General features: G+C 35.9%; 2 protein-coding genes and 4 pseudogenes across 3 annotated transcripts in view; 5 read left to right on the top strand and 1 right to left on the bottom strand.

Moving 5' to 3' along the window:
- The window catches only part of LOC115967510 (G-type lectin S-receptor-like serine/threonine-protein kinase RKS1), a 4,137-nt gene extending 3,931 nt beyond the window's left edge, over positions 1-206 (top strand). The window contains exon 7 of the mRNA XM_031086621.1: positions 1-206. This exon is cut by the window's left edge and continues 196 nt beyond it. Coding sequence (XP_030942481.1) covers positions 1-107 — 107 coding nt within the window. The 3' untranslated portion in view covers positions 108-206.
- Positions 207-15,733: 15,527 nt separating this feature from the next.
- Positions 15,734-28,702, top strand: LOC115967045 (annotated as a pseudogene).
- A 5,187-nt stretch (positions 28,703-33,889) lies between these two features.
- Positions 33,890-59,281, top strand: LOC115967046 (annotated as a pseudogene). Its single transcript, XR_004086402.1, has 15 exons — positions 33,890-35,171; positions 35,274-35,409; positions 35,457-35,714; positions 35,955-36,127; positions 36,265-36,502; positions 36,682-36,769; positions 36,849-36,907; positions 37,016-37,132; positions 56,000-57,255; positions 57,369-57,528; positions 57,669-57,852; positions 58,039-58,249; positions 58,393-58,630; positions 58,729-58,879; positions 58,978-59,281. The product of XR_004086402.1 is annotated as a G-type lectin S-receptor-like serine/threonine-protein kinase RKS1 (transcript).
- A 21,016-nt stretch (positions 59,282-80,297) lies between these two features.
- On the bottom strand, positions 80,298-86,089 carry LOC115969612 (annotated as a pseudogene).
- A 2,481-nt stretch (positions 86,090-88,570) lies between these two features.
- On the top strand, positions 88,571-90,078 carry LOC115967047 (annotated as a pseudogene).
- A 2,376-nt stretch (positions 90,079-92,454) lies between these two features.
- LOC115967048 lies at positions 92,455-94,036 on the top strand. Its single transcript, XM_031086141.1, has 3 exons — positions 92,455-92,604; positions 93,137-93,624; positions 93,956-94,036. The coding sequence occupies exons 1-3, from the start codon at positions 92,455-92,457 to the stop codon at positions 93,987-93,989; spliced, it is 672 nt and encodes a 223-aa protein (XP_030942001.1). The 3' UTR covers positions 93,990-94,036.
- The last annotated feature ends 22,056 nt before the right edge of the window (positions 94,037-116,092 follow it).

Here is a 116,092-nt window from a genome sequence, read left to right on the forward strand (position 1 = left end):
AACCTGCTTTTATTTTTAGAAGACCTACCAATAGTTTGGGATCAATAACAGGTGAGCGGTTTTATTCTATAAATGATGTGACAATCACCGAATTCGAAGCTCGCTAAAGGTAAAGATTCTAGTTAGCTGCATCTAAAATGCTTCTATAAGGATTTCTAGGACAAATTAAAATTTTGCTCTTTTTGTATTTATGAAAAAAAAATGTAATTTCTTATTCCTTTTATTCTTAAGTGTTAAATTTTTACCTTTGTTTTTCAGTTGTTACTACTACTACTTATATTGTTACTAATAATCTGTTTTTCTTAATTTAGTCAGTGGCATTGCCGGTAGGGTTTGAAATTCCACTCTCGTTATTGTAACTATTAAATTATTTAAAAATAAATACACATTAACTTGGTTTTTTATCACAAGATTCAATAATTGAGACACCCGCTACCTTTCTTGTTCGATTTTTCAATTAATTCTCCAAGTTTGTTCAGCTCCCTTGTGAAAGTTACAATAATATTCTTTAATTTCTAAATAAGATGAAATATAAAAATAAATTGACTCTCCTTTTACTCCAAGTGATCCAAAAGTAAACAGAATTGATGGTGAATATGACCTACTTAGGTGGACTGCACTCTCCCTTGACCTTTCAACATCATTCTTTTTTTGTTTTTTAGTCTGAGACGTTGATCTTTCAAGATCTATAGACTATAACGCAGTGCAAGAGTCAACACATATATATATATATATATATATATGTATTTAAAGACAAAGCTAAAAGAAAATTCAACTAAATCTCAAATTTGAGTCTAATTTTATGTTGTGTGTCTCATCCAATTTTTTATTATTATTTTTTTTAAAAAAAATTGGTGCAACTGTTTACTACACTGCAAAAATCAAGGAGTCTAATTTAAATTTCTTAATTTTTTGTGTTAAATGAGTTATTAAGTGTGAAAACTATAGAATCAAAATTAATAAACCTTAAAAAAAGTCACCATCATTGATTCATTTTTCTTATGATATTATTATTGGGTTATGCTAATGAGTGCCCTCAGGACATTGGTTAAGAATCCATTTTAAGAAAGTTTTGACATAACTTCTATGAGAAATGAAAAAAATTATTAAAACATTAATTTTTTTCCCTATAAAAAAATTTTTTAAATGGATTTTTAACCAATGCCCTAAGGGCATTCATTAGCATTTCCCATTATTATTATATAAATAAAGGTTAGACAAACTAAAATTAAGAATTTCATGGATAACAATTTAAATGAATTTTTTTTTTCATCTGTTTCAAATAAACTTATATTTACTTTATTAGTAGCTATTTTATATTTTCAAATATACGAACATTATATATATATATATATATATATATATTATATGTATAATCGTGGTAAAATTTTAATACACATTTAGTAATGCTTATTTGTAAATGTATCTCAGGTGTATTTACGAAGTTGCAAGCTAAACATATTGGAAACTTACCTAACCTATTGACAAATTTATGAATTCCAAGAAAGCTAAAGCCAAACATGCAGTTTGTGATGGATAGCACTCTGGGAACAAAATAGTTAGATAGTGGTTAGTACCCATGTACCATTAGGTCGTTACAACAAGTTTTTTAAATAAATAATATATATTTCTTCTTCTTTTTTATGAGAATAATTTATATTTCTAAACATAAACATTAAAATCCATATATTTTAGAAGCTCAAATACATTAGCGCAAATTATTAGTCCAAATAGCTTGTTTTATAACCCCATTTTTTTTTCGGATTTCTTGTATCAGTAGAAATATTAAAACCAATTGAAACACTTCTGCCGTTTATCCTCCAAAAAAAAAAAAAAAAAAAAAAAAAAAAACCAATTGAAACACTTGAGAAACCCACAGTACAGCTCAATAATTTATTTAGTACATTTTGAGGGTATTTGAAATTGGTACAAAATTTAAAACCATGGAAGAGAGAGAGATAGAGAGACTTAGGGCCTAATTGGATTGAGAGGGAGGGAAGATGAGTGGAGGAGAGTAGAGTAGAGTTAGCTGAAAAATAGAAATAGCCTATTTTTCGGCCAACTCTACTCTACTCCCTTTCACTCTCTCTCTCTCCACCTAAATCCAAATGAACCATTAGAGAGGGGCTTGGTGTGAAAGGTTTGAACATATGAATATTGATGGTGAGGCTTGAGACAGTGATGTCAGCTTGGGTTAGCCTCTTGCATGGGTTTTTGGGTTGAAAAAAGGAACAAGATCTTCTCCATTTTACTTGAAATAAAGAGATTCTATTTTTTGGTTAAGATATTATTTTTTTTAGATCTAACAATGTTTAGGTGGTCATTAAATGAGATGACAATCACTACACCTTTGAATATGTAATTTTTTTTATTCTCAAAAAAAAAAAAAGATTATGTAATTTTTGTTATCTCAATCATGAAATGGATCAATTTCAAATAGAGAAGAGTGTCCAAGAGGGTAGTTAAGTTCAATTGTGGCAAAGTAAGTGATTAATATTGGCTTTGCCTTTTTTTTTTTGGGATAAGTAAAGGAGTCATTAAATAGGTAAAGATAAATAGGGAAAAGTTTTGCTACATGATAGGTTATATGGCAGTAAAAAGAAAGCAACATGTATTTTAGAGTCATGACCAGGTGAACCCTTGAACATATACTGCTTTTTTTTTTTTGCTGCCTCATAACCCATTATGCAACAGTTGTTGCATATTAATATGCAGCAAAACTTTTACCATAACATTTATATTGTAAAAGACTAGAGGCTGGTCTATTAAATTAATGTTCACTTATTTTTCTTCTTTTATGAGGAGAAAATTAATGTTCAATTTTGTGGCGAAAGAATGGGCCTTTTAATAATGGTCAATTGGTTTAATAGTGTAATATATTTAAGGAAGTGGAAATGGAATCTGCAAGTGTTTTAGAGTTATTAAAATAACATTATAATAGATTTTTAAAGTGCAAATTGCAAATTATACCCCAAAAGTTTGGAAGTGTTTGGATTTTACACTTTGAAATTTCAAAATTTGGATTTTACCCCTTGAAATTTTGGGGTGTTTGGATTTTATATCCTAACGTTTCAGAATTTGGATTTTACCCCGTAAATTTTAAGGGTGTTTGGATTTTACCTCATAAAATTTGGAGGTATTTGGGTTTTATATCCTGAAATTTTAAAATTTGGGGGTGTAAAATTTAAACACTCCAAAACTTTAGGAAGTAAAATCCATATTCTAAAACGTTAGAGTGTAAAGTCCAAACACATCCGAATTTCAAGGAGTAAAATTCAAACTGAAACTTTAGTGTAAAATCTAAACATCTCCAAACTTTAGAAGTGTAATTTGAAATTTACCCATTTTTAAAAGTCTAATATTTTATAGTTATATAAATGATTTAGATTTTACTACGTTATCAATATCATAAATGCATATCAAAATAATGCAAGCCAATGTTTGTTTAAATATTGACAAAATTTGAATTTTTCATTTTTTTTTTAGAGAGTTTCAACTTATAGCGTCCGCTCCTGATAATAGCTCTTTATCATCAAACTAACACACCAATAAGTTTTTGGTCTAGGCAGGGATTAAATCTCAAATCTCTTATTCAACCATCCGAGACTTTACCAATTGAGCTAACTAAAACCCGCTTGAATTTTTCATTTAATCATGAATAGATGCAACTTTGAGAATTTAATGTTGGAGTTGCATTAAAACTTGATAAAATCTATGGATACAAACAACAAAATCAATACAAAAAACTGGTTTTATAGTAGTGTTTTTAGGAACTGCCACAATAGGTTAACCTATTACAGCAATTTAAAGCCTGCGCTTTCCTTTATAGGTTGATTTATTAACAACAATCTTGAATGAGTTGTGGTGGATCTAGGTGTAATCCCCCCCCCCCCCACCCCACCCCCCACTCCCCCGCGCGGGAAGTCTTAAAGCTATTAGTTGGCATCTCTTGATGACTCTAGAATATTTAGTGTCCAAATCTCCTCTCCCATGGCTATCAAATTCAAAATAAATAAATAAAGAACAAAGGTGTTATCTTCTCAGTTATGCAACTTATAGAGGGAAAATTGTTGTAACACCTCCCTAAACTTTTAATTACTAGTCAAGACACTTCCTAAATTTTTATATTGGTCAATTTACTCCATAACTATTTACAACGGTCAAATCAATATATTAGTTAGTCTCCCGTAAGAGTACTAACAGAACAGAAACTCAGGTGGACTTCCAAAAACCAAATCTAATCCATGAACCTGATACTAGAAGAGAGAGAAACCTTGGGGTCAAGTTTAGAGAGAAAGAGGTAGAGAGCCCATTGAACCAAACCAGCCATCTATAGTTTCATCCAAGTCGATATTGTACTTTACTTTAAAGATATCCATAGGCTCTCCTAAATGAAGCTTTGGGAACTCTAGGATTCCTTGCTTCAACCTGCTAGGCTGGATTATAGGCTAGCGATTAAAGTAGTACAAAAGAGCTTGTTTTTATTCCTTAGTCACCAGTAGAGTTCTTAAGGAAAGGAATCAAACAAGAAAGTTGTCTCACCAGAGCCAAAGTTTGTGTCCCACAGCCGATCTCACTGTCCAACTCCTATGCAAGTCAATTAGGCCAGAGCAGAAAACTTACCCAACACAAAATGCAATATCAAATAATATTAACACGAAATACACCCATCTGCATAACCAACTCAACATCAACCAAATAGTAGAAACCCAATAAAAAGTGAAAAAAATAAAAATAAAAGGAAAGAAAACCATAACAGAGCTTATCATTGAAGCAAACAAAGGTTGGTGGACGGCGGCCCAGCAAGCTCCAGATGCGACGAAAACTAGTGGGGATGGCATATTTGGAGAACACATGGTGGGTGGTCTTGTTCATGATGTGGTCAATGATGGCACAAATGGGTCGGGTTGTACCCGGGTCACATTGGAGATACCATCTATGTCTTTGGTCGGTTGGAAATGGAATAGAAGGGAATGGAGGAGAGAGGAAGGGATAGAAGAAGTAATATCAGAACCAACAAGAAGGGTAATGTTGTAAATTCAGGAGAGGAGTTTGCAGATCTCAATAAAAGGGAAGAGATGGCCTTCCGCAATTTTGGGCACCACCGAAATCTCACCTAAGCTTGAACTTGAACATAAAGTAGACATCTTTAATTGAACTTGTTTTTCATCAACACAACAGAAGAAAGCTGGTATTTGAGGTGATTTGAGTTGAGTGTACTAAAATTTGGTTTGGTTCGATGGGTTCCAACTCCAGTGAGACAAGTCTGGTTCTACGGGCTCTCTCCCTCTCTCTCTCTCTCTCTCTCTCTCTCTCTCTCTCTAAATCTGACCCCAAGGTTTCTCTCTCCTCTAGCATCTGATTCATGTATTAGAATTGATTTTTTGAAGTTCACGTGAGTCTCACGTGACTGTTTTGTTAGTATTCCATTAGGACTGTTTTGTTAGTATTATAATAGGAGACTAACTTATGTATTGATTTGATAATTGTGAATAGTTTATGAAGTAAATTGGTCAATTTAAAAATTTTTGTGGAAATACGTATGGGTGAAAAAGTGTGTGGAAATTCGTGAAATATTGTTTAAAAACTGAAAATTGTTATTTGAAAACACTCACCAAACACCCCCTAGATATCCCTTACAGTTAGTTAAACTGTTAATACATAATGAAATCTTTTCCTTCCTAGAATATTCCACAATAAAATGACGGAAACACCCCAACTAATTAGTTCACCTAAATAACCATATTACCAAACCACTAAACTAAATTCTCCTTTTTCTCCAAAATTAAATAAAATAAAATTCTCGCAACATAAACTCTTCCTGAAAATGGCAGCATCCTCCTCAACCAAAAGGATGGACCATATGGTTGTCAAGCAGAATTTTTTATTTTACCAAAATTTAGAAGTGTTTGATATAAGGTGTTTGAGTTGTGACTTTGAAGCGAGATATATGCATCTTCTTTTGCATAGTATGTGACGCCTACGCATTTATGTGATACATATACTATACTATGAGAGTAACAATGCATATATGAGATACGAAAGTCGAGGAGAGGCTACAAGTCATTAGCTGAGTGCTAGCTCAGCTCCAAGCCATGGAAAGTCTAAGAAGTTGTGATTCAAGCCATGGCTCATCGAGTCATCTGAAAGTATTTATCTCATACAATGGATAAATGTATATTTTCTCTCATACTGTGTAAATACTAAATCCTACAACTATTTGGGACCTATGCTCTATAAAAGAGATGCAGCGTATGTTTAATGCGTGAGATAAATACCTTTTTAGCATGAATAGGCTATTAAAGATAGGTGGACCCCAAGATTTGGTTCTCTCTAACTTTCTCCTTTAATTCTCATTTGGGTTTGTGATTTTGGGTGTGTTTGTTTACACTTTTAGAGCCCAAAATGCGTGTTTCTAAGCCCAAATTCTAAAATGTGTGTTTGGTAAATTATTGCTACCGCGCGTTATCAAAGAGCAGCTTTTCCAAATACGAAGGCGTATCGCGTTTTGAAAACAGACCTTGGAGTTCCTTTCTCGAAAAAGCAAATAAGTTGGAATGTTACCGTTGGTCATTTTCAGCATTATCCCTAAACTACTCTTATTTTTATTTTGAAATCCCAATTTTACCAAGATCTCTATAAAAAATAAAAATAAAAATAAAAATACCGTGATTCTTCTTCTACTGTTGCAAGCTTCTTCTTCAATTCCAACATAAACCCACTACTGCTGCAAGCTTCTTCTTCTACTACGTGTTTCTTCTTCTGCAGTTGCGGCTTCTTCTCTAATTTTTTTTGGTGTGTAATATATTTCTTTCTTGTCATTTGGGTGAAGAAGAAGAATTGTATTTTGGGTGAGGAATAGTGGCGGCTCCAAGATTTTTTTCTAGGAGGGTCAATAGTGGCGGAACCAAAAATTTATTGGCGGAGGGTAGGTGCAAGTGAAAAAAATAAGATGAGTAATTGTTGTTTTTGGTTTTTCTATATATACAACTTCCAAGTTTTAAAAAATTATTAACAGTTTAAAGATCGTTAAGAGTCTTAAGACAACAATCATTGGATGCATAAACAAATAGAATTAAATAACTAATCATACATTTTTTTTTATCAAATTAATAATAACTTATTATATTTATAAATTATATCAATTGAATAAAAACAATAGAATAAATAAGAATAGTAGAGTATTCTAAACACTTTAACTAAAAAGAAGAATAGTAACACGGTTAGGAGTAGGGCTAAGAGTAACTGTAAAACTAAGAAAAATAATACTTTAGTAATAAATTTTTGAATTTGAAGTGTATGGTTTTATAAATATACACGCGGTCTCTTTTGGAATTGGAGTAAGCAGTAAAAGATTTCTTGGGCTTGGAAATGTGTAGAGCACTTATCAAACTACTTGATTGAACATTGAGAAAAACTAAGGATCATTTTCAAGCTTATTTCAATTGAGCTTAACCAAAAATTTAAAGACAAAGTGTTCATATTTAATTTAAATTTTTTTTTTGTAGGGGTTAAAACAAGATTAAAAAAAATTATATATAATTTTTTGGGGGGGGCAGGGGGGTGGGGGGGGGGGGGGACTAGGTCAGGGGGTTCATTTAAACCCCCTGGGTTGCCTTTGGAGCCGCCCCTGGTGAGGAAGGAGACCTAAAGAAGAGACAAGATAGTGAGTGGAGGAAAAGAAAAGATATTTGATGGGAATGGGGGAAGAAACGGGTGGATGAGAAAAAAGTGAAAGAAAAAAAAATAAAGGTAGTGAGTGGGACACGTGGATATGATGTAAGGAAATTTACTAAATAAAAATTACAATTGTGTTAAAATACAACAAATTTTCACAACAGTTGATGTATCAAATATTTCATATGTCAAAATAAAATAAAATAAATTAATAAAATATTAGACTAGGATTGGCCACAACTAAAAACAAAGAGTATTGTAAAAATATTGTGACATTTTATTATATCTCTAAACTTTTTAAATTAATACTATTTTTCTTTAGAAAAAAAAAATAGTACTACTGACAGAATATTTTTATAACAATTTCATAATAAATTTTATATAGTAAGTTGTTATTGGTTCTCATTTAGACCTACTAGTGACATTATTTTTTTTTTCCCTACAATTAACAACTTGTCATATAAACTTTATTGTGAAATTTTTGTGAAAATATTGTGTCCATAACTTGCATTAAGAGAGGTAATTAAAATAAAAATTTCTCTTTATATATATCTTGTCTTTTTGGTAATTATAACTCAAACTGCCACTTTTATAAATATTAGCTAAACACTCAACTTTTTCAAAAATCACTTTTTAACAGTTTTTACCAAACACTTAACTTTTTCAAAAAACACTTTTTTTATACTGCACTTTTTGAAAAACCCACTTTTTCAAAAAACCCAGTTTTAAAAAGCTGAACCAAACTCACCCTTCGTGTATTACAAGGCACACATTTTATAATAGAATAGTCTTTTTCTTTAATTCTTTGCCAATGAATGTTGTTGGCTAGGGGTGTCCAACCAAACCTGATACCCGACCCACACGCCCAACCCAGCCGATCCGACCCAAGAATTGATCGACCCAACACCGGTGACAGTTGGCTGCAGATCTCCAATCCCAAAATCCGAGACCGGCGGGTCGGTTGATGGGTTAGAGCATGGAAAACCGATTTCAACCGACCCGACTGGAAAACACACCGAAAATAACTTTCTCCGCCAATTGAAGTAGTTCGCCGGTATGATTTTGTCCAATCTATCGAGATCTCGTCAAGATCTGGCCTGATCTCTTCGAGATCGGGCTTGATCTCGTTGAGATCTGCCAAGATCTCTTCAAGTTCGGCCTAATCTTGTTGAGATCAGCCAAGATCTCTTCGAAATCCGGTCAAATCCATAAAAAATAAGCAGATTTTGGCAAAAATCCGACGCTATTCGCACAGTCCGAGCCCGACCGTAAACTGACCAGAAAACTTTGATGTCCGACACCCAAACCGTTGCCGTCGATGGGTCGGCAACGGGCCCATGTTTAGGAGACCCAAAGTGATCGGGTCGGTTCCGAGTTGGGCACAAACCCGACCTGGACCGACCCGTGTACAGGCCTATTGTTGGCAACTGCCCCATCATCAAATTTCGTTAAAATTTGCAAAAGTAATTCATAAAGCAAACCGCAATGGAATTAATTTGTATAAAGGATGCCTTAATTGAAATAGTTTATATAACTCCGCTTCATATGGTGGATTAATTTATAGGAGTAGAGGTACCATCAGAGTCCTTTTTTTTTCCTTCGTTTGGAGTTGGTTTTTCATTAATTTTTCACTTCATTATCAAAATATGTGTGTTCTTGTGTTGATTGTTTCACTCTTTAGGTTTGATTTATATTTGTAGTTGTGGACCTTGTGGTTAATTGATTAATACTATGATCACCAAATTGATCTAATAAAATTATTTTTAATTAATACACATAATTAACAAAAGGGGTTTAAATTAAAACTTTAGAATTATAATTTTTCCTCAATCTAATTGTCCATAGAAATTAAACTAGGGAAATCAAGAGCATACTATCAAAGTGTTTTTTTTTTTTTAAGCTTGGCCCAATTTTCAATTGAAAATTTAATTTTTAAATATAGCAGGGATTTTAATAAAACACAAACAAAAGTATTACATGGAGGTTCTGGTTAACAGACTAACTATTTTTCGAATCTAACAGCTATAAAGGGAGACGTCACCTTTTGGTGGTTTGGTGGAATACATTTAAAAGGCTTTAATTTTTTTTTTTTTTTTTTTTTTTTTTTTTGCTAAAATTTAAAAGGCTTTAATTAAATGACATTGTTTGTATCAATAATATGAATATCACATGGACACATCTGTGTTTTAATGACAGAACGTGAGGCCTGATAAGAAATGCCACCGTTTCATTTATAAAAATTAAAATAAAAAAAGAAAAAGAAAAAAGGGTCGAATGGACCGAATGGACTAAGTAGGACCGAATGGACCAAAACAACTTGTTCTCTCTCTCTCTCTCTCTTTCTCTCTCTCACAGAGCTAGGGGTGGCAAAATTGAACACACCCCGTGAACCCGACACGACACGACACAAATTTATCAGGTTATTGATTGAGGTTTAGTGGGTTCGTGTCATATTCAAGTTGATACAACTTACCCGTTTAATAAATGGGTTGGGTTAATGTTGAACCCATGGAATCCATTTGACCAGTCTGACTTGTTTAATTAAATGACATTTTACAAATATATTCTTCAAACCCTAGGTATATAAACTTATTAGTTGTTGTGGTTTATTTCTTTTGACATATTGTGATTAATTATTTGTGATATTGAGATATGTATTAGTTTTGAATAATTATTTGTGATGCAGTTACTCGTTAGTTTTGAATTTTATATTAAAAATATTTATTTGTTTGTTTTTTCATATATATATATATATATATATATATATATATATATTTTATATTAAAAATATTTATTTGTTTGTTTTTTCATATATATATATATATATATTTTGATAAAATCTGATAAACAAGTCAACACGATTGACCCGTTTAATAAATGGATCGTGTTAGGGTTGAGCAATCTTGACCTGTTTAATAAACATGTTAGGTTAGTGTTGTCCCATATAGTCGGATACTCATGAGTTGACACAGGGCCGACCCTTCCATTAGGGCAATTAGGCAATTGCCTAAAGCCCCTAAGTGGAAGGGAGGCCCCAAAATTTTTGAAAAGAACGATAATAGGGAAAAAAAATTTGGTTTTAGATGAATCTAAAAAAATCCGACACATCCTTTTAACCAAAAAACAAAATTTATGTTATACCCGTTAAACATTGGTAGCACAAAAATTTTTTTTGGTCTAAATAAAATCAATTGTCCCGAAAATAACATTATTATCCTCTAAACAAACCAAAATTCAACCAGATAAACTACAAATACGATCTAAGAAATTAACCACAAAACAATCAATAATTAAAACAAATAAAAAAATCTCAAATCCCTAAAATTTTTACCGTTTCTCTTTCTCATTTTTGCTCTGCTTTTTTCTCTCGACTCTTGCTCTCCTCCACTCTCATTCTTTCTCTCCACTGCTGCTAGCTACCTAGCTCAAGCTTCCTTCGATCTAAATCATCCAATCGCATCTGATCTGAAAACTTTGAGGAGTGAGGATTGCCGAGCTTATTGCCTTTTTTTTTTTTTTTGGCTACTGCTTTTGATTCTGCATAATGGGCTTTTGACTTTTGAGGTATAACTTATAAGACTTGGCTTTCTCTACTTTAAATTTGTTAAGACTGGGCTTTATATATTGAGTTATGGCTTGACATTTCACGTTTAGGCCTTCAAGATTTATTTTTTATTTTTTTATTTTTTTTGGGTTTTAGGTGTAATAGGATTTGTTTTATGTTTTTTGTGGGTGGGTCTTATTAATAAGATTTGTGTGGCCATCTTGGCATCTTCTTGGCTGGGCTAGGCTTGTACTTTTGTTATGGCTGTGCTTAATTTTTTTTTTTTTTTTTTTAACTTTTAATCTTGTGTTTATATATATATATATATATATATATTATTGGTATATAATGAATAAATCTTTATTTATGGTTGAAATTGCTAAAAACTTGTTATTATTCGGTAAAATTTTATTATAAATCAAGTTCTATTTTTTTTGCTCTGCACTTGAAATTTTTTTTTTTTTTTTTTTTTTAATTTTAGTCTTTATAAATATATTGTTTGATTAGAAATGTTTACTAGAAAATATGTATCTGGATATGAAAAACTTAAAAAAAGAAAAAAAGAAGAAAAATTAATTGAGTCTCAAAAAGGATCAATAGATATTTGTTATTAGTAATAAACAAAATATAACACAAAATTTAGATGAAAATCTCACAAATGTGCAAGAAATTTTACAAAAATTGAAATCACTAGATAATGATAGTTTACAAAAATACTGTCTTAAACTTGAATCTTTCCTCAAACATGATGTTAATTATGATATTGATGGTTTAGATTTATTTTCAGAGTTAAAGGTTTTAAAAGAAATTTTACAAATATAAGATTACACTCCAATTGACATACTAAATTATACAAAAAGATTAGATTCATTTCCAAATACATGCATTGCTTATAGGATTTTACTAACAATACCTGTTACAGTAGCTTCTGCAGAAAGAAGTTTTTCAAAATTAAAATTAATAAAATCATATCTAAGATCGACAATGTCCTAAGCAAGGTTTTGAAACCCGGACTAGACCGTACGGTCTGACCGGAAAAATCGCGAACCTCTCAGTTTTGCGGTTTTTTTAGCTTCAAGAACCGCTCAATGGGAAAAAAGCAGGAACTCGTGTGGACCATGGTCGGACTGTACGGTTCTGAGAAACGTGATCGGTTTGTGAGGTTCAAATGGTTTCTTTTTGTTTCAGCTTTTCCAGTGAATTTTGGCCAATACACCGGTATGAAGTTATGATCAGATCTAGAAGAAATGAAAGAACACAAAGAAGAACAAAGATCGGAAGGAGATCTGATAATTTCAGATCTTGAACAGAGGGATTTGTAAGGAAAAAAAAAAAAGAACTAGAGAAGAAGAAGAAGAGAAGTTCCTCAAAAAAAAAAAAAAAAAAAAAAAAGAGAAGAACACAACGAATCAGGGTCTGCGCCAAAACAAACTCCACACTTGCTCAGCAAATAAATAGTAAACACAAACTACATCAGATCAAAAAAACAAAAACACAAATTACAGTAACACATATCTTCGTCTTCTGTTGCTGCTTCTTCTTCTTCTTTCTTCTTTTTTTTCTTCTTCTCTTTCTTTTTTCCGTTGATAGAGCTCTGTAATTTCCTCTTTTTTGCTGAGGTATGTGCTTCTCTTTCTTTCTTTAGACTTTTGTTACTTTTGTTACTCCTTTTGAATTCCTAAGTCCCTGTACCTCACGTGGCTAACTTGGAAATGATGAAAGGTTTTAATTTTTTAATAAAAGCAAAAAAATTTTAGCCATTAGATTTAGATATTTTTTTCAGCTGCCCAACCGTGACGTAACATGCATTGATAGGTGCATTAAATATTCTAAGTATTTTTGAGAGTAAGAGAGGTGCTAGATCCACAACAATTTTACAACAAATCATAAGTGGTTAGTTGTTATTGGTTCAAATTTGAACCTAACATTAAGATTACTTTTTTGCCCTAATAATAACAACCAGTAACAACCTGCCGCTCAGAATTTGTTGTAAAAATGTTGTGAAAATGTTGTGGACATATCATTTCTCTGATAGTAATATAGTGTCACAATATTTCAAACAATTTTTTTTCTATAATTTGACACATGGCAAAGTGTGAGTAATGAAAAAAAAATTATGGGTTTACATCTCTACCACTCACATCTCGTCATGTGGCAAATTGTGGCAAAATTTGTATAAAATGTTATGGTACTATTATTGCTCTAATTTTAATTAATATTTATAGTTAAGAATATAATAATTATTAAATAATTATTTCAATTTAAAATTATTAAATAATTTAAATATTTTATTTTATTTTATTTGAGTGTCTTTCTAATTCTTATATAATAATAATAATCATTATTATTATTATTATTACAAGTTTAACTAATCAATATATAAATAAATAAATACATATTATATTTAAATTTGCTTAGGATTTGATATTTCTTATTTTTCTTGTAAAAGTTATGATATGAAAATATATATTTGAAATATAGATATTTATATTTAATTGGATTGTTTTAGTTAATTTAATATTTTTTATTAATTTAATATTTTTATATATAAAAAAATAATTATTAAATTAATTATGACGTCATCATGGTTCGACCCCGGTTCAACCTCAGTTCGATCTCAAAAACCTTGAACCTTTCTCTTTTACGGTTTAATGAATGGTCCAGGTTTCAAAACCTTGATCCTAAGAAAGATTAAGTGGATTATTTATATTATCGATTGAAAAGGAGATGTTAGAAGAACTTGAATACAAAAATTTAATTGGCCAATTTGCATCTCAAAAGGCAAGAAATATAGATTTTAAATGAAATATATTATAATATAAAAATATTAAATAAATATTAATTTAATTAATACATAAGTATAAAAAAGGTTCCATTTTAGTTCTCGTCTTAGGTCCCAAAATATCTAGGGCTGGCCTTGAGTTGACACAACATGAACCCGACACGTGAACACGAATTGCCACCCCTACTCTCAGCCTCACCTCTCTCTTCAATATAATTGGTCTCTCTATATCTCTAATCTCTGCTGATCGCGATCAATCATGATGCTAAATTACCAATTACTAGCTCAAGCCAAGAATTAATATTTGGCCATGCCTTGATGACTCGCTCTTTAATCTTTATATCCCAGTATGTCAATCTCAAGCCAATTTTCTGGACCATGTATCTGCCAACTTCATCAAACTATCAAAATTACTCACTTCAGTAAGGAATACGTGCTAAAAGTTAATGCTATGTAACATGTTGCTGTAGACATACATTATATTTCTCTAAATCTAAAGAGATTTAATACGCCAGTCATTTTCAGGTAGGAAAATGCATACCCTTAATTCGCTGAAAATTGATGCTGAGAATGCCTCCAGTCCCTAGACGCAATTCTGTTTGACTTGATGCAATATCCCTTGATTCCCTTTTGATACGCTAAATTACTCACTTCAGTAAGGAATACGTGCTAAAAGTTAATGATATGTAACATGTTGCTGTAGACATACATTAAATTTCTCTAAATCTAAAGAGGTTTAATACGCCAGTCATTTTCAGGTAGAAAAATGCATACCCTTAATTCGCCGAAAATTGATGCTGAGAATGCCTCCAATCCCTAGACGCAATTCTGTTTGACCTGATGCAATATCCCTTTTGATACGCTACTTTTTAATTAGTTTAAAGGAACTGCATAGTAGTAGTCCTAAAAGAAAAGTCAAAGTCGGGGATCAAAGAGACCAGAGAAGAATTCGAGTCCGTTTGAATCCGTTTGAATAGAACTTATTTTACTAAAATTGAAAATTGAAAAATAATTTTTAAATGTGTAAATAGTACCGTGTGACCCATTTTTAATGAAAAGTGACTGAAAATTGAAGTTTGTGGGACTCGTGAACAGTGAGAAGGTATTGCATATTTAGGAAACATGCACTCTCCCCCTCACAAGGGGGTAGACCCCAAACATGCATTCTCCCTAGACCCCAAACATGCATTCTCCCCCTCACAAGGGGGTGGACTCTTGTGAGGGGGAGGATGCATGTTTCCAAAACATGCTGAATTTTCTCGTGAACCGCGCACATGGGAGAATAGTCAAAAATTGCAGCTACTGTTCATGAATAATGCATGAACAGTAGCCGTAACTGTTCAAGTCCCACTAAAACACGGCTTAAAAAAAAAAAAAAAAAAAAAAAGAGTAAAACGCAAACACAAAACTCAAAACGTGTATGAAGTGTGGGTTTGGATCCAAGTCTACGTTTTAAGTTTGTGTTTTCCCTTCTTTTTTTTCTTCTCGCTTTAGCCGTTGTTGTTGACCAAGTTAGCAGTGAACAGTGCACCCGTGCACTGTTCATGGGTTCCACAAACTTCACTTTTTATCAACTTTTTCATTAAAAATAAGTCACACGACACTATTCACACATTTAAAAATTATTTTACTATAGTATTTTCAGTTTTTAATTTTAACAAAATAAGTTATATCCAAACGGAACTTATATAATCATAATACTCAATCAAACCAAAAAACTTTTCTTTCTAATAATGTCTTCGATTCTGAAACAAATGATTATGTCTTTGATTCTGATAATTCTTCTCTTCCCATTTTGCACTTGCCTTGATACCTTAACACCAGAGCAATCCATCAAGGATGACCAATCTTTGATTTCCAAAGAAAATAATTTTGCCTTAGGCTTCTTCAGCCTTGGCAACTCTAGCTATCGGTATCTTGGTATTTGGCACGTCAAAGTGACAAAACAAACTGTCGTGTGGGTTGCAAATAGGAATGATCCTATCAATGATTCTTCTGGAGTTCTCTCCATCAACCAGTTTGGAAACCTTGTCCTCCATGACAGTTTTAATCGTATTCTTTGGTCTACAAATGTTTCTGTCCAAGGGACAACCTCTCTGTTGCTCAGCTTCAAGATTTAGGAAACCTGGTATTGGTCCAGGGCAATAACAAAAAGGTGTTATGGCAAAGCTTTGACTATCCTACAGAAACTTTGCTTCCAGGCATGAGGCTTGGGTTGAATCGGATAACTGGGCTAGACAGGTTCTTGACATCTTGGAAGTCACAAGATGACCCGGGAACTGGGGACTACTTCTATAAGATGAAGCCTGATGGGAGTGACAAGAACGCGTTACCTTGACGAAGTCAACCTAGTGACGAGGTCATCCCTGGCGACAAGCAGCCATCACTGACGAGGGAAGGAAAGTCATTCAATGATGCCAGCAAGTAATCTGGGCAGTTACGAAACCAGCAAAACAGACCGTTGGAGCCTAATAAAAGCCCTATAATTGGGCTGGAGGCGTTACTAAAAGAGAGGCATTAACACCCCAACGGCTAGCAATCAAGATCACATATGTAAAGCCCTTACATTGGCAGCACAAGGTACACACATATACTGATACTCTAAGAAAATACCTATTACTTTCTAGTTTGGCGAATTGCTTCATTGTTCTAACTTTGGCATCGGAGGCGTTGTGGCAGGCACCACACCGGTGACCCTTATAGAAGACATCCGTATCAACAAGGAGTTCCATTTGCCCACTTTGACTGACGAGCTCGTGCTTCATCAGTTTGGCATCGTCTGTGGGAAACGACATATTCAGATTCATATTTGAAAATGTAGTTTCCATCAACCCTCTACATTCAGATGGAATCCAACCCAGATTCAGCAGCCTTGGCCCAGCAAGTCCAAGCCCTTGCAGCCACCATTGAAGAACTCACCAAACAGAACCAGGAAATGAAGCTACTACTCCAGCAGGTTCAACAGGCTCAACAGGAAGAGAACTGGTCCAAGGGTAACCTGGAAGGAGAAGGGGATAGCCACTGGAGAGGAACCCCTCAGAAGCCAACTACTCCAGACGAGCAGAACTCGGATCTCCTTCGAGAAATGAGGAAGAAAATGGACGAACTGAGGAGCGCCATTAAGGAGAAGACGGATCGAAGCGTAGAAAAAATGGTAAGGGCTACGGATTCACCTTTCACCGCCGCGATACTCGAATGCCCTGTACCGTCAAAGTTTCGCTTACCTCAACTTGAGCCATTCGACAGACTAAAAGACCCCCAGGATCATCTTAATACCTTTAAGACGACTCTAGGTCTTCAACAACCACCTGACGAGATACTGTGTCGTTCCTTTCCAACGACTCTCAAAGGAGTCGCAAGAGAATGGTTTACGAAGTTGCCAAACTCGTCCATAGACAACTTCGATCAATTAAGTAGTGCCTTCTTGCGCCATTTCATAGGGGGGCAATGTCCAAAGAGGCCGGTAGACTACTTACTCACCATAAGACAGGGAGAGAAGGAAACTCTAAAGTCGTATGTCAAACGATTCACCCGGGAGACTCTGGAGGTGGACGAAGCTGATGACAAGGTGCAGCTGACGACCTTCAAGGCGGGGTTGAGGTCCAGAGACCTTATGGCCTCCCTCGCAAAGAACCCCCTAAAGACGATGGCGGAAATGCTTTTGAAGGCACAAAAGTACATGAATGCTGAAGATGCTTTAGCTGCCATAAAGGATACCAAGAAGCCAGGAGACAAGGCCAAGAGGGAAGACGACCGTAGGGGGCAGAAGAGAGATTGACCAGACCGTCGGAACAATGACGGGAACAAGAGGAAAGATGATAAAAATTCTCGGACGGTAAGATTTACACCTTTGGTTATGCCTGTTGACAAAATTTTCACATAGATCAAGGACGAGCATTATCTCAAATGGCCCAGACCATTGCATTCATCCCCTAATGTCCGTGACAAGAACAAGTATTGCCGGTTCCACAAAGATCACGGCCACCACACGGAGGATTGCAGAGACCTAAAGGAGCAAATAGAGGAGTTAATACGGAAAGGGAAGTTACAAAAATATGTAAAGAAAGGAGAATATAGCAAGTTCAGGGACGACAATAAAATCCAGCATGAATCCTTCTCCCGGGATGACGATCATCCGTCCCAGCCTCCAAACAAGGTGATCGGGGAGATAAACACGATTACAAGAGGACCGTTTTCAGGAGGATCGTTTAAATCACTCAAAAAGGCATACCAGAGATAGGTGAACAGCGTCCACGCCATACCTCCGTCCAAGCACCGACGAACATACCAGGACATGTCCTTCAGTGAAGGAGACGCCATGGGAGTGAAGCAGCCCCCTTAATATAGAAGGGTTCAATACCAAGAGGATCCTCGTCGATAACGAAAGCTCCGCGGACATCATCTACTTCCCAGCCTTCCAGCAACTGAGGCTAGACCTGAAGAAACTATGCCCCTTTGACTCTCCGCTCGTCAGTTTTAGCGGAGACCAGATATACCCCAAGGGCATAGTGACATTGACAGTGACGGTGGGGACCTACCTAGTACAGTTGACCCGACAAGTAGACTTCCTGGTGGTAGATTGTCCCTCATCCTACAATGTCATCATTGGGAGGCCCACCCTTAACAAGTGGAAGGCAGCGACGTCAACCTACTGTTTGAAGGTGAAATTCCCAACAGATAATGGTGTCGGAGAAGTGAAAGGAGATCAAGTCCTAGCAAGAGAATGCTATCAAGCTGTCCTGGCTACGAGAGAAAACCACACGTGGATGATTGAAGAGAAGGAAGAAGACAGAATAGAGGCCTTGGAAACGGTGGAATTGGTTGAAGGAGAAGCCAGCAAGACGACGAAGATAGGGACGACGTTAAGCCTCGAGATGAGAACAAGACTCATAAGGTTCCTCAAGGAAAACCTAGATGTCTTCGCATGGAGCCACGAGGACATGCCGGGCATATCTCCAGAAGTCATCCAGCATAAGCTGAATGTGGACCCAGAATGGAAACCCGTCCAGCAACGACGAAGGACCTTCGCCCCAGAATGAGATCAGGCAGTTACGGAGGAAGTTACCAAACTCCTGACGGCTGGATTCATCCGGGAGGTGTATTATCCTAAATGGCTCGCAAACGTTGTCCTGGTGAAGAAAGCAAACGGGAAATGGAGGATGTGTGTAGACTTCACCAACCTGAACAAGACATGCCCAAAGGACAACTTCCCTCTACCAAGAATAGACCAGCTCGTGGACTCCACAGCCGGGCACAAGTTACTGACATTCATGGACGCCTTCTCAGGGTACAACCAGATAAAGATGACTGAGGAAGACTAGGAGAAGACCGCCTTCATCACAAGTCAAGGACTCTACTGTTACAAGGTAATACCTTTTGGGCTGAAAAATGCTAGAGCTACATATCAGAGGTTAGGGAACAAAATGTTCAGTCAACAGATTGGCAGGAATATGGAAGTGTACGTGAACGATATGCTCGTCAAGAGCAAAGAAGAGCTCACACATCTAGACGACTTGAAGGAAACGTTTGCAACCCTCAAAAAACACCAAATGAGGTTGAATCCAAGTAAGTGTGTTTTTGGGGTAGTCTCGGGAAAGTTCCTGGGATTCATGGTGTCCCAGAGAGGAATAGAAGCAAACCCAGAGAAAGTGCGAGCCATCATCGACATGGCCTCACCCAAAACCGTCAAGGATGTTCAAAAACTTACAGGAAGAATAGCAGCTTTAAACAAGTTCGTCTCCAGGGCTACAGACAAATGCCTGCCCTTTTTCAAGACTTTGAAGCAGGCTTTTACCTGGAGCGATGAGTGCGAAGTGGCATTCCAAGAACTAAAGCGTTACCTGAGCAGTCCCCCTCTCCTAAGCCCGTCCAAAGAAGGGGAAAACCTATACTTATACCTGGCAATGTCAGCCTCGGCAGTAAGTGCAGCCCTGATCAGAGAAAAGGGCAAGAAGCAACTCCCAGTTTACTACGTCAGCCAAGCCTTCCAAGGAGCCGAGTCCAGGTACCCAAGGATCGAAAAGATCGCGTTTGTGCTAATAGTAGCCTCGCGCAAGTTAAGGCAATATTTCCAGGCAAATCCCATTCTTGTAATGACGGACCAACCAATCAAGAAATCAATGAACAAGCCTAAAGCAGCAGGAAGAATGGTCCAGTGGGCAATAGAACTTAGTCAATTTGACATCGAGTACCATCCCAGAACAGCAATCAAGGCACAAGCTCTGGTGGACTTCATTGCAGAGTTCACTCTTCCAAACGAAGATAGGATTATCGACGAGGTAGATAGATGGACAATACAAACTGATGGTTCGTCAGCCTAGAAGAAGGGGGGAGTAGGGGTCGTCATAACCACCCTTGACGGAGAAGTGCTCAAATATGGGGTCCAACTAAAATTCCCAGCCACCAACAACGAAGCTGAATACGAGGGGATATTGACGGGACTGAGGCTTGGAAAGGCCCTTGGTGCTAAAAACTTATTGATCCAAAGTGATTCAAAGTTAGTGATCGGACAGATCAAGGGGGAGTACGAAGCAAAGGAAGAAAGGATGCAGAAATACCTCAAGCTGACGAAACATCTAACTCAGGAATTCGATATAGTGGAGTTCGTGCAGATCCCAAGAAGTCAGAATATGGGGGCTGACTAAGTATCGAAGCTAGCGTCATCAGAAGAAGGGGAGATTAGCACAGATCTGGCGATGGAGGTCCAGAAACACCCTAGTATTGAAGAAATTGCAACATTCACCATCCAGAGCACAGACAACTGGATGACACCCCTAATATCCTACCTCCAGGACGGGCGCCTCCCACAGAACACAGAAGAAGCTAAAAAGATCAAGAGGAGGGCGGCCAGGTTCACGATCCTTAATGACGCCTTATACAAGAGAGGCTTCTCTATGCCTTACTTGAAGTGTGTCGACGAGGAAGAGGCTAGATACATCCTGGAAGAAATCCACAGAGGAATTTGCGGCGACCACGCTGGCTCCAAATCCCTAGTGAACAAGGTAGTACGAGCAGGATATTTTTGGCCAACCATGCAGGTAGACGCTGCTGAGATCGTCAAGAGGTGCGACAAATGCCAGCAATACGGGAATGTGCAATGGCTTCCAGCAGAAAGACTGACGACTGTAGCTTCCCCATGGCCATTTGCACAGTGGGGAATTGACATCGTCGGCCCGCTACCCCAAGGTAAAAGTCACGTAAAATTCCTACTTGTTGCTATTGATTATTTCACGAAATGGGTTGAAGCAGAGGCTCTAGCAGCAACAATCACTGAAGCTCAAATTCGAAGCTTTGTGTGGAAGAATATAATCTGCAGGTTCGGGATTCCCTCGACAATCATATTAGATAATGGGAGGCAGTTCGACAGCCAAGGTTTCAGAGAATTCTGTTCAAACCTTGGGATCAAGAATCAATTCTCGTCCCCAGGGCATCCTTAGGCAAACGGGCAGACGGAAGTGACGAACCGGACGTTGCTCAAGATTATCAAAACCAGGCTGGACAACGCGAAGGGTGCCTGGCCAGAAGAATTACCAAATGTCCTATGGGCTTATAGAACCAGAGCCAGAACCTCGACAGGAGAAACCCCCTTCAGGCTTACCTATGGCACAGAAGCAGTAATCCCAGTCGAAGTGGGGGTAACGAGCATCAGACGAGGAACATTCAACGAAGGGATCAATGACGATGAACTACGACTCAACCTGGACTTTCTGGACGAAGTAAGAGACAACGCATCCAGCAAGATGACGAAGTACCAAAGAAAGATGGCCGAGTACTACAATAAGAGGGTTAAACTCAGACGACTGGACATAGGAGACCTCGTCCTACGTAAGACCACCACTGCAACTGAAGACCCTACCCAGGGAAAACTGGGTCCTACGTGGGAAGGACCTTACCGAGTCATTCATTACTCAAGACAAGGAAGTTACCACCTAGAAACTATGGACGGACAAAGGCTCCCTCGACCATGGAACATTGAGCATTTAAAAAAGTACCACCAGTAGATGTAATAGACAAATGCAGTCATTCTTGAATTTAATAAAAAAAATTTATTCTCTGATGTCTTTGTGCAAACAGGTCTAGCCAATTATAAGGCAAACTAAAGTAACAAGATTCCGTCTTGACAGATGTAAGTTACTGACGACAACCCCAACAGGTATAAGGCAAACTAAAGTAACAAGATTCCGCCTTGACGAATGTAAGTTACTGACGACAACCCCAACGGGTATAAGGCAAACTAAAGTAACAAGATTTCGCCTTGACGGATGTAAGTTACTGATGATCCTCATAACGGGTACAAAGTACATGAAAGCTAAGTGATAAAATTCCGCCAAGACGGATGTAAATCACTGACGAAAACTGAAGTGACGAGATTCCTTAAGTGGATGTAAGTCACCAAAAAAAAAAGGCCAAGTGATAAAATTCCGCCAAGACGGATGCAAATCACTGACGAATCCTGAAGTGACGAGATTCCTTGAATGGATGTAAATCACCTAAAAGTGGCCAAGTGATAAGATTCCGCTTTGACGGATGTAAGTCACTAACGAAGACATAAAAGAAGTAAATGTCCCCAAAACGAGCTGGTGACGAAGACACAATCCTTAAAGCCTACGCAATTGGTAAAGTCCCGCTTGACGAACTCAGGATACTGACGAATCTGCAAGAGAAAGGATAAGGAGAAAAAGAAGAAGGACAAGAACCCTCATTAAGGATAAAGAGTGACGAGCAAATCACAGCTAAGAAATTTACGCTAAGTACAAGCTAAGTACAAGGTATGCTAAGAAAGTTATGCTAAATCACAAACACAGGCATGGTCATAAACACAAGCATAGCCATAAAAACGGGTAAGTACAAATTCATAAAAAGCCCAAAAATAACGGGCAATTATCCTTATTCTTCCTACAGACCCATGAAACAGAGGGCCAAGAGACATTGTTCTGAAAATAGATTAAAAAAAAAAAAAAACATATATACATCACCAAAAAGCCCAAAACACAACGGGCATATATAACAGATAAATTTTCTAAGTATCAAGTTCGGGTGTCAGGAGCATCAGTAACAGGATCGTCAGCAGCAGCGGGAGCATCATCAGCAATAGGGGCATCATCAGCAACAGAGGCATCACCTTCAGGTGCAGATAACTGGGCAGCCTCGTCAACAGCCATCTCTTGATCTACCACTTCTAGATCCAAATTCGGCAGATCAACCCTTGTAGGATGCTTGACGAGGTACCTACGAAGGAGCTCGAAGCCCTTGAAGTACCAGCTGAAGAGTACTGTGGAGTACTCCTCAGTTTGCTAGAAGGCCTCGACGGACCTAGCAGCGATCGTCTTTAGCTTCTCCTTTGCCGCCTGTAGCTGATCGTCCTTCTCCAAGTTCAGCTGACACTCGACCCTAAGATCGAAATTCAAAGCCTTGACTTTCTCCTTCAATGTGGCAGCCTCGTCCATCGACTCTATAAGGTTCTTTTTCAGGGTGGAGTTCTCCTTCTCCAGAGCCTCCATCTTGGATGCTAAAGAAGCCACCTTAGCCTCTTGAGTCAGATACTCAAAAGCAAGGTGAAGGCTCTCCCCCAACACCTGACAAAGTAAATTAAGTGCGTCAGTAAAAAGAAGGGGTGGGGATATTTGGGTGAAAAGAAACCAAGGAAAATGCATGAGTGGCTTTACCTGCACGATCTTATGAACATGCTGGCTTGCAACCAAGTTGAGAGGCACTCTAGAAAAGACCTTAAGGTCCTCAGCCTTCACAACGTTATGTGCCCGCTCCACGGCCACACCCTCGTCGTCCCAGACGGACGAACTCATTTTCTCCTTTTCCTTCTCTTTGGCTGACAATCTCTGCCTTTTTGATGACGGGGCTGGGATCTCCTCAACTGAAGTGGCCGGCGAAGCCACCAGTAGATTCTCAACTCTCGAGATGATGGGAGTGGCATTTGCAGAGGGGAGGACGGACAGACTCTTCCCGGTGATGCGGACTTCCTTTTTACCAATGTTCGCTAAGGGTTCGTCCTTCTTGGACCTCATCTTGGCGTACATATCTTTGTTGAATCTGGTCGTCATATATATATATATATATATATATATATATATATATATAAAAAAATAAAAAAAGGAGAAACTAAGAAACCCAAAGTACACAAGCGAAGATCAGTACTGACGAGGTAAACACTTACTCTTCTTCTCCTCAATGTTGATGCTGCGCAAAATGTAAGGAGATGGGTCCGGCCCTAAGCAGTAGAAAGCAAGCGTCCGAGGGTCAAGGAGATCATCCCAACTCTCAATCGACTCTGCATATTCTATTGCCTTCTCTACACGACCCTGGTACTTGCTGTTCAGTTTGGGGCGTCTTTTAACTGCAAAAGAAATTGAACAAGTGATTAGTGACGACCAAATATGCAAAACGAAAATAAACAGACGAGGAGAAACGTGGACGCACCTAAGTTTAGGGTTCCCCACCGACGAAGTAACCTTGGGATATCACCCCAAGCCTCGCTAGAAGGGGTCTCAAAATCATCACCGGACACGAAAAAGAAATGTGATTTCCAGTACCTGAATGACGAGGCTAAACTCTTAATGATTCTAGTCCTCCTCGTCCAAAGGACTAGTTCATAATACCCATACTCTTTCGATTCCTTTAAACGGTAAAGGTGGACGAGCTCACTCACTTTGACCATATCTCTGTTGGCAGCCAGCCAAATCTCCATACAGTTGATAACTATCCTCCAGGAGTTAGGCATGAGTTGCCCGAGGGCAATGCCAAAATGACCCAAGAGCTCCATCACCAGAGGATGGACGGGTAGCCTAAGCCCAGAAGTGAAAGCAGCCTTGTAGAAGCATACTTCCCCAGGAAAGAAGTGGCAGGCCCGATCCTCAGGACCAGGCCGACGAACGCGGACTCGCGCAGGAAACTGGAACCTATCCTTGAACCTAGCCACGGTGTCAGCATCCAGCCCACACTCCTCGTTAAGAGCATAAAAAGCCCTAACCTGACAAGGGGTGGAAACGGCCGTATCACCCTCAACCGGGCCGCTGCTAGACGACAACCCAATGTCTAATTCGCTGGATCTCACCTCCGACATCCTCCTCGTCTCTCCCTCAAACCAAGCCAGTGACTGGCCTAAAATTGGAGACAGCTCCCCTAGAACTACACTCAACCCACAACCTTCAAAAAGATAGTCCCCAATCAAAGGAAAAAAGTCCCAAGAAACACCCAAAGCCGCCCCTAAGCGAGCAAAAAAGAAAGAAACTAAGGGGCAAGCTACCCAAATCTCAGAAGAACTAACCATAAAAAGGGGTACCCAATCCTAAATGCCCACACATCAAACACAAAAAACAACAAAAGCAAGAGACAAAGGAAAAATCAAGAATTTATAAGGGGGCCATTAAGAAAAAGGATCTGAGAAAAATCGAAGGAGTAGTGTACCTTGAAAAGCGGAACAGTCGAGGCCGGAAAAATTCGTCGCCAGAGCAGAATCGGAATAATCGTAGAAACAAGCAAGAGAGACAAACACTCGAAGCAGGAAAAGAAAGAAAAATCAGAGTAGAGGAAAAAGAAAAGTTTTTGAAACCAAAAATCCAAGGAAACTGAAAAGTAGCAGGAAACCCAAGGGTCATGCCATCAATGCCTTCAATCAGCACGTGCCACGTGGCCACGTCTCATACCGCGCCGCCATCATGCATTAAATTCGAAACAAAACCCCAAGCATCACAAACAACTTAGGAAAAAAGACCTTTCACCTTCTGTGGCCCTCATGACACGTCACTGATGACCACAGAACCTAGGAGGGCAACTGATGGGAGTGACGAGAACGCGTTACCTTGACGAAGTCAACCTAGTGACGAGGTCATCCCTGGCGACGAGCAGCCATCACTGACGAGGGAAGGAAAGTCATTCAATGATGCCAGCAAGTAAACTGGGCAGTTACGAAACCAGCAAAACAGACCGTTGGCGCCTAATAAAAGCCCCATAATTGGGCTGGAGGCGTTACTAAAAAAGAGGCATTAACACCCCAATGGCTAGCAATCAAGATCACATATATAAATCCCTTACATTGGCAGCACAAGGTACACACATATACTGATACTCTAAGAAAATACCTATTATTTTCTAGTTTGGCAAATTGCTTCATTGTTCTAACTTTGGCATCGGAGGCGTTGTGGTAGGCACCACACCGGTGACCCTTATAGAAGACATCCGTATCAACAAGGAGTTCCATCTGCCCACTTTGACTGACGAGCTCGTGCTTCATCAAAGCCTACCGGCTCTCCACAAGTCTCCTTGTATAAGGGTTCAACCCTGTATTGGTGGTCAGATCCATGGCCATGGCACATATCATCTTCATCATCACCAACAACGTCATTAGCCTCAATGGGTTTTCAGTATGATTTTGTTTACAACGAAGATGAGGTATCTTACACCTACTTTTTTGAAGACCCCTCTATCATTTCTAGACTAGTGGTTGACAACTTAGGATCGTTCCGGATACTTATGTGGAATAATGGTGATCTTCAATGGAAGGAATTATGGTCAATGCCTAAATACCGGTGTGACAACTATGGATGGTGTGGCGCGTATAGTAAATGTGGTCCTGAGTCTACTGATAAGTTTGAGTGTACATGCTTGCTAGGGTATGAACCTAAGTCTCCAAGGGATTGGTATCTCAGAGATGGTTCTGAAGGGTGTGTGAGGAAGCAGTCGATGTGTGGGAATGGAGAAGGGTTTGTGAAGGTTAAACGTTTGAAGCTTCCAGATTCGTTTAATGCAACTTGGATAGACAAGAGTATGACTAGCTCAGACTCAGAGTGTGAGCAGGCATGCTTGAGTAATTGCTCTTGTACTGCTTTTATCAGCATGAACATTGATGGGAAGGCGATCCGTTGCTTGGTATGGTATGGTGAATTGATGGACATTTTGGAGGATACAAATGAACGGTGGGATCTAAATATACGTGTGGATGCAACTCAGTTAGGTAGCGTTTTATGCTATCTTGAATTTGTTTTTCTAAATTTTCATTATTTCACTTTCGGAATTTTGGACTCACTATTTTTTTTTTTTTTTATTATTTTTTTTCCCAGCAACTTACACAAGGAAGTCCAAACGTTTACTTGGCCACAAGAGGCAGCTGGCTATTATTATATCATCTGTTGCTGTGCCATTGTTTCTGGTATCCTTCACAGCCTATATGTGTCTAATGAAGAAGAGAAAAACAAAAAGGTGACAAAATTGCTTGCATTGTATTGTTGACACGCACACAGATATATATAGTTCTTACTCCTTAAATCAGCCCACCATGTGAGGTATATAAATACTCAATTGCGAAATTATAGTGAAAAATTTCTATCAATATGTTTTAGGACAATGAAGAGAAAATTGCATAATCAAGTATCAAATTTTATCGGCACCAAAGACCTTTTGGAGGATAATGAGCTCGAGGACAGTAGTAGACATCCAGATTTATTGATTTTCGATTTAAGTTGCGTAATTGCTGCCACTGACAATTTCTCTCTGATCAACAAACTTGGGCAAGGTGGTTTTGGCTCCGTTTTTAAGGTACAATTACAATTCACAATGATATTGTTCATATCTTCCCCATTTTTCTGTGGGTGCGAATGGCGGAAAATGAGTTCAATAAGCTAAGACATTTGTTACTGAAGTAGCATATAGAGGCATTAACTGAATTGATTAAAACTATAGTTATGAGTAAGCTTAATCTTTTGGATCATGAATTCAGGGTCAATTATCTAATGGACAACAAATAGCGGTAAAAAGGCTATCCAAGAGTTCAGGACAAGGAATAGAAGAATTCAAAAATGAAGTTTTGTTGATTGCAAAACTTCAACATAGGAATCTTGTCAAAAATTTTGGCTGTTGCATTCAAGAGGAAGAAAAGATGTTGATTTATGAGTACATGCCCAACAAAAGCTTAGACTCCTTCATTTTTGGTACCTCTTCTTTCTAAAAATCTATTGTGCATTCATTTGTCTTATTCTCCTTTATTATATATGTTCAATGAATATTTTTGAAGAACATAAAACCACATATTTTAAGTACACTAGAGAAAATTTTTGTTGTAGATCATAAAAGAAGTTCATTGTTGAATTGGGGAAACGCTTTGAAATCATTATCGAGATTGCTCTTGGAATTTTGTATCTTCACGAAGATTCAAGATTAAGAATTATTCATAGGGATCTTAAAACCAGCAATATTTTACTAGACGCTGAGCTAAACCCCAAAATTTCGGATTTTGGAATAGCCTGTATATTCAAAGGTAATAATGGCATATGCAAACTTTAACATTATCTTTAATATTGTTCACATGCAGTGGTTATATGTCACCGAAGTATGTAATGTTTGGGAAATTTTCAACCAAATCAGATGTCTTTAGTTTTGGTGTCATATTGTTGGAGATCATAAGTGGCAAGAAGAATAATAAATGAGACATTTGTTTCCCATGAAGTCTTGAGATGCATTCAAATTGAGCTGTTATGTGTGCACGAAAATGCGATGGATCGACCAACAATGTTAGCAATTATTCTCATGCTGTGTAGTGAAACAACTCTTCCCTCTCCTAAACAACCTGCATTCATTTTTAGAAGACCTACCAATGATTTGGGATCAAACACAGGGGGAGCATCTTATTCTATAAATGACGTGACAATAACTAAGGTTGAAGCTCACTAATAACATGTTTGGATATATTGAGAGGGAGGAAGGGGAGTAGAGTAGAGTTGGCCATAAACTAGTTCAATATCCGGTCAACTCTACTCTACTTCTCCTCAATCCAAATAGGCTTTGAAGATAATGCTTCTTGTCAAATGCATCTAAATGTCATCTATAAGGATTTGCAAGACAATATATCATTTTAATCTTTTTGTATTAAAGAACACATGTAAGTTGGTGATAATTACAATAATATATTCTAATCGCAAGCTCACATGATGCATGGTAATAAATAATTATTTTGTAATTCTAATATGATGTATAATTTTTTCTCTAAAATTTGTTGAAGATAATTTTTTCCCTAAAAATTAAACAATTTCTATTCGGTCTAATTAGGTCTACTTAAGCCCCATTCGGTACAATTCAATCCAATTTGATCTACTCATTAATTTTGGTCCTCTTTGGTCCATGTTGGACTAATTGGGCCTTAATTGATTCTTTTTATAGGTTACTTTTAAAGTTTAGCTCAAAAATTCATTTTTTTTTTCTTAATTTTCGAGTAGAAAAGTATGAAATTTTATTATGTTTGGGCAAAACTCTATAGTTTTGAGTAAAAAAATACAAATAAAATAGACATTAGAAATTAGAAATATGAGCCCTAAAAATGCAATAAAAATTATTAATATTTAAAAGTTCTATTCGGTCAATTCTATCCTTTTCAATCTGCTTTGGTTCTATTTGGTCCATTTAGGTCCTATTCGGTCCATTCCATCCACATTGCTCCTATTCTATCCACTTCAGTCCTATTCGCTCCATATTGGTCCTATGTTATTTTGTTCACTTCGGTCCTCTACAGTCAACATTGGTCCTATTCAGTCCACTTCAGTCTTATTCGGTCCAACTTGGTCCTATTCAATCCTGTTTGTTCCTATTCGGTCCATTATGTCCACTTTGGTCCAAATCTGTCTATTTGTTCTTATTCAGTCCACTTCAATCCCCTTAAATCCTTTTCAGTACACATTGGTACACTATCCTATTCGATCCATTTTGGTCCCATTCAGTCCACCTTGTTCCTATTCAACCCTATTCTGTCCATTTGGTCCACTTCATTCTATTTGGTCCAATTCAATCCATTTGTATCCATCTCAGTCCATTCAAACCACTTCAGTCCGTTTTGGTCTACTTTGGTCCATTTTTGTGTACTAAATATAGGAAAAAGACATGTTTGAATGAGAGCACCTATTCTAAATCCAAAGTTATTAAAAAATATATAAATCTCAAACTCATAATATCTAAAATTTTAAGCATTTTATTTATTGTCATTACACTTTTGTTGAGCCACATTAAAGTAGCATTTTAGTCCGTTTCGGTCCAGTAAGTGAAAGTCTTTCTAATTAGGAAGGTTATAAATATACAAATTTGATATTTATGGTAGTTACTCGTGTTTTAAAATCAATACTTTTAAATGAATTGCATGAGGTTGATTATAACTTCAAACTAAATAAATAAATATATATAATTTTTATTTAAATAAATTATTCAAATTCTTCATTCTCTTAAAAGAGATTATTATGATAATCATAATTTTATTCTCTAATTATATGATAAGTTTTGGTTATCATACTAACTATGTATAGTTTATTCTCTAAATTTTATTATAAATAATTTGTTCTCTCCAAAAATTAAATAACTTCAAAAAATAATGAATAAGTTTTGGTTATCATACTGAATATGTTTGGTTTCTTCCATTTAAATTTTTAAATAATGTGAGAGTAAATGCAGCTCTAGATTAGCAATATTTAGGTGATGTTTGTTTTGCCAAAAAATATTTTCAATTAAGTGTCCGTTTAGCAAAAATTATTTTTCCCAACTTATTTTTAATACTATTCATGGATTTCACTGCACTTTTTGGTATCATTCATGGTACTATTTCAGCTATTTCAGCTAACTTTTACATAGTACTTTTAGCAAAAAAAAAAAAAATAATAATTTTAGCAAAATAAGTGGATCCAAATGGACCCTAAAATTTTTTTTTGAAAATAATCTGTTTTCCAAGGTTGTGGTTGCATTCTAAAAAATGCTTCCCAAAAAATAAATAAGTGTTTGGTTCCTAAACCACAGTATCAAAATTATCGAATCAATCTCTCTCAAAAAAATAAAATCAAAATTTATTGAATCAAAATCAAAATCATAAAAAGCCCGTACAGAAGCACAAGAGACACAACACAAAGGCCATAAAGACTGAAAATGAAGTTTTTTGGAGCCAAGATAAGCTGGGACTGGTGTAAACACTCACCAGCTTGTGTCCTTTGTGACAAACCCAAATCAATTCTTGAAGGAAAATGCGAGCTCAGATAGAGAGAGAGTTTGTGCCTGCCTTGTGGTATTGTTGAGAGAGAAGGGTGGGTCGCAGACTCGCAGGGAGCAGCACCCAGCAGCTGGTGAGAGAATCAGTGACTGTGTTTCCTAAAACTGTGAAACTTCTATGATTATCTCTGTTACTTAATGTTTTTATTGACGCCCTCTCTGCATGTTGTGTTTTATTTGTGTATGTGATTTAGATTGGTAGTAGATTGAGTTGGAGAAGAAACTGTGTTCAAAAAGATACTAAATTCGGGGTGTTGGCCCGGGCTCTTAGTCCATAGCTACATAATCACACCATTCCTTAATTCATAGTTCTAACTCTTGCTATTTATGCAATGCAACTCATATCTCAATATCAAGTTTGATTAGCTTTGGTCTTTCTACTGACTTGAGGCCCAGAAATCAGTTATTTATTGGAGTTCTCTACATCTGCTTTCTTCATATAGCAAATTTTGCAATGGATGGGAGATAGAAGGTTAAAATGAGGGATTATTATGTTAGGAGGCACTAACACTTTATTTGGGGTGTTGTACCCATGTCTCCGTATCGTAACTAACAGTATCTTATTTATTGTATCATGTTAAAATTTTTCTAAAATGGCTCGTGTTGCTGTATCTCATCTGTACTCGTACTTACAGTTGTGTTTGTGTCTGTGTTCGTGCATCCTAGCTATTATGTTGCACGGGTTAATAAAAAAATTATAAAAATATGTGTTTTAGTTATGCGATACAGTTTAACTTGTCCAATACCTTGTGCTTTTATTTTTTGGAGAAGATCCACTACCTTGTACTTAAGGCTTACATGCCACATAGAATATACTTTGATCTCATATACTTTGATATTCTTTTAAATTTGAGAAATGAAATATCCACAACATTTTTACAACAAATGCTATATAGCAAGTTGTTACAGGTTGTTATTGGTGGGGTAGATAAGTAATTTCAGTGGTAAGTTCAAATTAGAACCAATAAGAACTAATCATCTATGATTTGTTTTTGAAAATATTGTGGATGTAACACCTCTCTTTAAATTTTAAAATTGTGCTTCCAATTAGCAATTCTGGTTGACTTGTGATGCTTAGTGAAAGGTAAGCTGGCTTATTGACTATATGCAATTTCCATTTTGATACTCTACTTTTTTTGTTTGAAAAAAGATGTGGTTAGTCCTAAAAGAAACAATAGTCAGAGACAGGGATCAGAGAGAGAAGATTTCATAATTCTCTCTCTCTCTCTCTCTCTGTGTATGTGTGTAGGAAGACTTCACAATCCTCAATCAAACCAAATATCAGTATTTTTTTGCCCCAAACCCCCAAAAAAGTTATTTTAAGTGAAAGACCAATAACAACATACATGGATGCTGAAAAACTGGTCATATATTTGATTTTGATAATTCTTTTCTTCCCATTTTGCATTTCCCTTGACACCTTAACATTAGACCAATCCATCAAGGACGCCAATTTTTAAAATTCCAAACAGTGATTATTGGAATTGGACCAGAAGTTGGAGTCTTGGAGATACTATAGTTACCTTATTAAAATTAACTTTGCATTCATGCAACTTTTATAAACTTGAGGAAATTACACTTTACCCCCTTGAGCTATACCTCAATTTACATTTACCCCCCTAAACTATGAGAATGCATACTTTATCCCCCTAAACTCTTAATCATGTATTAGTTTGCACCTCATCCCATGGGTAATAGTTTAGGGTAATAAGTGTGCATTCTCATAATTTATAGGGATAAGTGTAAAAGGGAGTATAGTTTTGGGTAAGTGAAAAAAGGAGTAATAGTGGAGGAGAGTAAAGTGTAATTTTCCCTATAAACTTTGTTGTATATTTCACAAGACCAATGGGGTAACAGGTCTTACTTATCTATCTTATGGTCTAAAATAATAATAATAATAAGAATAAGAATAAGAATAATAATAAGATGTGCTTTTTTAGGCATACCATCATTTAACTTGACCAAATAAATCAACCCCAAGTTAGGTTAGTAATTTACAATCTGTGTATCACAAAATGAAATCACCAAAGAGCCAAATTAACCAACTCTTTTGGGTGCATGTGAGATTTTGATGAGTCCATGAAATATTATAGATCACTAACAAATGAATTATTCTTCAGCAAGCTATATATGATCACAAGTTTGGAGTTTGAAACCTATTACTTTTGTTTCTTTAAATAGTAAATGTCAATATGATTAAGATGTAAAGTTAATTTTGTACTAAGTTGCCTCTCTGTCACACAAGGCAAAGGAAGCACGTACCTCCTTGAGTTGATAAACCAACCACGCTATACTAATAAAAAATGCATTCCAGTCCACGGCACAATATCACCACAAAGATTTATTAAAGGAAAAATAAAAAAGAAAAAAGAAAAAAGTAATTGTCATACATGCGTAAATAACTTGCTACGCTATAGAATAGATAGTGATACAACATGTTTGAACATTATATGTATATTACATTATTACTATTCCATAGCATTGAACAAACATGTCATAAATTTTATTTCATCAGATAGAAAACTTTAATTTGACATGCCAATAGGCATACAAGTGTCTCAAACTCTACAATTTACAATATATATTGGGATAACTTTTCAGCAGTCAATTTTCAAAATGAGAAATTTATCTATTAGATGTAATTCTGGTTGGCTGATGATTCTTATTGACTTTGTAAGCTGGCTTATTGAATTGATGTAATATCCTTTTTGCCATGCTACTTTTTGGTTTGAAAGAAGGGATGCTTAGTCCTAAAAAAAAAAAATTGTCAGAGACAGCTGCTATCAGAGAAAGAGAGAGAGGACTTCATAATTCTCTCTCTCTCTCTCTAGCTCTTTTGGTAGGGTGAAGCTAGCAGAAACATGGATGCTGAAAAAATAGTCATGTCTTTGATTCTGATCATTCTTTTGTTTCCATTTTGCACTTCCCTTAACACCTTCACACCAGACCAATCCATCAAGGATGGCCAATCTTTGATTTCCAGAGAAAATAATTTTGCCTTAGGCTTCTTCAGCCCCAGCAACTCCAGCTTTCGGTATCTTGGTATCTGGTATGTTAAAGTGACAAAACAAACTGTTGTTTGGGTTGCGAACAGGAATGATCCTGTCAAAGATTCCTCTGGAGTTCTCTCCATCAACCAGTTTGGAAATCTTGTCCTCCATGACAGTTTTAACCGTCGTTGGTCTACAAATGTTTCTGTCCAAGAGACAACCTCCTGTGTTGCTCAGCTTCAAGATTCAGGAAACCTGGTATTGATTCAGGGCAATAACAAAAAGGTGTTATGGCAAAGCTTTGACTATCCTACAGACACTTTGCTTCCAAACATGAGGCTTGGGTTGAATCGGATAATTGGGCTAGACAGTTTCCTGACATCTTGGAAGTCAGAAGATGACCCTGGAACTGGGGACTACTTCTATAAGATGAATCCTACTGGCTCTCCACAGGTCTCCTTATATAAGGGTTCGACCCTTTATTGGCGGTCAGATCCATGGCCATGGAAAACATCATCATCAGCAGCAGCATCAGTCTCATCGGTTTTTTATAACGATTTTGTTAACAACAAAGATGAAGTATCTTACGCATACTTTTTGGACGACCTCTCCATCATTTCTAGACTAGTGGTTGACAACTCTGGATTGCTCCAAAACCTTATGTGGAATGATGATGATCTTCAATGGAAGGAATCCTGGTCAGCACGTAAATACCAGTGTGATTACTATGGACACTGTGGTCCAAATAGTAAATGTGTTCTTGATTCGGATGACAATACTAATAAGTTCGAGTGTACGTGTTTGCCAGGGTATGAACCCAAGTCACCAAAGGATTGGTATCTCAGAGATGGTTCTGGGGGGTGTGTAAGGAAGCAGCCGGGGTTTTCTATGTGTGGAAATGGAGAAGGGTTTGTGAAGTTGACACGTTTGAAGGGTCCAGATTCATCCAATGCAGCGTGGATGGACATGAGTATGAGTAGCTCAGAGTGCGAGAAGGCACGCTTGAGTAATTGTTCTTGCACAGCTTTTACCAGCATGAATATTGATGGGAAGGGGACCCGCTGTTTGGCATGGTATGGTGAATTGATGGACATTTCAGAGAATACATTAGAACCGTGGGATCTAAATGTACGTGTGGATGCAACGGAGTTAGGTAGCCTTCTATTCCTGCTTGAATTTTTCATAAATTCTCATTTCTGCCTATTTTCACCTTTTGGATTGTGGATTCAATATTCATCGGTTTTCTTTTTCCCAGCTACTTACACTAGGAAGTCCAAAGGTTTTCTTGGCCCCAAGGGGCGGAGGGCTGTTATAATTATATCTGTTTCTGTGCCATTGTTTCTGGTGTCCTTGATAGCCTATATGTGGCTAATGAAGAGGAAAAAAAAAAGGTAACAAATACACACACAGGAGTAATTAGATTTGTCCACCATGCGAGGTATATAAATGCTAAATTGCAAAATTATAGTGAGCAATTCCTATCAATATGTTGTAGGACAGTGAAGAGAAATTTGCAAAATCAATCATTATCTTTTATTGGCACCAAAGACTCTTTGGAGGGGAATGAGCTTGAGGACAATAGTAGACATCCTGATTTATCAATTTTCGATCTAAGTCGCATAGTTTCTGCCACTGACAATTTCTCTCCGTCCAACAAACTTGGGCAAGGTGGTTTTGGCTCTGTTTTTAAGGTACAGTTACAATTCATTATGACATTGTTGATATCTTGCCTATTTTTCTTTCTATTTCACATTCAAATTATGTGAGGGTGTGAATGCAGGTAGAAAGTGAGTTTCAAAAGCTAAGAAATAACTTATTGAAGTAGCAAATATAAGCATTGAACTTAATTGCTTAAAACTAATAGTTATGAGTAAGTTTATTTTTGATCATGATTTCAGGGTCAATTACCTAATGGACAACAAATAGCTGTAAAAAGGCTATCCAAGAGTTCAGGACAAGGAATAGAAGAATTCAAAAATGAAGTTACTTTGATTGCAAAACTTCAACATAGGAATCTTGTCAAAATTTTTGGCTGTTGCATTCAAGAGGAAGAAAAGATGCTGATTTATGAGTACATGCCCAACAAAAGCTTGGACTCCTTCATTTTTGGTATATTTTTCTAAAAATCTATTTCCATTGTCGATTTTATTTTATGTCCGAATGATTTATTTAAAGTACATAAAACTACATATTTCAGCACTATTTAAATCACATTTTGAGCACATTGGTGGAAAATTTTGTTGTAGATCCTACAAGAAGTTCATTGCTAAATTGGAGGAAACGCTTTGAAATCATCGTTGGGATTGCTCGTGGAATTTTGTATCTTCATCAAGACTCAAGATTAAGAATTATTCATAGGGATCTTAAAACCAGCAATATTCTACTAGATGATGAGATGAACCCCAAAATTTATGATTTTGGCATAGCCCGTATATTCAAAGGGGACCAAATCCAAGACAAGACAAACAGAGTTGTTGGAACATAGTAAGCAACTCACAAACACATTTGCTCACACATGTAAACTTGCACACTTGCCACACATACAGAAAATAAAGGCCTATGCAAGCTTTAAGATGTTCTTTGATATTATTTACATGCAGTGGTTATATGTCACCGGAGTATGCTGTATTTGGAAAATTTTCAACAAAATCAGATGTCTTTAGTTTTGGTGTCATAATGTTGGAGATCGTAAGTGGCCAGAAGAACAACAATTCGTATCAAGAGCATACTTCCCTAACTTTGATCGGGCATGTAAGTAAGAAAAACCAACAATCTTTTTCACTTGCATTTATAACACAACCCCTTATAAATAATGTGATGACCCATACAGGTTTGGGAACTATGGAGAGAAGATAAAGCCATGGATATAGTTGATTCATCGCTAAATGAGTCATTTGTTTCTCAAGAAGTCTTGAGATGCATTCAAGTTGGGCTCTTATGTGTGCAAGAAGACGCAATGGATCGACCAACAATGTTGGCAGTTCATCTCATGCTAAGTAGTGAAATAACTCTTCCTTCTCCAAAAGAGCCTGCCTTCATTTTCAGAAGAACAGGCAATGATCTAGGATCAACCACAGGAGAGGGATCTCACTCTATAGACCGCGTGACAATAACTAAGCTTGAAGCTCGCTAAAGTTGAAGATTTGAGTTAGCTGTATCTTATTGCTTCTACATGGATTTATGGGAAAAATTAACATTTACTCTTTTTGTATTAAAGAACAATTATATAATTTCTTATTCTTTTTTCTCTTTTCTTTCTTTCCTTTTTGTACCAAGCAATTCAAAATTAAAATATAAATGCTGGTGAAAACAGCCTACTTCAGTGGAATGTAGTCTCCCCTGACCTTTCAAGATCTATAACTGGAGTGCAAGCCTGATATACTAATAATTGAAAGGTATTGGAGAATTATGTAACCTACAGACAAATTTCTGAGCTCCATGCAATAAGTCATAGCCAAACATAAGAATTTTAAAGGAAAGATAAAAGCCAAACGTGCAGTCTTTGATGGATATTAAATATCCTCTTCATAATCAATAGATGGGAATGTGTTTGTTGTTTATCCTCACATGTTAAAAGCTAATCTAATCTAATCACCTACAACGCTTGCATATTTTGACTCAAAATTTTTCGAAAGTTTGAATTTTATATTAGGTCAAGGCAAGGGGCACACTAAATACTACTCCACAAAGAGTGGACAAAACCAACAGCTAACCATATTCCCCCCCCCCCCCCCTATCAATTCATATATATATATATATATATATTCAACCACATTAATACCCTTTCCTTGACCAAACTGAAATAGCATCTGGTACATAATTGACTTAGTTGCTTTATACTATATATTAGAAAAACCTAAATTAACCCTACTTAACCATAGACTAACAAGTTAACGAGTAAGTTTATTCTCACGCCAGGTGAGTATTTTTCTCTCTAGGGAGAGACTTTTCTTCTCACACTCTTGGTGAGGACTAGTTAATTATTAGCGTCTTTTTCCTGTTTATATGATTGATTCAGATTTTATAAACAAGTTGCAAAGTATAACTTTGACGGAGGAGGAGGGAGAAGTCATTAAGGTTGGGGTCTCACAGAGGGAAAGGATGCTGGAAGAATGTTCCCTTAGTTTGTTGGGGATGTTTCTCACTACACGAGCTTTCAACCAGCGTGCGGCCAAGGATTTGCTAAGGTTTGTGTGGAGGTTGGGCTCGGACTTACGCATTGTTGACGTGGTGGATGATCTTTTTCAATTCAAATTTACAATGGAGAGTTAGTTGAAGTGGGTGCTAGCAAATGGTCCATGGAGTTTTGAGGACCACCCTCTGGCATTACGAAGATGGGAGAGAGGTATGACAACCACTTTGGTTAGATTCATTTCAATGCCGATGTGGGTTCAGATATGGAGTCTACCTTTTGACTTGTTATTGGAAGAGGTGGGTAAGGAAATCGGCAGTGGTTTGGGAGAAGTATTGGGAGTTGATTTGAAGGCATTTTCGTCTGACCAAGCTCGCTTTATTAGAGTAAGGGTGGAGTTGCCATTGGATAAACCATTATGTCAAGGAAGAGTTGTGGCCAGTCTTGAAGGAGATAAGGTTTGTATTGGTTTCAAGTATGAACGTTTAGTTGGGCTTTGTTATTTGTGTGGTCGGATTGGTCTTCGAAAATAGGGGTGTCTTCCTTATGGGAAATGGTTGAAGGCAGGGTATCGTAGAAATCATGGTAATACAAACAAAGCAAGACGTAGCCCTAGGCAGCGGATGACGATGTCCAAACTAATTAGGGGTGTCGAGGTTCCTCACAAAGGAAGATAAATGAGCAGGTTTATCTAACAAGTGGAAGTGGAAGTGGAAGGATATCTTCAACGTAGGCGGGTAGTTTACTTGAAGATAAAAGCTTTGATGGGGCTCTGGCAGATGGTGGAATTACAGTCGAGAATGATGCAGTACTGCCTCTAAAGAATCACGTTCTAGTTTCTGGGGAGTTGATTACGGAAGTTGATCATGCTATCTAAACAGTTTCAAAGTTTTCAAATTTAAAAACGCCTCCAACTGATTGCATGCTAGATAAGAGCGTGATTCACTCTGAATTGATTGAGGTGGTAGTCATGGATGAGGATATTGTCATCCTTAATCGTGACTTAATGGGGAAACAAGGCGCACCGATTTTTGAGGGATCAAAAATAGATTTCATGATTGGCTGTGGCAAAGTGAAAGGAAACAAGACCACTGGTAAAGGCCGGCCCAAAAGAAATGGTAATATAGATAAATGTGAGTCAATCCTTGCATAGCCCAAAAAGAGTTGAGACCGTGGAGAATTCTACAACTGGAAGCCCAAAAGCAATGATGAATTGGAAGAGGCTTGGCACAAGACCTCAGACTCTTATCAATTCTTCAATTGTTGACGTGGAACTTGGGCATAAAAGGAAGCAAGCAGAAATTATGAATAAGGAGACTACGGGTGCTAAGGGAGAAAAGAAATATAGAACTATGGAGAAAGAGCAAGGTGTTGTGTCACCCATGGGATCGATGGAGGTTGCAAGGAAACCATGCCAGGCATGAAGCTATTCCCTAGGTAGAAAAAAAAAAAAAAAATTTCATCATCACGTTGATGTCCATATAAATCAAAAAGGTGTCGTTTGGCATTTTTTCAGGTTTTCTAGGCATTCAAGTGAAGATTCGTTTTTCTTATCGTTATTTGGATTTTGAAGTTTTTTCTTTTCTTTCCTTGTTTCTTTACGATGTAATCGTGTTTCTCTAGCGTTTGCTAGTGATGCAAAAGAGAAAAAGGGGGTTGTCTTGAATTTTTGGACCGCGTCAGTCCCAGCCGTCTCTACCTGCGCCCGTAAAGACGACAGTTCCTCCTCAAGCTTCTCCTGCTGACACCCAGCCTCTCCTAACTTCTCCCTCACGTCCTTCAGATCAGCATTTAAAAGACGGACGGCCTCCTTATATTGCGCCTGTTAATCCATCAGGTTGGAGTTATGCCTCCTAACCTGAGCGGCGACGCCCTCTTTGGCCACGCACCAGTCTTGGAGTGCTTTAACGAGAACCAAGGCCTGAAGGGAGTACAGTCGTTAGCTATTAACCAAGGCAAGATCAGGTTATTCAAGGTAGGAAGCATACCCGTACTATATCAAAGAAAGTTGACGCTCCTAGGTCCTCCGTCCCTAGCTGAGCACATGGATCCAGATCCGTCTGTTTTATAAGAGATTCTACCCCTTCAACAGCATAATCCTTGTGAGTTAACAAGCAACGGGACCCCTCGATGACGGGGTCGGAAGAGGTCATCACTCCTTTCCTAGCACCGTGACTAGACTTGGGGGACGACTTCTTGGAAGGCACATCCCCAGGACTGACGGCCACCTTCTTAGAGGGAGGATCATCCTTTCCGTCAGCCTTCCTCTTAACTGAACCCTTAAAAGCAAAATGAGGGGTTGACGAGGATACTCCTTCCTTTCCCTTGGCCTTCTCTTCCTCCTTCTTACGAGCAGCGGCGGCCCTCACCCTTTGCTTAGCAGCTTCCATCTCTACGCAAAATAAACTGACAGATATCAGTAAAGCAGACGGAGTAAATAAGCCGACGGATTAAATGAGGCGTCCACTTACGTTTTCGAGAAAATTCTTCCAACTTCCGAGCTTCAGCCGTCGGCTCTGGGCCCCCACAGTACAGATGAAGAGTGTCTAGGGTTATCAAATCCCTACACTTCCGTTGCTCAAGCGGGATGCCAAGTATCCGACGAATGAATTCCCTTTGTTCGTCAGATATTTCCGGGCGAGCGCTAGCGAAACAAAAGGGAATAGACGGTGTTAAAAACTCCTTGATAAGTGAAAAGAGACGGTAGAAAGAAAGAGAAGGGGCGACCTGAATCCCTAATATAACCCTAAGTGTTATCGAAATAACCATCGGGCAGCGTATCCCACTCGTCCAGACGGCACACCCAGTTCGTCCCCTTAATAAAGAAAAATCTACTCTTCCAATTCCTATTTGAGTCTGGCATATCAGACACTAATCTTAAGCTCTTCTCACGAGGAGCAAAATAGTATGTCCCCTTGGAAGATACTTTATGCTGGGGTCTATATCAATAAAAGAACTCGTCTAGCGAAAGGCGACGGTTCCCCCCACTCAATCGACCCCAAAGGATCTCAACACCAATGAAGATCCTCCAGGCATTTGGAGCAATCTGGTTGAAGGACAATCCCAAGAAATCCGCCAGCTGACGGTGTAAAGCCATCAGTGGTAATCTGAGGCTTGCTACGAACATGGCATCGTACATCCCAACATCTGCAGTCCTCCCTGTATAACACCTCTCGTTTTTTCTAGGGAGACGGATAGGAATGTGATCTGGGATTTGGAAACGGGTACGTAACTCATTAAAAACTCTGTTGCTCATCTTTGGAAAGAATTTATTGACGGCCCACTCCTCCGGAAGAATGAAGGGACGGTTACCTCCAGAACTCCCTGAAGTTCCCTCACAGGACTCTTCGTCACCTTCATCCCCATTTCCGTCACTACCAACCTCCTCGTCACCTTCATCCCCATTCCCGTCACTATCAACCTCCTCGTCACCTTCGTCTCCATTCCCGTCACTAACAATCTCCTCGTCTCCCCCCTCGACCTCAACCTCACTTAACACTTTCTCCCTAACTCCCTCAACATGGTCTTCTACGTCAATACTAGGGGATTGGGCTGACGTTTCTTTTCCTGACGACTCAGAAAAGCCGTCGGACTCTTGACCTGAGCCAAAAAATTCGTCGTAGCCCACTCCATCGCGGACTGATGACTGGTCACTCGACGTGTCACTTGACATCTGACTACCTACAAGTGACGGATCCACTCTAAGTGCCTAGACTGACGTCCTTAATAAAAAATTGTTCAGGCAAAGTAAAAGAGCAAAGAAAAAGGGAAGAAGAACTTACAGGTAAAACGGATCTTGAATAGATGAAACGATCTTGGAAGTGACGGTGTTGATAACAGCTGACGGATCAAATCGGAAGTAAGGGCGACGGGTTCTCTCTTGAAAAGTCAGCAAGGTTGAAATAGAGAAATGAGAAAAGGGACATGGTATATATATAAGAGGGAAAACGCACGGAAGGCGAGGCGACGCCCGTGCCCAGAAACGAGGCTAACGAAAGCACGCCCCGTATCCTTGCATTTAATGGCCCGCGGCTCGAGGAATCGTTCATAATTGATTTTCTCGCCTCTAAGAACCAAAAGATAGTTAAGTCATAAACTCCACATGCTGACGGTGTGAGGCGTCGAGCACGTAGAGTAGGGGGCAACTGATGAGGATAAAAGATGAGTCTAGCCTCGCGGAACATAAAGCTGACAGATTTTTAGTGCAATCCTTCGGACATAAGCAGACGATGGTATTATGGCTGACGGTCATAGGTCAGCTGGCTCCAAGGCTGACGGCACTACTAGACCGACGCCCAAAAAGCTGAAGGAAGTAAATTGAAGCTGATGGACCGAACAGTAGTTTACTTGCTACCCACATTACGTATAAGGAATTGTCTTGCTTCCCACACTAGATAATATTCAAGGGATCCCTATAAGGAAAAGATCCCGTAAAATACGCCCAAGAAGACTCCTATAAGGAAAAGACTTCTACTCCAAGGAAAAGAGGGGCAACCCTCACTACTATAAAAACCCAAGCACCCTCACAAATCAAGGTACGCATAATTTACCCTCTTTAGCACTCTAGAACAGTGAGAATAGTTCTGACTTAACCTTCGGAGGGTGTTTGGCCAGTACCACACCGGTACTCTCTGCTAGGTCCTTTCTTTTCGTTGTGCAGGTGCCATAGACGACGCGCGAGGACCGTGTGACTCACTGGTGGTATTTTCGGCATTATCACCAGTAATAATGCACCAGGTCCTGTTAAAACTCCTTGATCAGTTGTACTTAAAAGAGTAATATTACTGAACGATAACATGACTATTGTTTACCCTTTTGCTACGTGATAGTAACTTGAGACAAAGTCAGAGCAGGGCATGTTTCACATGTAAGGCTTTGTTGTCCGAGCTCAAGCCAGAGTCCACCCCAAAACACGTGATCGTCATATTTCCTACCTGGTCATATTTCAATGTGAATATGAGAAGCTGAATTTGGGTCTGGTCGCCTCAATTATAGCCTTGCATTACATCTCACATTGCCATTGATCAATGATCATTCTAGGTACATGAATATGGAAGTAGCAAAATACATGCAGGTCAAGTTTATTGTCAACTCGTCCAAGGCATCAATGTTCAATCATCATCATGATGGACCCCAGTCACGTCTAGCTTTTGTTATATGCAAATGCAGGTCTTCTTATGCAACTTTTATTAGTCAAAAATCCTGACTCAAGAGACATGGCTTGCCATTCCTTTTTGAATGTAAGCAATGCATATGGTAGACTCTGTAGTTTAGAGTTTGTATAAGCTATTATTAACTATAAATAGATCATGAGCCTTTTAGGAATTTAATATTATTTCTAACCACCCATTAAGAAGAACCTTAAAAATAAAAAATAAAAAAAAATCCATTAGTGAAAGGGATGAGATGAGACTAGCTGTCGTGACTCGAATTCCTTTTTTCCCCGTTTTATTAGGTGAAAAAATTGACCCCTCATTTTCAGTTGATTGGGAAAAATGTTTTGACAATAATTTTGTCTGAAACAATAGAAGCATTTAACTTAAAATCATCGAAATCAGAAAGAGAGAGAAGGGGGGGTGGGGTATTGCCATGGCTGCGAGTGAGAGAGACAGAGAGGGTGAGAGTGTGTTCGGTCCATTCGGTCTAGTTTGGTGATTTTTATTTTGGAATGAAATGGTGACATTTCTTATCAGGCCTCACATGCCTGTCATTAAAACACAGACGTGTCCACGTGATATTATTGATACCAACGATGAAGGTTTGATTAAAGCCTTTTATATGTATTTCACCAAACGGTGACGTCTCAGTAAAAAAAAAAAAAAGACGGTGATGTCTCTCTAGTATATAGCCGTTAGATTCCAAAGTTAGTTACAGTAGTCTTTGAACCAGAAACTTCCTGTAATACTTTTGCCTGTGTGTCTTACTAAATTGAAAATTGGGCCAAGCTTAAAAAAAAAAAAAAAAAAAACAACGTTGACAATATGCTCTGGATAGTTTAATTTCTATGGACAAATAAAATTGGGGTTAAATTATAATTCAAAAGTTTTAATTTAGATACCTTTTGATAATTATGCAGATTAATTAACAGTAACTTGATTAGATCAATTTTTTGGTAATCACAGAACTAATAAATTAACCACAACACAATATAAACCAATTCCAAAGAGTGAAGCAATTGTTGTATATATATATATATATATATATATATATGGATAGGTTGTAATAATGATGTTTGTCTTTGGAGAATATTGTTTCATAAAATTAATAAAGTGAAAATTCAAGTTCTGGAATTTTCTTAATGAAAATTCGAAATTTAGCATTTTCGATCGATCGAAGCTTTGGCTCGATCGATCGAAATGGTAAGAAAATAATCCTAGAGTCTCTGGATGAATCGATCGCTATTTGATTCTTGTTCGATCGATCGAAAAGAGCACTCAAAAGGAACTCTCGACTGATCAAAACTCGTAAAACTGAATTTTTTGCGGAATTTTTTTGTAACTGTTCTGAATGTTTGAAAATGTATCAAGCTTTGTGAATGGTTTTATGAAACATTTTGAATCTCCATACGTGCTTTTTGCTGAATTATAACCCTATGAGTATAAATAAAGGCTTATGTTCACTTGAAAAATTCTGTGGTCATTCTTCAGAATTACTATCTATAGAACCCAACATCTTGGTTGTATCTAGAAGACAAATTTGCGATAATCCTTTAGCAACAATAATGTAAGGGTAAATATTGTCTAAGGAAAACAATATTGTGCCTCCAAGTTATCTATTTTCTGTTTGCCTTTTGTGTTAACCTTGTTATTACATTATTACTTTGTGTATCATCCCCAACAGCAATCAATGTAAGAACATAACTAATTAATGAATAGTGTTTGTTATATATAGTTTTACATATTCGTCTATATACGCATATAATGTACTGAAATTTCACAATTTTCAAGTGAAAATTGTAAGGTTGAATTTTATCAACCATCTTGTTGGCTTTATTCTGTACCAAATTTGCTTGTATTTTAGCAATTAGTAACCCTGTATTTAGGCGGGAATCATGTAAGGGTAGTGAGTGAGAGAGTGTGAAGAAATGCTCAAGATTATGCAAGGATGCAGAGACTTGCAGTTGACTCGCGACTGGCAAGCCGCCAAAGTTGGCACACGTGCGAAGCATGCAGGGGAGCTGAAGAGTCATGCCAGCTGTTGCACTACAAGACAAAAGTCCCAGGCTGGCCAGGCCATTAGCTCGCAACTTGAACTCGCGACTCAGTCCAGTCGCGAGGTCAAGTCGCTAGACCACCCTGTTTGGGAAAAACTGACTCTTCGTATTCTTTTCTCACCCCACTATATATAGACCCTAATACCCACGAAATATTGAGAGCTTCTAGAGAGAATTTTGGGAGAGAAGCCCTAGAGAAAAACAAGATTGATTCATCCACATTCTTCACATAGAGACTCTTCAAATTCCTAGACTTTTCAAATTCCTCTACTCTCTTCCTCTCCATTGTTACATCCTTGAGAGGTACATTACTAAAACCTTTTTTCATCATACCCATATCTGTGAGAAGGCCATTTGGTGCCTTGGGAAGCAGTTAAAAAGAGACCAATTTCATATTGGTTGATGCTATGGTCAAATAGCGGAATCCGATAAGCTAAAGAAGAAATAGGTTCGGCGTAAACTCGTTGGAGTAGGAGCAGGAGCTTGGAGGGCTTAGGTACATCAGGTAGATTAGGCTTGGAGGGTCTTCTGCTGTTCATGTATTCCAACTACATTCTTTAGTGGATTATTTACCACTTGGAGGGCGGCGGAGAGGTTTTACTTCGAGAGTTTTGGTTTCCTCTTCGATAACACATCGTTATGTTGTCCTTGTGTTTGTATCTCCCTTCCCTTAATTTTTGCCATTTAATTTCTGTTGTGAATGTGTTTTTATTAGGTTTAGATTGTTTATCAATTCTGTATTAAGCTTGTTCATATTCCGCACATTAATTATTTGATATTAAGCTTGAATTGGTAATTTGTTAGTTGAGGGTCTAAACATTCATAGTGTTTTATACACTAATTGAACTGTTAGAAATTTATATTGCGTGTGTGTACATATGTGTAAATAGAATGTGTGTAATGAAATTTAGCCCTAATTATAAGAACAAATATAATTTTACTTGCTTCTCTCTTAATGACATGAACAGATCTACAACAGATATTTGATTGCATACACCTAACAACAATACATGCAAGTCTTCCTCTCCTATTTCCTTTTTTCAGAGCCACTCATGTTAGAGTGAGAAAAGAGAGGACCTAACCTCATCTACATAATATCTAAAAGCTAAAGTATAACATTTATTATTGTTATGCTCCTACTGAGTCATATTAGAGTAAAATTTTAGTTTAGTTTAGTCCATTTTGGCCTATTTGGTCCATTTTGGTCAAATTCTATCCAGTTTGGTCCATTGTGGTCTATTCAGTACACTCTATCTATTTCGGTCAATTTAGTTCACTTTTGTTCAGTTCGGTCCATTTCGGTCTATTTTGGTTCATTTAAGTCCATTTCGGTCCACTTTGATCCAATTTGGTCCTATTCGGTCCATTATGGTCTACTTAGGTCTATTTGGTCCATTTTAGTCCATTTTGTTCCATTCGATACACTTTGGTCCAATTTGGTCTAATTCAGTCTATTACAATCTATTTCAGTTCACTTTAGTGATGCTTTGAGTGGAGATGTTTTTGTAGAAAGAAGAACTATATTGACAATTATGTCACATTCTCAAAATAATGTAGATAGGTTCTTAATAAAATTATATTTTTCATATGTTATTATAGTCTTGTTTTTTATTTTATTTTATATTTTAATATAAGTGATTACTTATATCTTTTTTCTTTTTAGGTCATTTAAGTCATATAGAAGAGGTTTTTTTTTAAAAAAAGTCATGTAGAAGATGAATCGTTTGTAAGGAGTACTAAAAAAATAAAAATTCCAACCACACATTACATTATTTTATAGGTGCTCTTAGGGTATTTGTTAATAGATCATTTTTTCTAAAAAAATTAAAAACTAATATCATTTTCGTGGGAAATATAAAAAATTGCAAATTTTTTTTTCCATAAACGGTTTCCAAAAATATTTCATAAACCAATGTTTTTAGGGCATTTCATTAATTTTTTCCATTTTCAAAATATCTCTTATTTATAATAATGGACAAAATTTATCTACAAAATAAGTTATAGTTTAAGGTTACAACCTTAAACAATATCATTAACATTACTACATATTTCAAAAATCTAACTGTTGGATTACACGTTCTTTACGCTCTTAATACACATATCAACTTTTTTAGGTTAATCAGATATTATTTATTATATGATCTATAAAATTATATTTTATACATAATTTTAAATTACAAAAACTTGCAATTTAAACAACTTATTAATAACATAGCTGTAAGAACCAAGTATAAGACCTACGGGCCTTGGGTTACTTTGGGCTCACAATCTATTTGTAGTGGGTTAGAAGATTTCCTACTATGGGTCGTTCTCGGCAGAGAGACTCAAGGCAACGCCCAATTAATATTCACTTCTTCACTCTTTTCCCTCAAATTTTCTGAACCCCTACCTTCTCCCAACTTTCTCCTATTTATAGCCAAGGTTAGTGGGGAGGTTATGATTACAGCCACCGTTAGTGCTACTGAAGGTCCAATGTCTTCTGATTAAAGTGGATGTTCAGGTGGGAGGGCGGTGCGGCATTTATTATCTTGGAACTTGGTTCCATCTTGCCCGATTATGTTCGGCAATTCAGTTTTCTGTGCAAATAGCACCTTCCCGGGAAGGGTTTATATACACAACCGTGAACTTTTGACCGACCACCACTTGGGCCCCAATATCTTACACTTGTTTGTTCATCAAAGAAGCTTTAAGAAGGGAGCACGAGAACTGGACCTTTCTGATGAGCCTGTGCCAAAGGCCGGCATAGGACTGGGCCCAGGTCCGGTATGGGCCTGTGCCCAAGGACGGCATGAGGCTGGGCCCGGGGTCTGTGTGGGCCTGGGATCTAGGTGCCGTACAATAGCTATTGATTTTTAATTTTTTAGAAATTTTACAAGTATGGAGGGTATAAAATGAAGATGTAATTTAATAATGGATTTATTAAAATTCTCCTCCAATAAAAAGATATTGAGTAAAGTTGTAATTTTAAGTTTTAACTAATTTTGTAGCTAACTTTAAAATAAAATAAAATAAAATGTGTTAGGTTTTTAAAAAAAAAAACGGAGATTTTCGGAGACAATTTGGGAGATGGCTTTATCCCAAGTTCTAACACTCATGACCCACCAGCCTGTATCCTTGACTTCCTTCACTTTGTGACGAAACCCAACTCCATTCTTGAAGAAAATGCGAGCTTTCAGCTTGGAGAGATAGGGGGATTGTTGAGACTTGAGAGTGTTTGTGCTTGCCTTGTGGTGTTGTTGTTGAGAGAGAAGGACAATGCTCTCTGTTGTGTGATTTAGATTGGCAGTGGATTGAGGAGGAGAAGAAACTATGTAGCCAAAGATATAAAATTCGGGTTTTTGGCCTGGGCTCTTTGTCTTATGCTAAAGGGTGTGGTGGAGCTTGCTGTAGCCGTCAAAGTCAACATGGGTCCTAAGGTATTTTGATATTCTATAGCTACATAATCACACCATTCTTTAATTCATATTTCTAACTCATGCAATCTATGCAATTCATATCTCAATAAGAAGTTTGATTAGCATTGGTCTTTCTACTGATTTTTGGGAATTTTTTTATTGATTTTTTATTTTTATTTAAATGCTCTCTCCGAACACCAGATTTTGAAATGGATGAGAGATACGGTACAATAAATGAGGTGAGTATTATGTTACAGTATTGAAGAGTCAAAAAAAGACATTATAAATCCATGTGTTTTGGTCGTGCAATACAGTTTACCTTGTTCAATACCTTGTACTTAAGGCTTACATGCCAGATACATTATATATCAATCTCATGTGCTTGGTTGGGAGTCTATGTAGTCTTTTGAACTTTAAAATTGTGCTTCCAATGAGCTGTTCCATCTTCAACCTTTTCTTTTTTAAAAAAAGCAAAGCGTATAGTAGACAGCACGCTAGTTTGTAAAAGATTAATCAACTATTAATAGGTTGATTTATGAAAGCTCTAGAAATCATGCTCAGACTAGTTGGCTGTGGCTGGGCCAAGATCAGTCAAGATGCTGAATTACCAATTACCATCTCAAGCAGGAATAGTTGGCCCAGCCTTTTTGTTTTTCCCTTGATAACTGTTTATATCCCAATAAACCAATCTCATCCCATTTTCTCGATCACTTGTTTGCCAACTTTATCAAACTATCAATTACTCACTAAAGTAAGGATAAGATGCTAAAAGTTAACAATACTAACATGTCACTCTAGCCATCCATTAAGTTTCTCTAAAACTAAAGAAAAGTATATTTTAAATAATCTGCTAGTAATTTTCAAGTTGACAAAAGCCTTCACTGATAATTGATGCCTAGAATGCCTCCAATCCCTAGACACAATTCTGGACTTGCGATGCTTGTGACTGTGTAAGCTGGCTTATTGACTTGATCCAAAATCCATTTTGGTATGCTACATTTTTGGTTTGAAAGATGGGATGCTTAATCCCTATAATAAAAAGATTTAGAGATAGGGATTAGAGAGATAAGACTTCATATCTCTATCTGTTTTCTTTTTTGGTAAAGAGACTTCATAATTCTCAATCAAACCAAATGTCAATATGTTTTTCCCACCCCAAAAAAAGAGAGTAAAAGATCACTAAAACAAACATGGATGCTGAAAAATTGGTTATGTCTTTGATTCTAATCACTATTTTCTTTCCATTTTGCATTTCCCTTGACACCTTAACACCAGATGAATCCATCAAGGATGGCCAGTCTTTGATTTCCAAAGAATAATTTTGCCTTAGGCTTCTTCAGCCCTGGCAACTCCAGCTATCAGTTTCTTGGTTTTTGGTATGTCAGATTGACAAAACAAACTGTCGTGTGAATTGCAAACAGGAATGATCCTATCAATGATTCCGCTGGAGTTCTCTCCATCAAACAGTTTGGAAACCTTGTCCTCCATGACAGTTTTAACTGTCTTCTTTTGTCTACAAATGTTTCTGTCCAAGTTACAGCCTCCTCTGTTGCTCAGCTTCAAGATTCAAGAAACCTGGTTTTGATTTAGGGGAATAACAGAAAGGTGTTATGGCAAAGCTTTGATTATCCGTTTTCCTTCTTTCTTAAAATTTTTAATCTTTTTTTGTTCTGTTATGTTCTGATATTTTACATGAACTGTAGTATTGATTTAGAATGTTTTACTTTGTTTAGAAGCGGAAAGTTTAGTTTTTGAGATGTGGGTCATGGTTTTGGGGCTTTCTAGTTGATTTTGGAGGCTTTGGTGGTTAGTTTTTTTGTTAGTGAAAAACTACATTTTATTGACTTCTCAAAATCTAACGTTGATTCCAATCTTTGTGCACCTGCTTATTCTATTTAATGCTTATCTAATAGATAAATTTATCTTTTTGAAAATTTGACTGCTGAATGTTATTGCAATGTGTTGTTATTGTAAATTGTAGAGTTTGAGACACTTGTATGCCAATTGGCATGTCAAATTAAAGTTTTCTATCTGATGAAATAAAATTTGTGACATGTATGTTCAATGTTCTGGAATAGTAATATAGATATAATGTTCAAACACTTTGTATCACTATCTATTATATGGCGCAGTGAATTATTTATGCATGTATGAAAAATGATTTTTTTTTTTTTCCTTATAAGCTTGCTGGTGCTACTGTGCAGTGGACTGGAAAGCAATTTTTTTTAGTGTAGCTTGGTTGGTTTGTCAACTCAGGGAGGTATGTGCTTCCCCTTGCCTTGTCTAAGAGAAAGGCAACTTAGCTTGTAGTGCAATGCAAAATTAAATTTACTTCTTAATCATATTGGCATTTACTATTTAAAGTAGCAAAAGTAATAAGTTTAAAACTCCAAACTTGTGATTATATATAGCTTGCTGAAGAATAATTCATTTGTTAGTGATCTATTACGTTTCATGGACTTATCAAAAGCTCACATGAACCCAAAAGAGTCGGTTATTTTGGCTTTTTGGTGATTTCATTTTGTGATACACAGATTGTAAATTCCTGGGCTAACTTGGGTTTGGTTTCTTAGGTCAAGTTAATGATGTTATGCATAAAAGGCCCATCTTATTTTTTTTTACTAGAGTATAAGATAGATAATTAAGACCTGTTACCCCATTGGTCTTGTGAGATATACAACAAAGTTTATAAAAGTTGCATGAATGCAAAGCTAATTTTAATGAGATAACTATAGTATCTCCAACTTATGGTCCAATTCCAATAATCATTGTTTGGAATTTAAAAAAAAAAAAAAAATTGGACATCCTTTTTGGATTGGTCTGATGTTAAGGTGTCAAGGGAAATGCAAAATGGGAAGAAAAGAAGTATCAGAATCAAATAAATGACCAGTTTTTCAGCATCCATGTTTGTGTTATTGGTCTTTCACTTAAAATAACTATTTTTGGGGTATGGGAGAAAAATATTGATATTTGGTTTGATTTAGGAATATGAAGTCTCCCTACCAAAAATATAAAATTCAGGGTTTTGGCCCAGGCTCTTTGTCTTATGCTAAAGGGTGTGGAGGAGCTTGCTGTCGCTGTCAAATTTACCATGGGTCCTAAGGTATATTCTATGGCTACCATATGACACCATTCTTTAATAATGTCTCAATAAGAATTTGGATTAGCATTTCTCTTTTTACTGACTTTAGGCCAAAAATTTAATTATTTGTTGAAGTTCTCTATATCTGCTTCTTCATATAGCAGATTTTGAAATGGATGGGAGATATGGTGCAATAAATGAGGTGACTATTATGTTACACTATTGAAGGGTTGAGGAAAGACATTATAAATCCAATTGTTTTGGTTGTGCAATACAGTTTACCTTGTCCATTACCTTGTACTTAAGGCGTTACATGACAGATAGAATATATATTGATCTCATATGCTTGGTTGTGAATCTATGTAGTCATTTTTAAAAGTTAAAATTGTGCTTCCAATGAGCTGTATTGTTTTACACCTTTTCTTTTTGGATACAAGCAAGGCATGAGTAGATTGCATACTAGTTTGTAAAAGCCACTGAAATTTGCTGGAATGAGGTTAGCTGAACGGACAAAAAGCTCTAGGAATCAAGCTCAGATGAGTTGGCTGCGGCTGGCCCTTGATCAGTCAGGATGCCAAATTACCTATTACCATCGCAGGCCAGGATAGTTTGCCCTGCCTTGATAACTCTATGTATCCTAATAAGCCAATCTATGGACTAAGAAGAATAGCGTATCAAAATGGATATTGGATCAGGTCAATAAGCCGGCTTACACAGTCACTAAGCATCACAAGTTCAGAATTGCATCTAGGGACTGGAGGCATTCTAGGTATCAATTATATCAGTGAACGCTTTTGTCAACTTGAAAATGACTGTCAGATTAAATATCAAAATACTTATTTTAAATTGTCCATTTTGGTTTGCAAGAACGGATGCTTAGTCCTAAATAAAAATATTCCGAGACAAGGATCAGAGAGATTCCTAACTCCCTCTCTCTATCCACTGGTAAGGAGACATCATAATTCTCAATCAAACCAAATATCAATATATTTTTCCAAACCAACAAATTTTTTTAATTTTTTTTTTAATTCCAGTAAATAATCACTAAAACAAACATGGATGCTGAAAAAATGGTTTTGTCTTTCATTCTAATCATTCTTCTCTTTCCGTTTTGCACTTCCCTTGATACCTTAACACCAGACTAGTCCATCAAGGATGGCCAATCTTCAGCCCTGGCAACTCCAGCTATCAGTATCTTGGAATTTGGTATGTCAAAATGACAAAACAAACTGTCATTTGGGTTGCAAACAGAAATGATCCTATCAATGATTCCTCTGGAGTTCTCTCCATCAACCTGTTTGGAAACCTCATCCTCCATGACAGTTATAACCGTGTTGTTTGGTCTACAAATATTTCTGTCCAAGGGACAACCTCCTCTGTTGCTCAGCTTCAAGATTCAGGGAACCTGGTATTGGCCCAGGGCAATAACAAAAAGGTGTTATGGCAAAGCTTTGACTACCCTACAGACACTTTGCTTCCATACATAAGGCTGGGTTGAATTGGATAACTGGACTAGACAGGTTTTGTCATCTTGGAAGTCACAAGATGACCCTGGAACTGGGCAATACTTTTATAAGATGAATCCTACTGGCTCTCCACAGGTTGTCTTGTATAAGGGTTCGACCCTGTATTGGCGGTCAGCTCCATGGCCATGGCAAACATTAGCAGCGGCAACAACTGTATCTTTGGGTTTTAAGTACGATTTTGTTTACAACGAAGAAGTGGTATCTTATGCCTACTTTTTTGATGACCCCTCCATCATTTCTACAGTAGTGGTTGACAACTCTGGTTTGTTCCAACAACTTATGTGGAATGATGGTGATCGTCAATGGAAGGAGCATTAGAATTTTAAGGAAAGCTAAAAGCCAAACGTGCAGTCTGTGATGGATGGTAGTCTAGGAACAAACTTCTATTAATTTTCAAGTAAATATCCTTGTCATAAACAACTGATAGGAATGTGTTTAATGTTTAACCTCACGTGTTAATCTAATCACCTGCAAAATTCTTGGATATTTTGATTCATATTTTTTCTAAAGTTTGAAATTAGTAACCATATATATTTGAAGACCAAAATCTACGGTATAAATTATATTGGCTTTATGTTCACAAAAGTCCCCACCTTAAATCTGCATGATCTCAGTAAGAATTGCAAACTGAACAAAACTTGAATCTAAAGTTTCGCATTTGTTTTCCTGTCCCTTCATCATCCATTTTCTTGGTTTTTAGCTTTAACAAAGTTTTGACTCATAATATGTTTAGAACTATCTTTTCAAACCCGTTTATGTGGCTATTATTAAGACTATTTATGTGTATTATTTAAAGAAGTCACTAAAGAAGTCACATGAATAATTAACAAAGTCACGTGACTAAAACTATACATGGATGGTTTCTTTAATGCCACATAGTGAGTTGGAAAAAGAGAACTCTAAACATGTTTAAAGCCAAACCTTTTTGTTTCCTTTTGGTTTGAAGCCAAGCTTTAGGTGTTTGATTGCATCATTTTGTTATATTGGATGAGTTTTATATATGCTCAAAATTTGGTGTGATCAAACCAGTAATAATGTACCAGGTCCTGTCAAAACTCCTTAATCACTTGTACTAAAAAGAATAATATTACCTAGAAAGTACAGACATAGTTAGGAGGGTGCCGCACCCGAGTCCGATGCGGCCCGACGCAGTTGCCCGCGAGTCGGTGCCACGTCTGAGTTTTTTTTTTTTTTTTGGGATTTGCACTGAACCGGGCTGATTCGGCCAGAATCGGGTCGTATCAGCCATATTAGATCATATCGGCCGACGATCGATACGGCTGAAATAGGCAAGAAACGGCTGAAACAGGCCGAAATCGGCCTTGAATCTAGTCGGAATAGCCGAAATTCCCACCTCAAAGGCATAGTAATGTGTTTCTTGCCTTCTCCTTTCTTTGTTTTGTGAATCAAGGCATAGTAATATGTTTTTAAAGAATATTTTAATAGTAAAAATATAAATAAAAATATTTTTAATAATTTTTTAATCACTGAGTCCCGCCGCACCCGCATCCTACTTTTTCAAAAATTGTCAAGTCTCGCACTTGCACCCACACCCACACTCGAGTCCCGAAATGCACTCATGCTTCATAGAATATTACTGAATGATAACATAACTATTGTTTACCCTTTTGCTACGTAATAGTAACTTGAGGCAAAGTCAGAGCTGGGCATGTTTCACATGTAAGGCTTTGTTATCTGTGCTCAAGCTTTTAGTCCACCCTAAAACGCGTGATCGCCAAAACTCCTACCTGGTCATATTTCAATGTGAATATGAGAAGCTGAATTTGGGTCAATTTATAGCCTTACATTACATTTCACATTGCCATTGATCAATGATCATTCCATGTACATGAGTTATTGTCAACTCGTCCAAGGCATCAATGTTCAATCATCATCATGATGGACCCCAGTCACGTCTAGCTTTTGCTATAGGCAAATGCCGGTTTTCTTATGCAACTTTTATTAGTAAAAAATCCTGACTCGAGAGACATGGCTTCCCATTCTTTTTGAAACAAAAGCAATGCATATGGTAGACTTTGTAGTTTGTAAAAGCTATTATCAAGTAGAAATGGACACATGAGTTCTGTGGCTCAATTGACACTTCTCGGTGTTTTTAACGAAAATATTTGGGGTTCAAATCTTTCATCTACCATTATTATAAGATTGAATTATCACTAAAAAAGAAAAGAAAAAAGAACAGGCTATCAGCCAAAAGCATTGGGAATCAGGCTGGGCTGATTTGGACGAGAAGATCATTTTTTATGCTCATATAAACATTTTAAAGTCCAAGTCCATGCTAAAAATTGACCCCTAGAATGTCCTCACTCAGTTCCTATTCGCAGTTGGTGTAACTGATGTAAGACTTTAGACTTTGACGCAATAACATTTTTTTGGTTACGCAACTGATCATTTGAACATTGAAAAACGCATAGTCCTAAAACAAAAGAGCAATGGAAGACTTCATAGTTCATAGCTCTCTCTCTCTCTCTTCCTTATTTTTTGGTCTGGAGACTTCATAATCCTCAATCAAACAAAATATCAATATTTTTTCCCCAAAGATTTATTTATTTATTTTTAAAGAAAAGACTACTAGCACAAAACATAGATGCTAAAAAAATGTTCAAGTCATTAATTCTAATGGTTCTCTTCTTCCCATTTTGCATTTCCCTTGACATCTTAGCACCAAACCAATCCATCAAGGATGGCCAATCTTTGATTTCCAAAGAAAAAAACTTCGCCTTAGGCTTCTTCAGCCCTGGTAACTCTAGCCATCGCTATCTTGGTATTTGGTATGTTAAAGTGAAAAATCAAACCGTAGTATGGGTTGCAAACAGGAATGATCCTATCAATGATTCCTCCGGAGTTCTCTCAGTCAACCAGTTTGGAAACCTTGTCCTTCACGACAGTTCTAACCGTCTTGTTTGGTCTACAAATGTGTCTGTTAAAGGAACAACCACCTCAACCTCCTCTGTAGCTCTGCTTCAAGATTCAGGAAACTTAGTATTGGTCCAAGACAATAACCAAAAGGTACCGTTATGGCAAAGCTTCGACTATCCCACAGATACTTTGCTTCCAAAAATGAGGCTTGGTGTGAATTTGATAACTGGACTAGACAGGTTCTTGACATCTTGGAAGTCACAAGATGACCCCGGATCTGGGGACTGCTTCTATAAAATGATAATTTCTGGCTCCCCTGAAGGGTTTGTTTACAAGGGTTCGACCCCATATTGGCGGCTGGGTCCATGGCCATGGCGTAGCTCATCACCAGCAACAGCAACAGCTTCATCAGGTCATTCGATTGATTTTGTAAACAATAAAGATGAGGTATCTTATGCTTACTTTCTTGATGACCCTGATATTATTTCTAGATTAGTGGTTGACAACTCTGGATTGCTACAACAACTTATGTGGAATGAAGCTGATCTTCAATGGAAGGAGACTTGGTCAGTACCTAAATACCGCTGTGACAAGTATGGACAGTGTGGTGCGTATAGTAAATGTAAGCCTGAAAATTCTAATAGGTTCGATTGTATGTGTTTGCCAGGGTATGAACCCAAGTCTCCAAGGGATTGGTATCACAGAGATGGTTCTGGGGGTTGTGTTAGGGAAAAGTTGGGGATGTCAATGTGTGGGAATGGAGAAGGGTTTGTGAAGGTGCAACATTTGAAGGGTCCTGATTCAGCTAATGCAGCTTGGATGGACATGGGTATGAGTAGCTCAGAGTGTGAGCAGGCATGCTTGAGTAATTGCTCTTGCACAGCTTTTATTAGTATAGATATTGATGGGAAGGGGACAGGTTGCTTGACATGGTATGGTGAATTGGTAGACATTTTGGAGAATTCAGATGAAGGGTGGGATTTAAATATTCGTGTGGATGCATCGGAGTTAGGTAGCCTCCTCTTCTTGCTTTCATTTTATTTATTTATTTGTTTTACTATTTTCATTTCTGCCTATTGCACTTTTAGATCTTGGACTCATTGCTTGTTTTATTTCCCTTTTCAGCCAAGTATACAAGGAAGTCCAAAGGTTTTCGTGGCAACAAGAGGCTGCTGGCTATTACAATATTGTGTGTTGCTGTGCCATTTTTTCTGGTATCCTTGCTAGTCTATATGTTGCTAATGAAGAAGAGGAAAACAAAAGGTAACAAAATCAGTTGAATTGTGTGCTTTGCTAAGTCGCAAAAAATGTAACATATATTAGGAACCATTTAGATTAGTCATTACTGTGATGTAAATATATAAATGCTTAATTACGAAATTATAGTGAGCAATGTTTGTCAATATGCTTTAGGACAGTGATGAGAAAATTGCACAATCAATCATTAAGTTTTATTGGTACCAAATGCTCTTTGGAGGGAAATGAGCTCGAGGACAGTAGTAGACATCCAGATTTGTCCACTTTCAATCTAAGTTGCATTGTTGCAGCCACTGACAATTTCTCTCCGACCAACAAACTTGGGCAAGGTGGTTTTGGCTCTGTTTTTAAGGTATAGCTAAAATTCATAATGACATTGTTGATATATTGCCCATTTTTTCTGTTTCATATTTCATTATTGCGTGGATGTTAATTATGGGAAATGAGTTTCTTAGGCTAAGACATAAGTTGATGATGTAGCAGATGGAGTCGTTAAAACTAGTAGTCATGAGTGCTTAATTTTGAATATTGAATTCAGGGTCAATTACCTAATGGACAACAGATAGCTGTAAAAAGGCTATCCAAGAGTTCAGGACAAGGAATAGAAGAATTCAAAAATGAAGTTATGCTGATTGCAAAACTTCAGCATAGGAATCTTGTCAAACTTTTTGGGTGTCGCATTCAAGAGGAAGAAAAGATGTTGATTTATGAGTACATGCCCAACAAAAGCTTGGACTCCTTCATTTTTGGTAGTTTTTCTTTCTAAAAAATATTGCCTTAGCCGATTTTATTTTATTTTATGATATATATGTTCGAAGACTTCAATTTTAGTCCATAAAGCCACATATTTCAACATTGTCAACTCACATGTTGGAGCAAAATTTTATTTTAGATCATACAAGAGGTTCAATACTAAATTGGAGAAAACGCTGTGAAATTGTTGATGGGATTGCTCGTGGGATTTTGTATCTTCATCAAGACTCAAGATTGAGAATTATCCATAGGGATCTTAAAACTAGCAATATTTTACTAGATGCTGAAATGAACCCCAAAATTTCAGACTTTGGCATGGCTCGTATATTTAAAGGGGACCAAATTCAAGACAAAACAACTAGAGTTGTTGGAACATAGTAAGTATCATACACATGCTAGCTTGCATGCACACAAACAGAGAAATTAAAGCATAATGCCAAAGTTAAAATTACATTTGATATGTTTTCACATGCAGTGGTTATATGTCACCGGAGTATGCAGTATTTGGGAAATTTTCAATAAAATCAGATGTCTTCAGTTTTGGTGTCGTATTGTTGGAGATCATAAGCGGCAAGAAGAATAACGATTCTTATCAGAAACACCCTTCCCTAACTTTGATTGGCCATGTAAGTAACCAAAAAAAAAAAAAATTAAAAAAACAATATTTACAATTTTCATTTATAATATAGCTTTATATGAATAATGCTATATATGAACCACACAGGTATGGGAACTATGGAGAGAAGGTAGAGCTTTGGATATAATTGATTCATCGATAAATGATTCATATGTTTCCGATCAAGTCTTGAGATGCATTCAAATTGGGCTCTTATGTGTGCAAGAAGATGTAATGGATCGACCAACAATGTTGGCAGTTCTTCATATGCTGAGTAGTGAGGCAACACTTCCTTCTCCTAAACAACCTGCTTTCATTTTTTAGAAGACCTATCCAAGATTTGGTTCCAGTCATAGGAGGAGGTTCTTGTTCTATAAATGAAGTGACAATATCTAAGGTTGAAGCTCGCTAATGGTAAAGCTGTAGAGGTTCATTTAAATTGCTTGTATAACAATTTTTAGTACTAATTAACATTATATTGTTTTATGTACTAAAGAAAAAAATGAAATTCCTTAATTCTTTTTCTTCTCTCTCACTCTATTGGTTTTTCTTTTTATGAATGAAAATTTTCATTAAAAAAATCGAACTATTAGGAAATGTGAAACCAAACCCAAATTAATGGGATGCAAATAACAAAAAAGAAAGAACGTAATAAAGATCAATGCACTTTGGTTCACCCAAAACTAGGGCTTTCTCCAGAGGTTGCTGTAATTTTAGTGTTACTCTTGTAATAGGAGTCACATGTATCATTAGCAATTTAGCATATACATATACCACCCTATTACTAGGATTACACACATATAAGAAATTTCAATAAAGATCCCAAGATAAAGGAAGGGAATTGATAGTATGTATAGGAATGTGTTTGCGGTTTAATTAAAATCACATATTAAAGGTCATCTAATCTAATCACCAGCAAACCCTTGGATTTTTACTCAAGTAGTTATTTAACCGATAAAGATTGAATTAAACCACAAAATATTTGAAGCCGCATTAGACTAAATTTATTGCATATTTGCATAGTTTATGTTGGATATATATGTTTAGGAAGATAACATTTAAATCTACTTCTTTTGGGTGAAAAATCCATAATCAAACTAAACCTGAATCTAATGCTTCGTGAGAATTGCATCTAACACTTCATGCAGATGCATTCATGCAAAAATATGAATTTTAAATACTCACAAAGTCACAATTACGCTTTATTATCATAGGCTTTGCTCATATCAAGCTTGATAGCCATGTAATCATCCTTCCCTGTATGTTTATGCATGCTATGGAGAGACTCAAAAGCTACCAAAATATTATAAAAAATTAATCGGCTCTTAGTAAAAGCACTCTCATGGTCAGTAATAATTTTTGGTAGAATTCTTTTGAGCCTATTTGTAAGACTTTCGAAAAAATATTATACAATATATTACAGAGGCTAATAGGTCTAAAATCAGAAACATGTTCCAAGTTCTGCTTTTTTGGGATCAAAGTAATAAAAGTATGATTAAGGTACTTAGGTAGGGATGCAGTATTGAGAAATTTTAGAATAGAGAGAGTAATGTCATCACCAATTAAATTCTAATAGTGCTAATAAAAGAGAGGAGGCATACCATTTGGGTCTAGGGCTTTGAGAAGGTCCATTTGCTTGATAGCTTGTTGAACTTCCCATGCCATAAATTCAGATGACAGTTGGGAAATCATATCTTCTTTAATAACACTGAATGGTAATTTGATACTCCAATGCACATTGAAATCAAAATGCTAAGGAAAAAAGAATCAATCTATTAATAAATGTCATAGAAATATCAAAGGCAGGCATCTTTTATTGACATAAAGAAGGGAATTATCAATTATTAAACAATTTAGATGTTTAGGGATATTTAGGGGGTATTTGGTACATGCACTTAAAAACTGAAAATTGTTGTTTGAAAACATGTGTAGAAATACGTGTTGATGAAAAAGTGTGTGAAAATACCTGCTTTGATAACAACTGGTTCAAGGAAAAGCTTTGGACCTAAATCATTTAGATTCTGTAACTTTTGGTGTGAGCATGCTGATTTCAAAAATTGGATAGAGGTGGCATGGAAATCTGAAGTTAGGGGAACACCTATGTACAAGCTCTGCCAAAAGCTTAAGGCTACCCAGCTTAAACTGAAAGTTTTCAATAAAGATCTATATAGTGGGTTATCACAAAGGGTCCAGCTCATAAGGGAAAGACTTGAAGCTGTTCAAATAGGCTTGCTACAAAACTCAAATGATACCAGACTTATTGAGTTAGAGAAGCAGCTGCTGCGTGAGAATAAATGGCTTAATTCGGGGAATCATGAAAGTAGTTATTTCCATAGAATTGTGAAAGGAAGACAAGGTAGGAATGAAATTAAATACCTGCTTGACCATGGTGGTGGAGGAACCAGATTTTATTGAGGAACACATAAGTAGGTTATATAGGAAATTTGTGGGGCCAGGCACTGCTATTAATGTGCAAACGACGATAAATAAGGTGGCTTTACTATTCTCTGATCAGTTACCTGAATCCATGAAGAACTTCTTGCAGAGGATATGACTGAGATGAAATTCAGCAAGTTCTTTTCAGTATGGGGAGTGACAAAGCACCCGGAACTGATGATTTCACTGTCTAATTCTTTAAGGAAGCTTGGAGTACATTTAAGAGAATGTCATTGAGGCTATTTTGTTTTTCTTCAATACTGGTAAGCTGCATAAGGAAGTGAATTCCACAGTTACCACATTGATTCCTAAGGTTCCTAATCCCTCTTACATAACTGATTTTAGGCCTATTGCTTGTAATGTAATGTACAAGTGCATTACTAAGATATTGAACAATAGATTAAGAGGGTTCTTAGGAGTTCTAGTGGACTCAAACCAAACAGCTTTCATTAAGGGACGAAGTATATCCGAAAATGTTCTATTAGCCCACGAGCTAGTGAAGAATTACCAAAGAAATAAAGGGATGAGCAGATGTGCAATTAAAGATGAACTAAAGAAGGCTTATGACTCACTCAATTAGAATTTTATTCTCATGTGTTTATTGGCTTCAAGTTTTTCAGCTAGGTTTGTTCAATGGATTAAGGAGTGCATCACTACTCCTAGATTCTCAATAGCAATGAATGGAACCTTGGTGGATTATTTGAATGGAGGGCAGGGGGACCAATTGTCTCCCACCCTCCTTGTTATTGCCATGGAAAGCTTCAATAGACTGCTCAAATTCAAAGTCCTAGCATTTGGTTTATTCAAATATGATCCTCAATGTAAAGAGCAGAAAATTACACATTTTATGTTTGCTGAACTTCTTATTTTTCCTTCTGCTGATCTATCTTCAATTCGTGTTATTAAAGAAGCTCTTGAAGAATTCCAATAAAATTTTGAACTCTGCATAAACCCAAGCAAAAGTGGGGTATTTTGCTCATTTATTTCTGATATTTTAAAAAAGCAAATTCTTGAGATTCTTCAATTCAAAGAAATCTCCCTACCAAGAAAATATTTTGGTATGCCTCTAATTCCATGTAAGCTTAGTTTTAAGGACTGCCAGCCATTACTTGATAAGATTTTGGCTAGAATTATAAGTCTTGGATTATCCGAGAATTGTCCTTTGCTGGAAGACTCAAATTACTACAATATGTACTCTGCAACATTCAAGGATTTTGGGCTAGTATCTTCATACTACCTGAAAATTCCAACCAAAGCCAGAATGATTAAATGGGGAATTTATGTTGACAACTTGTGTGGTTTCTGTTCTGCAGGTCCTGTTCATAGGACAGAAATCATCTAGTTTTCTTTTACAAAAAGGATATGGAAATATATTATGAGCTTATGTTTAATATCTGACCCCACATTTAGCTGGTAGGATTTAGTTGATTGGAGTGTAATTCAACAAAAAAGGGAAGAGCTTGAGAGCTGTACTTTGTAAATTAGCTTGGTGGGTAAACTGTTTACCACCTGTAGAGCCAAAGAAATGCAATTCTTCACGCTAATTCTTAACGCTAAGAAAGACTGTATACTGAAGACCAGCTTAGGTTAAAGATAGGTTTTGTTTACTTGCATTTAGCATTTGGTGTTTTTGGCTTTGCTATACTTGTTTAGTGCAATTAACTACTACGTGTTAAAAAAAAAAAACCAATAGAATGGAGACAACCGACTGTGACTCAACTATTTGCCACAATCATGACAATTCTCTACAAACTCAGAACTAACTAATAGATAATCATGAACCCTTTTTTAAAAAATTAATATAAGTAACAGTATAAACATAATTGCTAATGATTAACCAAAATCAATTGTTTGGTACAATTGTGAAAATATCATTTTATATAGAATTCCTAAACCATGCTTTCCATCGTGTATAGTTGGAGACTTTTGTTGGTATTTTTGTTATTATGCCAAAATATATTATTGGTCCCTCAAGTTTGCTATGTGAGTGTTTTTAATCCCTCAAATCAAATTTCAAGTGAGCACTATTAGTCATTTTATGAAATATCGTTAGTCTCAATGGTTATGTGGTTAATGGAACAACGATGTGACATATTTTTAATTAACATGGAAATTTTTAACTATTAATTGGACAAAGTTTGGTTACAAACTTGATTGTAGCCTAAGACTGAAAACTCTACTTAATATCTTTTTATGTGATGTGAGTTTTAATAAATCCTCCATTATATTACATTTTTTTTCTTATATTCTTCATGATTGCAAAATTTCCAAAAAATCAAAGATCAAGAGTTATATCATTAATCAAATGTTTAAATTTATAGTTTTTGTAATCTAAAATTATGATAAAAAATCAATTTATGAATTCAATAGTAAATAATATCTGATTGACCCGAAATTTAATATGTGTGTTAAGAATATGAAGAACACGCAATCTGACGATTAGAATTTCAAAATTCGTAAACATGCTAATTTTTATTGGGAATTGTAGCCTTAGACAACAATTAAATTTGTAGCTAAATTTTATTATCAAAAACTTAAACCTCTTTTAAAACATTCTTATTGAAGAATGAAATTACTTAGATGGTTAAGATAAATTTGGCAAGTCCATTGCAAGGGATTAAAGCCATCTATTCTTGTGTGTGCATATATATATATATATATATATATATATACACACCAACATAAACATAATATTAACATTTGCATAATCAAACTAGCATAATAAATTCAACAATTAATAATTATATAGAAACATAAATAGCTAAATGAATAAGTATTTACATTAATAACTTAAATTTGATGTGGGGCCCAAATGATTTATGGCCCAGGCCCATCTACCCGGGGAGAATCCAAAGGCCCAAGCCGAGGAGGGCTATGGCCCAAGTTCGACAAGATAGCCTATGGATACCGCTGAGGGCAGTTCAGTCCTCGGCAGACCCAAAGTCCCCCCAGAAAGAGGGGTAAAAACGGTATAGGACTGAAACTAGGAAGAAAGATCTAAAATATCCAGGGAAAGCTGCCCTTACTGCCATTCAATACTCTTAACCTGACATAGCCGCATTCTTTGGCTTTTACAACCACCCCCAACGACTTTGGGTATGGGCTGATAGGACAAATATCAGCTTTGGAAATGTTGACCCTATACGTGGACGAAGGATAGTGAGCACAGGTGAGTATAAAAGGAAAAATCAGTAACCTAGAGAGGGGGCTGGGAAAAATGGCCAAAAATCAGAGCCTCCCAGCCCACCTCCAGGAGAAAGACTCCAGGGGTGAAGGAAACATAACTATATACGAACACCCCGAAAAACCCACCGCCTGGTGACTAAGGTCTAGCCTTTCAAACCCACGCTTTACAAATGACATTGTCTGGGCCTTTTCACGTGCGAATCCAACACTGTTAGGTTCGTTACGAATCGTGTCCTTACAATTGGCGCCGTCTGTGGGGAAAGCTTGTGTGTTGGCATTGGCGGTGGGTCGAGAGAGTTCCTTCGTTATTTCTAATCATTGGTTATTGAGTTCTAGTATAAAGCTCTGCTAGGGGCTACGTTTCTTGACTAGGGGCTTGGCTGAGGAGCTAACTCCCTTAAAGCCAAGGTCCCCCGTAAAGAGCAAGCTAGGCACTTGGTAGCGTTAATCGTATGGATAAACTCTAGGGGCTTGGCTGAGGAGCTAACTCCCCTAAAGCAAAGATCCCATACAAAGAGAAAATTAGGTTTTGGACAGAACCAAGGCATTGCATGGTCCTCGGACTCAAGCCTGTGGTAAAACCAACTACCTGGATGAGGAAAACTAGGTTTTGGACAGAACCAAGGCATTGCATAGTCCTCGGACTCAAGCCTGTGGGAAAACCAACTACCTGGATGAGGAAAACTAGGTTTTGGACAGAACAAAGGCATTGCATAGTCTACGGACTCAAGCCTGTGGGAAAACCAACTACCTGGATGAGGAAAACTAGGTTTTGGACAGAACCAAGGAATTGCATAGTCCTCGGACTCAAGCTTATGGGGAAACCAACTACCTGGATGAGGAAAACTAGGTTTTGGACAGAACCAAGGCATTGCATTGTCCTCGGACTCAAGCCTGTGGGAAAACCAACTACCTGGATGAGGAAAACTAGGTTTTGGACAGAACCAAGGCATTGTATAGTCCTCGGACTCAAGCCTGTGGGAAAACCAACTACCTGGATGAGGAAAACTAGGTTTTGGACAGAACCAAGACATTGCATAGTCCTCGGACTCAAGCCTGTGGGAAAACCAACTACCTAGATAAGGAAAACTAGGTTTTGGACAGAACCAATGCATTACATAGTCCTCGGACTCAAGCTTGTGGGAAAACCAACTACCTGGATGAGGAAAACTGGGTTTTGGACAGAACCAAGGCATTGCATAGTCCTCGGACTCAAGCCTGTGGGAAAACCAACTACCTAGATGAGGAAAACTAGGTTTTGGACAGAACCAAGGAAATGCATAGTCCTCGGACTCAAGCTTATGGGGAAACCAGCTACCTGGATGAGGAAAACTAGGTTTTGGACAGAACCAAGGCATTGCATAGTCCTCGGACTCAAGCCTGTGGGAAAACCAACAACCTGGATGAGAATACTAGGTTTTGGACAGAACCAAGGCATTGCATAGTCCTCGGACTCAAGCTTATGCGGAAACCAACTACCTCGATGAGGAAAACTAGGTTTTGAACAGAACCAAGGCATTGCATAGTCCTCAGACTCAAGCCTATGGGGAAACCAACTACCTGGATGAGGAAAACTAGGTTTTGGACAGAACCAAGGCATTGCATAGTCCTCGGACTCAAGCCTGTGGGAAAACCAACTACCTGGATGAGGGAAACTAGGTTTTGGACAGAATCAAGGCATTGCATAGTCCTCGGACTCAAGCCTATGGGGAAACCAACTACCTGGATGAGGAAAACTAGGTTTTGGACAGAACCAAGGCATTGCATAGTCCTCGGACTCAGCCCTGTGGGAAAACCAACTACCTGGATGAGGAAAACTAGGTTTTGGACAGAACCAAGGAAATGCATAGTCCTCGGACTCAAGCTTATGGGGAAACCAACTAACCTGGTATGAGGAAACTAGGTTTTTGGACGAACCAAGGCATTGCATAGTCCCGGACTCAAGCCTGTGGAAAACCAACAACCTGGATGAGAATATAGTTTGGAACAGCAGCAGGCATGGCATGAGTACCTCGGACTCAAGTTATGCGGAAACCAACTACCTCGATGAGGAAAACTAGGTTTTGAACAGAACCAAGGCATTGCATAGTCCTCGGACTCAAGCCTATGGGGAAACCAACTACCTGGATGAGGAAAACTAGGTTTTGGACAGAACCAAGGCATTGCATAGTCCTCGGACTCAAGCCTGTGGGAAAACCAACTACCTGGATGAGGAAAACTAGGTTTTGGACAGAACCAAGGCATTACATAGTCCTCGGACTCAAGCCTGTGGGAAAACCAACTACCTGGATGAGGAAAACTAGGTTTTGGACAGAATCAAGGCATTGCATAGTCCTCGGACTCAAGCTTCTGGGGAAACCAACTACCTGGATGAGGAAAACTAGGTTTTGGATAGAACCAAGGCATTGCATAGTCCTCGGACTCAAGCCTATGGGAAAACCAACTACCTGGATGAGGAAAACTAGGTTTTGGACAGAACCAAGGCATTGCATAGTCCTCGGACTCAAGCTTGTGGGGAAACCAACTACCTGGATGAGGAAAACTAGGTTTTGGACAGAACAAAAGATTGCATAGTCCTCGGACTCAAGCTTATGGGAAACCAACTACCTGGATGAGGAAAACTAGGTTTTGGACAGAACCAAGGCATTGCATAGTCCTCGGACTCAACCTTATGGGGAAACCAACTACCTGGATGAGAAAAACTAGGTTTTGGACAGAACCAAGGCATTGCATAGTCCTCGGACTCAAGCCTATGGGGAAACCAACTACCTGGATGAGGAAAACTAGGTTTTGGACAGAACCAAGGCATTGCATGGGTCCACGGACTCAAGCCTATGGGGAAACCAACTACTTGGATGAGGAAAACTAGGTTTTGGACAGAACCAAGGCATTGCATGGTCCTCGGACTCAAGCCTATGGGGAAACCAACTACCTGGATGAGGACAACTAGGTTTTGGACAGAACCAAGGCATTGCATGGTCCTCGAACTCAAGCCTATGGGGAAACCAACTACTTGGATGAGGAAAACTGGGTTTTGGACAGAACCAAGACATTGCATAGTCCTCGGACTCAAGCTTATGGGGAAACCAACTACCTGGATGAGGAAAACTAGGTTTTGGATAGAACCAAGGCATTGCATGGTCTTCGGACTCAAGCCTATGGGGAAACCAACTACTTGGGCAACCAATTTCTTGGATGAGAAGAAGATTGAGTTTTTGTAAGGTTGGCTACTTAATAACAATTCCAAGTTGCTCAGTCCTCGGCTCAAAAACTGTAAAAGGTTAATGCCAATAGGAGTGTTAAGAAAATGTTGAAACGCGTCACTATTTAGTAGCCTAGGGGGGCTGTTCATTTTGCAGGTGATATGTCCTCGGATGGTTACTTCCTACACTGCCTCGTGCATTGAGCTATCATCTCGGCCAATTTTGGGGTAAGTATCGTTTTTTACAGGTCGGCATTGTTGTGCCAAACAACTCTATTAAGGTTATGGTGATATCTTTTTCTTAGCAAGCATTTTGGCCCTAAGTGTCATTGAATCAAATACTATATTACTATGCCGAACAGCACTTATCAATACATAATCGCGCCTTTCTCTTGGATAAGGGATAATGGCCCCAAGTATTGTACTCTAAGGTCGGCGGTATGGTGCCAGACCGACTCAGTAGACCCATCATAATGTCCTTTCTTTTCCTGCCTAAATGGGAGTTTCAGCCCTAAGTATCTTTTGTTTGATTCAATATTATTAAGCCGGATTTTTTTTATAAGCGCAGAGCAAGATCTTTCTATTAACTGGGATTTTGTTCCTAGACGTCGGCCACAGTTTAAAAAAAAAAATTTTCATTCACAAGATTGTATGTCTATTCATTGCTTTATCATTCCGGAAATATAAAGATAGAGTATGTGAAATAAAGTGATAACAATTTTCATTAATACAAAGATGTATTACAACGTACAAAGAGGGGCTTAAACAAGCCTATACAAAAGGTAGATTGCCAAAAAAAAAAAAAAAAAAAAAAAAAAAAAAAAAAAAAAAAAACAACAACAACAATACATTAAGTAAACGGTCAGGTCTCTTTTTAAACTCGTCTCCGAAGTCCTTCCAAACTCTGCCTCAGTAGCGCCCATATCGAGAGAAGGACCTTCTTCAGAAGAAGATGGAGGAGATGAATGAAAAGAAGGAGGAGAAGAAGAGAGAAGAGATGAAAAGAAAGAAAAAGGAGCAAAAGAGGGAGAAGGAAAAGCACCAGGATGGATCTGGTGGTGGAAAGAAGAAGAAAGAGAGGCAAAAGGAGACACCAGTGAACGAAGAGAGGAAGAAGCAGGGGCACTTGGTCCTTGCCTCAGTCCTGACTCCTAGCACACTGGTGCCATGTTAGGTATGCTCATGAGAGAGCGGTTGGTACTGATAATGGGTGTCCACGACTCAGTCACGCCGGAAGTTTGACGTGACGAGTCCCTGCTTCGGATTTTGGCTGAAAGAAAGGCGAGGTTGATTTTGAGTCTTCGCCATCCCTGCCCTGACCGAGCCATTACGAGCTTTATTGGTACATGGCGTTTACGGGAGGGGTATGGCTCCTTCATTACTCGTTGTTATGGTAAAGCGTATCACGATTTAGTGTATAAACTAGTGGGTAAAATAAACTCTAGGGGAGGCCAAGTATTTCAAATCTCAGAAGGATGAGAAGGGACTCTTTACAAAAAACAATAACCTCCTACCTTCCCTCTTATACGGAGGGTGGAGCGGGAGGCATTTAATAGGTTCAGATCTCCAAAGGAATCTGCAAACACAAATATGCCGGTTCCACTTCTCCACCTCATAAAAACAAACCGTCGAATTAAAGTAGTCTCGTAAATAGAGGTCATTAAAAGCGCGTTTTGGATAACCAAACGGCAAGAACGCATTAGGAGTAAAATTAAAAAACTGTCTCGTAGACCGGTGCGTTTCCTGGGCAGATGGAGAATCGCCAGCATTAGTGAAAGGCTGAATTGAATGAGCCATAATAAAAGCTCGATATTACCAAAACCCCCCTTTCCAACTAAGAAGTTGGATAGCAGGGTTTTGAGGGGCTATTGTGGGGCCCAAATAATTTATGGGCCGGGCCTATTTACCCGTGAGGAGGCCAAAGGCCCAAGCCGAGGAAGGCTATGGCCCAAGCTCGGCAGGATAGCCCTGGGATTCAGCCGAGGACAGTTCAGTCCTCGGCAGACCCAAAGTCCCACCAGGAAGAGGGGTAAAAGCGGTATAGGACTAAAACTAGGAAGAAAAATCTAAAATATCAAGGGAAAGCTGCCCTTACTGCCATTTAATACTCTGAACCTGACAGAATCGTATTCTTTGGCTTTTACAAACACCCCCAACGACTTTGGGTATGGGCTGATGGGACAAGTATCAGTCTTGGAAAGGTTGACCCTATACATGGACGAAGGACAATGAACACAGGCAGATATAAAAGGAAAGATAAGTAACCTAGAGAAGAGGCTGGAAAAAAGGGCCAAAAACCAGAGCCTCCCAGCCCATCTCCAGGAGAAAGATTCCAGGGGTGAAGAAAACTTAACCACGCATGAACACCACGAAAAACCCACCACCTGGTGACCAAGGCCTAGCCTTTCATACCCACGCTCTACAAATGATATTGTTTGGGCCTTTTCACGTGCGAACCCAACACTGTTACGGTTCGTTACTAATCGTGTCCTTACAATGTTCATTATGATTATTTATAGGGAAACTCATGAGAACATCACATTATTCCATTATAGTGGTTGTTACCATGGTAAATATTATTCTCAAGAAAAATATTGGAGGTCATTATTTAAAAAACCCCAAAGAAAATATCATTTACAAAGTAATCCATGGCGAAAATTATGAGAAACTATACAAGTTGTTATTTAAAGCCCTTGGGAATTAATACCCAAAATCTGTCATAAATATTTATTAAAGCTCATGGATTCATTTTATTTCTACTAACAACTAAAGCCCATAAGGAGTAAAAAACTCATGGCAAAGCATGCCTTTAATGCCCATTTTATAGTGCCCAAAAATCTCATGGAGTAGGGAACAAGCCCAAGCAAAGAAAGGGCCATGTGGCCCAACTAAAGGTGTTGAAATGGAGCAAAGTTCCAGCCCAAAAAGGTCCTAGCAAGAGGCTTGAAAGTGGGCAACTAGTCCTTGTTCATCCCTAACCAAAAAGCAACTAGAGACCCCTACAAGAGAACCAAGCCTTTGAGGATGAACTAAGGGCTATCCTATCAGTCTTTTGCCACCCTTTGCTTGACGTGAACAGTGCCCAAGGGCTGTCATATCAGCTAAGGTCAAAAGGATGACGGAACTCCATCATCTTCCTCAAGACTGCACCTCCAGCGGAAGGGAAGCTGAAACCAAGTCAGCTAAATTTCAACAAATTAATGCTATAAATGTTAAAAACATTCAAAGACATGATTCATGTCCCAAGCCCATGAATCCTAAAGGGGAAAAATTGGGAACATGTGGTATGGAGGGCAAAAAAAGGATCTCTAGCGAAACCCCCTAAAGTGAACTTAGAGCCTGACACCTGGCTTGGAGTGTTGAAATCTTACTTCTTGGGAGTCCAAATCTCAGTTGCAATATTAGGATTCACAATAATTAAGTTCAGCCCCCCAAATCCTTGCATTTTATGCAAAAAACACTAAAATCCCATCATTACCCAAAGAAGCAAAACAACCCCTTAAAGTGGATTTTCCTACTTCTGATAAAAAATCCTAGGAAAGTTAAACCTTGATTCATCACCTCTGATTAATCATATGTTTTTGGATTCTTGTCAATTAATGCTCTAAAACCCCATTAAAAAAACATACACACCTCAGCCCACAAAGAGGGGAGGAAGCCTCTTTAAGAACTTCTATCATTGACTACATTCTATAGAAATTCAACCCCTATTAAGCTTTCTTTAAGCTTCCTCAAGCTCTCTAGAGCTCACTCACAACCTTTCTTAGCCTATAGTCACCATAACACCAACATTCACCACCTTGCTTACACTTTCCTACTCCATAAACGTCCCATAACTAACCAGGGGGAGACTTCCTCTGAAACCTCTGATCTATTTGTCATCTTACTAGTGGTTTAGTTCTCTTTAAGCTCACTACTCATCCCCTTCAGCCCACACTTATATAACCTCGGATACTCTTTCCTCTCCTTTACACAATCACAGCCCATAAAAGTTTCCCACTACTCACAAACAGCCCACTACTCACAAAGAGCCTTAACCACAGAGTTAATCTCATCCCACTCACTCAAAACAATCCATATTGTCCCATTTGTGCCTTATGAACACACACTCACCAAAATCTTAGTTTAATACTTGCTGCACTAAGTTGGGATCTTTCTCTCCCTTCATTCCATTCTATTTTTTCTCTTTTATTTGTAACTATGGAACTTTTACTTTTTACTTTTCATTTTACGGTTGAAGGATATAATGTATATGTAACAATCGAACTTTTCCCTCGCATTAATGTAATGATGGCTGAAAGTACAATGAACTCTCCTGACCGAGACGTGCAAGGACTCCCAGGAATTAACAAGTTCCTAAACTTATTTAATCATTGACCATTGGACTGTTTAAATCTTTTTTTTTCTAGATTAAGTGTAATTTTGCCCTTACCGCTGGAGATAATACCGTACAACTAGAGAACTTATTTGAACTATGATGCTGTAAAAGGACCAATAATATAACAAACTAACAACACTAACATGTTTATTGGGCTTTATTGTTGTCTTCTTGTTAGGGTGCAGCCTCTATCTCTTACTTGGGCGGACTTACACCACACCGATAGCCTTTGGGCTTTATTGCAAGGGCCTATCGTCGAGTTTTGGCTTGGCTACCCCATATTCTATTTGGGAGCATCAAAATTTTCCCCTCAACACACCCTAACTTATCTAATTTAAAAATATTAATTACTCCCTCCGTCCCACTTTTTAGGTCCTATTTGAAAAGTCAAACTTTTTAAGAAAACATCATTTATTGTCTTGTTTACTTTTTAAAAATATATAAGTTTCCAAAACTACTATTAAAAAAATGTATCAAAAAATTGAATTAGTAAATTAATAGGGGTATAATAGGAACATTAGTAAATTAATGACATTTATTTTTAAAAACAGAACAATATTTTGAAACATCTCAAAATGGAATAGATGACAAAAAAAAGTGGGAACGAGAGAATATAAGATTGAGTCAGTAACATGGCGAAGTCCCCATTTTTTACTGTGTAAGAGCATCCACAGCAGCAAAATTATGCCATTTTGTCACACCAAACACCTACTTTATTATTTTACCACATTATTTTACAACATCTCATTTATCAGATGTTTTATCCTTCAATTCTATATATTAAAATAATATATACTACACATTAAAATAATATATTATCTACTCCCTCTCATTACCCTCAACAACAACGGCACATCACCACTGCCGCAACAACAGCCACCAACAACCACTGCCGCACCAACAGCCACCACCACCCCACCATCACACACACCCCAGCAAGGCAGAAACCACCAACAAAACAGGAAAAAAAAAAAAAAAAAAAAAAAAAACCAATCACCAAGCACAACCACCATCCAAATGCCAAACCAACACCGATTCAACATCGATTCAAACAAACAAATAGCCATTGATTCAAGCAGACAAACATAGCCACCGATTCATCATTTCATCAAACAAACACCAACGGCAACCTTCATCGATCCAAATCATCCGTAGCAACCTTCATCAACCTTCACCTATCCCAAATCTCACACCCACAACGTCGACCCAAAACCCACATCAACGCCGACCCAAAACCCACGTCGAAACCCACATCAACTTCGACCCAAAACCCACATCAACGCCGATCCACAAATCTCAGCCAACCAACAACAATCAAAACAACAACCACCAAAAGAGAGAGAGAGAGAGAGAGAGAGAGAGAGAGAGAGAGAGAGAGATCAGTGAGATCGGATAGTGATGGCGATGGCTCGGCGATGACGATGGCTCGTGCGCCGTGAGCGACGAACTTGTCGCCCATGCCGCTTGCGCCTCCGGTGATAATGGCCACCGTCAAACTGATCTTAAATTAAAGGGAAAAGAGAGAATAGAGGGGATCGGTGGCTGAGAAGAGAGGGAATCGGTGAGAGAGAACAGAGGTGAGAGAGAAGAGAAAAGAATAAAATGAAAATGAAGAGAGAGGAGAGAGAATAAAGAATAAAATATGATTAAAATTATACCATTTTTATTCCGTACCGTTGCAAATTTGCAACGGTACTGTTTACATGTTGTAAAAATTATAGGATTTGGCACATCTGGTATTTGGTGTTTTTTGTGTTTGGTGTGGTAAATGTGCCAAATATTTGGCATTTGGCACATTTACCACACCTGCTGTGGGTGCTCTAACATGTTTATTATATTATGTTTTGTCTTTGTTTCTCTCTCTCTCTCTTTAACTTTGTCTGACTGTCATTGTTGCCCCCACTTCTCAGTATTATAACTTTATTCACAAATCACAACTCACTTCTCAGTTCTCACTATCTCAGACACTTAGAAGATGCAAAAACAAATAACACAGAGACTCCTTAATGCACACAATCACAGATGACAAATTCACAAACATTATAATTGTACTGAGAAAAATCATACTTAAAGCAAATCGAGATTCAGGACGGAGGCTGGAGGCTGCAGCGGCTAATGGTAGTGGCGGCAATTGGAGGCGTGTATGAACGCTGTGGCGACGGAGTGAGTCACTCACTGTCACCGTCACTCTCTTCTTCTTCTTTTTTTTTTTTTGGATGAGGTCTCTCTTTTATAGTCTCTTGTTCTCTCTCTTTTCTTTTTATTATTATTATTATTTTCCTGAATTAGGTTAAGTTGTAACCGACCTTGGGCAAAATTTGAATAGGGCTTTTAATTATTTTGGGTTGGGCTGTATGGGCTTTTACGGGAGAGGACAAAGGTTTTAGAATAGAAGGGCCAACCCTAAAAAAAGAGTCTAAACACACCCAATAAAAATAGTTTCTTTTGGGCCAGGGGAGGCTCGGGTCCCTCTTTTTTTTTTTTTGATGGTGAAAACTCACAGCATTTTCATTACTTAGGACAAACTATACTCACAAAATACATCCAACTGAACTTTTTTTTTTTTTTTTGAGAAACTCATCCAACTGAACTTGGTTTGCTATTACGGGGGGTGTCTTCCACCCAAATATGACATTCATGACTACTACTAGCTTCCCTAGCCATAATATGTGCAACATTGTTGCTCTGTCTGCGAACATGGCTAACCGACCAAAACTTGAAAGAACACAGCCCCATTCTTATTCCTTCTACCACCTTCAGGATTGAGCTTGGCCTCGATTCTGCACCTGTGACTGCTTTGACTACCACCTGCGCATCACTCTCCAATTCCAATTCCCACAATCCCAGGTCCCGATTCTTAGTGTTAGTGTTACTTCTACCCTTGCAATTGGGGGCTTCCCTGGAATTAGTGTCCTTGCAGGATATGATAGTAAAAGGGTTCAAAGCCAAAGTTGATTGAAATTGCATATGGCTTCGAGCAAGCTACTAAGATTAGGAAGCCTCCTTCATTTGAACCCAGTGATGAAGCCAAAAACGGCCGTTAATCGATGAGGTAATGTTCCTTGTAAAGATGAAAGAAAGAGACACTGGAGTGGCTTAAGCCAATGGTTCTTCGATGATTAAGTCAATAGGATCAATATCTCTCAGAGAATCTGAATGTAATTCTGTTTGTTTGAATTTGTGTACCTTTCTCCTGATATTTGGTGGCTTATTTATAGCCCTAGTACAACTAGTAGGAGGCTCATTATGTGTGTAACTAATAGCAACCTCTTAATGTCTCTCTTGGCTATTTTGAGTAACATCTGTCTAAACTTAAATGGAGGCTTAACTGGTTCATGGTTGGCCTTTCTGACCATTGGAGCTCGTTGGTTACGAAACCATTTATAACTGTGCCATTAATGTTGTGTAATCATCTTCTCATGGACAGTCCCGGGGATGGAAAATTATTGTGTACTCTTGGAGTACCTTAAATGCGTACTCCCTCCTCTCACATGAATAGTAGATCTCATTAATTAAATTCATGGTGGGCCTACCATTCATTTGAGAGGAAAGACTACGCATTTATGATACTCTATGAGTACTTAATAATTTTCCCCCATGAATTGGATGCTCGTCATCTATATGGACGAGCATGTAGAAATTTTTTTTTCTTTTTTTTTTGAAAGCATGTAGATTTAATATTTGTCCATTGCATTGACGAGCATGTAATTTTAGTATTGTCACCTGGTATGGTTGGAAACTTGGTAGACTTGTTTTTTGTTTGAGCTGTTTTTTCATGACAGTACAATTAGCCACGCATATGCCTCAAAAAATTATTGATGATAGACCGAAGCATTATTGCACTCTGCACATTTGTCTAACTCTTTTGCATTTTTTAAACCCGCCAAAAGTTTGTCCGGCTATATAGCTGGAAAATAAAAAATAGTGACTTTTTGGTCAAACCTTGAGGATGCATGTGAAGAAAAAAAAAATGTATTTATATTTGGGAAAACAAAATGAAATATATATTCCAATTTTTTTTTTTTTTTTTTTTTGGAGAATGAATATATATATATATATATATATATATTGTAATTTGATTTGATTCTAAGATTGAAGAATAAACTGATATCATCAGCATGTCGGATTTGATTTTTGACACCAATAATTATAGCGGAGCACATCTCTTTTGACATCTTGATTCATATTAAAGATATTTACTAACAAAGTAAAAATATTATCATTCCAATTACAATATGTAATATAAAACTATTGTGTGCTAAACGTTAATTTTTTTTAATACCAATTATTATGCTTTTGCTATCTGACACGTTTCAATCAATATTCTTAGGTCCAGATTCTTGTGCAATGTGTTCATAAAAGTTAAAATGGAGAAAATGTTTCTGATTCTCCAAAAACATTATATATATATATATATATATATATATATATATATATATATATATATATATAATCTTCCACTATAAAGAGCCGCCCTACCCTCTAACTTTTATTGTGAGTAAAAGAGAAAAAGAGAATGACAAAGCTAGCTCTAGTTCTATTGCTTTTCTCAATAGGCATTGCCATACCATTGTTGCACAGCACCAAAGAAGTAGATGAATGGATCCAAAAGCTGCATCATGCCAAAGAGAAAGTCTCTAGCCCATATTTTGGATTTTTCAAATATTGTTATTACGAGATACATTTAAAATCATTAGAGATTTTGCAAGGAATTGGATTTTAACTAAAGGGGCTTAGCCGCTTAGGCCTAATGATTCTTTTTGATAAGCCTTTAAGATTTTTTCTTTGTTGTAAACCAATCAATCCGAATCCTCAAATCTGGAAGATCGCCAATCGTGGGAATCCAAAACACTCAGAATCAAGATATAGATCATTGGGTTCTAATCGTCACAACTAATTTATAAAATAAGGAGGTGATGTACAATAGGAGAGATGAACAAGTAAAATCAAAGCTTGGACAGACATTTCTATAATGAAAGCAGACTAATTTGAAGCAAGGGGCCTAACTCTATTTTGTCTTGGGTCTAAACTAATTTTAAGCTATATCATATATGAAAAAAAAAAAATTATGGAATGTCAGGAGAGCCTGGCCCATATGTGGGTCTTCCCCCTTTGTCATTGGCTGGTAGATAAAAAAGTAATTGGGTAAACTATGTATTTAGTCTATATCCTATACATCATATTTCAATTTAATTCTTAATTTTTTAATTGTGTCGATTTGATCCTTAACCTTTCAGTACCATATTAATTTAGTTCTTACCGTTATCTTTTAGATGAAAATTGATGACATATTTGATGGTCAAAATAAAAAATTAGTTTCTATTGATGTGATAATAAACTAAAATTTTTCTTTTGGCCGTTTGTCATATTAGCAATTTTCATCTATAAAATATAACAGTTTGGACTAAATTGACATGACACTGAAAGGTTAGAGACCAAATTGAAATATGGTGTAAAGGATAGAAAACAAATATGATTGTGGGTTCAAATTAAAACTAGTAACAACTTATCACCTAGATTTATTGTGAAAATGTTGTCAACGTAGCAATTCCTTTCATTAAAACCCTAGACTAAATTTAACTAGACAAGTCATTAGTCTCAATTTGTCCAGGTTTAATCTGTCCTGTTCAGTCCAATCCAACTTTTAATCTTCGGCCTACATTGTTGGGCTTCCAATTTTAATTGCTGTGCTATTTTTCCATTCAATTTGGGCTTTATTTTTAAATTATCAAATATATAGATAGATAGATAATTTTTTTGTTAAGGTTTTCTTAAATATAAAAGAATTATATGTATACAAAATCAGTTCGGTCCGATCCGGTCTGATGCTACAACGTTCAGCAAGAGGTTCTCAAATTTGGTTAGTATAATCATATAAATATATACAATATGTTTAGAGTAAAGTGTATTCCACAATTGTATCAAGGTAGCTAGTTATTAATAATAGGCGATTTAGTGTTGTCAATGGTAAACCTACGAGTGTATTAAGTATTAATAACACTTTCTTAATGGAAAAAGTTTACCTCTAACCCACTGCACAGCTATTAAAGGAAGGGAAATGGTAGCGAATGCTCTTAAGGCATTGGTTAACAATCCATTAAAAAAAAAAAAAAATTTATGCGGAAAGAGAAAAAAGTAATTAATATTTTGATATTTTTATTCATTTCTCATAAAAGTTGTGTCAAAATTTTTCTAAAATGAATTATTAACTAATGCCCTAAGAGCACTCATTAGCATATGATCTTTAAAGAAGTTAGGATAATAAGACTCATCTCCCTTTAAGTTTGGAGAAATTACACTTCACCCAAACTTGAAGGGAAAAAACACTTTATCCCTTGACATTCAATTGACCAAACTTTGTTAAATTAATATTAAAAATGTTATGTATTAACTTGTCCTTTATTTAAGGGCAAGTTTCAAGAATTATCCTCCCTTTCAAAATTAAAATTCATTGTATTAAAATTTTAATTTAAGTGTATCTTAAAATATTAAGTATGAATTTTTCTTATCATTATTTTTTTTTCTTTTTTTAATAGATTATGGAAAGATTTTCTGTTGCAAGTGTTTTGGCACTTAATAAATTTTGCACTTTTATTCTAAATTTATCATTTTTTTTTTTAAATAACCATGTTTAAATTTGTAAAAGATTCTTATAGAAATTTAGAATATTTCATTAGTAATATAAACAAAAGGAGATGAGTGTTAATTTTTTCAAACCTCAAGGGAGGAGAGTGTTTTTTCCATTCAGATTTGGGGTTGAGTGTCATTCCCTCAAATCTCAAGGAAGGAGAGTGTAATTACCCTAAAAAATTATTCATGTATATTTTTAGTCATAAGACTTATTTAAATAATATGCGTGGATAGTCTAATAAATTGCCACATAATAAGTTAAAGGAGATTATATTGGGAGGCTTGTTACTTCAACTAGTCTTCATGTTCCCTAGATAGATCTCTTAATTGTTGAGAGGGTTGCCCTAAAGCCATATGTAAGGCGCACCTGATAAAACTAATAAGTAAGCTAGATATAGAGATGGCAACTAGTTGGAGGAAAACCTTGTCCCTTGCTAATATAGCATTACTTAATAAGGAAAAACTTAGATATAGATTTTTGGGAATTTTACCTTGGATTCCTCAATTGAACTCAATTACACGATTTAACTGACCAATGTTGTAAAAATGGTGCTATCTTTTTGAAAGACAATTAATTTTTACTATGTACTTCATTGGGCAATGCACTTCAATAGGGTAGAACTTAGATATAATTATTAGGTTCTTAAACTGCCCAATTGAATTCAACCTTGTGGATGAATTGACCAAAACAGTACAAAAAGTGTTTTTTATTTTAAGCTAAACATATTATCTACAAATCTTAGTGTATGTAGAATTACAACCTACAAATCTTATTATTTAGTTGTAACACATGTAACGTTTAAAAATCAAATGAATTTCACATGTCATATATCCAACTACAATTAAATGTTTCCATATTTAATTCTTTTTTTTTTTTTTTAAGTTATTTGATAATTTTTCATGCACGCATAGCAAGGTTTTGTGACTAGTTATCATGAATTGTGCAATGCGATTTCTTTGGTAATCTTAAATTTCCATATGTGTCACACAAATAACTAATTAACCTATCACATTTCTTGGAAGGGTATAATTTTCATCACATAAAGGAAACCAAATGCATGATCTTAGGGGAGAGGAGATTAATATTTGTATGTGTTCCATTGCCACCTACTTGTGAAAAAAAAAAAAAAAAAAAAAAAAAAGAGGGAAATCCCACAACTAATGCAAGAAATTTTCAATTCCTAGTGTGCTTGAATGATTCTTTTTGTCTCGGCATTTTATTTCATAAGAGGAATACAAAAAATGAAATGACAATTTAAGACTATTCAGTCAATGGAAAGTGCAACAATGGAAACTTCCAATTTCAAGAAAATGCAATCGTGCAATGGGTGCTTAAACTACAAGAAGAGGCCTTGGACATGTATGGTATATGAGATCGACCATATTTATATGACTATTGTAACGCTCTTTGGCACATAGCATACTATTGACACCAATAATTTGAAAGGCAAATCATTTGATTCGTATAATACTAATGGATTCTTATAATACCAAACTGCAGACTTTTGCTATATTTTAGAACCACAAGAGCATAAGGTTAATTCACCTTAAAGAACTAATTCCATGAAATGAGTTTTATAATACCAAAAAAAAAAAAAAAAAAAAAAGCTAAAGATATAGCATCACAAGATGAAACTAAATAAATATTGCAACAAAAGCTTTTACTTCAGCCTAATTAAAAAGATAACAGTGGGCGAGAGCCTGATGATGAAGCTAAACCACTATTCGCACCTAACATTGTTGATGTTGAAACATCATCCCATTGCTCGTACATCTCAGTTCTGACATATTTAACCTCTTCGTAGGTTTGTTGAACATTAGGAGTTTTTTGCAATGTTTGGATTGCCTCCAACTGCTTTGCAACTTCTTTCATTATAGGTCGTTCCTTCCTATTCAAGTTCAAGCACATTTTTGCAAGGTTTGCAACTGCTATGATTTCTTCTTGCTTAGCATCCTTCATAACTCTAGCATCAATAATATCAAACAAATTGTTCTCCTCCATTGAATGAATGAGATATGTGGCTAAACTTCTGCATTCTTTTGTCCTTGTAGAAGAAATTGCCTTTTCTCCGGTTAAGAGCTCAACAAGGACAACACCAAAACTATAAACATCACTCTTTTCTGTAAACTGACTTGATTGGAAATACTCAGGGTCCAAATATCCAAAAGTGCCCTGTACTACTGTGGTTAGATGAGTTTGATCAACAACAATGGATCTTGACGGCCCAAAATCTGCTACTTTCGCTTTGTACTTATCATCTAAGAGAATGTTTGTAGTCTTAATGTCTCGGTGGTAAATGGGTGTAGAAGCTGCTGAGTGTAAGTAGAAAAGAGCTCCTGCAACTTCTGTAGCAATTTGTAAGCGCATATCCCATGTTGCTGGAAACTCCTCATTTTGGTCATAGAGATATTGAGATAGAGTTCCATTAGGAATGAATTCATAAACTAGCAGAGGAACTTCTATCTCCAAACAACAACCAAGTAGTTTAACCACATTCCTATGGTTAATTTGTGAAAGAATGACGACTTCATTAATGAATTCTTTGAGTTTTCCTTCATCAATTACCTTGGAGTTTTTTACTGCAACAATTCTCCGATCTGTTAACATACCTTTATAAACAGTGCCCTGTCCTCCTTGGCCAAGAATTCTATTCACATTACAGTGGCTTTTTCCAATTCCTTTGAATTAAACAATTTGGTGGTTTTCTCAACAGCCATTTCACTTGAAGACAATTGTTGCTGTAATAATAAACCACCATTTCGTTTGAAGAACTTCTCCTTGCGCTTAATATTCTTCCTTTTTTTTACCAGTTTGTATGACCACCATCCACCAATAAACAGAAATAATAGCCCAAATCCTGTGCTAATACCTGGTTAACACAATGAAATGAGAAAGATCACTCCTAGAAATGCTTATAATAGTTTTGAATAAAATAGGAACATCTTTTTTGAATGCCAAAAGGCTAGACAAACAATCCCGTGACAAAAGTACGTTAACTTACATTGACAAGTAGTAATCAAAGAGAATGATACACTAAAAGTGGGCTGTAGATGGAGGATAAAAGATAACAAAAAAGAAGTTTAGCAAAAAATGAAAAAGAAGAAAAAGAAAGATAATAGAAAAGAACAAGCATTAAGTTTTGAAGGGTCCAATATACCTCAAGAGCCAAGACCAATCGAAAGCTTAAAATAGTTTTATATAAAATAGAGACAACTTCTTTGAATGCCAAAAGGCTAGACAAACTATTCTGTGACAAAAGTATGTTAACTCACATTGACAAGTAGTAATCAAAGAGAATAATACTCTAAAATTCTTGGAAAATTTGTTGAATATTCGCATAAATTCTTTCAAGTTTGCTTGTGGGTCATCTTCATTTTTATTTTCTTTTTGGGAGTAAATAAAAACATCCTATTGGTCATCTTCATAATACCATTTGTTAGTAACCAGCTCGCTCGTGGACGGAATAAATAGAAAATGTTTAAAAATTGACTTGATTTAAGGGAGTCACCCCTAAAGGAGTATTAAAAACATAAAAAGATTAAGAGACAAAACGGAAATAGTAAGCAACAATTAGGTTATTCTTCATTCAACATTATCCCTATGCCTTTACCATTTGGAGTTTTGAACTCATCTTCCTATTTTAGGTAAATCTTTTTTCAATTATTGTAGATCTCAGAGAGGGTAAAATAAAGGACATACCTATTATGATAATTTTGTTGCGAGACTTGTGATCTGAAACTGGATCACAATAGTATCCCCCAAGAACATTTACACAAGGATATCGAAGATTGTAAAAACTACATACTTCAAGATTTGCACATTCATCAATATCTGATATAGTGGCATGTAATAACAAACACAACATTGGAATAGATGTTCAAAATTATCAACGATAAAACACAACAATGCAACATTGACATTCATCCAAAAAGTCATTTTCGCTGTATAATACTACTAGTCAGTAATCACAAAACAGTTTAATGTCTTGAAAATATTCAACAAATATGTTTTTTTTTCTTTTCCTTTTTTATGTTATTACTTTTATAAATATGAAATTTATTAATTATTAATAGACATGATTGTATTAATATATACAATCATTTATTCTACTAGTTTTTAAAAACAAAATATGATGTGACAAGTTCTACCATTTTTATGTTGTTTTTGAAAGTGGGATGAGAAATCTTGATAAAGACAATAGGACAAACCATACCCACCTATATTATGAACCATTTTAAATTGTTTTAAGGAATGTGTGAGGAAATTAATTCTACTATGGCAAGGGTCATAGTGTTAGGGTCATATTTTTCTGTAGTTGGTATATTCTTTGACAAAATACACTTTATTTGTATTTGGGTTGTTCTAACTGGATTTTAGAATATCATGGAGTATATCTTATAAACAAAATAATTGATATTATTGAAGACTACATGAAGACTACACAAAGAAACAAGTGTGAAAAGTTGAAAATAGTGAACCTCAACACAAGCTTGACATAAGCTCAATACAAGCTTCCATCAAGACTTAATGAACCTCGATACAAGCTTCATACTACTCAATCTATGGAGCTTCGCAGATCTAGAAATTTTAGATATGTTTTTAGCCTATAATGACTTGGACTTCTAGGGTTTTGTTCACTAAGCTTCTAGATGATATATAAAAGGATTATTTTTTTAGCCATTATCACACATAGATACTCACATAGAAAGTTTTTACATTTATTGTGAAGCTACATTCTTATGTGCCTTAGGGTTTTGTGACTAAGTGCTTCCTTCTCTTCAAGTGTATTGAAGAACTTTATATCCAACAACATGCTTCAATTTGCTAGAAGTTAATCACATACTGGGATCCGTGCAAAGGGAAGAAACCTCTACGAAATCAAGACTAATTGAGGATTGGTGTGAGGATTCTACTGTAGGTAGATACTTTAAGATAGGCTAGGTTTGGTGTAAGATTCTTATACTTGTAATCTCTTGATTTTGATTAGTGATTCTTGGGAGTGTTGACCTAAAATTTATCCGGTGGAATTTTTGCCTTATAAGAGGTCTTTCCCATTAGTCAACAAGTCACTGTATCAAATTTACTTTTTGCTGCACTCTAGATTATTTGGTGGTTTGTTTGTGCCTTTACATTATTGCATGTAATATGAATAATTAATCAACTTGGGTAATTGAATTAATTAACAAGGGTCAATTTATAACTCAAAAAAAAAAAAAAAAAATAGTAAGCTTCTACTAACACATGCATTCCCATGCATTGTTCTTATACTAATTCTCTCTCTATTGTGCATGTACATGTGCGTGGCGTGTGTATATGTGTGTGTGTCTGCCAACTTCAATTTCTTCCTTATGGCACCCAAGAAATTCGTTCCCTCTAGAATGTAGTTGGCAATTTAGCCAACTTTAAAATTTAACTTACTTGTAATAGCCAAATCTGCATTATTCTCATTCATGAGAGGGTTTCCTTAAGTTGAAAGTTCAAGAGGAAATTGAGAGGGGAAAAAGGGCTATGACTCAAGAGGATATGAGGCATGTTTGTTTACTTATTCCATTAGTCCACTTTCTATAATAATAATAATAAAATTATTATTATTATTATTATTATTATTGAAGATGCTTGACAAGCTTAAAAAAAAGGAAGAGAACAAACAGGAGCAAAGTAGAAGAAATAAACTCTTTTTCAACCCTAAGATTATCAAACATAATTTTCAACAAATGATGGTACCAAAATAATTTTTTTTGGAACACAATATTTTTACAACTTAATAATATGTGCAATTTTGATTAATAAACCATCACTTTCACATAAATCCATATTTTTTGTGACTTGAAGTCTCAATAGCCACTTACACGATTAAGCTTTTTCTACCTATAGACAGTGAAAGTAGGTAGTAAACAACAGAGTATTCGAGGGGATACCCCCTGATAGCCTACGATGAATAAATGAGTTAAAGGTAGAAACCAATGCTAAACACTTGTGAATAGACTAGAAAGGGAGTGAAGTGACTTATCGGTATGAGGCACAAATGCTCTCACAAGGATAAGCAAAGCTAGAAGTAGGCTAAGACAGAACAAGGGAAAGCAAGCCAATAGAGAGTTAGGAGCTTGACTCCTTCAGCATTTATAGTCATGCATGTTCTAGTTGTGACACAAAAATATATCTACAGACCTTGTGATACCCAAAATGAAATTTTATGGTTCACCTAAAATATAAATGAAATTTGGGAAATTATTGTATACTCCCGAAGTATCATAAATGTGTACTCTCTTCTCTTACATGAATGGTGAGTTCCACTAATTAAATTTATGGTGGGACCCATCATTTATGTGAGATGGGGAAGTATGCATTTATGGTACTCCGGAAATACCTAATAATTTTTCATGAAATTTTGTGACAACATCAAAATTAATTAATTTAATCATTTTTATTTGTCTATGAAAATGAAACACACATTTAATTTATTAATAAATAGATTTAATAGAATGCGAGAAGTGTACCTTGACATCCATCAACAAGATAGGGATTTCCTTCAAAGCCGGAGTTGCAAGTACATGTAAAAGTCGTACTCATATTACCCAATAACGAAGAACCATTTGCAAACCGACAGGTTGAATGAGATGAATTAGTTTCCATTACAAGAGAAGATAAGTTTGCATTTATTTCCCAATTCAATACCACAGGAACTAGAGACATTTTTCGGACTTCAAAGTGGTTAGTTAAATTTTCCTCGAACCACTTCTGATCTACTAAGGAGGCATAATTGCAATCTTCGGTTCTTTTAAATGGGATCGTTGACTGTATTCTTGTGGTAAACACATCGAGATCTGAAGCGATTGTGGTTTTGCAACAGCCGATACCATTGCAACTACTGCCGTTTGACTGTATGGCACCTTTCTCACAAACGGACATGCACCCACCATATATACTTCTTAATGAGCTATTTGAGACATCACTGGATAGAGCATAAGCCAAGTTGTCACAACCAATGGAAACGAATATGTTTCTCAATTTTGAGAAGACAAAGGGACTTGATGCTAAGCTCACATTTGGTGCGATCTCAGTCCCACTCATAGGACACCACGATGACATAGGATAGTTGACGCGAAGTGTGCCTTCTAATGAAATGTCCAGCACCTCCAGATCTAATCTTCTCAAGAAAGGCTTGGGAGAGCCAAGAGTGTTGTTGCAATCTATCGCAAACGAATCGTCAATGTAGCAACCAGGTTCAATTCCAAAAGGGTATGGAATTGTAACGTTCCCACACACTGCTGCTGCTCCACTACATGAACTGTTTCCCAAACCCACTGCTTTTATAAATACATTCATTGACCACAATAAAAACACCATTCCCACCGTCATACCCATATCTCTCTCTCTCTCTCTCTCTCTCTCTCTCTCATGATGATGATGAGCCTCACTGTGAAACAGCAAGGCCAAGCCCTGACTTCTTATGATAAGCCAAAAAAAAATCTAGATATTTATGTGGAAATTGCATGGAAGACCAAAGTCAACATGGAAGTCACCAAAAATCTAGCAGCCGATATAGACGAGTATGACTTTTAATTTGGAAATTGATCCCGTGACCTACTGTCGGTAGCTTTTAAGGGTGTTTGTACGCTGGATTTCACGGGTTAGTATTAGTATATTAAAAAAAAAAACCTTAAATTTGATGTGAAATATAAACTAACGAAAAATGAATATATATATATATATATATATATATATGTTGGCGTGTTGACTCAAGTATTAGTGGTTTGGAGTCATTCCATAGGATTGATTGGACTAGCGTTAAGGCAGGTTGCAATGTGGTAAACCTGGGTGAGATATTTCAACATGTTACAACCATATCTTTTGTTGTTTTTATCTTTTCTTAATAATTTCTTAATTTATAGTTAGGTTTGAGAGGAATTTTTATCTATAAAGATTCCCTTTAGTCTTCTCATTGGTTTTCTTGATTTTTTTTCTTCTGTTATGTTATCATGCCTTGTCATAGTGACAGAGAACAACCTAGCTCTGGTACCAAATTGAGTCCTTTACACTGATTGATTGATTATCGGCTTCAAAATCACATACAACTTGCATCTAAATCACTTGGTATAATATCTGAACATGGTGTTCTTGGCTCTACTGATGTTCTAGGTGGCATATTATATGCACACTAAGGTTCCTCCTGATTTTATTGCAGTTTGTACGTCTTGAAGACACACCGACTCGATGGAGCTAACCTATGGGATACACTAACCTATAACTCCTATTTTATGAAGCTTGATATACCATCTCCTACCAAACAGACAATCCCAGGAGTGGGGATCCATGCAATGTAATATATTAAAACCATTCTTATGAAAATTATGTTGTAAAAAGTTGGAAAGTTTTATCTATGAAGCATTTTTTTTTTTTTTTGTCTAATTATATAACTTCTCGAGTCTCGCAAGTCAGATGCCTCAGTTGTCAATATCCAACATATCCGTAAGAGTAGTATTAGGGGCACAATTTTTTTAACATTTTTATTTTTAGTTTTTACAACTGTTGATGTTGTTTTTATGATTGGAGAAACATTACTTTCATCTTATACTAATCCACCTTTGACACAACCTTTGTAATACAAAAATTACAACAAATCATGTCAACTATATTGTGAAAGAAGTTATGATCCTAAACGTATTGATCAATAATTCTCATAAATACTGTACTTGAATTAAAGAATGGATCTCTTCACTAAGTTGCATAATTTCCCAATTTACTTGCATGCCCTGAATTTCAACCGCGTCAAACATTGTCTTTTCATCTAGCAATGAAAATTCTTCTGCAACCACTGCAATACAAGATCAATAGTCATTATCAAACCATATAATTTGGACACATCCCAGAACCCTCTAGCTAGATCAATTAAATTTGCTACCATCACTGGTTGCTAAGCTACCTTATTAGGCCTTGGTTTAAAACCCAAATCAAAGTTATCCAAGGGTCATTCCACACATATATATCTGTCACATGCCCCACCAAATAGCATAATCCTTAGCATCTTTACTCTTCTTCACCCTGCTGTGGATACGAGGTACAAGCCTCTAATTATAAGCATGTATGGAAGGAAGAACAAAAAGAAGACGGCTCATCCTATGGCCTTATGGATGGAGCCTAATGTGGTTGTCCTGCGTCACATCCCTTCTATATCCAAGATGCTAATTCTCCTTTTAATTATGTGGCCTTGATACCAACAGCCAGCAAAATTTGACCAACAAAGCTGACAAAGTTTTTCACAATATTTTAGAGCAAGGCCTTCGTCGTTTCCATCAGCTTTTGCTAGCCCCCAAAACTTGCTTACTATGGCACCCATTTAATCACATACCATACGCATGCTCATTTGAAAAGTTTATTTTTATCAGTTTATTATTAGGTTTAAAAAATAACTTATACAAATGTACAATTATACCGGAAATAGTAATTAAAGTTTAAAAATTTGTACATATACTAAAAAAAATAATTAAACTGAAAGTAAGATGTTTCAAGCGAGAAAACATGGTATATTATAGCAATAAGTTTAGGGAAAAAACACTTTTTGCAACTTTGTTTACAATTGCTAACACAATATGTTGTAATTACTGTATGATAAAGGTAGTATTAGTGAAAAATTATCTTATAAGTCAATCTTATAAGATATTTCTCTAACATGTGTGGGTCTTGTATGCTGTGAAAGAAATGTTTCATGAGATAATCTCATAAAACATCTTCTCACGTTAGGGTGAAATAAGATGAATATGCTGTTACTTTAATCAGATTCATAACAAGTTATTTCAGTCATTATGAAAAAAGCTACATAAGAATTTTGAGCTCCAAAGCATTCACCTACGATCAGTTAACTATTTCAATGGCTACCAATTCAAAGCCACAGTTTTGTCTCTTCTCATCACTGCTTCTTATTCTTCTACCTATATTATCATTTGGGTCGCACTGTACTGTCACAGGCCATGGGTTCTCAATCGAAGAAGCAAGTGTACATGATATCCAACTCGCTTTCAAGCAAAATCAACTCGCCTCAAGGCAACTCATTGAGTTCTACCTAAAACAAATACACAGACTCAACCCAATCATTAAGGGGGTCATAGAGGTGAACCCAGAAGCACTACACCTAGCTGATAAGGCTGACTCGGAGCGCAATTTAAAAGCACCTGGGTCACTCTCTGGGTTACATGGTATTCCCATTCTGCTCGAGGATAATATTGCAACCAAGGATAAGTTGAACACTACGGCTGGCTCTTTTGCACTGCTAGGCTCAGTGGTGCCTAATGATGCTGGAGTGGTGACCAAGCTGAGGAAAGCTGGGGCTATCATCATAGGAAAGGCTAGCTGAAGCGAGTGGTCACAATTCAGGTCGGAATCTGTAACCAATGGTTGGAGCGGCAGAGGTGGCCAAGGAATAAAGTACGTGACTTGCATTGATTCAATGTGTAATAGTCAGATTGTATGGATTGTTTAGTCCCTGTGTCCACACCTAATTTCACACCATAATAGTGTGTCAACTTGTGATGGATTACATCAATTATACATGAAATCACTATTGGTACTCGAAGAAAAGTAAAATTATTGTGTTCCAATCTACAATTAACACTTAAAAATGTCGTGATATTAGGCATCAATTTAGGTGTCTCCATAGAGTTCTCCTTGTTCATTCAGTCTATTGACTATTACTTCAATTAATAAATTATTTTCTAAGGTTTAATTTTCGTCAATTTAGTCCAATATTAGCAAATGGTGCTGTTTTGACGTTCTTTTTTTAATTGAAATAACTGATAAAATTCTTGTCCAAGTCAATACATGTAGACAGTATCATGTCGAGTTTCAATTGCAGCCTTTTTTTTTTTTTTTTTTCCTCTTGTTTGTTATAGTTTTAGGGGTTATATGTATAAATGTATGTTGAGAGAGTTAAAAACCTTTGCAATTGTTATAGCAGAGAGAATGTATGAATAAGAATGTTGAAACACATTTAACTCTTAAATATTCATCCACATATATCATATAATCTGGATCTGGCCAATTTTTCTTGGTATGTAATCAGAATTGGATGAAATAATTAACCATTGGATGTGCATGATAGTATGTTCTAAAAAGAAAGACATGAACAAGGTGTCAACATCAATGTTTTGTGATGATGTGCAGAATCCCTATGTTCTATCGGCAGATCCATGTGGGTCAAGTAGTGGATCAGCTATATCAGTGACTGCAAATTTGGTGGCAGTGTCATTGGGATCTAAGACAGATGGCTCTATTATTTGCCCATCCGGTTCCAACTCAGTTGTGGGCATTAAACCAACCATTGGTCTCACAAGCCGCGCTGAGGTCGTCCCAATCTCTCCTAGGCAGGACACTATTGGGTAACTTTTTTACAATCTTCTATATCAAAATAGATTTTTTCTTTGCTTATTGGGGTCATTGCACTAATAGTCACTTAAATAAATAAGGAATTTGTGGTTGCTGTAAAAATAAGTTTGTTACTAAAAGAGAAACTAAGCCCCGTTTGATAGAGTTGTTAAAAAACTCATTTTTATTTTTTAAACAACATTACATACATTTCTACACACTTTTTTATCCACACGTATTTCAAAAAAATACAAACAACATTACTCAAACTCCTCTATCAAATGGGCCTTAAAATTTTAAAAATTTTCACCTACAAGCTCAATTCCAATTAGTTGTATAATTCCGATCTATATAATATTTAAAAGGTGAAAGCCAAAATGTAATATTTATTGTCGCTACACTCATGTTAAATCACATCATCATAGCATTTCAATCCATTCGGTCCATTTTGGTCTAGTTCAGTCTATTCGGTCCACTTCAGTCCATTTGGTTCACTTCAAATCACTTTGGTCCAATTAGATCCACTTTAGTCCATTTTAGTTCATTTAGTCCAATTCGGTCCACGTCAGTCTATTTCGGTCCACTCGGTCTAATTTAGTCCAATTCAATCCACTTTAGTCCAGTCGGTCCACTTAGGTCCATTTTATCTACTTTGGTCCATTCGGTCCACTTTGATAATGCATTGGAGGAGAGGTTTGTGTAGAAAGATGAGATGCTTTATTGAAAATTATGCCACATTCTTAGCATAATGTTGGTAGATTCTTGAGAAAATTACATTTTCTTATGTTATTAAAGTCTTTTTTTTTCTAATATAAATGATAAATTTACTTATATTTGCTCTTTATGCCATTCAAAATGTATAGATAATGAACCGTTTGTAAGGGTGTTAGAAACAAATTACAACCACACATTACATAATATACAAAATATCTCACCTTATATAATAATGGAATGAGATTTTGAGACCTGAGATACTTCAAACTAGCTATGCTAGCCAAGCAAGGGTAGAGCATGTTACAAGAAAAAGACTCATTTCTCTACTAGTGCTTTAAAGCTAGATATTTTCCATGGTCCCACTTTCTCGATGCTATTGAGTCACCAAATTGTTTCTACATTTGGAGAAGCATCATGGTAGTGTTACCCATTCTGAAATCTGGATGTTGTTGGAGAGTAGGAAATGGCTTTCCATCTGAGCTCATATGAATAGATGGATCCCTAACCATCCAACAAACAGAATCCTTTACCCTGCCAGTAAAGAAGAAGACTGGATATCTGTTAGTTGTATAAGGAATATCAAATAGTGCATAACCTAATAGGTCGTATCAAATAGTCAGTAGCACCAACTATATGAGAAGTCCACATGTTCACAAGTCATGTGTGAACAATAAAAGTTGGATACCATAGTCAGTTGCTAGATATTGATAAGGGGGCATTGAATACATATGATGAGCTACAACTACAACAATGATTAATTATCCTAACAAAGCTAGGTTAATAGCTAATGCAAATTTAAAAATTTCACTTGAGTGAGTTTTGAATGAAAGACTTAGCAAACTTTTTGTCTACTTTTAATGTTCCACTCCAGTAAGTCTTGCTTTCGCTTAAGTGTGTTTGAGTTCACTTGCAGCTCTTGACAAGCTTTTGGCCAAACTTTAATCTCACAATTACATTATGTTTGTCACATGTAACATCTAAAACCTAATGAGTAATATTACGTGTAATTTTGAAACAAAATATACTCTATCTTGATTTTTTTTTTTTTTTTTTAACTTGATTTTCATGTATAATAATGTTATTATTGTGTTAACTTTCATCATTAATTCCTCTTGAGATATGATGGTTACTATCACAAGGATCAGCTTCAAGCTTCAAGCTCCAAGCTGCAACCAGAGTAGGATAAGCATAAAGACTCAATTGTTGTTTCTGTATAAACGACTTGTAGTAGTTCTGTTTTTAGTTCTTTATGCTATTGGTAGTTTAGTGTTGGTAATAATAGTGATATTTATGGACACGTGTAGGTAGCTGATAGGTGTGTTTTTATATTGGTAGCTTTGGAGGGAATAGCTCCGTATAATTTGGGATTAGTTAGGTACTTCAATCTGGTATAAATACCTCTGCGTACAGTTTTCATTTTGGTTAATACAATACAATCTTCATCAAAATTCACATGATATCAAAGCACTCTAAGCTTTTCTAGATTCTTCTTAGTCTCATTCCAGATTTTCTTTCACGCTTGAATTTTATCACAAGCTTTTCTTCTGAGATTTTCTAGAATTTTGCTTCAAAATCATCTTAGTCTCATTTTGAAGAAGATTCACCTCAGATTTTCTCTTTTAATCTTGATTTTTCCTTTAGAATTACATCAGATCGTTCTTCCAAGCTTGAAGTTCTTCAATGGCGACCACTGCAAATTCTGCTTCTGTTACCACAATTGATGAATCACATCCTTTCTTTTTACACTACAGAGAGAATCTAGGTGCAATTCTTGTTGCTCAGCCTTTAGTCAATGATAACTATGCTAGTTGGGCTAAATCAATGCAAAGAGTATTGGGAGCTAAGAGAAAATTAGGGTTCATTGATGGAAGTCTTTCACTTACTCCTTCCATGGAAAAAAAATCCATTACTTGTTCAAGCTTGGACCAAGTGCAACAACATGGTTGTATCTTGGACATTAAATTGTATTTCTCCAAAGATTCTTGCGAGTGTTGTTTAGAAGAACATTGCTTTAGAGGTCTAGACTGATCTCAAGAATCGGTTTTCTCAAAAGAATGGACCAAAGCTTTTTCAGCTCCAGAAGGAGCTTGCAACGATTACTCAAGGAGATCTTTCTGTCATAGATCATTTCACTCAATTGAATTCTCTATGGGATGAAATTGAAAATTACAGAGCTTTACCATGTTGTACTTGTGGGTCTTGCACTTGTTCAATCAATGAGAAGTTGAAACAATATCAGTTGCAAGATTCAATGATGCAGTTTCTTATGGGACTCAATGAGACATACAGTTAGGTCCGAGGGCAAATCTTGCTGATGGATCCTCTTCCTTCAATCAATAGGATGTATTCTTTACTGATTCAGGATGAGAGCCAAAGGTCCATTAGTCATTCCACTGGTGCCTACATTGAATCCACTACTTTGGCAACCAAGTCATTTGTTGGAACTATTGGTTTTGGGAACACTTACAGAAATAATTCAGGTGCTAAAGGTAACAAGTACAAAGGGAAGGAGAGGCCAGTGTGTAGTCATTGTGGGGTCACAGGTCACACCATAGAGAAATGCTACAAACTCCATGGTTACCCCCCTGGTTACAAACTCAAGGGCAAGAATGCAAAGGCTAATCAAGTTGCAAGACCTAATTTTGGTGCAAACTTTGGTGTTGAGGAGTCAAATTTTGTTCCTGTGCGGCAATCTTTTCCTTCTCAAGCTTTCCCATTTACTGCAAAACAATGTCAAAGGATTTTGGCTATGATTGGGGGTTCAAGCAGTAGCCAAGGTAATATGGCAACACTTGAAGTTGTTCCCACTGCAATGGCCAACAGTGTCACAGCCCACTACTCCACTTGCAGGTACCTTTTTCAACTTAAAGCATTCTGTTTTTGCTACCAAGGTAGTGAATAGAAATGCTTTTAGTTGCAATACTTGGGTCTTAGATACAGGTGCCACTGATCACATAATTTGTTCTGTTAACCTTTTAACCTAACCCAGTGTGTTGTTGAATTGCCTGATGGTGAAAGTGATTAAGTAACTCACATTGGCACAATCAAGCTTTCTACAACCTTAATTCTTGATCATGTTCTATGTGTTCCTTCCTTTTCTTTTAATTTGTTGTCTATTAGCAAACTGACTCAACAACTGCCATATTGTCTTGTTTTTCTCTCTCAATTTTGCTTCATCCAGGACCTTCATCTTGGAAGACGATTGGAATAGGTGAAGTGCATAATGGCCTCTACTTGTTGCAAAGATTAGATTGCATCGGTTCCTCTCCTCTCAAACACAAGTCTAACCCTCTCAAACACAAGTCTAGTCTTTCCTTTTCTTCTATTAATTTTTAACTAATATGCCTAGAGTATGGCATTTTAGGTTAGGTCACCCTTCCTTGAATAAGCTGCTATCTTTGCAAGATAGCTTATTTGTTTCCTTTAACTCTTGTGATGATGTTTGTAACATTTGTCCTAAGGCAAAACAGAAAAGGTTACCATTTCCTTTTAATAATAACTTTTCTTCTTCTGCATTTTATCTTGTTCATGTTGATATATGAGGACTTTACTCTATTTCTACTCATAAAGGTTTTAAATACTTCTTGTCCATTGTTGATGATGCTACTAGATGTACTTGGATTTATCTTTTAAAGGCTAAATCTGAGGTTAGAGGGTACCTCATTTCTTTCTATAAATTGATTCAAACCCAATTTGGTACCAACGTTAAATCTATTAAATCTGATAATGGACAAGAGTTTCTTCTTACTGATTTTTACTCTGCTTATGGCATAATTCACCAAAAGACATGTGTTTATACTCCTCAATAGAATTCTGTTGTGAAGAGAAAGCATCAGCATCTTTTGTCAGTTGCTAGAGCACTTAGAATTTAGTCAAATGTCCCTTTATGCTATTTGGGAGATTGCATTCTCACTGTAGCTCATATTATTAACAGATTACCCTCTCCCATTCTCCAAAACAAATCTCCTTTTGAGCTCCTTTTTCATATTAAACCTTCCTATGACCATTTGAGAGTGTTTGGTTGCTTATGCTACTCTTCCACTATTTCTGTTCATAGAGACAAGTTTCAACCTAGGTCACAAGCTTGTGTTCTATTGGGTTACCCTCCTGCCACAATGGCTTTTAAGCTCCTTAATCTCACTTCTAGAAAAGTTTTCATTTCTAGGGATGTAATCTTCCATGAGTCTATTTTTCCTTTTATTTCCTTAGACTCTATGTATTCCACTCCATCTGCTACTTCCCTTCCTCCTGTGTTAGATTCTACTCTTACTACATTCCCTTTAGATTCAACTATCTCACCTGTGTTTCATGCTTCTTTTATTAATGATTAGCATTTTGCATCTGATGTTGATTCAAATTCTGATATTGACGATGATGCTGCTCCTAACTCATCACCATTTGATTCACTTCAGGGTGCTTATCTTGATGATCCTATCTCACAACCTGCTCCTATTTCATCCAATGACTCACTTCCTCAAACCACTCTGCCAGATACCTCCCAACTTGTTGCTTTGCCTAATGCTTCCTCTTCTGCAACCATCTATTTCTCAGCTTGTTCCTTTAGCTAAGCCTCCTTTGGTTGTCCAGCCCCAACTTCTAGAACAAGGTCTTGGGAGGTCTACCAGAGTGTCTCACAAACCATCATATCTGCAGTGTTATCATTGCAACCAGGTGAGTGCTTCACCCTTCATTAAATCTCTTCCTAAGAAAGGTACCTTTCATCCACTTCAAAACTTTCTTTCTTATTCTAAAATTTCTACCACCCATAGACATTTTTGCAATTCCATATCTTCTATTGTGGAACCTACTACCTATGCCCAAACTGTTCAGGATCCTAAGTGGAGGGATGCTATGGCTGCTGAGATTGCTGCCTTAGAAGCTAATAATACTTGGTCTTTGACTTCTTTGCCTGCTTATAAGAAGCCTATAGGCTGTAAATGGTTGTATAAGATCAAACATAAGGCAGATGGGAGCATAGAATGGTATAAAGCTAGGCTTGTTGCCAAGGGATTCACTCAAAGGGAGGGTTTAGACTACTTAGAAACTTTTTTCCCAGTAGCTAAAATGGTATCAATTAAGGCTTTGCTTGCTGTGGCTGCTGTGAAAGGGTGGTGTTTGTCTCAGCTTGATGTGAATAATGCTTTCCTACATGGAGAGCTTGATGAAGAAGTTTACATGGTTTTGCCTCCAAGATTTCACAACAAGGGGAAGGTTGTTTGTAAATTGAATAAGTCTTTATATAGTCTCAAGCAAGCATCTAGGCAATGGTTCTCTAAGTTTTCTCATGCCTTGATTCAACTGGGTTTTCAACAGTCCAAGGCAGATTACTCCCTTTTCACAAGAAGTACTTCTAGTAGCTTTATTGCACTATTGGTGTATGTGGATGATGTGCTTATTGCTAGTGATAATGTGAAGGTAGTAGATCAGCTTAAAGTGTTGCTAGATAGGCAGTTCAAGCTTAAGGACTTGGGAGACTTAAAGTTCTTTTTGGGCTTGGAGATAGCAAGATCCAAAGAAGGCATACACTTGTGTCAGAGGAAGTATGCTTTAGAGCTTCTAGAGGACGCAGGGTTGTTAGGTTGTAAGCCAACAAAGACACCTATGGAGCAAAATTTGAAGTTGAGTAAGTTTGAAGAGAAGGAGTTGAAGGATCCTAGCATGTATGGAAGATTAATTGGAAGGCGGCTTTACTTAACTATCATATGACCTGATATCACATTTGCAGTCCATAGGCTAAGTCAGTTTATGGCTAAGCCTAGATTGCCACACCTTCAAGCTGCAAATAGAGTTCTACACTATATCAAAGGAACACTTGGACAGGGTTTGTTGTTCTCTAGTCAATCTAAGTTGCATATCAAGGCATTTGTAGATGTAGATTGGGCTGCATGCCCTGATACCCGAAGATCAACTACAGGCTATTGTGTCTTTATTGGAGATTCTCTTGTTTCATGAAAATCTAAGAAGCAACAAATAGTCTCAAGGTCATCAGTAGAGTTAGAACATAGAGCAATGGCTATTGCTATTTGTGAAATTGTGTGGTTGCTTAGTTTTCTTAAGGACATTAAGGTTGCACATCCTAAGGCAGCTCTGCTTTTTAGTGACAGTCAAGCTGCTTTACACACTGGGGCAAATCCTGTGTTCCATAAGAGGACGAAACACATTGAAATAGATTGCCACATTGTCAGGGATAAAGTATTAGCTAAGGTGATAAGGCTGCTACATGTTAGAACTAAGGCTCAAGTTAGAGATTTATTGAAAAAAGCTCTAAATTCACAACAGTTTTCTCACTTGTTGTCCTAGATGAACTTGATGAATATACATTCCCCTGATCCTCTTGAGGGGGAGTATCAGAAGGATTAGCTTCAAGCTTCAAGCTCCAAGCTGCAACCAAAGCAGGACAAGCATAAAGACTCGATTGTTGTTTCTGTATAAACGACTTGTAGTAGTTCTGTTTTAGTTCTTTATGCTACTGGTAGTTTAGTGTTGGTAATAATAGTGATATTTATGGACACGTGTAGGTAGCTAATAGGTGTGTTTTCATATTGTTAGCTTTGGAGGGAATAGCTCCGTATAATTTGGGATTAGTTAGGTACTTCAATCTGGTATAAATACCTTTGCTTGTAAAGTTTTCATTTTGGTTAATACAATACAATCTTCAGCAAAATTCACAATTACCTTAACCAAAAAAATCTCTCATTTCTTGTTGGATAGAATAGGTCCATTTGCAGGATTGTATTAGATGCTGTTTATGTTCTTAATGAGATTGTTGGTCTAGACTACAATGATAAAGCAAGCATCGAAGCATCAAAGTACATTGCACATGGTGGATATAAACAATTTCTAAAGCTTGAGGGTCTTAAGGGGATGCGATTGGGAATAGTGAGAAAAACTTTTTACAATTTCGGCAATGACACCTTCTTGATACACTAAGGTACGTAACATAACATACAAGCTAGAAATTTGCCCTATCTGATGTACCATCCTAACTTGATACATAATTTTCCACAAAATTTCAGGCAAGAAGGTGCAATTTTGGTGGACAATCTTGAAATAGCTAACATTGATGTTATCTTGAATATTGGCGCCTTGGAAATGATAGCATTGATAATAGAGTTCAAACAATCCTTGAACAAATATTTAAAAGAATTGGTGGCTTTCCCCGTGCGTACCTAGGCTGATGCTATAGCCTCCAACAAGAAGTTCTCAGATTTGGTTAGCGTGTTTACATAAATGCTCCATTTTCAATAAGTTTAGAGTCACAACTAACAAGATAACAAGTTGTTAATGCCAGTGGTAAAAGCTTATGTGAGAATTAATAATAACTTGCCAACTTAATAATTGTGAAAAAAGTTGTAGCATTATTCAATAGGGCAATACTTAGATACAAATCTTTTGGAGTTGTAGTTTAGGTTCCTTAATTGAACTTTACCCTATGGTTGAATTGACCAATTAGTGTAAAGATATATAGTGCTATCGTTTTCAAAGACAATTAAGTTTAAGTATGTACTTTATTGAGCAATGTAACTCCAATAGGGAAAAACTTAAATAAAGTTCTTATGTGTTACATATTTGGTTCCCTAATTGAATAAAGAAGGTGTTATCTTTTTTAAAACAATTAAATTTAACTATATAATTCACTGAGAACCCAAGTTACAACACCTAATTAACGAACTGTCTATAAGTTTAATCCTACACTATATTCTGCTCCCTTCATGTTTTTCATTATTGCCAACAAAGGCATGGCACATTCTCAAATAATGAAGATTTACTTTCATGGCCATGCAAGAAAAGATCAAGGAATATAGGCAGAACCTCTTTCTAGAAGCTCAAGCCACAAATGGGTCTAGTAACAAAGAGAAGACAGCATTACAAGATATGGCAAGGCTGACGAGAGATGGTTTTGTGAAGTTGATGATAAAGCATAACCTTGATGCATTGGTTACTCCATATTTAGGACCTTATGGTGTTAGTGTTACTTCTGTCCTCGCAATTGGGGGCTTCCCTAGAATTAGTGTCCTTGTAGGATATGATAGTAAAGGTGTACAAAAGGCTTCCTACTGTTTGCTTCATTTGTGGGAAGCTTGGGCACGATAAAAAACATTGCCCAGCAGCAAGGGACTGGCAAACAGCTTGCCATCAATATGGGGACTGGCTAAGGGCGGGGTGGAATACAAAAACGGCAGCCAAGGAAAAGAACCCGAGCAAAGAGATGGTCCGAGTGATCTCCGGTGAGGCTGACGTATAGCATTTGACCGGACAGGTGACTGGTTCTACCTCAACATTCCTTCAAGCTTCTAGTCTTGTGGGCGGGAAGAGTAATCTGGAGAGATGTGATTCCTGGGGAAAAGATAACTCCATATGTGTGGATGGAAATCTTGCTGGAGAAGTACAAGCCATCAGGGGACCAACTGAGCTGCTAAAGACTGCTGTGACAGGACAGACGACGCGTGCGGAATCAGGACAGGATTTGGGCACTTTAGGTTCCCTTGAGACATCACGTGATTAGCTAAGGCAGGTGTTCTCAACTGATGACTCTTTCTCCCATGGGCCAAAAAGCCTTGCTTCACAAAGCCCAAAAGGCTCTTTCTTGCAGGGAAGCCCGAGTTCAAAAGCTCCATCAGAAACAAATGAGAAAGATAAATCTGAGTTGATGAATGCGGCCAAGGCTGCCCATGTTGGTGTTATTTTTTAGGCCAAAGCTCAAGGAAAAGAAAAACGAATTTTGGGCAAAGGCAATCTGAAAAAAGTAGCCCGTGCAAAAGGGAAAGTCAGTGAAGACCAAACTCTCACGCAAATGCTGAAGTCTGGAGCAAAGCGTTGGAGAGTGACTGAAGCTTCAGAGGAAAAGAACATCCAGGCTCCTAAGCACCTATGTGAACCGGTCAATTTGGGTCTTGCTAATGAAGCTTGATCTTGTCTGCACTTTGGTGCTTATTGGGACCTTGGGCTTTTCTTATGTTTGTTTGATTTGTCTTCTTGAAAAGGGAGTTCAACAGGATAGTTTTCTTGTTAAGTTGCTTAGCTGGCTGGTATATTTAAGTTGTGTTTTTTCTTGCTTAGGTTTGCTGATCCTGCGCTTGCAGGTTAGGTCCTATGGGTCTATTTCCCTTTTGTCTTTCCTGTTGTATTCCAATTTCTTGAAGCAATGAAATCTTTGTTCCCTATCAAAAAAAAAAAAAAAAGGTGTGCCATTTGGTATTTGCTTTGGGGGACTAAAAGGTTCGGAGCTAAAGTTGATTGAAATTTCATATGGCTTTGAGCAAGCTGCTAAAATTAAGTCTTGGGAACAAGACATTATTAAAATGATATTGTCCTAAGTTATGATTAATCTTTATGCTTATCTCAAATTTTATTTTGACCGACGTAACTTTTTATTTTTTTACTTATTTATTTTTTATATGAGATAGTTCTATTCTATCCTAATTTTAATGTATATATGTATAAAGTTCCCTTCTGCAGACTTGAACCTAACTCTTACTCCCTACATCCCACAAGTACTTATAATTATAAAGTGATCATCGCACCAAAAGTGCACAGTGGTCCGACATAACCTTTTCATCATGTTGGATACCATGCACAATTAGATCAAATGCATCATGGCTTCAAATCAATGGGACCCTAAGATGATCATCTAAGTCATGTCATTATTAGCAGACAGTTAGGGAATGAGTTCATATTGGTAGCTCTATTAGCCTTCTTGGCAAGAACTCGGCTAGAGATGCCAATTGGTGGTAGAACCGGGTTTTTCCAGCTAGCAAGTGGCTATGCCATTACTCAAACACATTGGTTTGATCTCACCACCGGTGATGCTATAGTTGGCTACAATGTTATAGTGGTTCACTAGGGCTAGATTTTGTTCAATCTTGTTAATAGCCCCTTCTTATTTATTGTCTTCCTGTCATGATCCCTTATATGTGCTACATCTTATGGTTTAATTTTATGTGTTTGATGTGAGTTGGTAAAGTAATTTTAGGTCACAATATTATTTAAGCAACTCCCTAGAACTATGTTGATATGAATTGGCCGGTTTAATTTTATGTGTTTTTTATATGAGTTGAATTATATTGATTTCCCTATAATTAAGAAACTCCATTATTTTTAATATAACTTATGATGCATCAAGTATATATTTTGTCTTTCAATGCATGTTATTATCATAGGAAAGTACTAACTCTTATTTTGCAATCTATGAGCTTAATTAATGAGTCCTTGACCCCAAAAAAAAAATAAATAAATAAATAAAAATGCAATTTTTATAGCTACAAAAAATTGAAAATAAAATTTTACTTTATGAAATATATATATATATATATATATATATATAGATAGATAGATAGATAGATAATCTAGTTTCAATTAAATATGCCAATACTTTCAAATAGCAAATTAGAACGAAGTTTCATGCCTAAACATGTTTCAAACTCTTCATAATAAAAGACCATTTTACACTATAAAAAAATAAATAAATAAAATAAAATAATAATTTGAGAGATATGTGAGAGATAATCAATATTAAAGAGAACTCTATCTTCTACTTCTCCATGAAAAAGGTTTTATCATTTATTTATTTACTAGTCGCGGACCCACGCGTTGCCCATGATTATTTTTTAAAGTGGTCTCATTATTATTATTATTTTGTAATTTGAACTAATTTAATGTAAAGTAATGCATATCATAATCAGATTTATCACAAAATAATTTTTTATTATTGTAAAATTGATTTATTTAAATTTTGAAACCTTAATTCTACCATAGTTGGTTGACTAGTTTTTACATCTCTAAGTTAATTAAACATGTTTTGCATGCTACATGTAAACCTTCTTTTCCATAAGGGTTGAAATAATGTGGGTAATATTTTTTTCTGGAAGTTAAAAAAAATTAAAATTCTTGTAGGGTCTTGATGTTTTCTAAAAATTAAATTTGGCACTTGTCTTTCAATAATTGTGAAAATTCTAAGCAGTAATTCAGAAGGTAATTCATATTGCATGTTCATGTTTTGATTGTGTAATTGTATGATTGATTTAGGTTGTAATTTATAAGTTGAATATAGTGGTGTATATCTAAAAGGGCATAACTCTGTGTGATTTATAGAGTAGCGACGGTTGTAGTTATTAAAAATTGGTTTTTCATTGTCTTTTAAGTTAATAAAAACCTCACATATACTTTTTTTTTCAAAATAAACATTTACATATTTTTTTAACATGAATCTTTACGTATATCTTAATAAGTAAACTCTATTCATTTCATTTCCTTAGATGAGTAATGCTAGAAATACAAACTTTTTTACATAAAATTTTACAAATTGCTGATATGGTGAGTGGTTATTAGTAAATGAAAAAGTGATGTTAATGGTGAGTCTAGATGAAAACCAATAAGAAGTTGGCGACATCAACAATTTGTAAAAATATTGTAAAATAGTTTGAAGCTGTAGTATTACTTTTCCTTAGATGCATAAAAAAGACATCTATTCTATAATAATAGTGGCTAATTAGTTTTTTCATGATCTCATTTATAACTTTCTTATTATTATCATATTTTTATGGCCGGTGATTTTCATAATAGAGGCATTAACTGAGAGTTAAAATCTTAGAACCTTTCATTAGATTTTTAAAAGTTGTGGTGTGTGAAGAATATCAACATTTAAGGATTTTTTTTATTTTATTATTTATAAATAATGTTAAATGAAATTTCAAGAAAAGGATTTTAAAAATTTTCATCTTTATTTCTTATACATTTCTATTATTACTGAAGAACGTCTTCCTTTTAGTTTTGATAATAAATATGGTTTTCTAGATTAGAGTTTGATTAGTTTTAAGTTTAAATTTTGTATGATTGTATTTAATTGTTGATTATATGATTTAATTAAGTGAATTTAACGATTTATTTAATTGCATTGTAAATTTTTTAATGACATTCGTAAGGTCATCTTTAATTAATTTTTTACTTCTTTAGCTGTTAGCCTCTTTGTTTTCCAATTAACGATTACTAATTAATTTATTTAATTAATGTTTGATTTCTTTTACGAATCTCTTTCTCTCTTTCTTCGTTAACATCCTATTGTTTTCCCAAATTTGATGATAATTATAATGTACTAAATATGCATTGTAACTTTTATTTTTTATTATTATTTCATTTTGCTGCCATGAAGTTAGTATATCCATAACTATTAGTTTATTGTATGATATATTTGGTTTGATATTATTATTATTATTATTATAAATTTAGTGTTTCTAAAATAGCATGTGTTTTGTATTCTCTTTTTCTATTGATGCATTGTAAATAAAAAAAAAAAATTATTCTTTTTTTTTTAATTGAGTGTTTCTAAATTGGTATTTGTTTTGTATTTCATTTTTCCATTAATGCATTGTAACATTTCATGGGATGACTTTATAAGAACAATTTTCTTTATTGAATTTAAATAAAATATTATATGTTTAATTTAAAAAAAAATGAGCCAAATGTAAATAATTTAATGATATGGAGTATGTTGCTAAATTTAAATGTTGAATAAAATAAGATGAGAAGAAAAATAGTAAAAATGAAATGTATAGCAATAAACACCAAATTATTTTAGTTATGCTATGTAATAAAATTACATTATATTTTTATATTTATAATGCAATAATATAACATTTAACAACCAATGAGGATAAAAAAATAAAAAATAAAAAAAAACAATATAAAACACAAAACTAAATCATATCAACCCAAAGGATGTATGAATTATGATGTGTATCAATTCTTTGTTATCATGGTTTGTAGAGATGCGATCCATTTTCAATCGAGCTATTTACAATTGTTCTAAACCCCAGCCAATTCCTATACATTACAACTCCACTGTTTCAGCAAATTCGTCCCAATCTAACCAAGCAGTGAATTACTTCTACTCTAATGTATGGGATACATGCCAAAATGTGTCTTTCATGAAGTCTCCCTTTGCCCCTTCACTAAAAGGTCAAGCTGGATCACCAGTGAATTTCAATTTAAGCAAACTAACTGACTTCTAGAAGTCTAAAACTGATTTTTGCGATGCATTTGGTGGAGCTTTCAGTACCACATCAGTATGTTTTGATGGTCAACTTGTTACACTAAAATAAAAAATAAAAAAAAATATATATATATATATATATACCAAAAAATGAAGAAAAAAAAAAGGAGAGAGAGAGAGAGAGAGAGAGAGAGAGAGGCGGCTTTTGTGTGTGGAAAAATAGAAAATTATGCATGGAATAAGAGAGGGAATGACAATTTTATAGTATTAGGATAAGAATAAGAAGGGTCAAAACTAAAGGAAGATAAAAAGATAGAATAATAGTAATACTGAGAGTAGTGGGGATATGAAAAGTTAGAATGAAATGAAAAAGGTTGAAGAAAGTTAAGGTAGAGAGTAGTGGGGATATGAAAGGTTAAAATGGAATGAGAAAGGTTGAAGAAAGTTAAGATAAAGAGTAGTGGGGATATGAAAAGTTAAATGGAATTGAAAATTTAATAATAAATTAGAATATAATAGAGTTTTTAATTCACTTTAAATGTTAAAAAATTGGAAAAAAAATTGATAATGACATGGATGCTGACGCAGCTCAATGTGAGCGTAGCAATATTAAATGCTACGCTTTAACTTTTAGTAATATACAGATTTCAGAGTTGTATTGCAAAAAGTCAAAAACTAATTTAGGCGTAGATGCTTTGAAATTGATTTACAACCACAGTCAAAATCATATATCACAATTTCAAATGTTGCAAAATCACATTCAACTACCTAATGTGGAATTATCGATCATGTCATCCAAGTCTTAAACATATACAGTGTGTGATTCTGAACTCCAATTAACAAAACAAAAATGTTTCTTCCTCTAAGTGAACTATAGGGGCAAAGACTCCAAATCATGTAATGGGCTTTGGGTTTCACCCGGGACAATTGACAAGTCCGAGGAGAGGAAATTGTTGTTAAAGGGATTTCTAATTAAGCTCTCATAAGCAAGGAATATATGGAAGACGATCCAAGGAGGAATGCCTCCTCGGACGTGATAAATGTAGCTCAAATGTGCACTCTAGCAATTAGAGGAACCCTCCAATAGGCACTAGCAATAGGAATGTGCCTCACAAACCTGCGAGGAAGAAGGAAACACAAAATATCTAAGTAAAAGCCGCTACCACTGCATTAAATGCATTGCAGCTACTTTTTTGGCTGCATTTATGTAGAGAGGACCTCTGAATAGTGCTGCCATAGCCACCACAACCCACAGAATGCTAAAGAGGGGTGACTGATGGGACGGGCACTCAAGTAGGGACTCAGATGATCAACAAGTGTAAGATCAAGATGACTCCAAGAAGGCTATATAATGTGAGAAATCCCCATAAGAGGGGAGAGGAAAAAATGGAGAGAGAACACTATAGCAGTCTGAACTGTCATAATATCCAACGGTATTCAATATACTATCATTTAGCCTCCTCAGATCGAAAGTCTATGGACAACAATATGTTATTTGTGCTTAATCGTCTTTTAGCTCAATATTAACCGTAGTCCAATTCACTAGGACCGGGTTTTTCGACCCATTCTCTACAAATTCATTGTTTTGGGCTCATTGGATCAAGACCCCATACCTTTTAGGCCTAGACCTCAAATTGTGACCCTACATGAACAATGTGAAATTGATCTAACCACCATTTTTCTTTCTTTTTTCCACTAGGCAAATGTCGGAATGTATACATTACTTGGGTTTAATCAAATACAATTTGAAGGTTTTTATAGGTTCATTGGTCAGGGCATAATAGAAGAACTTTATAAGTTTCCAAAAATGAAATATATAAATCAAGAAATTGAATTTCAATTTTTTGTGGAAACATATCAATTCATAGAACCGGTGATAAAAGAAAGAGATGTTGTATATGAATTGCTCTCATATTCTTCTAAATGCTTAGCCTCTGCTTATGCAGTAGCTTTATAGGAAAGATAGAAAGAAAAAGAAATGATTCTTCAAGGGAATCAGCCTCCTAATAAAGAGAGAGAGAAATAGAGAGATTAAGAGAATTGGGAATTGTTATCAATTTGCATAACCAACATAGTCCTTTGTAATGTGCATGAAATATATATAATAAAGTACCCTCATAATTACATATTTAGCCTCATTTTTATGTTAATTTGTGACTGATTATAATCTAACTTTGTTTTATAGGTTATAAAGGTTTTACATGCTAGTGGACTTTATTTGAGACAAAATGACAGATTCTAATTCAGGTGGGCGGAAACCAAATCAGACTTAAAGACCTACAAGATGTGAATAAAGCCTAATTGGAAGTAGAAGACAAAGAAAAGAAAGAAGTTATTGACGTGGCCATGCTAAAGCAATTTACAATAAAGTTGAATGCTCTAGCTAGGCCAATTAACTCAAGCCAACTTAAATCCGGCCCAGTGTGAATTAAAAGAAGAATAAAGCAAAGAAAGGGTTGAGGCATAAAAAAAGAATATAAAAAGCCCACTAAGTATTTAACTTGGATTTGTTGAGATGGCTAGTAATGCAATGGGCCAATGGCTTTGAACGGTATTTTATTTGAAAGTCTTAGAGCAACCACATCAGTGTGTCTAAAAGATTCCGTCTATTTTACAGAAAATACTTACTTTTTCTATTTTACACTATCATTTTTACAAAACACCCACATCAGTTTATCTATTATACACACATTTTTATTAAAATAATATTTTCCTTACTTTTTTTTATTATTTCCCACCTAACCCCACCAACCCTTCTTCTTTATCTGAATACAGCCCTTTCCCCTTCTTCTTTTTCTTATTCTTATCTCTATCTCCGCCCCCCCCCCCCTTTTTTTTTTTTTTTTTTTTTTTTTTGAGAATCATTTTCTTTCCTCTTCTTCTTTTACAATTTGGGTTTTATGCTTTTATCATAGATGATGATTTTGGGTTGGGTTTGATTAAGGCAAGGATTTTGGGCGGAGAAAGCAAAAATTTTGGGTGGAGAAAATGGTGATTTTGGCATCTTCTTCAGCATCTTCTTCTTCTCCTTCTTCTTTTTTCAATTTTGGTTTGATTATTTATATGAATTTGTATATGGGTTTGATGAATTTGGATCTAGATTTGGTGTGTCCACGTTGTTGTGGTGGTGGTTGCCAGTGTTGGGTTGCAGTGGTGGTGGTTGGCGGTACTGTGTTGCAGTGGTGGTGCTTAGCGGTTAGCGGTGCTGGGTTGTTGTGATGGTCGGCTGCTTCTTCTTCTTCTTGGCATTGATGAGTGAGTGAGGGAGGGCCTGATAAGGCAAGAGTGAGGAGAGAGAAAAAAATATAAAAAACTATATAGAAGAGCTACAGTAACCGTGTAAATTTACACGGTTACTGTAGCTCATGAAAAATTTTAGAAGACTTTACACAATTTTAGATGAGCTGATGAGAAAGGTTTTTTGACTAAAATATGTAAAATGGAGGAATTTTTGTATTATAGAAGACTATCCACCAACTGATGTGGATGCTCTTATAGCATACTTGTTAGTGGGCCTTAACCGAGACACTAAAAAGTGAGCTGTAGTCTATAGAGGCTACTTGGGCTTCTATGACAGCACTGTGATTTTTATTTTCTTTATTATATTTGTCTAGTTTAATGTTTAATATTTTATTTTTGTGTTTTATTTTAATTACTATGAGTAGTTAAATTTTCAATTAGGGTTGAAGATAAAACCTTGTTAAAGATTATCAGTAGTTTTTATGTAATTTAATTTTTCCCACAGTAGTTATTCTTTAATGATTTAAATTGTTCTTACTTCATATCAATTGACTAAGATCGAATTCTAGATATAAGTTCAATTATGTTTTTTTCATGATTTAAGATTTATCTTAATTAATTAAATGCTTGGTTTATTATTTCTTGATTTTAAAATTGGATATCTCTGGTGATTTGTTTGGCTACGGATATAATTGATGATTTAAATTTATGCCTAAGAAGTGAAGAAGAGCATGCTTTAAATTTTTAAAACATGGTTTTTAAGATAATATTTTCCATGATAGCAAGATTGATTTCTAGATTATCATGCAATGGGTTGGGAAAAATTATTGATCATAAATATATTCTAATATGAATTAACAAGACAGATTCCAAAACCTGAATTACTTTCTCTAGATTGTTTAATCTCTTTACTGCTTTATATTATATCTTTTGCTTAGTTTATTTAATTTCAAAACAACAAATTGTTATTAAATTAGATTATGATTAATTTGGTTAAGATTTGATTAATTTTCCTATTTTTATTCAAGTCTCTGTGGGTTCGACCTCGTTCTTGTCAAACTATACTTCAATACGGTTTGTACACTTGCGAATACTTTAAAATTTCACAACACTGTGACTCAACCTTTATACACTAACTTCCAGTGACAAACTCCATAAACTAACTTCCAGTAACTAACTCTAGTTGTCACTTAACTAACTGGTAGAAATCTTCAACATACAATACTCACCCCTACTCTCAGTACATCAAATACAGTCTATAACCTTTGATCACAAACACGTTAGACTCCTAACATTACCCTCTCCATCAAAACATCTTGCCCACAAGATGTGGATATTGTTGTTGAAGAGTGAATAAGTCCTCCCAAGTAGCATCATCAAGAGAACTGCTTTGCCACTAAATAAGGAGTTAAGTGATAGTTTTGTGCCTTAAACGATGAGATCGGGTCTGCAATACAACTACAAGTTCATGTGATAAAATAGCCTGAGAATCACAAAAGGTAAGGTGGAAATAGGAACAGTGTGCAATCCCAATTTAGCTTTTAGACATGAGACATGGAAGACAGGATGGATGGCTGGACCAGCAAGGAGAGCTAGTTTGTAAGCAACTTCACCAATTTTCTAAATTATTCGAAGAGGCCCAAAGAAACAAGGGGACAGCTTGTGGGAAGCTCTAAAAGCCACATACTGTTGTTTATTTGGCTGTAAACTCATATATACCCAATCACCTATTTGAAACACCCTCTCAGTCCTATGTTTGTCACACTATTGCTTCCCTAATTATGCTTCAACAAGGTTAAAACCTTCTGCCTAGACCTCAAGACTGAATCCACAGCAGCCACCTGAGTAGTACTAGGAATGTAATCCTAACACTGAATTATATGTATCCGTGGGATTAATTTGGAAAAACAATAGAGATATGCAAGTACAAACAATTTTTATTGGAAACATGTACTTCATATTCTCCCAAGTTCACAATAGAGTTGATTATGAATTTTGTTTATTAAACTTTAGTTTCCTCCACAATTTCAAGTGATAAAATATTAAAAACAAATATATGGTATATCTCCCATTAATTGTTAAAAAATAAATACATTATGAATAAATCTTGTAACAGTATCAATTACTAGTTTGTATAATACTCCTCATCTAATTGTTTAAATGATGTGAAGTGACACTAAATTGTCATTCACATATTACATAAGAATTTTCTCATTATGTAAATTATATTTTTTAACATTAGGTGAGTGTGAACTTTATTCTCTTCCCTTTTTAATTATTCTTAGTGTCTATTTGAAATAACTTGTTTTGAGCACTTTTAGTAAAGGTTTTAGTAAACTGTAATTTCTACCTTTTTCAGTCAAAAAAATAAACTGTAATTAGGGAAAAAAAATGTGTTGAATTGAAATAAATTAGGGAAAATAAATTGGCTAATAATTCATGATAAACATAAATTTGGAGAAAAAGAAAATTATGCCTGAGCAAGGCCTAATCAAAAATCGATTAATTCAAACATAGGAATGGAGAGAAAAGATATATTTTATTAAAGGGATTATAATTAGAGATATCATTTTTTTTAGTACATAAATTCATATAAAAATGGGAAATACCTTACCTTGAGCTTGAGTGCAATATTTAAATGATTTGTTTACGAAATTGGAAATAACAAATTAGGTTTACAAGAAAATCTAGAAACTGATCACTAATCCACCTTCAATATCTTCAATATAATAGTTCTCAATAAAATATATATAAACTAAAGAGCAATGACAACAAGTAATGTAATTAAAGGAACCGATTAAGAACAGAAATTATGAGTACACAACCAGGTAATGTAATTAATATATATATATATATATATATATATATACAATTGTATCTTACTCTTTCAGTTAAACTTGTTTCTACATTTCTTTTACATTTGTACAGTTTTACTTATGAGAATTCTCAAGATTATAATGCATTCATTTTTTTTTATGGGTAAGATTATAATGCATTTATCAAATGGATAAATTCTCAAGATTAAAGTTTTTACGTACATACATACATAACCAATTCATACTTCCTAGACATTCTTTAAAAAAAAAAAAAAAAAATCATACTTCCTAGGAGTTAAACAAACAGTTAATACCAAAAACTCAAATGGCCAGAATGCATGGGAAAACTTAACCGGTCATAACTCAAATCCTAATAAACTAATTGGCAATGAATTGAGTAAAATTTTACAAGAGATGGTTGTTTTCCAACAAAACTTCTTGTTAGACACAGGCAGAAAACAAATCATAGGAACTATTCCTCAATCTCATCCACATTAGTTACTATTCTCATCTCCGCTATTCAAATCCCTCCAATTTACAATCTCATCCTACATTGCAACCAAGATCCTAGGAGCTGGGCTTCAATTCGTCATTGTCATAATTGCATCACTACGTGAGATTTTCTTTGTATCCTAGTCAGTTGCAAAAATATACAAGCCCTTATCTATAGTTTGGCTTGCCTCTCAAAAAAGTTTAACCATATTCTTCAATATTCTAGAAATGTTAAAACCACCCAAGATGCACATGAAAATTGTTTTCAAATCTAATACACACCAAAGTCACTATTTGTTTCTATTCAAAATTTCCTTTGTGACAGGAAAACAGAAAACATTAACAAACAAAAATGTTCTTATAATTCCAGAAAAAAATTTGAAGAAGTCCAGAAAGAAACTCACAATAACAAATGGGGGTTTGGAGCTCTTTGCATCTGCAACGAAGAACCCAGATTTCTCCCACCATGCATACCACCTAGATCAGCAAAATCATTGACGAAAATAGTACAAAAGTTTCAATTATGATCAATTCCATATAGGAAGAGATTAAAAGAAAAACAACACATACGATTTCTCAACTGCAGTAGGACTGTACTGCTTTGCCATTTGACTAGACAGCCTTTTCTTCTCGCCAAAAGGTGTTTGAGGGTCAAGAAACTCCTCAGAAATCTCTTCCTTCCCCCCACGCTTTTACCATTTTCTTTTCACTCTTTTTTCTATTATTTGATGTTTGTTGCGCCTGAAAAAAAAAAAATGGAACACACTAATCATTATACACAATCCTCATATGCATCAATAATTCATTAAAGCAAGTCATGCAAATATAAGATCCGCTCTACAAAAAACATGTTCTTGTTACCTGCAGTTTAGCAGCTTTCTCTAAAGCCTTTTGCGTTTTCAATTCCTTCTCCTTTGCCTGCCAGAAAATTATGCATTCAATTTGACCAATAATTTATTTTAAAAAAAGGTTATCAGTTATTCCCACCGAGAAAATAATTTTCAAGAATAAAATGCAATGTTTTACTGAAAATTTACTTTCTATCCAGTTCTTGTTATAGAAGAGAAAATAATTGAAGTAAGGAAAAGTTACTATTACAAAAATATAATAAGAAAATGGAAGTAAGAAAACATAATAAATACCATACTAGGGTTAAAGATATTAGGTTTATAAGTAAATTATGCGTAATGGTCCAAGAGATCTAATTATGTTGTAACCTCGTGTAAACCTAACCCTAGCCTCCATATATACCATACTTGGGTTCATTGTAATTTAGGAAGTACAGACACTTTATTTGGGGTGCCATACTTATGTCAAATTCGTGTCCTACCCGTCGTGTCATATTATAATTTTTCAAAACCATACTTAGGTTCATTGTAATCTAGGAAGTACAGGCACCTATTTTCATTCGTGTCCTACACCTATTTTCATGTCCGTGCTTCCTATATTGTAATGCATAATTGAGAATACAATAAAGATATATCCGCTAGGGCTTTATATTGTGAACGTAGGCCAAAAGAGTAACCCACATATTTGAGCTCGCTATGACCCAATAGATGATTTCAAACGAACAATTTAAAGTCCCACATCTTCAAAGGTACATTGGTCTCTCTCTCTCTCTCTCTCTCCACATTGTTCACACTAAGCATGAGGGGGTGAAATTTTGAACACTCCAAACATTGTTTACTTGTCTTGTCTCCAAACATTTGAATATATATATATATATATATATATATATTAACACACATCCAAAGTTTTCAATTCAAATAAATGGTACCAAAATTACAAGGCAAGTAAAAATGTGTCCTACAATTAGCAGCTCACCTAAGAAGCACATACATTTTATCGGAGGTGCCATACATGTGTCCTACCCGTACCCGTGCTTCCTAGCAACTCACTCTAGTAGAAAACTACACGTGTGTGGATTGGGTTCAAGTTACCATTGTCGTACTTATACACCACTTAATAACTTTTTAAGTAATCAATATTTCAAAAATCCCACAATTGAAGTACATATTCTCTTTATTTTAAGACATTTCATGTGAATTGGATGCTATTTTTACCATTCCATCTACAATTTTAAATTAAAAAAAATTAATTTAAACAATAATATAGCTAATATTCTCATATCATATTTAAATTTTGCAAGTATTTAAACTATTAGAAAAAAATCTAATTCAACTGTGGATTTTTTAAAATTCATATCTAATAAAAAAATATTGAGTGTTATAGGTATAACTTAAACTCAACTATATATATATATATATATATATTAACAATTAGTCAAATACATCACAATTAGCAACTCACACTAAGAGAAAACAAACTACACATATAAATTAGCAATTTGTCACACACAATACAATCACTCACTATCAGCAAACTATACATATATAAATGCATGGTAATACTGCGAATAAAAACCACAATTAAATAAAAATAAAAATAAGATAAAAACCTTCTCTATTTTTTTCTTCTTCTTCTCATCTTCAATTTCCTGATTCTTCTCCGAAAGCACCTGAGAATGATAAAACGGAAAGGTGAGGTTGCGTTTTTCCAAACAAAGAATTCAGAATCATCAAACACAAACAGTCAGTAACCCCGCATTTGTAAATTGAAAAATTACCATTTTGTGATATATATTTGACAAATATCGGACATGCCGCTGTGTACGCCTTGCTAACAGCCTTTCACAAACTCGCCCTGCCGCCTCTGCGTCAATTTCTTTCTTTCTTCTATCTTCTTCACTCTTCAGTTTTTTTTTTTTTTTTTTTGAAAATACTCTTCAGTATATATATATATATATATATATATATATATAATATACACATTTTTGAAGAAGAAGTTAGTGCACATATAATGCACATAGTGTGACTTTGTGCACAAAAAAGTGCACACAACGGTACACGTCACTTATGTGGCAACGCCACATAATTTACTTACAGCCATGTCACTTCCCCACCCAAATAATTAAAACCACGTCATTATCTCGGTTCCATAAAAGTAGGTACACATCTACGAGAAAGTATCCCTTAGATGGGCTGACGAGACTCATGTTTGTGGGTAATTTCAAAGAATCCTATTTTACTCTATATATTTTATTAAAAAATTATTTTTATTTTTATTTTTTAATCGTTTTTCTTTCTTCACTGTTGGGCTTCCAAATTATAATTCTTGGGCCATTTTAGGCGGGCTTTATTTTTCACTGCCTCCTCTCACTTCTATTTTCGGTGAGTTTCGAGACTACAGAGTTCTCTACCTCTCTTTCTTTTTTCTTTGATCTTTGATATTTATCTTTAGTTAATATTATAAATCACAACTCAGACTATCAAATCAACTAAAAAAAGTTAAGCAATTTTTTCCTTTAGAGATTCAAATGAGAGAGAGATCAGATATTCCCATTATAAAAATAAAAAAATAAAAAACAAAAAGAAGAAGAAGAAAGAGTTCAGATATAATACCAAATCCGTCGTCACTCTCTCTCTCTCTCTCTCTCTTCCCTTCTCTTCAGATATTTCTTTTCTTTTCTTTCTTATTTTTTTATTTTATTTTTATTTTTATTTTTTGAATGGTTTTGTTTTGGAATGTTTTTTGTGCCGATAAATTTCTAATTTTTTGGGGCTTGTTAATTTTTTTAAAAAAATTTTAAATCAATTATTTTTTATAAAAATATAATTTTATTGAACTAAATTACTAAAATTAGTATATATTAAAAAATAAAAATAAATATATTTTGGAGGCCACTGCCCGGCCTCACATCTAACCACAGCTTCGTCCCTGTCATCAAGTGATGAAGATTTACTTGCATGGCCATGTAGGAATATTGCAAAAAACCTCTTTCTTGAATTTGATCAAGGGTCTGGTAACAAAGTGAAAGCAGCATTACAAGATATGGCAAGCCTGAAGAGAGTCGGTTTTGTGAAGTTGATGATAGAATCCCTATCTTTACAAATTTTCCCTTACAATTTTTTTTTTTTAATTTTTTTATTGAAACTTTCCCTTACAATTGTTAATAAAATTAAAAACCAGAAAAAAAATTTATTAATCGGCCCCCCCTAAAAATTTAGAATTTGCTCTCTTAAACTTTAGAATTTGGCCCTCAAAATTATTGAATCAGTGCAGTAGAAGTAAAACAATTTTCTCAAAAAAAAAAAAAAAAAAAAAAAAAAAAAAAAAAAAAAAAAACAAAAACAAAAAAAAAGTAAAACAAAAACCTAAAAAATAAATAAATAAACGGGTACCAAAAATGAGTCCAAATCTTTTGTCTCACTTTTCTTACTCCACTTTATGCTCCACCAATAAAAACTTGTCACATGTTCACCTAATTAATTAATTACTACCATTAATTAATAATGGTAGTATTAATAAGTCAATTATGGTAGTAATTAATTAATTAGGTAAACATGTGACAAGTTTTTATTGGTGGAGCATAGATTGGAACAGAAAAAATGGGACAGAAGATTTGGATTCACCAAAAATACATGCCAAAAAATTAAATTTGGTAAAAAAATAGACTCCTTCGGCCCATTGCATAGCCAGTCAGCCCAAGCTCTCTAAATCTTAACATAATCCCAATTCCCCTTTTATTTTATTTTATTTTTTTGAGAAAGTTTCAACTTATGGCGTCCTCTCTTGATAATAGTCGTTTTATCATCAAACCAAGACATCAATTGATTTTTTATGTAAGTAAAAATTGAATTTCAGATATCTTATTTCAACCAACCATTAGAAACATTAATAGATTGAACATCTATATATACTATAAAGGTTTTACTAACATATGCCTTAAGAAACTTTTTATCGGGAATTGAAAAGGCTATTAAACTTTTTAACAGTTTTTTCAATTTTCGATAAAATTTTTTCTAAAATGAATTGTTAATGTATACACTTAGGGCATACATTAACCAAATCCATACTATAAAAACCTTTGATTTTTTTTTTTTTTTTTGACCTCTCTGTATTGTGCTATGAAAGCTTTGGAGCCTCCATAAATTTCCACATCATTTTAATTTATTAAATTTCTTTTATTAAATACCACGCAAAAGCTTTGGAAAACCCAACTATTTTCTACCCAACGCTATTGATAACTTTGTAACTCTTCAACAACTTAAAAGCCACAAATACTTCCTTAGAATTATCCTAAATTTGCCGATCTGATGCTTCTCTTTTGTATCTTGGTCTCTTCTCTTCTTCTCGTTTGTTTCTTGTGAGCTTTGCAATAAAAATTTTTCATCGTGGTCTCTGTGTGTTCCTCTACTTTGGGTCTTCTTCGTTTTTTCTATCAGATCTTTTCTTCGTTGGTTACTGCTTCTCTATTGGTTTTTGATTTTTGCTTTGGGTTATCAAGTTATGATTGATGAAAGGTTAAAAGAGCCAATTGCCAAGACTTTTGATTTTTAAAATTTGAAATGAAGGAGATAAGTACATAGTGGAAGAGAACATGAGGAGGAGATAATATGAAGTTAAAAAAAAAATAAGAATAAAACCTAAGAAAAAAGCAAGAGAGAATGAGTTGGGTAAAAAAGCGTTAGTTATAAAAGTAAAATAAAAAAATTTGTTGTCAAATGTCAATGAAAGTAAAATAAAAAAATTTGTTGTCAAATGTCAATGTTAGGTAGTTCGATACTTGAAATGAGATATGTGTAACAAAAATATTGTTAGAGATATTACAAATTGGGTTTTACTAAGTAGGACATACATTATTTAATCATTTTTTTAAAAACAATTATGAAAAAAATGAAAAAGTTATCAATTTTTTTGACAAATTTTTCAGTTTTAATAA

This window comes from Quercus lobata, chromosome 11 (genome assembly GCF_001633185.2).
Source record: "Quercus lobata isolate SW786 chromosome 11, ValleyOak3.0 Primary Assembly, whole genome shotgun sequence".
NCBI lineage: Eukaryota > Viridiplantae > Streptophyta > Magnoliopsida > Fagales > Fagaceae > Quercus > Quercus lobata.

Bases quoted from the DNA above. Each gene is read 5' to 3' on its own strand.
- LOC115967048 (XM_031086141.1), top strand. From the start codon at position 92,455: ATGGCGACCACTGCAAATTCTGCTTCTGTTACCACAATTGATGAATCA. The intron at 92,605-93,136 runs GTATTGGGAGCT...TTACTGATTCAG, and splicing joins GGGCTAAATCAATGCAAAGA to GATGAGAGCCAAAGGTCCAT. The intron at 93,625-93,955 runs GTACCTTTTTCA...TGCTTCATCCAG, and splicing joins GCCCACTACTCCACTTGCAG to GACCTTCATCTTGGAAGACG.